The following is a 144,179-nucleotide window of genomic DNA, read 5'->3' on the forward strand; positions in this document are numbered from 1 at the left end:
GCTTATTAAAGTCTAGACGCAACATAAAAGCACGTAAATTGGTTCCAGCCAGCTCTAGTAAAAACTTCAACTGGAGCTGGGAAGTGATTGGAGCATCTCTCGGTGTAATTAAAATTGACTCTTAAAGTTTCTTTAGCTTAATTGGTAACACTTTCTTTGGAAGTTGGTGAAAGCGTCTTGCTGGGAAGGTTAAATGCATTTCTGTGTATAAGATCAGAATTCAAATATAGTTTTATGGACACATTTACAGTTATGTTCTACCCGGGTGGTCTTTTTTTCCTGTATCTTTTCTATTTAAGATTTATGCTGTCATTCACCACAGTCTAAATGTGTTTTGATAAAAGAAAAAAATGAACCGTTGCTGACGCATTTCAAACAGAGTTGGTAATATTTTGAAGCTTTCAGTAAATGGAATGGCAGTTTGGCTTAGCCCAAGCTCCTTCTTTCCCTCAAGCCCTTCACTTTGGAGTCTAGTGCTTGAACTTTGTTTGTTATCCAGAAATTGAAAGTAGCTACTACTATTCAGCTGGGTCCAAAGGTAGGAAGCTGGGCACTTTCTAAGATGGTCATGTCCTTACTGTGGTCAAATGCATTTGACCCCATTATTTGAGACCACGAATGTTTATACACATGAATGTGTTTATATGCACTGGGACTTTTCTCCCTCAGTTTTGCTTCTTCAGGGATCTGTCAATGTAATAGGTTCTGATAGTCAAGAAGCCCATGCATTAACATTTTTGGAGCGTGATCAGGGATGAAGCTCCTAATGCCCTGAACCATCCTTAATTCAGAGTTGGGGGAAGACCTGCTTGATTTTTACATTCGTGAGCATTTACTCCCCACGGTTCCCAGGGCCATGACTTGATTCTTGCCTTGGCGTCTATTTCTGCCCATCCCTGTGGAGGAGAGGGGCCAGCCATCTTCAAATCAACCTCAGCATTGTCTCTTCATATGTGTGTGGGGGGCAGGGTTTGCAAACAATGTTGTTATGAGAATCATAGTGGAAATAAAAACTGCTCTGGTCCTCGGATCTAAGTGCAACAACTGTTCGTATTTCTGTGTTTTTCCTAATACTTGTCTGCAGGTAGGTATATTTTTATGTGGTTTTTGTCTTCACCATATGGATACAATTTTTAACCAATAATCTGTTTTTTGAAATAAATAGTAAAAGTTACATTTTCCCATTAGGTATATAACTGTAGAACATTTTAAACTATAGAAAAGTGTGGTACCGTTATTCAAAGACAATGCCTGTTAACAGTTTAGTGTTTATTGCTTCAAATTTTATGCATGCATTGCTATTCTTTCTACGTAATTTGATTACATTGCATATGTAATTTTGTTTTCTGATTTTTTATTTCATATGATGTTAAGTATCTATATTATTGTAAATCTTTGAGAAATATCATTTAAATTGTTACATAATGTAGAGAATTAACAGGCTGTAATTTGCTTTAGCATTCTTTTATTAGAAGATAATGTTCCCTATTTTTTTTGCTATTATAATGCTGCAAATGGGTATGAAAATCGTAAATTCAGGGTGTTTTTCCTGTGTCCAGGATTATTTTCTTACTATAGATTCCCAAAGATGAAATTGTGTGATCACAGGTGATAAAATAATGTTGTCAATGGCTTTCCAAAACAGCATTCAATTTATAGTCTCACTAGTGATATATAGGCTACCACTCTTGGTTATGGTTATTTTCTTTTTAAAAAAAATTATTTATTTATTTATTTATTTTTGACTGTGTTGGGTCTTCGTTGCTGCGCATGGGCTTTCTCTAGTTGCGGCGAGTGGGGGCTACTCTTTGTTGTGGTGCGTGGGCTTCTCATTGTGGTGGCTTCTCTTGTTGTGGAGCACGGGCTCTAGGCGCATGGGCTTCAGTAGCTGTGGTGCGGGGGCTCAGTAGTTGTGGCCCGCAGGCTCTAGAGCACAGGCTCAATAGTTGTGGCGCACGGGCTTAGCTGCTCCGTGGCATGTGGGATCTTCCTGGACCAGGGCTTGAACCCATGTTCCCTGCACGGGCAGGCAGATTCTTAACCACTGTGCCACCAGAGAAGTCCCTTGGTTATGGTTATTTTCATAGAAAAATGGCATCTTGTTTAATTTGCATATCTTTGACTAACACAGTTGTCTAGTTCCCCCTTTGTTACCCAACTCTGACTCTTCTCAAGTAAATCATCTGTTTTCATCCTTTGCTCACATAGCTGTGGAATCTTTGTGCTTTAAAAAATATTGATCTGTGTTATATGTTATATGTATTATAGATGTTAAATTTATCTTGATCTTTGTACTGCAATTTTTGGAAAAGTAATGTTTGCTTTGATTTCTGGGTTAGATACCATTTCTGCTTATTTGTGGCAACTCTGGGTATTCCGGAAGCGCAGTGGTGGTGTCTTGAGCTGACGTTACCTCTGCTTTTCAGGGAGACAGACATGCTTCTCAGCGTGGCTTCCACATTCCAGGTGTCAGCCAGGCGGTCCTCACATCACTTCTTTGCATATGGAAATCCTATTTGCCTTTGAAGGCCCAAGTCACACATCATCTTTTCTTCCCATTTCCTGGTCTTCTTCTTCCATTGCTACTTCCTGTTTAATAACCCTGATACTTTGTGCTTGATTAGAGAGAGGACCCTTCTCAGGATGTAGAGAATTTTGGGGGTAGGGGGAATTTTCAAGTAGGTTTTATATTCTTATAGGGCCATGCAGTAAAGCTATTGAGGTCCATCTGAAGATGGGCAGAAAAATATGTAGATGGGATAAAGGGATGTGAAGCTCAAGGAAGAGTAAAAGGCATAGTTTGTTGTGTTTTCTTAGCCTCCTGCAGATGGTTGAGGGTGTGTGGGTGTGTGTGTGTGTGTATGTATGTACATGCATTAGCCTAGAGTCTGCTGAAAAGCAGAACCTGAGGCAAGGATTTGTGTGCAGATAGGTTATTTGGGGAAATGATCCCAGGGAGCGGGAATGGGAGACTGGGGAGAGTGACATAAGGAGGGAGAAAACCAGTATCATGGCACATTATTCAGCTGGTTTTTGCTGTGGACAACTGGGGCTCAGTCCAGACCCACCAGAAGCCATGTAGGATTGTCTTCTGAGAAGAAGAGATTATTTATCAACTGGTTTCCATCCCTCATTATCAAGAATGCCTCATGGGTTGTTAATTCCCTCACACTTCAGGCTTGCACTTGTATCAGAATGGATGGTTGGATTCCTGCTGGCATCCCTCGGGGCTGTGGTGGAGAAAGCCCCAGGACAGAAAGTGAGAGGTACGCAATGCAGTTGAGGTGAGGTGTCAGGTTCTGTCACGTGCACATGGTTGCTGCAGCAGTGCTGTAGTGGAAAGGTAGAGAGACTGTAGGTAAGGCACAAGGGGGTCAGACACAGTGTGTGTTGTAACTTCATATATGCTTTTTTTAAATTTAGTCTGTTGACTTGGTATCTAAGTAGAGGCAGCTTCCATTTACTCTAATCCTGAGTTTTTCTTTTTGACCCCACACCCTCACTTTCTTTCATCAGAGTTGCCCCCCGTTCCCTTCTCCCACCTCCTGTGTTCTCCAGGCCTGACTGAATAGGACATTGCATTTCCCCTACCAAAGTGATTGGCTCGGGGGTGGGTATGTGATACAGTTAGAGTCAAGGAGACCCAGTCACGGCTTTTCTGGGACTGTTGGGGAGTGATTTCCTTCTCTTTTCTGCTGGAAGGATGTAAGACTGTACCACTCAGAACTCGAGAAGGAAACAGATAGTGGAAAGCAGGGCCAAGATCCAAGGAGAAACCAGGTCCTGATGGGGTGGCATTGTTTGAATTCTTGGATTCAGCCACCCATGGAATGTTTCAGGTACATTAGCCAGTTAAATACCTGTTTTTGCTGAGGCCAGTTTCACTTGGGGTTTCTGTCACTTGCAACCAAAAGAAACCAATAGATACTTTGAGTTTACCCCCACTTAAGGTGAATCTTACCTTTTTACTTTATTCATGTATTTATTTATTCATTCAAGTAATATTTATTGAGTGTCTATGGTACTATGAAAAAGTTCAGTTTCCAGTTGCATGGAGAAAAAAGGGATATAAATTAAAGCTCAAGGCAACTGTAGCCCCTGGAATATTGCCTATACTACCTTCAGGTAGGTGTGGCTTTGAGTGATAGCTGAATTGCCAGAAGACACAAAGGAAATTTTTTGATTCTTAACATAACTCAAGAGGTGGGAGAGAATCAGGCCTAAGGGAAATTGTGTGTGCATGTGTGAAGGGGCATACCTTTCACTGAAAATTTATAATGGTGTTAATATTTGTAGAGTATCTAGAAATTGTCACCAAATATAGTTTTTATTACTTGTTGTATCCGTTATCTATTGCCACAACAATGCAGCATAACAAGTAGTCACAAAGCCTGAGATGCATATGACAGCAAACACTTTTGTTCCCACATCTGTGGTTTGGCTGGGGGTCCTGCTGCTCTGAGCCGAGCTTGGTAGGGCTTCCTCCTGTGCCTGTTATCAGTTTCCATTTGGCTGGCTAGCTTTGCTGGTCTTGGCTGGACTCCCTCACATGTCTGAGATCTTGACTGGGACTAGTGGGGTCTGCCCCACATGTCTGTCTAGCCAGGGCGTGCTTGCCTGTGAAACAGAGGAGCTAGAGACTAAGTGGAAACCATGCACGCACATTTCAAGCTTCTGCTCACATCACCTCTGCTGGTGTTTAATTGATCAGAACAAACCACGTGGCTGAGTCCAGGGATTAGAGGTGGGCATTGCACTATTATACAGCCAAGAGCAGAGATTTAGGGAGAGGCAAAGCGTTGAGGCCATTTTTGCAACCTGTCTGCTACATGAGGTTGGCTCATATATAGTTAATTAAAATACATATTCATGTAGTTAGTTTGGTTTGTTAGAGTGTAAACCACTTAGTCCCTGAGATCCCTGAATAATAAAGGTCTCCACAGATGAGTGCAGGTCAAGTCAGCTCTCCTTCAAACACATGGGACTTTCCCTTTTCTCCATAGAAAGAACCCAATATTTTGAGTCTTTTTTTTTTTAGTAAAAAAGAAAAATGCCTCTTGGACCTAGAATGTCCTGCCTTCTTTCATGCAGCTTTAATTCCCTGAGCCAGAAGCTATATATGTCTTTTTTTGCCAAGGTCGGCTCTAGGCCTATGATTTCCACTGTCTTATGTTCTTCCTCCATATGTTACATAGATTTTTAAAAGGGCTGATAGCTTTGGGTATGAGTGGACCAGAAGAATGACTACAATTAGCTTTTTAAGGACGCTGTTACAGTTTTACTTTCGATTTTCGGATGTTATGGCTATTTGCTGTATTTGGCCTTTAAAATCCCAGGAAGTTTTATCTAAAACAAGTCTTAAACTTTTTCCTGTCAGTCCTTTATAGGATTCCAACTCTGAAGGGTGATTGGGGTCAAGAAACTGTGTAGGCCCCTACATCTGGCTGTCACTTTTGGTTAACTGTAAGGACTTTGAAAGTGGGTAGTGAAGATTTGAAACCAGGCTCTAGTACTTATTAGTTGGGTGGCTGAGGCAGGTTATTTCATTGTTTTCAGCCTCAGTTTTCCCTCCTGTAAAATGGGTGTCACAATACGTACTTCACAGAGTTATCATGAGGGTTAAATGAAGTAATGCAAGTGAAGCCCTTTGCCCAGTGCTTAGGAGATAGTAAGCCCTCACTTAGTGGGGGTTATTCTTATCTTACCTTGTGAACTTGTCTCCCAGTCACTGTCATCAGCAATGTCCTTGAGCACCAGTTTCTCATCTGAAGAACCTCCTTAGGTTGGTGATGGCTGCTCGGAAACAGTTTCTAGGCTTGCCACGGATGACTCCAGGAATGACTCCAGCAGGTGGGCCGTGGCAGGAGGAAGCGCATGGGGGCTGTTCCCATCATTATCAGCTGCTCTTCTTCCACCTCAGACTTCTTATGTGCCTGCCTCCGTGTCCTTTCAGGGGGCCCTCACTCTCCAGCAAGACATTATGAAGATACAAAGGCGAGAACCAGTGGCTCTCAAATTTGGCTGCATAGTAGAATTGCTTAGGAAACTATAAAAAGCACTGATGCCTGGGCCCCACCCTAAAGATTTTGATTTGCTTCACCTGGAGTGGGGCTCAGGCATCAGCATTTTAAAAAAGTTCCCCATGTGATGCTGATGGGTATCTAGACTGAGAACCACTGGGGCAACCTATCTCAGGGCTTCCATGCAAGATTCCCAGTTCATTCTGCTTGTATTATGGTCCTTCTTCTTGTCATATGGTTGCTTCAGCTTATAAACGTTCCTTTGGAAGAGGTGTTTCTTTTCTTGATAGGAAACCAGCATTCTCTGGTGAATAAGCTAATGGCTTTATCATGATGTTCTGGGAGCTGGTAGTGCCTGACGATACAATTAGATCTGTAGGCTGATTGGGGAATTTTCCTTTGTAGATCCCAAATGTCCTTCTGAAAAGTGGTAACCCAAATGTGTGCAACAGGAATGATTCTACCTTACATTTAGGCCATTATTTATACTTATCCATAAGCTTTCACGTTTGATATGAGAGGTTTTGCAGTACAGTGAAGGGTCCCAAGGTAGGAGTTGAAAAATATGAGTTGGAATTAGACATGTCATTAATCAGTTATTGGGACTTTGGCTATAGCTCTTAAATTCTCCGAGACTTTGTTTTCTTACTTGCTCTCTCTAGAGAATTCCAGTGTGAGGTGTAGACTAGACATCACTGTATCTTTGTCCCATTCAGCAGATGAGGAAACTGAGGCATAGAGTGGACATGTGAGTCACCAAGCCTTATGCAAGGGCTTGGGGCTCATCAAAGTCAGGCCCCCATGACTCAGGTGCTTAGCCCAGTGTAGGTACTACTGCCCCACACTAGCTAATTGTCCAAAGGGCTGGAAGGTGTATTGTTTCAGCTGCAAGAAATGGGAATTAGAGGACCAGCTCTGTGCAGATACACCAGGCCCTTCCTCCTCCCCATTCCTATTCTGCCCTCTCCCTACCTGCTGGACCAGTGGAGAGGCCTGTGAGCAATGGATTCCCTTTCATGGTGCAGGTGAGCGATCATAAAAGCTCAGACAAAGTCTTCTCTGTTGTGTTGGCACTGGCATGTCTGTTCTTGTGGCCTTCTTGGAGCACAGAGTCAGAGAGCAGTGATAGAGACTGCCTAGATGTTCCCCAAATGTGCTTCTTCCCGGCACATAACTGAACTACATTTCCCAGCCTCCCTTGCAATTTAGTTAGGCCGTTGACTGAGTTCTGGCCAGCAGGATGTGGGTGGGAGCAGTGTGTGCTCCTTCCAGGCCCTGAAAATCTCCCGGGGGATGTCCTCTGTGGGGTTTCCATCTCTTTTCTTTCCACCATGGAAGCCGTGTGTTTGAAGACTCTGGTGAAGCGACAAGATAGGAGCCTAGGTTGCTGGATCAGGGCTTGAAGAAGAGCTACCTGAGCAGGAAAACCTGCATTGACCAAATTATATGGGCCAAAACAAAACTGCTATTTTGTTAAGCCTTTGAGGGTTTAAGGTTTGATTACTTTAAATAACTTTGGAGGAATAAAAAGAGGATTGGTGGTTTGGTGGGGTGATACTCCTCACATCCAGAGTTCTCTATGGGATCACTTGAAACCACAACCTTCTGGAGCTCCTTCCTCTGCCCCGTGCTGCGTCTATCACTGTCTTACAGGTTTCACCTGAGGGTCCTCCCTTATTAACCACATGCTCAAGGATCCCCATCTCAGACTCTGTTCCATGGGGTCCCGATGCCCAAACTAGAACCTAAGGGCAGGAATGTTCTTTCATTCTCCATTGAACTTCTAGTTACCCAGTGAATGAATGTTTAAGTGCCTTATATGTGTAAGTCACTAGACACAGTGAATAGCTGTAAAGAACTGTAAGTCATGAATTTGGCTCTGTGTTTTCTAAGACTCATCTAAGGTTACAGTAGTCTTCCCTCATTTGTGGTTTCACTTTCCCTGGTTTCAGTAACACCCACGGTCAGTAGCAGTCTGAAATATTAAATAGAAAATTCCAGATATAAACAATTCATAAGTTTTAAATTGTCCTCAGTTCCGAGAATCATGATGAAATCTCGCTCCATCTGGCTTGGCCCTGCCTGGGATCCCCAGACATGGACGTAGTCTGCTCCTGGTATCCAGCCACTGGCAGCATGGCTCTATGATCCAGAATCACCAGAAGCAGATGTTGTCAGTAGGTCAGTAGTAGCCTAATGCTAGGTCACAATGCCTACGTCATTCACCCCTCTTTATCTCATCATGGAGGCATTTTGTCATCTCACATCATCACAAGAAAGGTGACTACAGTATAATAAGGTATTCTGAGAAAGAGACAACATTCACACAACTATTATTACATTATATTGTTATAATTGTTTTAGTTTTATTATTTTTGTTGTAAATCTCTTAATGTGCCTAATTTAGAAATTAAACTTTATCGTAGGAATGTATATATAGGAAAAAACATAGTATATGTAGGGTATGGTACTATCCATGGTTTCAGGCATCCACTGTGGGTCTTGGAGCATATCCCTGTGGATAAAGGGGAGCAACTGTACTCTTCCTATGAACCTTAAGAGAATGTACATAATATCACATTTATTTTTCATTTTTTTTTCTTAATGGGCAACAATAAAGAGATACTACCATTTTATTTAATGCTCTTATTTTTAAATCCAAGTGAGGTTTAATTGTGGAAGTAATTTTTAAGACAATTTTTCTTTTCCTTGATTAGTTATTTATATGCTTTTTTTTTTTTTTTCCTGAAGACTGGGCATCTGGGAGAATTGCTTTTTTTGAGTAAAACTTGGAAAGAATTTCATATAAATTATAAAAGTTAGCCTGGCCGTGTAGGCAAAAAAACATATCCATTTTAGAGCACTTTTAAATCCAAACATAATTCCTTTAAAGAACATTATAACAGACAATATGGCCTTTGCTTTGGAAGGCCTGCCTCTGGCACAAGGGAAGTGGGGGCTTCTCAGTTGAGCAGTGGGAGAGAAACGGTGAAGAGCATGGAAAAAGCGATTGCTTTAAGCGTACTGGCTTTTCCTTTCATATCTGCGATGTGATCCTATTATTTTGAAGCAATGAGGTCATTTAAGTGTGCCTGGCTGGAGATTTGCTATTTTCATCTATTCTTTCCTTTAAGTCTTTTTGTCAACCATGTTCTCCTCGACTAGCAGAGCAGCTGTCTGGGTAGTTATAATCCCATTAAAAAGGCCTCTATTATGTCAATAATATATTTATAGAGAAATTAGTCACCTGGGGTTGTCGGGTGATTCTTCTGTTTAGTCATATTGTACCCCAGAAAAGCAGGACTATCCCCTTCTTGTTAGATAAGGCCTGCTGCCTTGTCACGGTGCCATATTGGCTGAAACCGATTAGCAATTAACATGGAACATGCCTTCCTCTGTTTGCAAAGCCCCCTTAATCTTCGCCACTGATCATATTCCTCTCAAGCTTTTCTGATAAAGCTGAGATTGCAGATGTGTCTGGGTGTACAGGGCTTATAGTATTTAGTGGAAATATGACAGGCATTAAATGACCATCCTGGTGGGAAAGGTGGGGAATCTAACCATAGAAACTTTCTGAACCTGCCCAAGTGCATTCGAGCAGTGTCTTAACATTAGTAGTGCGTCTTCCTCCACAGATACCATTCTTTTTTCTAAAGAGATTTTACATTCTTGCCATCTGAGTTCAGGTCTAATTATCTTCTAAGAGAAAGTGGAAAGGCAGGGGGCTGAATTGCAGTAAAGGAATACATGAGATTATTAAACTATCTACCATTAGTAGGTTGAGGTTTATTTTTTGGAAACTGATCATGCTTTGCAAATCGTAAAAAATAAGGCACTTTTTATTAGCAGACTTTAAGGAGGGTAACACTGAAGTCGATCCCTATACCATAGCATGTCCTGTTGTACTGGTTTTTCTTTATTTTTTCAAAACATGAAGGATTGATTTTTGAGACACGGAAAGGAACCTCTTCAAGGATGACCTCAAGGGCTCTCACTGTAATTCCTCAATAGTTTAGGAAATGCCCGGAGGCAGAAAAAAGTCATCTATTGGCTAGGTGGCACTTGCTCTCAAAATGTTGGTTGGGAAGTTGTAAGTAGAGGCGCAAAGAAAAGCAACCTTCTGAGTTTCAACTGTTGTTATCAACTTTCAATGCCAAGTAGGCGTTCAGGAAAACCCTAATCAAATTTACAAAGCAGACCATAAGATTTAAATAAAGGGGTATGAAACAGATGACTGAAGAAAAAACAGCAGTATTTATAGAGCACAGTTGAAATTTCCTCAGCTGTTTGGAATTATTTAAAATGTCAAATTTAAAGTGAAATTTAAAGAAGCAAGAGGGGTTGGCCAGGTCTGTAGTTGTGCGTGTTAGGTGTTCTGAAAGTCCCCTCCAATCTTGCCCTCTAGCTATTCCCACTCCTCACCTAGAGAAGGTTTCTCACTGGCCTCCTCTGTGTTCTGCCGATCCCCCCCCCCCACCCCATGTAGCGCTTTGCCCTATTCAGAAAATGTGTACCTTTCTACCTTGGGTGTATTTGGTTTACATTTGAGAAAATTGAGAATAAGGGTGGAGGACTGTTAAGACATCAAATTGCATAGGTTCAGGAAAACTGCTTATTTTTTGCACTTGCATGAATTCTACATTTTAACAAACTAGCAAACCCAAGTGATATTCATTAGAGAAACAACTTGTGGTGTTTCCACGGCCCCTCATGCTCATATTTACTTTCAAGGCCCCCAGGACTCAAGATGCCAGTTTCCCACATAGCTGGTAAATGGCCATATGACAGCACATCCTGTCTTGATCTTAATTGCATCTTCTTCAAGTTTATTTCTCCTTGTGACCTCGGGGAAATTCTCTGAGCATGGGATAGTCTTGAGCAGTGCTGTCCAATAGAACTTTCTGTGATGATGGAGGTGATACCTGCATTGTCCTAGTCAGTAGACATTAGTCACCTGGGACTACTGAGCCCATGAAATGTGGCTAGTGTGACTGAGGGACTAAACTTTTACTTCTATTAAATTTTAATTCATTTAAATCTAGTCTCATGGGGCCACTGTATTGGTCAACTCTAGTGAGGTAAGGAACTTGTCTAGTAGCCAAGATGGGGAACGATGGTATGAACCACATGTCTTGAGATACAGAGTAATGTAGTGACTGAGAAAGTTGACTCTGGAGCCAGACTGGATGGGTTCATGCTTTTTTGAGCTGTGAAATTGTGGTGGTTGCTTATTCTCTCTGTGCCTTCGTTTCCTCATCTATAAATTGGGACATAGTGGCAAAAACAATATCTACTTCATAGCGTTTGTGTAACAATTTATTGACCGATTCCTAAAAAACACATAGAATAGTGCCTGGCATACAGAAAGCTGGAGTTAAAAGAAGACAATACCAATGGCACAATAGTCCTGAGACTCTGCTTCTGGAACCCATGAAGTAAATTAGGAGGATTAAATAAAACACTGAACTATTCATAGATGCTCAATCACGAGAGTTTTCATTCCTCCTTTTCTTTCCTTTCAGCTAAGCTTTTTCACTGCTAATTAATTCATATAGTCATCTAACAAATAAGACTGCTCTGTGCCAGTCTTGTCCTGGGGGCTGGAAAAATAACAGTGAACAGAACATTGTACTGGTCAAGTTCATAGTCAGGTGGGAGAGACCATTGAAGATTGAATGTAAATATAGCCCCACTTCTTCACCTCTCTCTGTATCACACCGCTTTACCATGTGACTTGACAGCAGCTCTTATCAAGAGGAGTCCGTTTTCTCACTCTTAAATCTGGGCTGGCCTTGTGACTTGATTTGACCAATAGAATGTGGCAAAAGTAACCTTGTGCCAGTTCTCAGCCTAGACCTCAGGTGGCCTTGTCCATCCCCACCCCCTTTCTCTCTCTCTCAGATCCTGGCATGGCTGCTTTGTGAACAAGCTGAAGCTAGCCTGCTGGAGGATGGAGACCACACACACGTGGACCAGAGCCAAGTCAGCCCAGTTAAGACCATCCTGGACCAGCTAGTGCCCACACAGCTGACCACAGATGCATAAGCATGCATAACTGGGCACAGCCCCATGAACTCATGTTTGAAGCCACTGAATTTTAGGGGGTATTTGTGGGAAGCAATCACTCACTGATACAGAGGTAGTCCAGTCACTGTTGTAGCAATCACCATAGAGTCATAGAGATAAATACAGGGTCTCCTAATGGAAGACATTGCTAAGCTGAGGCTTGAGAGATAAAGATGAGGGAAGGACATATTTCAGGCAGAGGGAACAGCATGAGAAAGCTGGAACAGAGAAAGCAAAAAGTTTTTTTCTACCTGCTGCCAGGAACATAGGAATATAAATATTCTTTTACTCAAGGAGCTTCTTATGTAGCTGTGATGTCAAGATCCACACACGAATAAAGAAGTCAGTTCTTACACAAAGTGAACTTACATAAAGTGGTCCAAAAAGTGGGAAGAGCATGCAGAGAGATCAATGAGGACTGAACTAAACAGCCAGGAAGGCTTCTTGGAAGATAAGCTAACTGTGATGGGACTCAAGGAATGTGTAGGACATGGTTGGGAGCACAGGAAAAAGGAAATTTTTCCTGGGACCATCTTTGGAATTTTATGGGAGGGCCCATTGAACACCTACTGTGTACTAAGCCCTGTGGGAGGAACCATGGGAGAAGACAAAGAAGCAGGAAACACAACCATGTCTTCATGAAATTGAGAGTTACGCTTGCCTTTGGGGTGCCAAGCTTCTCTTAAGTTACATCTTGGCTGTTGCACTTCATAAGCTCAGCCTATCATTCATTTCCATCTGCATTGTTGAGGATGTTTCTTTGTGGCAGGGTGCAAGGAGAACCATGAAATTGTGGATCAATGAGTACGCTTTTAGATGTTCTCCATAGCAGCTAGGGGCTTGGTAGCCAGTTTTTCCAGAAGATGTCTCATGACCACTTTCCAAAGAGACTGGAGTGTTCCATTTCTTAGCCCCCTGAATTGTGGATTTCACACTGTGCTGAAGATCTGAGTCGCAGGACATCTGCGCCTGTTGAGAGCTTTATCTTCTCTCCTTAAAATTTCTACTGAGCCTCCTTAGGATTTAGAGGCTTATATGGTGTTTTCTTAGCCAGAAATCTTTGTAAAACTTGATTATCAGAAATAAAACAAGAGCAACCCCCATCTCCTGAAAACAGTGCTTAAGAAAACCTTAGCTTGCAGGGAGGGACAGTCCAGACAGCACTGGCATTAGCTCAAGCTGGCAAACCTGGGCTGAAGCAGGGACTTGCTTATTTGTGGGAGACATATTTGTTGAATCATAAAGCTGCCATCAAAACTAAGCCCAGACATCCAGGGACATGTGCGGAGATAATTCATGCCGTCTCCATTTCCAGTTTGCAGATGTCTTTGGGACGACAGAGTTGGGGGATGGGGGCAGGCAGTGTTTGTAAAGACCCCCAGGAGCCCCCCTGGCTAGTGGAGTCGCCATCTCTAACCCTGTCTGCTCTTATCTAGGATTTCCTCGTGGGCTCTTGAAGACATTTGAAAATAAACAAGTGAGAAAGTTTCTCAAGACCATCCTAGCAATCCATTCTGACACTCCTGAGACAGTGGGCCAAAGCTGGTCCCTCTCTGTTACTTTTCATGGTCTAGCATTCTGAGATTCTTTTCCTTATTAGTTCAGAAGTGAGATTCTACATGTTACTGTCAAGGCTCTGGTCAGAGCTTTTGCGTTTAGCCACGAGTTTAGAGAACTATTGTTAGAATGGAGACAGATACTTTAAATATTATCTGCGGCTTCTGGACACTCATTTCAAACATATTTAAGTATAAGAGGTAGTTTCTGGCTAAGAAAGTTCCTGTGGTAACTGGTTTTTCTTGATTTATAATAACCATTTGGGAAAAAAATTGCAATTTATATTAGATAAAGGGGACATTTCTATAATATATAAAGAGTGCTTACATATCAATAAGGATAGGCCAGAAACCCATAGAAAAATGAACTAAAGATATGATGAGATAGTTCTCTAAGAAGCAAATTAATCAAATTTATCCTGCATACATAAATAGCCACACAACCTCATCTGTAATAATAAAGATGCATATTAAAACTATGATAAGGTAGTTTTCACTTCCCAGATTAGCAAACGCCTTAATGTTTAATAATTAGTTGAAAAGACGTGAAGAAAATGGAACTCTCATAAATCATTAGTGACTGCATAAATTGGTACAGTTTGGGGGACAATTTGGTACTAGCTACTAAAATGGCAAATGTCCTTTGACCTTGAACTCTACTTCTTGAAATTTATCCTATGGAAATACCCACCCACGAGTGAATTGTTGAACACACAAAGTTATTCATTGTGGCACTATCTGTAACTGCAAAAGGTTGGAAACAATTCTGAATGCCTACCAATAGGGGACTAGATAAATATATTATGGTACACCATAGTACACAGTATTATGCAGTAGTTTAAGAGGATGAGGCAGATCTTTGTGCATTGCTGTGAATACTATCTAAGATGTATTGTTATGAAAAAAATGCAGGGTGCAGAAAAATTTGTGTTGTGAGCTGTCATCAGTGTTAAAAAAGAAAAAAAATGTATTTGTTTTTATGTGCATAAAATATCTTTGAATACACACACACAAAATGAAAGTAGCATTTTCTTCCTGAAGGTGGGACCTGGGTGCTTGGAAGACAAAAATGGGAAGGAGATGTATATCTTACTGTATATCCTTTTGTACCTTTAGAATTTAGTATCACGTATATGACTGTATTACCCATTAAAAATCTGAGCTCTAATCAGAATTCTCAGATAAAGGTTTCTTTTAGATTGTCTTCTATCTGAAAATTTGGAATTATTCTTCCTCAAGCCCACGTGAGACTATTTGATTCACAAAGCCACAGCCCACCACTGTCTTCTCCCCTTTGCCTAATCCAGTGCCTGGCAGAGAGCAGGGTCTCAAAAATATTTGTTAGAAATATAAAGGAAGGCAAAGGATGCATGCGATGACTTCACACAGAGGCTTGCCACTCCCACTGTGGATACAGTGGGGCTGGATTATGCCCCGCATGATTTCCAGGGGAAAAATTTTACATTAAAATTGATTACTTTCCTTTTTAAAGGAAAACTGAAGAAAAGAAATGGACTTGCTTGAGAATGTGGTATTAGAAACCTGTATATGGATAGAGCCACTGTCTTAGCCATGGTCCTTGGTTACTGATGAAGTCTTTCTGATAGGAATGAGAGTGAGCAGAGGAATCTGTGGGCATCGTCTTGACCAGTGATACACTGGTAAGAGTTTAATAACTGGCTTCTTGGGTGAAAAAACAAACCCTGGTTGTAGCGTTTGCCAATTTCCATGGTGTGAATTCTCCCACCATAGCTGATTTCAAGCTACCAATGTGACATCTGTGAATGTGAAATTGGGAGGGTATGATGACAGTTGGCTCTTGTGACCCAGTAGGAGCCAAGTTCAGCAGATCCCAGATTAAGACCAGGCAAGAATTTCCTTTCCATAGTTAACAGCAGAGGCTTTAGAATGTAAACAAACTCTTTGAAGGGTTGGAGTCTTAGAAATGTTTTGTAATTCTTCTAAGCTGATGGTTCTCAAAGTGTGGTCCAATGGCAAATTCTTGGGCCATTCCTCTAAACCTACAGAATTAGAGTCTCTGGGGATGGGGCCCAGCAATCTAGATTTTAAAAAGCCCTGCAGGTGATTCTGCTGCATGCCAAAATTTGAGGCCCACTGCTCTAGCCTCTGTTTCCTCTAGAAAGGACCAGGAGTATTTTAAAAAAAATGCAGGGCTGTAGTAAGGATTAAACAGAATAATGATTATAAAGCACTTGGCATAGGGGATATTAACTATGATAATGAGGGTGACTTTTCAGTGGCTCAACCATGCATTTAAGAGGCATTAAATGAGTTTGAGGTATGCTCATTCCTTTTCTTATGTCCAAGGGCAAGAGGTATGCTAAGAAGGCACATCTGTAGCTTTCTGTACAGTTGGACCATATGTAAGTATCTTTTTTTTTAATTGAAGTATAGTTGCTTTACAGTGTTGTGTTAGTTTGTGGTGTACAGCAAACGGATTCAGTTTTTTGCATATATATATGTGTGTGTGTGTGTGTGTGTATTATTTTTCAGATTCTTTTCCATTAGAGGCTATTATAAGATATTGAGTATGGTTTCCTGTGCTATACAATAGGACCTTGTTGCTTATCTATTTTATATATAGTAGTGTGTTTCTGTTAATCCCAAGGTCCTAATTTATCCCTCCCCGGCTCTTTCCCCTTTGGTAATCATAAGTTTGTTTTCAATGTCTGTGAATCTGTTTCTGTTTTGTAAAGAAGTTCATTTGTATCATTTTTTTTTTTTTTTTAGATTCTACATATAAGTGATATCATAGGATGTTTGTCTTTTCTGTCTGACTTCACTTAGTATGATAATCTCTAGGTCCATCCATGTTGCTGCAACCATGTGTCATCATCTTAATTCTTATAGCATCATTTGGGAGTGGTGAATACCGGCATTATTTCCCTTTAGCATGCTTACATAGAGCTAGATGCCTCGGACTAAGGCCATAGAGGCGATTTCCCTTCAACGCCCAGCTCCTTGGTACCCCCCACCCCAGGCTTTGCTTAACTGATTAAAGCAACTTATCATATGTGCCAAAAACCAGTCTCCATGAAAAGAAGACGGGAGATGTGGGGAACATGTTTGGAGTTCCAGGACTTGAATCTCAGGAAACGCTTGGAGTTGGGTAACAACACTTGTGATTTTGGAGAATATTAGCTTCATTTACTGAGCATCTACTACCTACCGGACATTATAACATGACTTTTCGCCATAGGTATTTACCATCCGTTTTACAGATGAGGAATCTGAGATGGAGGTGTTCAAGGTCACAGAATAGACAGTTGGATTCTTAGGAAAGGCACAGAGCCAGTCCTTAGCTACCATTGTCTCTTTTGCTTTATGCATCTTTTTTCCCCCTTATGCTTGTCAGTGATATGTATCTTAGGAAGAGAAGGGCCACTCACCCCTATTGCAGGGTTTTTTAAACATTTTTTTGCCTTTGGGCATATTTCAGAAATTCTCATACCAGAAAGGTCCATGGCAGTCTTCCCTGAAGGTACGAAGATGAACTTCCGAAGGAGTCAGTGCAATATGGTGGTAAGGGCACAGGGGTCCTGCAGACCTGTGGGTGGATTCTAACTGTACCACTTATTAACTCTCTGACCTTAAGTACATGATTTTTTTCTCACTAAGTGTCTTAGGTCAAATTCCTTAGAGGCAGAGACTCAGATGGAGATTTTTGTGCAAATGATTCATTAAGGGAGCGCGCTCCCAGGAGAACCCTGAAATAGAATGAGGGAAGCATGAAAGGGAAGGGGAAGATACTGAATGTACAATCCAACTTAACTGGAATCTAGGTTCAGCCTGATCCCACGGAGAGCTCTGATGTGTAAATTGTACCAGAGAATTGGTCTCAAGGGGGTCACCTCCTGTACCCTTGTGTCAGTTTTTGTCTAGGGGCTTCCATGGAGGGGTGCAGTCCCCCCATGAAGTGTTATGTCATAAGAAGGCAATTCTCAAGAGAAGGCAGCTCTGAGCATAGCAGCGATTATTCACAGTAGCCAGGTCTAAATGGGATCTGAACAGGGTGGCAAGCTCCAACGATGGCCACTCTCAGCTTTTCTTTTTAAAATGCAGATACTTGTGCCCACTCAAAGGGGGTATTATAAGTACTAAATGATATAATTCATTCAGAGGATGAAGCACAGTGCCAGGCACAAAGAACACACAAAATCAATGTTAACGTCATTTTCTTTCCTATCCAGTTTAAAGAGAGTGACTTCGTTTCTCTGGCTGAGGTGAAGGATATATTCTCAAATAGCCTTCAGGTTAGAAGAAGAAAATATTCTGGAGGGTTATTCACTTTTTCGTTCAAAAATATTTCATTTAGCACCTACTGTGTGCAGTTGTAATAAGACACAAGATCCCTGCTCTACTGGGGCTGCCATTCTACCGTGGAGGAGCAGACACTAAGCAAAGAAATAAATCTAGTAAATATTAGCTGGTGATAAGTACTATAAAAAATGTATGTTGCAGGGTTAGAATCCAAAATGACTGGAGAGCTACATTAGACTGAGTAGTCAGGGAAATCCTCTCCGAAATGACATCGACTTGAAGGGCAAGAATGAGCTGGTCGTTCAGAGTTGTGGGAGGAGATTGTTTCAGGCAGAGAGAACATCTAATGCAAATGTGCCAAGGCAAGAAGAAAGTTGGCAAATTCAGCGTGCAGAGGAGAAGCCAGTGTACTGGAGTGCAGAGCACCAGGGGACAATGACAGGAAATGAGCCCAGAAGATGAGGTTGGAAGGTGGGCACAGGCTAGACTCTTCAGAGCCACAGTAAAGTATTCTAAGAAGTTTAGATTTCAGTATCAGTCTCAAGGGAAGCCAATGGTGAGTTTATACAGGGGAGTGAAATAAATTTATATATATTTTAAAAGATCATTCCAACTGCTTTGTGAAGAATGGATGGTAGGAGAACGAAAGTGGAAGCAGAGAAACCAATTAGTAGGTCATTGCAAAGATAATGTTGTCTTGGAGCAAGGTAGTGGAACAGAAGGAATAGATGTAAACCAATTCAGAAAGAGATGTAATGGATTCAGGAAATGTTTTGGAGGCAGACTCAGTAGACCATGTTGACAGATTGGATGCTGGCCATGAGAGAAAAGGACAAATCAAGGATGAATCCTATATTTATGACCTGAGCCTTTGGACAGATAGTTTAGCTATTTACTGAGACAGGAAAGATGAAGGGATCTTGTGTATCACAGAAAGAGGGAAGCAAATGAAAGACAAGGTATATGAAGTGAAAAGAAAGAAAAGGAACATGCCACATGTACAAAATAAAATGTAGAAAATGTAAAATTAGAAAAAAATGGAGTCAACCAGAGTTTAATTCTGTTGGCTGGAAAATTTGATGCACGATAATGTGAGATGTATTGGAGTTTCAAAGGCCTATTCAAAGGAGTTTGGTCTGGTGATCAGCATTTTTCAGAGAATGGCAAATGCAAATTTATTCTTCCAGTTCTTCTGAGAGGAAGTAGTGTCTGTGGGTATTTAGGTTCTGGAATCTTGGAAGGACTGAGGGTTTACTTACTTTAGAATTTTAAGTGTTTTTTTTTTTTTTTTTTTCCAAATCTAGTCATCAAAGCTGTAAGTACCAGGGATAAAGTTCTTTTCAAATGGGGATATTTTCTGAGTGGTATACTTTGAAAATCTCAATAGATGGGTAGAAAAAAAGCAAAATCTCAGCTTTTTCCATTGGCCCAACTTCTTCTGGGGGGGCGGATAAGAGGCAGGAGCTAGCATTCTCTTTCCATCATATTCAGTAGTAAAAAATCATGAAGCAAATTTAGCATTTCTTCTTCAAAGATTTAAAATTAAGACAAATATTTTGGGGTTGGAAACTTGGGAGCGATGTGCTGTGCTGATCTGTCCGTCCAAGACCAAAAATTCCAGTGAGCTTAGAAGAAAACACAACAGAAACCCTCCTGTAGCTTTGTTCTTGGTTAACTGTTCTTCCTTCAGGGCAGACCTTATTCTTCCCAATTAGGCCTCCTTCTATTTTAAATATTTTTAAGAACCCCAAAGGTTAAAGAAGAAAGATCAGTATAGAGGTGGTTGAGATGTTGAGATTTTTTTTCATGGTCATATTGTTGTGTTCCTGAAAGCAGCTCCCAGGGAGCCAAGGGAAGGAGTGGGGATTCCTTCAGAGCCATCTGAAATCATTTAGTGGTCATGCAGTTGAAATTGGGATCTTCCAGTGAGGAATCTTTCTTGCTTCTACTCCTCCAGTGGCAAAGGATAAGATCTTGGTGCAGTTAAAGGGAGGTAGTTGTGGGTCCTAGTTGAGAGTTTTGATTGTGCTAACATCTCCAGTCACCTGTGAACTTATCTGGGTGGGTATTAATTAGAAACCTTAATGGAATCAGCCAGTCGCTAGCATCAGGAAATTATGCCAAATTCCAGTACAATTGAGATGACTAGAGGGAAAAGCATTATTTCTTTTTTTCTTTCTTTTTGTTCTTAACATCTTTATTGGAGTATAATTGCTTTACAATGTTATGTTAGTTTCTGCTGTATAACAAAGTGAATCAGCTATATGTATACATATATCCCCATATCCCCTCCCTCTTGTGTCTCCCTCCCACCCTCCCTATCCCACCCCTCTAGGTGGTCACAAAGCACCGAGCTGATCTCCCTGTGCTAAAAAGCATTATTTCTTGATATCTACTATGTTCCTAGTCCTACACTGGACATGTTGTACATATTACTGGATTTATTCCTCACTTCAACACCTGAATATTATAATTTCCATTTCAGTTCCACGTGATTGTAGTCCTGCCTAGCTGGATCTGAGGTGTGGATACATCAGGCAGGAGAAGTTTGGTGGCATCTCTTTCTCTAGGTTACTGTGTATATTGACTGATTTTCATGAGATTCTAGAAATTTCCAGTAGGAGCAAAATAACTTGAATTAAAATGGACTTGGCAGGGGGAAGGGTTATGACAGGAGCCAAGCTTCATGGAGGGACTCTGAGATCTCAATGAGAATTCCTTCCAATAGAAGGAAACAGCATGATGGGGCAGAGTCTGCAATAGTATCTGCATTGATGTCGCTTCTGGGTTTAGCACTGAGGCTGGCACATGACATTCTGATAGCATGTATGAGCCATTGGAAGAAAAGGGCGATATTTGCAAACTGGAACTCAAGTTGACTCTGTCCAGTGGAACTTTCTGTGATGATAAAGATGTTTATATATGTTCTGTCCAATACAGTATTCACTGGCCACATGGGGCTATTGAGCATTTGAAATGAGGCTAATGTACTGAGGAACTGAATTTTAATTAAAGGGCCACATGTGTCTAGTGCTCAGAACAACTACATTTTTTAGTACCTACACTGCTGTTGGACCCCCACAATTAAGCATAGCTTGGTAAAGCCTAGGAAGAGACGTGGAAGGCAGTGGGGGCAAAGGGCGGTAGAGCGTGGAATGAGAGATGGCCGAGCATACAGCCCAAATGAATTTAGAGCTTGATAGGAATCAGCTTATACAGAACTTGTTGTATAAGCAGGGTGTAGTTTTAGAGCTGGCTGAATATGTGCATTAATGACCTCATTTGGACCCACATGGCAGTGAGCTTTAGGTTACAGTCAGAAGGGACCATTAGTCTCATTGCTCAGCAGGGTGTTCAGCACCTACTGTAGTCCTTAGCACATTGTATGTGTTCAATAAATATTTGTTTTGGATGAATAAATGGATAGATGGGACATAAACTCACCTGAGATCATTGTCTTGGTTAGCTATTAACATAGTAATGCTGCATAACAAACTGCCCCCAAAACTCAATGACTTAAAACAAGGTTCATTTATTCTTGCTCATAGGTCAGGAGATTAGCTGGAATGGCCTGTGTCATGTGAATTCATCTAGGGACACAAGAAAGCTCTTTTCATGGAGATGGCAACAGCACATGACTTCTTTAGGTGAGTGCTCAGAACTGTCATGCCGTCACTTCCATCCACATCCCGTTGGCCAAAGCATGTCTCCTCACTAAGCCCAAAGTTAAGGGCTAGGGAAGTACCTGATGGCCACAGTTCAAGGGGGAGAACTATGAAGTTATATATCAAAGAACATGGTTCAGGGAGGGGTAAAAAATTGAGACTCCAGATTTGATCTGCCATAATCATGTGACGAGTCAGGGAGTTCATACCGTTTTGTCCAGTTCCAATGTCTATGTTTTTTCCTCTGCTCCAAATGCTTCATGTACAATCAAAGACAGTTTTACCATGCATGTGACTCCTAGACTCCAGGGTGTATGTTATGTTTCCATCCTTTAAAAAATCTGATATTCTGCTTTTAAAAATTTTGTTATTTATCTCATTGAATGATTGTCATTTTTGTGGTACTGGACTGCAATCAATCCACATGATTTGGCTCTGTCATAAAGTTGGAGGTGTAGTCTCATGGAGCTTCAAAGAATCTGTTAGTCCGCACATGTTTTTGCTTTAATCATGGACCGTCTCAGTTACTAAGGGCCCAGGATGCTGCTGCCAATGGCTGAAGCACAAGAAGGTGGAATTTTCAGTCCCAGTACAATGCGTTTGGTTTTCAACTTTGAGGTTCCTTGCTGCTGTCAGAACCTACCATTGCCTTTAAAAATTTTTGTTCACTTAAAAAAATGCATACAGCAAAATTCTCTCTTTTTGGTGTGTAATTCTATGAATTTGACAAAGGTACATAGTCATGTAACTACCAAGACAATCAAGATATTTCCATCACCTGCAAAATTCTCTTGTGAACTACCCCTTGGTAGTTCATCCTTTCCCAAGTCTATTCAAACTTCTATCTAGTTCTCCAGGTCCTGACATATTCTAAGTGTCCCTGCTATCCTGCAGCCCATGAACATGATGTAGCATTTGCTATGGTGGAAAGATTATGGCTGTGGGAGACACATCTGTGTGAAGTTGGATGAGTGACTTAAACTTCTCCAAATATCAGTTATGACACCTGTAAAATGAGGTTACTGGATCCTATCATGAAGATGGTTTAGAACCTTAGAGTTCCTATGGGTAATTAGTGGGTGGTATAGGTCAGCAGCATAAGTTAGTTCTCTTGTTTCTCATTGTCTGATCACTTAGAGACCAAGTCTTATTTCTTTCATGGCTGACCACTTTTTAAGAGCACACGTCAAGTAGTCTGTCTGATTTTATCCATGGTATTTGGTTTTTCATTGATCTGGGAATGTTATATATTTGTGCCATAGTTCTTGTCTTAGTAGATTATTTCAGTGAAAGAAATAAGTTCTGTCAGTGTTGCAAATTAGGAATTTAGGCAAAAATTACAGTGTTTCATAAGTGAGTACTGAGATTGAGTGAAAGAGGAAAGTGTGGTATGAAAACAATTGTCTTATTTTTGCTTTGAACCCAAGCATAATAAAAAAGAGAAGACTCAGGGCAAAACAGAATCCTAGATTTAGAAACAACATGAAGAGTCACCTGGTAACAATAATTGTAATGGCTAATGTTTATTGAACACTGGGAATGTGTGCCAGGCAGTGTTCCAAGTGCTTTTTAGATGCTCCCTCCACAACAGCCTTCTGAGATCATTGTTATTATCATCATGCCCATTTTACAGGTAAGGAAACAAGGCCAGAGAAGTTAATTAACTTTCTCAAGTTTACATTGCCAATAAGTAGTGAGGCAGGAGTCAAACTCAGGAAGTGAGACACCATAGTCTACACTTTTAACTTCTGTGCCATGCCCTCCCCCACCCCTGCAGCCTGAGTAGCCCTGTCATGGAGAATCAATGGTTTTCAACACATTTTGTTTCATGTTGAATAATCTTGGTTTTTTTATCTTGAGTGTAAATCAGCTTCTAAGTCTCTTAAACTTTTTGATCCTAGTTCTAACTTTCAGAAAAGATTATTTTGATCTTGAACGCCTTTTGAGGCTTAATCCAACACCCTTGGGTTTTCCCTCCTACAGTAAAAATAGGCCCTAAAAATTCTTGCTGCAAAATCACTTGTGTAGTATGTGTATTCACAATCACAAGAAGGCTGTTGCACATCCCTACTTGTCATTGCTGGCTCTGGTTCTTCACCCAGTCATCAATTTGCATTAGTTTTCTGTCATGCCTAACCTTAGGCTTGTTTTCAAGGAAGAAATGTTCAAAAGGACCAAATGGAAGCAGAAGTTCAATATTCTACAGGAAGAAATGAAGAATTCCAAACACAATAAATATGTGGGTCAACATACAATTTATTTTTTCTATGTTCTTGTTTTATAAAATGATAATTGACCGAAAAAAAGATCATTGACTATTTCAAGTAAAATAAGCAGTGTATTCTGGGGTTTACAACATATATAATAACAATCACATAAAGATGGAAGGGAAGTTAAAGGAAGAATACTGTTGTAAGATTCATATATTAGATGTGATGTGGTCTAATATTAATTCATGCTAATTGTGACAAGTTAAGAATGCATATTATAGTCCTTAGCATTACCACTAATAAAATAACCAAAGAAATATAGTTTAAAAGATATTAGAGTAGATAAAAAAGAATACCTAAAAGATAATTGATCAATCCAAATGAAGACAGGAAAGCAGAAACAAAAGAACAGCAACAACAAAGTGGAACAAGCAGAAAACAAATAGAGTGTAGAGTTAAATGCAGCCATGTCAATAATTACATTAAATGTTAATGGACTAAACACTCAGATTAAAAGGCAGAGATTGTCCAACTGGGTGAAAAAATAGAGTCCACCTATGTTTTATTTATGAGGGATACATGTCAATATAAAGACCAGAAAGGTTAAAAGTAATAGATGGAACAAGACATATCAGGGACTGAACCATATAAGTTGGGCAACTCTGCCTTACCTGAAGCAGGAAGTATAGGGAACCTACATAGATTTCCAAAACCTTAACAGAGGATGGAGGCAACACTAGAAGAATGACTTCTTGGAGCAAGGAAGTGCCAACTGATGATGGATGCTGAAAACATTTCCCCAGAGATCTGACAAGTTTAGCAAACAATTAAATAATGTCTTTTCCTTTCTGCTTTGTAGAAAGTTGACAATAAGAAGCCATGTTTAGTGGTGTGGAAATGGTGATTTTTCTGCCACCCCCTCCAGGATAGCTCTTCAGTCTCACCCACATCTGAGCTGTGAGTACTAGCACTCACCTGACTTGGGTACCAACTTCCTTTACCAGTTGGAGTTTGCTGATGGATTTAGCTGCATGCCATCTTTTTTCCTAGTTCAGTATGTCCTCTTTTCCTGCTGGCCCCATGGTAGTGACTGTTGCCATAGCAAACAATGACAGAATATAAGAAAGAGAAATGTTGGCATATTTATTGCTTCAATTTTGATGGTGGACTGAAGGGTATAAAAATGAAAAGGATGCTGCTGTGGCTTTGTCTCTCTGCCTTTGCTGTGAGGCTGTTATTTGGAAAAAAGTAAGCTTTCTAAGTGACGAGTTCCTTTATACACATGCAGCACATATGCAGTGCGTGTCTGACTCTTCCCAAGCTGAGGAAACTGCTAGGCCTCTGTGCAAGAAAAAGAAGCCTGGAATATTCTCTTTCTCTTTCTGACCTCCTGCTAAGACTCTTGCTTGACATCCTTCCAAAAGGCCCCTCAGCTGGGCAATTGCAGAGATGTAATTTCATTGACAAAATTCATGGTTTCAGTCTTTAGTGTGAAATAAATTTCAGGTAAACTGGAGATTGTCTAAAACTGTGATACAGAGTTAGACTGGGCTAGGGAGAAACTTTCTATGGTAGGTGGTTGTTTTTCTGGGAGTGACTTTAATTAACCTGTCTACTTTATGCCTGCACGCTGGAAAGGATCTTGAAGGTGGCATTTCCCTCCTGCTGTTCAAAGGGAATGAAAGTGACAGTTGAGTTTATTCTCAGCATTGTTAATTTGGTTGATATTGGGGCCCTTCCAAAGAAACCACTAAAGCTATCACAGAAAATGAAGGGTAACACATTTGAGAAAGATTCTGGAACATTTGGCTCTTGTGGTGGCCTGCAAAAAAAAAAAAAAAAAGGGAAAAAAGAAAAGGATGAATTCATTATCTCCAAATAGTGGAAAATATTATAAATGGCAGTAAATGAAGTAAATGGGAGTTTCCACTGTAATGTACAATTCTTTAAGCCAGCCACCCAGAAAGAACACAGCTTGGTTTGCTGGGTGGGGAGTCTGACTTTAAATGCAGGAGACTGTTCTTGAGCTCCAAGTGCTGTTTGGGAGCAAGGCATTTCTTCTGCTGCTGTGGATCTTCTAGTTTATTGCCCATCTAGACTGTGTGTGTCTTGCAGCCTGCTGAATGGAACCCAAATGGAGCTCTCACTTCTGCAACTTAGATCTGACCTTAGGGTGTTGATTTCCTGCCTGACTCAGTCTCCAGAGGAAAAGAAAATAAGAGACTAACCTCTTTTTGTGTGTGAGGAAATGGTCTCTCTTGCTTTTGGATGGCTCTCCCACTCTGGCTGCCTTTGCTGGCCTGCAGAACAAAAGCCGTGGCTGTGTCTCCTTGTCAGGAGGATGCATCGCTGAGCATGTCTGCTCAGGCCTGGGCTATGACTCTCCCCTGTGGACCCCACCCTCCTATCCTGAGAGCTGAACATGTGGGTTGACAGGTTTCCCACACAGGACCAGGAGGCCACATGCATCACCACCACCACTACCATCTCCCTCTCCTGCTACAAAACATCTGTGAAGGGGGTCCCCACCTTCACCTAAATGAGTGAGTTACCACTGGCCCAGAGCGGAGGTGAGGTCCGCTTGATGGAGTCTCATCTGTTCTTCTGGCTAATAAAGTGGGTCATCCACAGCCTAGCATCTTCTCAATCTTTCCTTAACTAATTTTAGTGATTTTTGAGGAATTATGCAATATAGACATTTGATTATAGACTCTTGTTACCTGATACTTGCTATGGAATCCAGAAAAAAAGAATAACTGTGTCTCTGTAAATTTTAAAATAAACTCAACTCTAGGGTCTTATTTTCTACTTTTTATTCTGACTATAAACTATTTTGTACTGAGCAAAAAAAAAGCCCTGAAGTTTGGTCTGTGAAAACTTGCTGGTCCATGGAAATTGAGGGGTAGTGGTGCCAAATTCAGTTCTATAAGTATTGTTGAGAACTCACTGTGTGCAAATTCCAAAAGAAATATGAGTCATAATTTCAGACCTTAATATGCATAAAATCTACTTGAAAAGACAGAACAACACATATGGAACACCTGATCTGTATTACCTCCTATTTGATGTGTGTGGATGCACATGTATGTACATACACGCATACCCACACATGCACACAAATACACACATATGCATGCATTTGCAAAATACTTATATATACGTACTTATAGATACATATATACACATACCCATACCCACACATAAATACTATGCATAGATAAACATACATACACACATACATACATTCATACATTTATATACACCTACATACATACATACAGACAAATACATTCACTCCCATACACTCTCACACACATACACTTATTATCTCACATATATATACACATACACTCATAAATATTTTCACATGCATGTACCCACACACACATATACACACATTCATACATATGGACATAACACACACATATATACATTCACATGTTTATACACATATACACACAAATACACACTTTTTTTTAATAGATCTTTATTGGACTATAATTGCTTCACAATATTGTGTTAGTTTCTGTTGCACAACAAAGCAAATCAGCCATATGCATGCACATGTCCCCATATACCCTCCCTATTGAGCCTTCCTCCCATCCTCCCTATCCCACCCCTCTAGGTCATCACAGAGCACTGAGCCGATCTCCCTGTGCTATGCTGCTGCTTCCCACCAGCCAACTATTTTACATTCGGTAGTGTATATATGTCGATGCTACTCTCACTTCGCCCCAGCTTTGCCCTCCCACCGCATGTCCTCAAGTCCATTTTCTAGGTCTACCTCTTTATTCCTGCTCTGCAACTAGGTTCATCAGTACCATTTTTTTTTTTTTTTTAGATTCCATATATATGCGTTAGCATACGGTATTTGTTTTTCTCTTTCTGACTTACTTGACTCTGTATGACAGACTCTAGGTCCATCCACCCCACTACAAATAACTCAATTTCGTTTCTTTTTATGGATGAGTAATATTCCATTGTATATATGTGCCACATCTTCTTTATTCATTTATCTGTTGATGAACAGTTAGGTTGCTTCCATGTCCTAGCTATTGTAAATAGTGCTGCAATGAACACTGTGGTACATGTCTCTTTTTGAATTATGGTTTTCTCAGGGTATATGCCCAGTAGTGGGATTGCTGGGCCATATGGTTGTTCTATTTTTAGTTTTTAAGGTACCTCCATACTGTTCGCCATAGTGGTTGTAACAATTTACATTCCCACCAACAGTGCAGGAGGGTTCCCTTTTCACCACACCCTTTCCAGCATTTATTGTCTCTAGATTTTTTGATAATGGCCATTCTGACCGGCGTGAGGTGATATCTCATTGTAGTTTTGATTTGCATTTCTCTAATAATTAATGATGTTGATCATCTTTTCACGTGCCTCTTGGCCATCTTTATGTCTTCCTTGGTGAAATGTCTATTTAGGTCTTCTGCCCATTTTTGGATTGGGTTTTTTGTTTTTTGATATTGAGCTGCATGAGCTGTTTGTATATTTTGGAGATTAATCCTTTGTCTGTTGTTCCATTTGCAAATATTTTCTCCCATTCTGTGGGTTGTCTTTTTGTCTTGTTTATGGTTTCCTTTGCTGTGCAAAAGCTTTTAAGTTTCATTTAGTCCCATTTGTTTATTTTTGTTTTTATTTCCATTACTCTAGGAGGTGGGTCAAAAAAGATCTTGCTGTGGTTTATGTCAGAGTGTTTTTCCTATATTTTCCTCTAAGAGTTTTATAGTGTCTCATCTTACATTTAGTCTTTAATCCATTTGGAGTTTATTTTTGTGTATGGTGTTAGGTAGTATTCTAATTTCATTCTTTTACATGTAGCTGTCCAGTTTTCCCAGGACCACTTATTGAAGAGGCTGTCTTTTCTCCATTGTATGTTTTTGCCTCCTTTGTCATAAATTAGGTGCCCACGTGTGCATGGGTTTATCACTGGGCATTCTATCCTGTACCATTGATCTATATTTCTGTTTTTGTGCCAGTACCATACTATCTTGATTACTGTAGCTTTGTGGTATAGTTTGAAGTCAGGGAGTCTGATTCCTCCAACTCTGTTTTTCTTTCTCAAGATTGCTTTGGCTATTCGGGGTGTTTTGTGTTTCCATACGAATTGTAAAATTTTTTGTTCTAATTCTGTGAAGAATGCCAGTGGTAGTTTGATAGGGATTGCACTGAATCTATAGATTGCTTTGGATAGTGTAGTCATTTTCACAACATTGATTCTTCCAATCCAAGAACATGGTATATTTCTCCATCTGTTTATGTCATCTTTGATTTCTTTCATCAGTATTTTATAGTTTCCTGAGTACAAGTCTTTCACCTCCTTAGGCAGGTTTATTCCTAGGTATTTTATTCTTTTTGTTGCGATGGTAAATGGGAGTGTTTCCTTAATTTCTCTGATTTTTCATTGTTGGTGTATAGCAATGCCAGAGATTTCTGTGCATTAGTTTTGTATCCTGCAACCTTACCAAATTCATTGATTAATTCTAGTAGTTTTCTGGGGGCATCTTTAGGATTTTCTAGGTATAGTATCATGTCATCAGCATACAGTGACAGTTTTACTTCTTCTTTTCCAATTTGTGTTCCTTTTATTTGTTTTTCTTCTCTGAATGCTGTGGCTAGGCCTTCCAAAACTATGTTGATGTTCTGCATCTATTGAGATGATCATATGGTTTTTATTCCTTAATTTGTTAATGTGGTATACCACATTGATTGATTTGCATATATTGAAGACTCCTTGCATCCCTGGGATAAATCCCACTTGATCATGCTGTATGATCCTTTTAATGCACTGTTGGATTCTGTTTGCTAGTATTTTGTGCAAGATTTTTGCATCTATGTTCATCAGTGATATTGGTCTATAATTTTCTTTTTTTGTGATATCTTTTTCTGGTTTTGGTATCAGGGTGATGGTGGCTTCGTAGAATGAATTTGGGAGTGTTTCTCCCTCTGCAAGTTTTTGGAAGATTTTGAGAAGGATTGGTGTTAGCTCTTCTCTAAATGTTTGATAGAATTCACCTGTGAAGCCATCTGGTCCTGGACTTTTGTTTGTTGGAAGATTTTTAATTACAGTTTCAATTTCATTACTTGTGATAAGTCTGTTTATATTTTCTAATTCTTCCTGGTTTCGTCTTGGAAAATCACATCTTTCCAAGAATTTGTCCACTTCTTCATGGCTGTCCATTTTATTGGCATATAGTTGTTTGTAGTAGTCTCTTATAATCCTTTGTATTTCTGCAGTGTCAGTGTGATTTCTCCTTTTTCATTTCTAATTTTATTGATTTGTGTCCTCTCCCTTTTTTTCTTGATGAGTCTGGCTAAGGGTTTATCAATTTTGTTTATCTTCTCAAAGAACCAGCTTTTAGTTTTATTGATCTTTGCTATTGTTTTCTTCATTTCTATTTCATTTATTTCTGCTCTGATCTTTTTGATTTCTTTCCTTCTACTGACTTCGGGTTTTCTTTGTTCTTCTTTCTCTAGTTGTTTTAAGTGTAGGGTTAGATTGTTTATTTGAGATTTTTCTTGTTTCGTGAGGTGAGACTGCATTACTATAAACTTCCCTCTTAGAGCTACTTTTGCTGTGTCCAGTAGGTTTTGGGTCATTGTGTTTTCATTGTCATTTCTTTCTGTGTTTTTTTTTTTTTAATTTCCTGTTTGATTTCTTCAGTGGATCTCTTGGTTATTTAGTAGCGCACTGGTTAGCCTCCATGTATTTGTGTTTTTTACAGTATTTTTCCTGTAATTGATTTCCAATCTCATAGCACTGTGGTCAGAAAAGATGCTTGATATGATTTCAATTTTCTTAAATTTTCTGAGGCTTGATTTGTGACCCAAGATTTGATCTATCCTGGAGAATGTTCCATGAGCACTTGAGAAGAAAGTGTATTCTGCCACTTTTGGGTGGAATGTTCTATAAATATCAATTAGATCTATCTGATCTATTGTGTCATTTAAAGCGGTGTTTCCTCATTTATTTTCCGTTTGGGTGATCTGTCCATTGGTGTAAGTGGGGTGTTAAAGTCCCCTACTATTACTGTGTTACTGTCAATTTCTCCTTTCATGGTTATTAGCATTTGCCTTATGTATTGAGGTGCTCCTATGTTGGGAGCATAAACGTTTATAATTGTTATATCTTCTTCTTGGATTGATCCTTTGATCATTATGTAGTGTCCCTCCTTATCTCTAGTAACAGTCTTTATTTTAATATCTATTTTATCTGATACGAGTATTGCTACTCCAGCTTTCTTTTGATTTCCATTTGCATGGAATATCTTTTTCCATCCCTTCACTTTCAGTCTGTATGTGTCCCTAGATCTGAAGTGGGTCTCTTGTAGATAACATGTATACGTGTCTTGTTCTGGTATCCATTCATCCAGTCTGTGTCTTTTGGTTGGGGCATTTAATCCATTTACATTCAAGGTTATTATCGATATATATGTTCCTATTACCATTTTCTTAATTGTTTTGGGTTTGTTTATGTGGGTCTTTTTCTCCTCTTGTGTTTCCCACTTAGAGAAGTTTCTTTAGCATTTGTTGTAAAGCTGGTTTGGTGGTGCTGAATTCCCTTAGCTTTGGCTTGTCTGAAAAGCTTTTGAATTCTCCATTGAATGTGAATGAGATCCTTGCTGGGTAGAGTAATCTTGGTTGTAGGTTTTTCTCTTTCATCACTTTAAGTATATCCTGCATCTCCCTTCTGGTCTGCAGAGTTTCCACCAAAATATTGGCTGATAACCTTATGGGGACTCTTCTGTATGTTATTTTTTGTTTTTCCCTTGCTGCTTTTAACATTTTTTCTTTGAATTTAATTTTTGTTAGTTTGATTAATATGTGTCTTGGTGTGTTTTTCCTAGGGTTTATCCTGTATGGGACTCTCTGTGCTTCCTGGACTTCGGTGACTATTTCCTTTCCCATGTTAAGGAAGTTTTCAGCTATAATCTCTTCAAATATTTTCTCAGACCGTTTCTTTTTCTCTTCCTCTTCTGGGACCCCTATATTTTGAATATTGGTGCATTTAGTGTTGTCCCAGAGGTCTCTGAGATTGGCTTCAATTCTTTTCATTCTTTTTTCTTTATTCTGCTCCTTGGCTGTTATTTCCAACATTTTGTCTTCCAGCTCACTTATTCGTTCTTCTGCCTCAATTGTTCTGTTATTGATTCCTTCTAGTATATTTTTCATTTCAGTTATTGTGTTGTTCATCTCTGTTTGTTCTTTAGTTCTTCTAGATCTTTATTAAACATTTCTTGTATTTTCTCAATCCGTGCCTCCATTCTGTTTCCAAGATTTTGGATCATCTTTACTATCATTACTCTGAATTCTTTTTCAGGTAGATTGTCTATTTCCTCTTCATTTATTTGGTCTTGTAGGTTTTTACCTTGCTTCTTCACCTGTGACATATTTTTTTGCCATCCTTTTTTTTTTTTTTTTAATGAGTGGGATTGTGTTCCTGTCTTACTGGTTGTTTGGCCTGAGGCTTCCAACACTGGCGTTTGTAGGCTATTGGGTAGAGCTGGGTCTTGGTGCTGAGATGAGGAACTCCATGAGACCTCACTCTGATGAATATTCCCTGGGGTCTGAGGTTCTCTGTTAGTTCAGTGGTTCAGACTCAGAGCTCCCACTGCAGGAGCTTCATCCTGACCCCGGGCTCGTGAACCAAGATCCCGCAAGCCGCCTGGGGCAGCAAAAACAAACAAACAAACAAAAAACAGTAACAAAGTAAAAAATAAAATTAGACCAGGAAACTAACAGATATGTTAGGAAGAATATAAAAATAAAAATATAGATGAATCAACAACCAGAAGGTACATCAGTGCCACAAGAGTAAAAAAGAGGAGGAGGGCAAAGAAAAAAAAAAGGGGGGGGGGGTGGAAAGGCCTTGGCTGTGGAGGATGGGGCCCAAGCAAGGGCCAGGTTTGCGTGCTGGGCTGGGCCAATGCTCAGACCCCCAGGGCTGGAAAAGCCCCTGGGGGCTGTGGGGGGTGGGGTTTAGGCTCAAGGAACAGAAGGGACCCAGGTGTGGCCCCCACCCCTGGTCTCAGAGAGCAGGGGACCTCACCTCAGAGGCCAGCAGCTTTCCTGGGCTCGAGTGGGCAGGGCAAATGCCCTCCTCTCCTCTCCTGCTCCTCCAGTCTGGGAGGGCCCCTCCCACCTGCCTCTCCTGATCTTCCCTCAGCCTCCTTCCTATGCCCCCAAGGACCCACAAGACCTGGAGGGGGCTTTGGAGGGCAGGGAATCAGCCTGGGAGCTCAGCAGGCTCCCCCGGCTAAGTGGGCAGGGCAATTGTCCTCTGCTCCTCTCCCGTTCCTCCTGGATGGCTCCTCCTGCCTGCCTCTCCTGATCTCCCCGGCCTCCCTCCTATGCCCCCAAGGACCCCCACAGCCTGGAGGGGGCCTTGGAGGGCAGGGTACTGGCCTGGGAGCTCAGCAGGCTTCCCGGCCCCAGTGGGCCAGGTGATCGCCCTCCACTCCTCTCCTGCTCTTCCTGGAGAGTCCCTCCCGCCTGCCTCTCCTTGCCTCCCTGGCCTCAGGGGTGCCGATCCTGTCTGGTCTCCACTTCTCCTCCCCACTCAGTCCCCCTACGTCCTACCAGTTCACTTTGGGGTTCCTCCCATCTCTTTGGGTGTCAGAGTCCTCCAGCAGTGGCTGGCATGTGCCCTAGTTGTGGGGAGATGGTAACTCCGCGTCTTCCCACACCACCATCTTGACTCCACCTTCCCACATGCTCACTTTTAAATTTTAGTCAATTAGTTAATTTGTTAGAACCCTAGACCCATATTAATTAATAGTCATGTATCCTTATTTTAAAAAATAATTTTGATGTAGATGCTTCTAGGGTTTCACCATGAAGAAGGGTGTTGACTTTTGTTTTGAAATATATATATATACTTATATACATATTTTTTTCATATTGACAGACTTTCTTTGTGTTCTTACTTTACTAAGGGATTTTTTTTTGTTCAGAGAAATTTGAAAACTATCCAAAGGTAAAGTGAATAATAACACACATTCATATATCTGCCAATCAGAACTGGGGATTGGATATATTCTCCTCTCTTTGCATCATCCTAATTTAAATGAAAGAAATAAAGCACACAGAGAAAGCTGGTGTTTTCTTTGTCTTCCACCTGTAGTTTGCTCTTTGTGTCCCAAGCCCAGAAGAAAATGTGAACTGAACATGTATATTTTTCACTCCATTTTAATACACTTACATACGTATGTATGTCTTGATGAATAACATATAAAGTTCATTTTTGTGTTTGGAAGTAGGACATAAATGTCAAGGTGTGTATCATCTGAAACTTGCTTTTTTCCACTCAACATTTTGTATGGAGCTCTAGTTATATGACTGAATAGGGAAAATTACATTATTTTAACAGTTATATTGTATTCTAGTATATAAATATACCAAATGTTAGTTATTTGTTCTCCTATTGAAGTAATTTAGACTTTCCTCCCTATTTTAAAGAGCCTCGCATTGGAAATAATTGGAAAAGTCTGCATAGAAACCTATGCAAGAATTTCTCTAGAATATATACCCAAGATTAGAATTTTTCAGTCACAGTACATAGGTTTTCAGTTTTATTAGATACTGCCAAATTGTTCTTCAAAGTGATTTGACCAGTTTAAACTCCCAAAAGGAGTATATGAAAGTTCTATTTCATACCATCTTTGCCATCTTTTTTATAGTTTCAAATGTTTAAATGTTAGCCTATGTGGGGATGTGAGGTGGTATTGTACTGTTGTTCCATTTTCAGGTTCTAAGGAGTTTTTTAAAAATGGAAATAAATGTTGTTTCTATTCAATGCCTTTTCTGAATATATTGAGGGTTTTTTTTTAATCCATTCACATTTTAAATTATGTTAACTGATTTCTCATAGTTGAATTATCTTGTGATTCCCATAGATCATGTTTTGTTATTCATCTAATGCATTGCCAAATTGCATGCATTAATATTTAATTTATGAGTTTTTATATCCATATTTATAAATAAGTTTGTAGTATAATTTTTTTCTTAGGCTATTTTTCTCAGATTTTGGTATCAGTTTATGTTCTCTTCATAAGGAATTAGGAAATATCCTTTCTTTAGATTCTGGAACATATTATATAGTATAGGGAAAAAATCTCTTTGTTTTCAGAAATCTTTTTTGAAAAAATTCACCCTTGAAACCAGCTGATCCTGGTGCCTTTTGGGATTTTAAGATAGTGTAGGTTGGGAGGGGCTTAGGGAAGATATGGAAGTAGCTTTATAAATGTTTAAATTTTTTAATTTAAAATGTTTAAAATTTCTTCATTGACTATTCATGTTAGATTTTTGTATCTCAAATAGTTTCAACTTTGCTATTTTTTCCCTGGAAAGTTAGCTAGTTTTCCCAGGTTTCAAATTAATTCACTTATAGTGAAAGTTAGATATCTTAATGATCTTCTAGAATATATAAAGAATATTACAACTCAACAATAAAAAGACAACTCAATTTAAAAATGAGCAAAGGATCTGAATAAACATTTCTGCAAAGAAGATATATAAATGTCCAATAAACACATGGAAAAATGCTTAAAATCATTAGTCACTAGGGGAATGCAAACCAAAACCACAAAGAGATATGACTTCCCACCCACTAAGATGGCTATAATCAAAAAGACAATAACAACTATAGGCTAAGATATGGAAAGGAACCCTCATACATTGCTAGTAGGAATGTAAAATGGTTCAGCTGCTTTGGAAAATAGTCTGACAGTTTCTCAAGAAGTTAAAAATTGAGTTACCAAATGACCCAGCAATTTTACTTCTAGGTATATACCCAAGGGAATTGAAAACATATGTCCAAACAGAAACTTGTACACAAATATTTAAAAAACATTATTTATAATAGCCCCAAAATGGAGACAACCCAAATGTCCATCAACAAATGAAGAGAAAAACAAAATATGGTATGTCTGTACAATGGAATATTATTTGCCCATAAAAATGAAGTACTGATTCATGCTACAACATGGAGGAACCTTGAAAGCCTTACGCTAGGTGAAAGAAGCAAGACAAAAAAAGCCATATATTGTATGATTCCATTCATGTCGAATGTCCAGAATAGGCAAATCCACAGAGACACAAAATAGATTAGTGGCTACCAGGACCTGAGAGAGGAAGAATTGGGAGTGACTACTAATAGATATGGAGTTTCTTTTTGGGGTGATGGAATGTTCAGAAATTGGATGATGGTGACGATTGCACATTTCTGCAAATATACTAGAAATAATTGAACTGTACACTTTAAAGTGGTGAATTTTGTGGTATGTAAATTACATCGCAATGAAAATATATTAGTGATATTAAGAACATAGAATCTTAGAGCTGAAAGGGATTTTAGAGGTCATAAATTTCACATTCAATCTAATACGGATGGTCAGGGGTCTTTAGTTGAAGTCTTTACTTCTCTAAACTGGAGCTCAAAACCATTCAATATCGACAAGCTTTAATGGCTAGAAAAAGTTCTTTTTTATTGACTTGAAATTTTCCTTTTTTAAACAGTCTCCTACTGATTCTTGTTCTGGTATAATGAGTGAAACAAAGGAAGTCTCTCTGCCACACGCTTCTCCTTCACATATTTGAAGATGGACATCATGTCCCTTCCATGTCTCTCTTTCCCAAAATTGTTAATTTGGGGATAGTGGCATTACCAGAGGTTTCATTCTGTGTCTCCCTCCCCCCTACCCGCCTTTTTTTTGTTTAGTTAGTTTTTCTAAAATTACTGCAAACATCACATTTGTTATGTAATAGGAAGAAAAAGATACTGGCAAAATATGCCCTCCCAAATTGAGAATGACTTGATCAGGGCAAGGGGCAGTGGGTCTGTTTATTTACTTGTTGCAGGTCTGACTTGGGGCAAGACTGTAAGGATTACGACTATGTCAGATCCCCCCTGCTCTCACTCCCCCCACCCCCAAGCTGGCCGGTTGAGCGTCCCCTTCCATGTTCTCTTGCAAAGCTGTGCTTCCTGGACTCACTCCTCAGCTGAAGGTGCGGAGGCAGAAATGGAAGACCCAACTCCAGCCCTCAATTAATTCAGAATCCGTGCCCTCTAAAGAGAACAGTTTCCTTCAGTATCGTCTAAGTTTGCAGTCATAGTGAACAGTGGAAGAGTTCTCTTCTCAAGAGGAGGCTAGGATTAATAGAAACGCAAGTGAGAGAGAGCTTAAAAAATTCACATATCCACTGCGGGAGTGAATGGAGGTGGGTAGAATCTGGGAGAATAATGCATGTTTCTTCTCCTTGTCCCAAACATGCTCCTTGGATAAACCTGTCAGCCACAGAACACTAGGCAGAGGGACCCTAAGCCTTACCCAGTGCACCAGGAGTTAGGGTTCTATTCCTCCCCACAGTGTCTGTGATTGACAGAATACCATGCTGGTTAAACACGTAGACTACAACTGACAGCCTAGGTTTGAATCCCAGATCTCAGTTTCCTCATCTGTGAAATGGGGATGATAATGCTTACAATTTACAGGGTTGCTATGAGGATTAAAGCTAACACACACACATATGTATATACACACAGGCATATGTAATTCACACATATGTGTATACATTCAGAAAGAGAACAAGAGAGAGAAAAGAGAGAAGAAAGAGAATACTTAAAGTAGCTTCTGACACATCGTATGTGCCATCTAAATCTATATAAATGGTGGCTACAGCCACTGCTGTTGTTGTTTCAGGTAGTGTTTAGGCCTCAAATCTTCTAAATCCAGTGTTTATTTTACACTTACAGCACATCTCAGTTTGGATGCTAAATTTCCCTTTGTAGTTGAGAAACCTATGCAGGATAAAGTAGATTCCCAGGCCTAAATTGTTCTGGAGGGAGCCTGACTTTCTCCAGCTCATCTTTCACTTTCACCTGTTAACCCACCCGTGCTTTGGTTCAGTGGATGCTCAGCAAGGCTGTTCACTAACTTTCTACTTAATCCACCCACGGCTCCTGCTGACCTAGATTTGCTGTCTTTCTCAATCCTCTTCCAGCTTTTCACAGCCATGAGGCCACATTGCAAAGCTGAATAGGGCGTGGTTCATTGAGGCAGCTCTCAAACCTTGAACCTCCCTAATCCATAGGCGGTTCCTGACTGCTTTGGTTATCTTGACTCCCTGCACCCCCCGCCCCAGGTAGAGAGCCGCTAGAGCCTCACCTTCCCATCTTCACTCCATGGCCTTGTGCGTGGGACTCTGACTCCCCTCTATTCCTCAAGGCTGGCAGCTTCTGGGAGCACATTGGACTGTCTCTTCTCTGCCCAAGTCTGTTGCATGTGCTTTGTGCTCTTAACCGTTCCCGAGGTGAGTCATCATTCATTCCTTTGCTCATTCATTCATCTAGGAAGTCTTTATTGAAAGCCTACTGCATGCTGCGCTTTGCAGGGAATGGATGCAGACAGACGCTGGCCCTGCCCTCGCCGGAGAGGAAGGTCTATGGCAGTGAAAGTGGTACTAACTTTTCAGCATCAAGGATTGTTCCCAGACTTTTTGCAGTGTAACCTGATGAAAAAAGGCATTTAGGCAATTCTAGAGAGAAAGAGGTTGGGGGTGAGGTGGGGAACCAACGATGGTGTTTAATTTTGGATATGGTACTTTGAAGGTACTTGTGAAAGACCCAAGGGGAGATGTGGCTAAATGGCTCTAGAGCCATGCTGTCCAACATAAACATAACGCACACCACATATGGAATTTTAAATGTTCTAGTAGCCACATTAAAACAAGTCAAAAGAAACAGGTGAAATTAATTTTAATACTATTTGTATTTAACCAAGTATATCCAAGATGGTATCATTTCAGCATATAAGAAATCCTGCCATTTGCAACAACATGGATGGAACTTGAGGGCATTCTCCTTAGTGAAATCAGCCAGACAGAGAAAAACAAATGCTGCAAGGTATCACTTATACGTGGAATCTTAAAAAAAAAAAAAATCAAACTCATAGAAGCAGAGAGAGTAGAAAAGTGGTTTGCCAAGACCTGGGGTTGGGGGTGGGGAAATAGGTAAAAGGGTACAAACTTTCAGCTATAAGATGAATAAGGTCTTGAAGATCTAATGTAAAACATGGTGACTATAGTTGATAAACATCGTATAATTGAAATTTGCTAAGAGAGTAGAACTTAAATATTCTTACACACAAAAAAGGAACTATGTGAGGTGATGGATATCTTAATTAATTAGATGGTAGGAATTCTTTTACAGTGTGCACATATATCAGATCACTGTGATGTACATTTTTTTTTTTTTTAAAAACCAGATTTTATATTTTATTCAAATCACATTTATTTTAAATTTATTTATTTATTTATTTATGGCTGTGTTGGGTCTTCGTTTCTGTGCGAGGGCTTTCTCCAGTTGCGGCAAGCGGGGGCCACTCTTCATCGCGGTGCGCGGGCCTCTCACTATCGCGGCCTCTCTTGTTGCGGAGCACAAGCTCCAGACGCGCAGGCTCAGTAATTGTGGCTCAGGGGCCTAGTTGCTCCGCGGCATGTGGGATCTTCCCAGACCAGGGCTCGAACCCGTGTCCCCTGCATTGGCAGGCAGATTCTCAACCACTGCGCCACCAGGGAAGCCCTGTGATGTACATTTTAACATTTTATTTGTTAACTATCCCTCAATAAAACTAAAAAAAAAAAAAAGAAAATTTGACAATTTTTTTGTACTAAATCTTCTAAATCAAATACATATTTTATACTTTCAGCACACGTCAATTTGGAAACTAAATTTCTATTTAGAGTTGAAAAGTTTGTGGTTGAAAAAGTAGATTCACGTATTTAAATTGTTCCAAACATAGTTAAAAGCATTCCAGTAACTGAATTGAGTATCATTTTAAAAATCTAAATAAATTAAAATTAAATTGAATTAAAAATTCAGTTGCTCAATTGTACTAGCTGCATTTCAAGTGCTTAATAGCCATTGTGGTTATTATCTACTGTTGCGACAATGCAGTTTCTAGAGCTTAAGTGGGAGAACTGGCCTGAAGATTCCTCAGACTACAGATGGGATTTGACACTTCACCCAGGAAGAATACATGGAAGGAGAAGAGATGCTGGGTGACCTCCATGGGCCTGCCCCTCTCTGTGCTATTTCTGAAACTTAGCCATTGCTTATAATGGTTCATTATCTGAGATTTGGGCATGTGATGAAGATCCTAGGCCATGTTTGAAAGTGGGACCACCGAGATTGTCATTGAAATGTGGATATCTGTTGTTTGAGTATGAGAGTATGTAGATGTTTGCTGAGCCCCCCTGTTTGCTGAGTCCTCCTGACCCCTTGGAGATCTGGGTAAACTTCGCACAAACCCTATCTCATGGCCTGCCAAGGCAGGTGCTCTCCTGAGATTCCTTCAGCTTCACCATCTCCTCTAACCTGCAGGATAGGTTTGGTTTCTGTATCAATTCAAGTCATCTAGTCTGGAAACCTGGACCCTTTACTGCTTTCTACGAAAACTTCCCTCATTGTTGAATTGGGCATCTTGCTGAAGGTTGGGGTCAATGACAAAGTGGAGCTGTTAACGGCATCTCTGGCTTCCCTCTGAATCCTAACCCCTCCTAACTTTTGCATGGCTCTCCTCCTTCTCCTTCCTCAGGGACCAACACATTGTCTGGTTTCCCCATAACAGTTCTGTAACTTAAACTGGTTCTTGTGTTTTTCCATAAATCCTAAATGTCTTGTCAGATGTTTTCATCCAAGCAAACGCAATAGCCTCCTTAAAGAATTTAGATGAATAAAATGTGTCCTTCTCCTCCACTATTGCAACTACTTTCCGAACTGGGTCTTTAATTCTTTATCTTATCCTGTGCCATGGCTCATCTTTATGTTCCCTATGATGCCTGCTCACAGAAAGTGCTCAGGTTATATTTGTTTAATGACTGCCCCTGTTTCCTGCTTCCCATAAAACCTCTCTTTCAGAGGAGAGTTGAAGTAATTGTTCCTTTGCCCATTTCATCCAGGCCACAGACAAAACCACAGCTCATATTGTGGCTGAAGCTTACTGAAAGCTTCCTTTCCTCTAGATGCAGCCAGTTTATTTAATCACATGGTAGAGTTGGCCTGAGGGTAACAATGGGCCAGGGTTGTTGGAACAGTGACTGCTTATGGTTGAGGGATGAGGGCCTTCAAGATTTAGCATGCTGCGGCCCCCGAAATTGAACCTTCAAGTCTACGAACTTGCAATGAGTGCGGTCAAGATGAGAATATTGGCTGGTTTTGAGCATCATCAAGAAACAAAACATAATCTAGGTAGTTTGGATGCCTACTGATGGCTGAGAAAGAAAATAAGAATTTGTGTAGCCTTAAAGGGTAAAAATTAGAGCACTGCCAGTGGCCTTTGAGGCACATCATATAGGCAAAGTGAAGTGGCAGCTTGAGTTGCTAAAGAATTATTTTGTTCATTCATTAATTCGTTCACAAGGCATCTTCTAGACTAGCATTTACTGAGTGATTAACATGTATCAGCCACTATTCTAAACACTTGCATCAGCTCACTTAATCCTCCCAATAACCTGGTAATCTGGCATTGTAAGAAGCTAACTTGCTCACGCTTATTGAGCCAGTAAATGGTGGAGTCAGAAATTGAACCAGGATGTCTGACTCTAGAATCTTTTGACTTTACCACTAGGTAGGTGACAATACTGTCCTCCTGTTCTTCTGGACTTTATGTTCCAGTAGGTGAGACAGCCAGTAAACATAAGTAAATATTAAATAGGAAATATTATTTCAGACAGTAAAAAAAAGGATATTGCAGAATAATGATATTGACTAACTAGGAGAGCAGAGTGGCTCCTTTAGCTGGATGGCCGGGCATGGCCACTCAGAAAAGACGATATTTGAACTGAAATGCAAACGATGACGAGAAGCTAGACACATGAAGATCTGGAAGGAGGGCGTTTCAGGCAGAACTTAAACAAGTTCTAAGGCAGGTCTAGTAAAACTGTTGATGCTCTGCCTAGATCCCCTTCCCTGGGCCGAGGCACCCATTCCCTAGCTGTGGATGTTGGTTGCTATCTGCTCACAACTTCAGTTTCCCTCAGCCGGAAGAGAATGCCTGAGATTATGTCCTTCCTCGGGGGGTGGGCCACAGTCAGTGGCTGATTGACAGAGCGGTACAGGATGCTGGTCCCATGTCTCAACTGGTGCCATGGGATCACCTGGCCAGCCTGGTCTCCAGTGGGGACCACATCTTTGCTTGGCTTCTTCCCATTTCCTCTTCAGCTTCCCTCACTCTGTTTCAGTTTTGTCCTGAGATCCGTCTCTCAATAAACCACATGCACAAGAATCCCCATCACAGGCTCTGCTACTAGGAAATCCAATCCAAGACAATGGGAAAGAGACTGGTGTCATGGAAGGACAACAAAGGAGGCCAGTGTGGCTGAAGCATAGGGAGCAAGGGAGAGAGCATTAGGGGATGAGAGTGCAGATGGGGGAAGAGGATGGCCAAAGGGAAATTAGGCAGACTAGGTGAAAGCTTAGATTTCATTAAGAGGCCAACAGGAAGCCTTTAGAAAGTAAGTGGGGTATTCAAATACTCTCTCCAGTTGTGGTGTAGAGAATGAAATATGTGGGGGGGGGGGGGTGAGGCAGAGAGCCTTGCTGACCATCAATTGTAATATTCCAGCCAAGAAATCATAGTGCCTTGAATTTAAAAAAGTAGTGGCCAAGGAGGTGAGTAGGGGCTGGATTTAGGGGATATTCTCGAAGTAGAGGTAGGACTTCCTGTTAGATTGGATCTGGCAGAGTTAAGAAATCTAGGTTTACTTAGTAGTCAGGCAAATGGCTAGGTTGGTGGGAACAGTACTTGCTTTATCAAGCCCTGGAAATGTTTCAAATGGGTTGTCTTCTCTTAATTCCAGCTTCCTCATTGGTGCATGAACCTGAAAACTAACACAGTTTTGAATTAACTTGATACAACATGGTAGTTAGGGGAAAGTAATAGAATCATTTAGTTGTGACTTTCTCCATGAAGTCATCCCTAGAGTTGTTCGTACCTAAGTGTGTTTGCTCCTTCTTACTCTGTCTCTTTCTTTAACATCTACAGTGTGGCTTTGATCAGATGCTCCTTTTAAGCTGAGAGAAGGCAGTTCCATAGCTCCCTGCTTTCTTCTGGGCAGGTGACTTTGTACATGGCTTCCTGCCACAGCAATTGCCTTGATTAAGCAAAGGCCAAGGAGCCCCGCAGCACCAGGGAGGGCAGAACACCATTCTCTTCTTGCTCTTGATTCCAAGCGGATGTGAGTGGGAAAGAAAGTAAGTGTGGAGTGACTGTGTGAGAATAATTACCTTTCCCCCCAGAGAGCCTCCTGGAATATGGAATAGATTAGGACACGCGGAAGCTGTGAATACTGCAGATCATGCCGAGAGGGGCGGTGAGCATCCCAAGGGCCCAGGCCTCCCTGATTTCAGGGTGAGGCCTGGAATTAGCGGGAGGCCCTGGATGGGAAGTCTGGGCTCCTGGTGCAGGAAGGGAGCTTTCCTTCATTCTCCTTTGTTCAAAAGAGAAACTTTTTTTTTTTTTTCCCCTCTGGTGGGAGGTAGGACACATGTATAACCAAAAATTTATTAACTCTTCTTTACTTTCTTAAATCAGGGAGGAAAATGTTAGCGTCTGTGTCTTCCAGGAGCATATCCGTCACAGAGCTCCTTGGGGATTGGGGATGCAGTGATTGGAAAAGCAGATCCACTAACGAGAAAAGTGAGTCTTGATCACAGAAAGATGCTTTAACAGACCCACAAAAAATTGGAGGGACAGAGTCCACATGGGCCTTTTAATTGATGGAAGTAAAGCATTTACAGTGTGAACAATAAGTGGAAAAGAGGTCACAGCTTTTCTTGATCCACTGTGCCCAAGCCAGCCTCCCCCATCACTTCCTGCTTCATGCAATGCCATTGTGCCTTGACTTGCAGCCAAAATAAGTACTTAATTTTCTATCTCTATGTGTACAAGCAATATTTGTCTAATTTTTAGTGATGTCTCTATGTGTTATCAGTGTCTTGCACAATGTAAATTTTAAGAGGACCACGAGGCAACATTTGGTGCCAAACACAGAAGTAGGTGCAAATTTGCTGCTTTGGGTCAGGATATGGCCTTGTTTCCTATTTCATATTCTTCCCCCAGCCGGGTAAGATCAACTTTCTCTTCTACCTATAGGCCTGTTGAGCCTCAGTCTGACACCAGTTTCTACCCCCAGCAAAAATCATGTAAGAAGCTTCCTGAAAATTAGAAAGTGGTTCCTCGTGTCACATCAGTTCGGCTTAAGTTAACAAGGCTAGAGGAGTCAGTGGGCCATCCTTAGCAGGATGTCAGGCAGGCAGCTGGGGCTGTTTAGCAGGTGTTAGGGATGTAATGTGGAATTTAGGAGTGAGTCAGAAGTAGGAATATACCTTTGGGAAACGCACAGTGAGGATGGGAGCCAATGAGATTCATCATGGGATAAAGATGGACAGTGCAGTAAGCAGAGAACAGGCCTAGGCTGGCATTTTGGGGAATACTCTCCATTAAGTAATGAACAAAGAATAGAGAAAAAACACTGAAGGACACTTCAAAGGAGCAGTAGGCCAAGTCAGAGGGAAACCAACATCACAGAAAACCTAGGAAGAGAAGGGTTCATCTTGAGAGGCGAGAGTGCTGCTGGGAATAAAACCAGGATGGGCGGCAGACCAAGGCCTTTGAGAAGATAATTTCGAGGACAGAAGAGAGGAAGAGCCTAGATGCATGAGAAGAAGGAACAGGCCTCCCATTTATTTGGTGCCTTCTCAGTTTTGTACTGGATGGTATTCAGACAATAACTTGTTTTACTGAAGGATAAAGAGAGATGAGGAAGCAGAAGACTAGGAGGGAGACTGATAGAAAAAGCAAGGCTAGAGATTGGAGAGTTATTGATATTTGTATGTTCATTTCCTTTTGGATGAGAAGGTTTGAGCATGTGTTGAGGAATTGGACAAGTAGCCAGTGGAGGGGGAAAACAGAGACCATAGTCATGGTAGGAGGCAGGTATAAGGGGTTAACTGGTCCATGTGGCAGGGGAAAGTTTCTCCCAAGATGGGCGGGAAGGAAGAAAGTTTGGGTGATGATCCAAAGAAAACTTAAGGAGTTTGGGAGGAAACTTGTGGGAGTTCTCATCAGATGTTCTCAATTTTCCCAGGGAAGTAGGTGGGAAGGTCATCTTTGAGAGTGAAGGGGCAGGGGAGGCAATGGACCTGGAGAATTGAAGGTGGTGAGGAAGGCTGTGGTGGTGAATTCCAGGACCGGGAGGACACTGTGGGTGATAAAAAGGGTTGCAGCCAGGCACCGAGCCCAGGTACCAAGGTCCCCCTTCTCTGTTTACTCTGCCCCAGCCCCCTTCGGCTCCCATGCTGACAAGGGCCAGGAGAGCCTTTATATGCTCAGAGATTTATTGAAAGGAGGGGAGATAGTAAAAGGGAAAGACTCAGAATTGCTTTCAAATAGTGAGGGAAGATTTTACAGAAGAGGAGAGAGTTTAGAAGAAGCCTGATCTGAGAACACACAGAAAATTCAAAGAATAATAAGAGGTCTCTTTGGAAACACATCCCTTAGTTTTTGGGGGAAGGAGAGAAACGATTATTATTCAGTAGATTGCCTGGATTCCTCTTTTTGCTTCATTGTACCACTGCCAGAAATTGACTTGTAATACAGTTCAGCCAACCTTATCACTTCTTACCTCTGATAAACAATGGATCAGGGCTTTTTCAGGTTACATGTGTTTTTTAACCATCAGCATTATGCCCCATAGAATATTTTCATAGCAATATATATACATTGAATGCCAGAGCATTAAACCAGATGTGGAGCCCTTCTAAGCATGGCTCCCTGTGCAACTGTATGAGTCATATACTCAAGATATTGGTCCTGAGCTTCCCTGGTGGCGCAGTGGTTAAGGATCCGCCTGCCAATGCAGGGGACACGGGTTCGAGCCCTGGTCCGGGAGGATCCCACATGTCATGGAGCAACTAAGTCTGTGCGCCACAACTACTGCACTCTAGAGCCCGCAAGCCACAACTACTGAAGCCCACGTGCCTAGAGCCCATGCTCCGCAACAAGAGAAGCCACCGCAATGAGAAGCCTGCGCACCACAACGAAGAGTAGCCCCCGCTCACTGCAACTAGAGAAAGCCTGCGCGCAGCAACAAAGATCCAACTCAGACATAAATAAATAAATAAATAAATAATTTTTTTTTTTTTTAAAAGATATTGGTCCTGGAAATAACTCAAGGGCAGTAATACAAGTTGCAGAAACCTCACCAGCTTTCTCCATTCCTTACCTCTCACTACTGAGCTTTAGTTTTGGATACTTGGTCTAAACCCTGGGCCAGGTTCTCCTTTAACTCTCCTTGTTAAAAAAAAAAAAAATGGAACCAGCCCAATGCACCACTGTTACGATCCGCTGCTCAGTGACTACCCTGGGAACCTGGACCGGGAGCTGGGAATGGAATGGTATGATGGAAAGAGCTGGGCATGGGTCAACCTGGGAGCCATGTCCCAGTATGGATCATGCGTTGGCTCCTAAGTAATTTTTAATTCTTGCCCAGAAGTGACTTTCTTATAGAACCGCCTGTGAGGTATCATCTTCTTGGTTCTTTGAAAACAAAAAATTGGCAGCCAAAGCAGGCTATTCAAATTAGGACAGTCTTGAGGGGAGAGAGGGAAATGCCCACTTTGCCATTGGGCATAAGCTTCCAATGGAAAGTACATGTCCAATTTGTGATGAAATTCACAGTAGAAACCCCCCCTCCCTTCTCTGCTTTCTAATGGGTGGTATTCTAAGCCCTGACTATAAAGTTTTGTCTTCAGTGACTAACAGTTTGGTAAATCTCATCTAACTTAAAAGATTTGGAGTGGAGGGAAGAGTTCTCCATCCTTGAGGGAGTTTTTGTAGCTGCGCTGGGAATTGTATCAGGATGTCCCATCAGAGTGACAGTGAGGTGGGATTTGAGATTCGTACAAGACCATGGGTTAGAAACCCTAAAGCCTGCTAAAAATCAGGTACAAACAACTATGCAAGTTCAGAATAAGAGGTCAGAAGTTGAAGAGAAGAAGGAGACTTGGTGGGGAGGGGCTGCCCAACCTCTGGATGGCATAACAGAAAGGTGCTGGAAGTTTCGGGAGAACAGCCTCTGGGGGAGTGGTGGGAATTAGGAGAGTGGGACAAGTAGGAGGACAGAGCCAAAAAGCCAGCTATATACAAGCTTTGGTTACCAAGGCAACCCGTTCAGCATTTTCTTCTCTTTCCTCTAAGGTATGTGGAGTGTAGTTGCCAAGCAGAGGTGGTGCCTGTTGGCTGAAGTGGGCCTGGTAGGAGGCAGAGCAAGGGGAGGCTCTATAGGAAAGAGTGTAGAAACATACGAGTATCAACATAAGCGAGTGTAGAAACCTATACCTGTGCAGTCCTCGACATTCAGTTGTTGTGAAGAGGAAATCTCTGCATTTTCTATTTTTGGTCTGATAAATAAGCTCTTCCAGGGTAAGGACTATTTATTCTGTTCTTGTCCTTCTATTCTAGAACATATGACACCATTATCATGCCCTCATTCTCTACCCCTTATTTTGAGGGGGTATGATTGAGGCATAGTTTGGATACAGTAAAATACAAAATTTGAAGGCTATAGTTTGTTGAATTTCTATGTCTCTATATACCTGTGTAACCACCACCTGGATCAAGATAGAGAACATTTCTATTCCTCCATGAAGTTCACCTGGATCCCGTTCCTATCAATACCTACCCCTCTTAAACCAGAGGGAGCCGCTGTTCTGACTTCTAACCCTGTGCAGTAGTTCTCCCTGTCCTTCAACTTCATACATATTATTTTTATCCTCTGTATGCTCAGCCCAGTAATGTGAACGCTGTATGCGGGCTTGGTTGAATCATAGAAAAAACTAATAGGTTAATCAAAAGAGCTGTGGAAGCATGGTGATGTTACTAAAGGTCTGTGATTTTTACCAGTTAGACATCATGTAATCTAGAGAAAGTGGCTTTCTTTTTTTTTTGGCTGCGCTGCGTGGCTTGTAGGAGTTTAGTTCCCAACCAGGGATTGAACATGGCCCACGGCAGTGAAAGCACCGAGTCCTCACCACTGGACAGCCAGGGAATTCCAGGATGCCAAGGCGGGACAAGAGGAAAAAAACACCAGGGGAAAAGAACAAAGATCATAAAGTGAGAATGCACGTATGAAAGATTAGGTGTTCTGAAGATAAGCACTTCAAGTGAGTGGAGGAAATTAGCAATAGCAAGGCGCCTTAATGAGGTAAACGACTGTCTGTTTTTCGTACACATTTGTAAGCCTTGCAAGAGCAAGGCCTCAAAAAATTGGGTAAAGGCTCAGAATTGTTTCTCTCCACGGAAATCTTTAGTAAAAGGCGAAAGAGTTATACGATCTGAAGAGAAACCAGAGTATGCAAGTGGCTTTCTGAATCTCAGTTTCCACATCTGTAAAGTGAGGGCCATAATTCTTTTTTATGTGCCTCAAAGGTAAATTCTGCATGAATCAAATATTTAAGGCAGACTATTTGGCATTTGGGGTTACGGTATCTTCTGGAGAGCATTAATTTGGATGTTACATAAAAGCATATATAAACTGTAAGATGCATTACAAAATATGATATTAAAGTATTAAGATGTCGAGTGATTGTAATCCTGGATATTTCTATCTGTGGATGCCTCTATGGAACTTGGGTTTCTCCTCAGTCATTCCAGTGGTGTATGTCTGAGTGCAATGTGGTTATTACATGAAGTCTTCACTCTTCTGGAACCTTCTGTTACATGCCTCTGGTCTTTACAAAGTGATCATTAACTTCCAGGTGGCCTCCCATTCTGACTCCGGCAATGGGCCAATTTCTTGATTCTATCTCACAATGTAACTTCCAAAGTAAATGTCTATTAAGCCTTTGTGTAAACATTCCAGGCCTGTAGCAAAATCAACTGAACATAAATCACCCAAGGAAAAGGGTTTAGGAAAATGTGTAAGTTTGAAAAATGAAGCAGTACAGTACAGTTTCATTGTGGATCTCTGGCCTCAGTTACCTCAACTAAGATTTCTCTGGTCTACATCACAGTTCATCCTCAGAGGTGGTGGTTTTCAGTTACTCCAAAGGGCTTTGCCCAAATATAGAGAAAACAAGCCCTCTGCATATAAAGACACCAAGATGCCTATTTGGAAATGGGCTTAACTGACCTTCTAAATAAAAGCCAGAATCTACCATGTCCTCGTCACTGACTGTATCTTTTCCACATTTAGAGGGTTTGGCTTTAGAAATCCAAGAGAGTGATTGTGATAAATTTGTTTTGCTTCAGTATTCCTTCTTTATTTAGAAATGGATGGTGGATGAAAGTTTTTGCTTTTATAAATTGATTTTGGATTTTTTTCCTTCGGGAAGAAGGGTAATAAGATGAAATGAAAGCCCTGCCTGGAGGGATGAAGGGGAGCGAAGGGAGGGTATTTGATGAAGTTAAAGAACTTGGCTTGAGACTTGCCTTGGGGGGCTCAGGTGTGCATTATATCTTTCAAGCGTAAACTTGTCGACTTGACAATAGTTACTGCAAACTTTACTTTTTCCGAAAATATGACCCAGAAAGCGTATTTGTGGCACTACTCCTGTGCAGAGGAATCAACCTATTTGAAGATAGTCATTTTCAAATAGGTTATCACATTTTCAGAGTAGAGCATTTCATCTCAGAGAACATTTTCTTTTCCACATACCTAGCAGGCTCTAAAGCAATATCATGGCTTCTTTTTGTGTCTTACCAAATAAAATATATTGTCAACCTTACTCTCTCTCCCTGTTGAAAAGAAATGTAGAAGAAAAGACTCACCAAAAGGGAATTTTGATATTATGTAAGGATGTTGTAGAGTTTGATAAGCTTTGGGACGAGTTACCAGGAAAGATCACACCGTATCCTTCTCCAGAAGATAATTCAGGAGATGTTCTTGGCTGAGTTCATTTGGCTTTGGTTCTGTCTGGATGCACAAGAGAGTCAAAGCACTCTAAGACTTGCATTGTATCCCTGTAGTCACCGATGTCCCTGCCCGGCTCATATTCCTTTGCCCAAGCCAGGAGGTCACTTGCAGATGGCTCTAGTATATGCTGAGAGCTTCTTGCATCTCTAAGCCTGAGTGCATCTGGTCCTGCAAGGCTGCTTCTCCTAGGCATGGGACAGGCTGGAAGTCTTCACTGCAGGGTCATAGCCCCAGAATTGCCCTTGACAATGAGGGATGGAGTTAGCAGATGAACTCCCCAGCTGCATCCTCCCTCAGAGGGACAGTTCTGAGGTGTGTTGTGTGTTCTACAAAGTCACTCACAGGGACCCCGTTGGGATTGTGCCTGGTTGACCACAGTGGTAACCTGCTCATAGCACACCCTTCATTGCTTCCTTCGCTTTCCTGCTTCTGCTGGTTCTTCACCTCCTGTGTATTTGCACACAAATATGTTTCTCATGGTCTGTTTCTGAGAGAACCCAAACTAAGACAATACCTGACCTCCTCGCTTAAGGAATTGCTTCGGCCAGGCATGGAACCTGATGAGTCTTTATGACATCAGCTGTAATATTTAAATAAGAAAATAATAATAATAATAATTTATTTAGCATTCACTATGTGCCAGGCATAGTTCTACATGTCACTGTCTCTTGCTCTCTCTCTCTCTCTCTCTCTCTAGATATATAGATATAGATATATAGATATAGATATATTTACCTCTATGAGGTGTGTATGCTTACCATCCCCGTTTTGCAGATAAGAAAGTAGAGGCATGGTGATTTGCTCAGTATCACAAAGCCAGTAAGTTTCCAGCCAGGATTCAAACTCAGGCATTTGCAGCCAGCATTCCTAACTACTAAGCCATCCTGCCTGCTCCTTTGAGAATCAAATAAAATAATGGACATGAAGGTTACTAAAAAAAAAAGTTCTCTATAAATGAGAGGGATGATTATAACTAAAACCTACCCAACCTTACCCTTTTACTACTCTTGTGTGTTGAGGGGATTTCAGCAAAAGTCGAGGCTGGCACCAAGTCTGCCCCGCTCACCGAGAGCCGCTTACAGATGAGTTGAACTCAGTCTAAAAGGATAATAGATTCCATTTCCTAATTACTGTTTGTTTGTTGGAGTGATTGTAAAGACATCCATTGTCAAGATTAGGGAGGTTTCATTGCAGTGGATCGCGGGAGGTACTGGGGCAGCTACTACATTGAGGTGCATTAAGAATTATATCACCACCAAAAGATAATCTTGCTGCAGATGAGATTGCTTTGGGCATGTGTTCCAGTGTAGGTGCCAAAAATGCTAAGACTTGGAGAAAGTAGAGCTACTTCCTCTGTATGCTTTGCTGCTTGGAAGGGAGAGAGAAAAATAGCAGGAAATGCTCATTTCTTCTCCTGGGATCTTTCAGGGACCTCCTATCTGAACAGGATGGTTGAATTTTGCTTGGGTAAGGGATGACTTGCCAGAAGATGAAAAACACAAGTACAGTCCTTCTCTACTGCTCCCAAGCAGCTGCTGGGTACCGCGTAGTGGGAGATGGTGTAAAAAAGGTGTGGGGACAGGTGTGGCTCCAGCTTCATGGCCGAAAGCATCCCTGGAGGGCAGCTCCAGCAGAGCAGTTGGGAGTCAGAATCCTGAAAAAAGCAGAAACAAAGAGGCATTCTGCTTTTTCTTGACTATCTTCAATGAGGCTGTTTTTAGAGGGGCATAAAGGTAGTCATGATTTCACAGGCAAATTGGAAGGGACCTAATCTCCACCAGGCCTGGGAAAAACTGTTTAGATATTACAAAGACACAGAGCTGGGGAAAAGAAATTCAGGATCCTGAACACTTCCATGGACTTCAAAGTATAAGTGGTGGGTACAGTTGACAATGGAGTTGACCTCTGTTCCCTTGGTGCTTCGGTGGACTGTCTCAGGACTTGGCACACTGCCGCCCTTCCAAAGCAGATGGGGGAATAAACACCATTAGCACACTGATAAGTGTTTGTTTTCCTTTGGCATTAGGGCTAAGAAAAATAAAGTGGGGAGGGTATCAGGTCCTGAAGTAAGCCTTTAAAAGGTTTCCCTTTTTGATTTTTTTTTATGATGGTCTATTTATAACAGCAACAGTCACAAAGAAAAAAAAACTTTAATTACCCCGGGACACATTTTGCCAAAATTGCATTTAAGTACTTTTTATTTATGAGCAAGACGCATTATCTTTTATGATGTCTTTAAACCAATGAGGGGAAGTTGTGGGTATAAACCAAGGTGTTCTGTGGCCTGTTGTCTTTTTTTGAATCCCTGGAAAAGATCACCAAGAAGGATGCTCCAGATAACTTCATCTGCCAGGCAGTTTGCATGAGACGAAAGAGGCCTTTCTGAAGTCCATTAAAGATGATTCATTACTATTGGTCATACACATGTTTGTGTTTTATTGCTTAAATGCATAAATCATACATTGGCAACTAATTGTATCTGCCACACTATTTTAGGCCCTGGGAGGACTAGAGAGGTACAAGATGTGATTATTATTCTCAAGGAAAGTCGAATTCAATTAGGGAGACAAGATGGCCATGTGTGTGATAGTTAGAGACAACACAAAAGCATATGATTAAGCAGCGAGTTGCAATTACAGGCTGTGAGTGCTGTAATTCTCTTAGCTGTGACACAAGAGGTGTTGTGGAAGCAGCAAAGCTTGAGACAGGTCTTGAAGGACTGGGGCAGTTGGAACAAGTTGAGGAGGTGTGGAGAGGTCATTCTAGGTTAGGAGAATGGCATGCACGAAAAGCACGGAGGTGAGAATGCACATGAATGTCTATGACACCTCAAACAGAGCAGCCTGCTAGATTGGAGGGTTTGGGCAAATGAGTGAGCACTAAGATGAAAGAAAACAGAGCCAGAGAGAGGAAACAGGTTGTTCTAAAATCATGCATTCATCTTCCTCTCAGTTCTGTTACAAATCCATGTTAGATCATTCTGTTTTGTCCATTTGCTTACTGTCATTTTTTAAAGGCATAATCTGTGTATATAGCACGGTGCTGGGGGACATGGTCTGTCTTAGTTTGCGTTTCCCCAGAGGCAGACCCTGAGGAGTCCAGGGCAAGTCATTTATTTGGGAGGTGATCCTAGGAAACTCTAGAAGGGGGTAGAAAAGTGAGACAGGGAGGTAAAAGAAGGCCATAAGGGGTGCGTCATCAAGATATTTACCAATGTGGGAAGCTGGAGCTTAATTCCACTAGCAATGGAACTCAGTATAGGATGTGCTTCAGATGGTCCTGCTTGAGGGGTGAGGGAGTTGGGGTATTTATCCACCAATCCCTTTCAGTCACTGGTCGAGGGCTGCTATTGAGGGCATTAACTCCCGAACACTTAAAAAAAAAATTTTATTTTATATTGGAGTATATGGTTGCTTCCATGTCTTGGCTACTGTAAACAGTGCTGCAGTGAACACCGGGGTGCATGTATACTTTCGAACCATGTTTTTCTCCGGATATATGCTCAGGAGTGGGATTGCTGGATCATATGGTAGAATTCGGTAAAGTTGAAGGATACAAAATTAATACACAGAAATCCCTAACACTTTTGTACCAGAAAAAGTTCACAAGCAGAAGTTGCAGGTGTTTGCAGTAGGCAATTTTGGTGCTAATATGTCAGTATTTTTAGCCTGGAAGTTGGAGATCATGCATTTTAGTCGCCTTGGGCTGCTATAATAAAATACTGTAAACTGGGTGGCCTACAAACAACAGACGTTTATTTCTCACAATCTGGAGGATGGATGTCTGAGATCAGGGTGCCAGCATGGTCAGGTTCTGAAAGCCCTCTTCCAGGTTGCGGACTGCTGACTTCTTGTTGTGTACTCCCATGGTGGGAAGAGGATGAGAGAGTTCTTTGCCATCCCTTTTATATCGGCACTAACCCTGTTCCTGAGGGTTCCACCCTCATGACCTAGTTATCTCCCAAAGGCCCCACCCCCAAATATCATCACATTGGGCTTAGGGTTTCAACATATGAATTTTTGGAGGTCACAGATGTTCGGTCCATTGCACTGTGCTTCACATCCTCAAATGAAGGTCAAGTCACCCTGGGACCAAAGTCCTTGACTAGCGGCTATTTACCTTTTCCCATTGCTTCCCATGTGTTACCATGGTCTGCTCTGATGCAGAGCAAACTTTGGAAGGACAGCTGTACAGTTTGGGATGCAGAAGCATGAGGGAGAGTTTTAGTTATAATACGACTCTACCTGGGTTGGTTTCCTTCTAGTTCAAGGAATTTCCAACACAGATGTGAGCGAGATTAATAAATATGATAATGGCTCAAATTTGAAGGATCCAGAACAATGATTCTGGGTTGGACCCTGGGTTTTTAGTGGAGAATATGTGTCAGTGAACTGAACCCATATTTTAGTTTTCATGGGAAAACTCAGATGGCATCATTAAAAATCAGAAAACAAAATATCCACCCACCATCCACCCTTCCCCCAACACACATCCCTTCCCCTGCCCTCCATGACACGTAGCATTTCCACAAGCTACTTGGGAAATATAAATACATTCAGGGATTTAGCTCAGTAATTTATTTTCTCTCCATCTGCAGCAACACTTTATGCCAGTCGTGTTATGATCCAGTGGGAGAGAGATCAGTTAAAGAGAAACCACAGTAGAGAAAGCATTTAAGAACAACATTCTTGCTTACTAAATTTTAATTTTTAAAATTTGCTTTGGGTTGTGTTCAGTTAATAAAGAGAAGAAAACAAATAAGAAAGGAAAACAAAAAAACATTTTGTTTTTCCATATGCCTTTGTGGAATCCTGGAATTGAAAGAAATCTTGAAAGGCCATTTTAATGGTCTTAACTTTCTGTCAATATTTGTTGAGTTGAACCAAAGTTATATTTCATATGAGGGATAGACAGAAGACTTACAGAGAGATTAAAGCTCCCTCAATAAACTGGTATTTGTCTGTCCATCCATCCATGAATCTTCTTACCATTAGAAAATTCTTTTATTCCAAGTGCTGTCAATGCCAATTCTTTTTCAGTACATGAAAAGGAAGAAAATCTCTCTTTATTACAGAACAGATTTTAGAGCAGGAAGACGATTTCTGCTGAAATCGATTCCTGCCGAAACCTGCATCAGTGTGAGTTAGACTAATTAATTACAGCATCTCTCTCTGATAAGGGTTCGTGTCTGGGTATCTCAGGCTAGCTTTTTTCCCCTGGATAATTTTCACTCCCCCTTTGTAATCTAACTGGTACTTTTACTACATGTAAGGTCAGAGGTTTTTTTCTTTCTTTTTTTTTTTTTTAAATATTTTGACATAAATGAACAATTTTGGGAGTGCACATGAATGATCTGAAAGATGTAAAAGATGACTTAAAAATGGAAAGTCATGCTCATAGATAAGAAGAAAATAAGATAAGGATGCCAGTTCTTTAATTTATAAATTTTATGTAATCCCAATAACAAGAAGATTATTTATTAAAACTAGGCAGCTGATTCTAAAATTTATTTAGAAAGGTAAATAATTAATAATGACATTCTGGAAAATAAAAATAATGAGTGGTGACTATTAAATTTTATAAAAACTTATTAATTAAGGCAGTATGGTACATGCATATGAATAAGAAAACATCATTGGAACAGAATAGAAACTCCAGAAACAGACCCTAATACACATAAGAATTTAAAATAAGATGAAGGTTGCATCTAAAGTCAGTGAAGAAAGATTATTCAATGAATTAGGTTAGGACAACTAAATAGCCCATCACACCTTACAGTATGATAAGTTCCAAATGAATAAAATAGTTAGATGTTAAAAAAGAAACCATAAAAATATAAGAAAATGCAAAAATTATAACTATAGAAGGGGGAAAGTCTTTCTAACGATGACAGAAAATCTGTAAGACATAAAATCAAAGATTGATTAAAAATGAAGTGTTTGTAGCCAGTAAAAATCACCAACATCAAAGTTAAAGAGAAATGACAAACTGGGAAAAATATTGTAATTTTGTCAAAGTGTTAGTTTCTGTATGCTATGAAGAAGGCACACAAACCAACAAGAAAATGACTAATATCAACTAAATAATGAACATAGAATGGTTTACACAAAAGGAAATTGATAAGAAAAGATCATTTACTTTGCTTATGAAAAGAGAAATGCAAGTAAAGCTAAACTAAACTAAGGTACAATTTCACCTGTCAAATTGGCAAGACTTGAAAGTTGGTAATGCCTGGTGCTGCCAGTGCTGTAGGTGAATGCAGACTTCCAAGTGTAGCGGCACGTAATGTAAATGGCAGGGGTCAGCACACCACAGCCTGTGAGTGAAATCCAGCCTGATGCCTGTTTTGGTACTGCCCATGAGCTAAAAACAGTTTTCACATTTTTAAACAGTTGAAAAAAAATCAAAAGAATAACATTGTGTGTCATGTAAAAATTATATAGAATTCAAATTCCATGTCCTTAAATAAAATGTTATTGGAACTAAGTCATGCTGATTTCTTTGGTTGCTCTATGGTTGCTCTTGTGCTCCAATGGCAGACTTGAGTAGTAACAACGGAGACTGTCTGGACTGTACAGCTGAAAATATTTACTTTTACTTTTTCTATAGAAAAAATTTGCTGAGCCCTGCCCTACAACTTGGCAATATCTATCAAAATTATAAGTCCCCTTTGACCCAGTGAATTGACAGCTAGGAACTTATTCTGTAGACGCACTTGCATATGTGTAAAATGACACATGTCCAGGATACTTCATTACAACATTGGTTGGTAAAAGATTGGAAATGACCTAAACGTCTATCAGTAAAGGACTGGCTGTGTAATTATAGTACGTCCACATAGTGAAATACTATGCAGTTATAAAAAAGAATCTACATGCCAAAATGGAATAATCTCTAAAATACATTAGAATTTTTAACAATGTGATTATCTTACCTGTTCAAAAAAGGTTTTGAAAAATTCCCTTCCCTTCTCCCATTCAGTTATTCTCTATCTCAATACCTGGTAGTATTTTCTTCATACCATATCTCCATCTGAAATTTTTGTTCCTCTGTTTACTTCTCTAGTATCCTTCCTAGACTAAAGACTCTTCAAGATTGGTGACTTTGTCTGTATTGCTGACTGTCCCAGTGACAGCACCTGAGCCCTATGGAATGAAGCACCAGCTCCCCATCGCTTAAGAGGCAAGGATGTGGGGGGTGGATGGCATATATATGGGCAAGGGGCTCCCTTAGGAAAGAGGGACCCCAGTGAGAGTCCATGCAGGATTCTGACAGTGGGAGTCATAATTCTATAATCTTTGAACCCTCCAGTAAATCCAGTCTTCTGCTACCACCATTATCACAACTGGAGACCAAAGATGCAGTGAGAGAAAAACCAACAGTCAGCAAGTGAAATAAACGGAAGACCTTGCTGTTTCACGTGTAGCTCCTGGTGTTAGATATTCTAATGTGCAGTGTAGTTTGGAACAGAGGAAAATTAGAAATAATCCGAGTGTCCACTGACAGATCCATGGTTGGGAAAATGCTGGAGTGCCTTGCAGATATTAGAAGGAAGAAGAAAGACCACTATAAATTGACTTGGAAAGATGACCAAGAGATGTAAAGTCAAGAAAGCAAGTTATAAAATAGTTTGTGTGATATGACCCTGCTTTTTATTAATTTATTTATTTTTGGCTGTGTTGGGTCTTCGTTTCTGTGCGAGGGCTTTCTCTAGTTGTGGCAAGCGGGGGCCACTCTTCATCGCGATGCGCGGGCCTCTCACTATCGCGGCCTCTCTTGTTGCGGAGCACAGGCTCCAGACGCGCAGGCTCAGTAGTTGTGGCTCACGGGCCTAGTCGCTCCGCGGCATGTGAGATCTTCCCAGACCAGGGCGCGAACCCGTGTCCCCTGCATTAGCAGGCAGATTCTCAACCACTGCGCCACCAGGGAAGCCCGACCCTGCTTTTTAAAATGTTATGCATAAGAAAAATTAAAAACAATGGAGAAGGCCACTCTGTTGGCAGTGGTTGTTTCTGGAGGCCTGTGAGAAGAGGAAATTTCACTTTTTATGTTGCATATTTATATAGTGTTTGAATGTTATTAATGTTTATAAATTTCTTGTGGAATTAGAAAGAATAAATGAATCTATATTTGTATTTAGCTCTGTGTATAAATGTCTGAATTCCTGACATGGGAACCTTATAATAAGGAATACACATGACTTATCTAGAGAGCCCAGCAAAGAATAAATGACAGGAGACTAAGGTTTGGAATCTGGAAAGGAAGGGTGCCCATCAGGATTCATGAAATATGACTCTTGGGAACTAGAAGAGTATATTCTTTTGACATTGGTTCCCTAAAAAGAAATCGAACAGGGCTGGAGATGTGGGAAAGAAGGATGGTTGTCAGAATATAGGGGCCCTAATGTTGAAATAATAATCCAAGGACTAAAGTGGCTCCAGGATGGAGTTGAGGAGCCATGTCCATATACCACCCCCTATAAACACCTGCTGTCTTTGTTATTATGTCCTGCTCTTGTTTTCTTAATTTTTCCTGATGCAGCTGAGACAACAAGACAGGGTGGTCCAGGGCTGGGAGTGGAGACACCTGGATTCCAGTCCTTCCTCTCCCCTGGACTTGCCCTGGGACTTCGGGTTGTCCACAACCTTCCTCATTTCCTCAGTTTCCCATCCCCAGCAAGGGACTGACCATGTCCTCATGGTCTCAGATGACGGTGTGTATATCATGGGATATGGATTTTTCTTAGACAAATGTTTGCTATAAAAGTGTGTGTGGATTGACATATACACTAATATGTATAAAATGGATAACTAATAAGAACCTGCTGTATAAAAAAATGAATAAAATTCTAAAGTTCAAAAGAAAAGAAGTGTGTGTATGTGTGTATCTAATCTTAAGTTTTTTCTGGCATCCTATCCAGAACTTTCTATCATATTTCCCCTTTGCATCTTCACTCTGAGGGTCATCATGCAATGGTAGGGCTGGAGGATGACGTAGAAACCATCTGGCTCAAGTCCATCTGTTTCCAAATGAAACCCAGGGAAAGCTGAATGTCTTGGTCTGGACAATTCTCCAACTTCAAGCTGCACAGGAATCACCTGGAGATCTTGTTAAAACACAGATCCTGATGCAGTAGGTGAAGGGTGGGCCTGAGATACTGCACTTCAAACAAGCTCCCAGGAGATACTGATGCTGCTGTTTCCCAGCCCGAACTTGGGAAACCAAGAGTACAGGATACAGAGCTTCTCAGAGGCAGAGGATGACCTTGGCCCAAATTCCCCCACTCACTGTCTAGTGCTGTTTCCTACAGGGGACATAATTACTAATCCATTTGTTGTAAGACCTAAAGCTATCATCTATCTGAGAAATTTGTGTCAGAATCACTTGGGGGAACTTTAAAATTTGGGGGCCTCTCTCCCAGAGTTTCCATTTGGTTACTACAGGCTGAAATCTGGGACTTAGTATCTTTATAAGACCCCCTGATTATTTTGATTTATTCAGCTCATGACCAACTTTTGGAAACCACTGTCTAAGTCATTTAGGAATATTGAATTATATCTGGTCTGATCTGAGTTTTCAACTTTATTTTAACTTATTTTGTTAGTGCTTATTGAGTCCCTATATATTTCTTGTCACTTCCTTAACCACTGAGAAGAGCAATGCACAAAAAATAAAAAGAAAGGATAGAGTATATTAACTCCCATGAAACTAGAAGGATAAAAAAGAAAATACAGGAAAATGATAGAGGAGAATACAAAAGTCAAATAAGAGACTCTCGATCTTATAAAAATCATGGAAAAATAATATACTAAGCTAAGTATGCACACAAATGTTCAGTGCAGCCAAATAAAAACAATTCAGAATTTACCATCTATGGGTAAAGAGACGGCAAGACTGTGAATAACTTATATACAGTGGAACACATCATATTCACATTTACCTGATGTAAAGTTGCCTCTACAGGCTTAATAGAAAGGAGAGGGTTAGAGAAAAAGAACTGTACAGTGTGGACAGTTTTGTCCACTGTTCCCTTAAAGGAGCAAGGGATGCTGAGTCAGTCAGACCCACTTCCCGTGCACCCCTCATAGTATAAGCAGCTCGTAATGCTGAGACTGATTGTTGGGTTTGAAGATAAACTCGAGCCAGTTTCTTCAGTGATCTGTTTGTATAACAAAGGGAATACTAACTGTATAAAAAAGAAAATTAAAACAATTCCCTTTGATCAAAAAAAAAAAAGAAAAATCACACGCATTTATGACTGTCAATACAGAAACATACACAGCCACCCATGCACAACTCATACATATCCTGGGTCTGGGGGCGAGTCATTAGAGAAGATATATTTTAGACTGCAAAGACCCTTGGAAAACCTTTTCTAGAAACGCATTTACTGCCACCTCCATTCTCCTTGTGTGTTTGGATTAAGACAACCTAAGTATCATCTTAGAGTAAAGAACACCTAGACTTTATTCTAAAAACCTATGTTCCAAAGATTTCTGAATGTTTACTCCTGTTAACTTTGGGCAGATTTTCTCTTTTTTGTCTTGTTTTTTGACTCTTGTGACAACCAAATAATAGTGGGATTTGCTCTCTCACCATCAACATCCACATCACAATCTGGTTGGGAAAATCATTCAAGAGCAGCCATCTGCTGGGGGAGCCACGTGAGCCTGGGAGGTTGCACCTCTAAAAGGAATGCTCACGTTTTGTGTGTTCTCTCAGTCCTCTATGGCTCTATACTGTTGCTTCCTCTAAGGTGCCCACAACAAGGATGGATGAATCTATCTTCACACAAGCACAGTTCAGAGGCATATCTTTTCCAAGCTTCTCAGAAAGAGTTGTACTTTGTTCTAGCACCTGACCTCCAGCAACAAGAGACTTTTTCATTTTTTATCAGCATTTAATTGCAATCACTGCTGTTTTATGACATGACAAAGGCCTTCATCTCCACGGTTTGGTCATTGTTTCCTGCTCTTTGGTGGGGCTTGATGATCACCTTCCCTCCCAATGTTCATAGAGGTGTTAGCCCAGATGAATTTTCTAGCCTGCAACTGGGTGAGGCAGTGGCTGAATCACGTGAGTTGAGTTTTGACATTTAATAAGACATGAGTTATCTTTGAACGATATATCCCTGCCGCTAGCCTACTGTAGGCAACTGAGAACATGCTCTGCCTGCACAATGGCATCTCAGTAATGGAAAGAAAGGGTGATTATTCAGAACCATTGGCATCTAGGGAAAAATCTGGAAAGCGTCAGGTCTTGGCCTATTGTCACTTTTATTCTGCCTCATTGAGAACCCATGGTCTGCCAGATGATGGGAGGTTGATGATATGGAAAGTAAAAGATGGGGCACCAGGGTGATAGGTAGTGGCCTCATTCTCTTTAGCTAATAATGGGCTATCCTTTATATTTGTCATATAAAATGATTTGGTGGCACTCAAAGTACAAATAAAAATGTTCAAGGCTCAGATGAGTTGGATGCTTGTCACCTCCAATAACTATCTTAAGAGAATGGAACTGTCAACATATTTAAGAAACTAATTTATTTTTCTGGCAAGAAATAGAAGCAACGATCCTAGACTCGCAGGATTCTCAGGGTTTTCTCGAACATTTAATATACTGTTCTCCACAGTTCTCATTTATTTCATGTGTATTCGCCTTGACTCCCAGATAGACTCTGTATTTCCCAAAGGTAAAAAGCAGGTCTTTATGTTTTGTTTCTTTTCTCCTTACACACAGCTTGGAACATAGTTCCTAGCGTATGATAGAAACTGAATAAATCCTTGCTATTGCTAATAATAGCTATACTTAGGGGCCTCAACTATGTGCTAGTTATTAATCTGGGTGCTTTACATAATAGTTCATTTAATTATCACCCAATCCCTGAGATGGATATATTGTATCTCTTTTGAGACTATGGGAAGGATGTTAATACTTGCATAATGGCAAAGGCCAAAAGCAAAATTTGAACCCTCGTGGTTTTGGACCTTTTCACTGTGCCATGTTATATAGATTGCACCATGTTGATAAGCCTTGTTCTGGGTCTGAGATGTGTCTTCTTCAAGCAGACCCTGGCCATCAGGGTCTGGCCTCAGATCCTTCTTGACTCAGTAGGTGGATGATGTTATACTGAGAAACATGTAAGTGGAAGCGTGGTGTGAGCAAAGAGAGGGTGTATTCTGCAGTGGCGCGCTTGAATTATTTTTGTATTTTTGATCATTTCTCCTGGTTTTGGATTTGGTATAAGCCCATGTATTTATCTTTGGATTAACCAGGATAAAACCCAAGAGCTGATCGAAACCCTGCTGTATTTGCCTTTCTCAAAAATAGTCCAGCTGGAAGTTGTGAGAAAGAATTATTGGGAGAGAGGTCCCGGAGAGGAGGGTCAGCTTATCCTGTTGAACCTAATGGTGGGAATCAGTCACTGCTCGACTCTTGTTTCATCTTAGTGTGAATTAGGATAAAGGCACTACTTCATCAAGATCTATCTCTATTAGCTGGAAAATTCTTGTAGTTTACTAATTTTATTAGAACTGTCCAAGGCCTAATATTCCTTTTCAACATAGCACTCCTGGCAACTTCCACTAACCAACTGGGTTGGCATATGTGATAAAAACTATTTGTGATCCCTGATTTAGAGGTTTTTGTTTTCTTCTTTCTAATGTGTCTTTCTTTTCTAGTTGCAAAACAAAACACCAGAAAAAGATGTGCTTCATTTTGGTTGAAGCCATGGGTATTCCCTTGGGAGGATCCTTAGTCGCTGGGCTGGTTTCTTACCATATCCAGCTGGAAACTCAGGCATAGAATGTTTCCTATCTAGTTGCCTCTTTTTTTCAACCAGTAAGTGATATAGTGGGTAGGGAGAGGGGAGATAGATTTAGCTCTCTCTTGCTGTTATTTAGAATGAGAGCCCAAAGACTTTTGGTGGGAATAGATGGTCACGGGTAAATTGAAAATTCTGTATGCCATCTTAAAACCCGGTGGCAGCTTTCCTGAATTTTTCTGAAAGTGACACAAAGGGAACTCAAATGTCTTCATATGAGAGAGATATACTTTTGAGGGAAAATATACAACTTAAATGATCTGGAATATTCCAGAATATTTGTGGTAGATTGATTGCAAAGATGTCTCCAATTTTCTATCACTTTCTATATCCATACCGTTGACAATGTGATCTTGCAGCTCACTTCATCAATAGGTGGAGTCTTTCCCATTCCCCCTTGAACCTGGGCCAGCCTCACGACTGTGCTTTGGCCAATAGAATGGCATCCAAGGGACGATGCGCCCATTCTGATCCTAGGCCTTGGAGGCCTCATATGCTTCTGCTTGCTCTCTTCTGCTCTTGCCATGTGAAAAAGCCTGGAATATCCTTTAGTAGGACGTGGAACAGAGATGAGCCATCCCAGCTGAAGGCATCCTCTACCAGCCAGTCCCCAGCCAATCCAGGAACATGGGTGAACTCAACTGAAATCAGTTCAGCCTGGCATGAATCCCCAGAGCCACCCAGCTACTCATCAGCAATAATAAATTGTTGCATCTTAAGCCACTAAAATTTAGGTGAGTTATGCAGCAAGTGCTAACTGATACATATTCTGATTCTAAAGATTGTTTTAATGGATAATTTACATAGCATGCCTAGAGCCACTGGCTTTGGCATCTAGCAGATATTTAATAAATATCAATTCTTGTTTTCCTTTTCCTTCCCTAAAGGGATGTACTCCCAGACTGGAGTTTGCAGGTTTCAGCCAGAAGATAGAATAGCAACTTGATAGTCACATCACATAGGTATACATGAGTTACCATATCTCATAACAGTCACTAGAGATAGGGAGTAGTTTTTTCCTAGGCTAGACAGACTAATATTTCTTTCTTGCCTTAGAAAGAGACTTCAAACATTTAAAAACACACCCCTGAACTACTGGCAAGTAAATTATACTATTTCTGTGTTTATGTAATTTGGGTGAGCAAAACTGTCAAAATATGGAAAATACTGTTAGGAAAATTGAGAGTCCTGGGTCTATGTGACTTTGTGCAAGTCACCACCTTTTTCTGGGCCTCAGTTTCCTCATCTCTAAATTGGGAAAGTTGGCCTTCCAACATGACTTCTAGCTCTGACCTTCCACAACTCCTCTGGCGGCAACAGAGTGAAGTTAGGAACAGAAGATCCGCAGCCAGATTACTTACTCTGAAACCTGGCCCTGATGCTTCTATTTATATGCCCTTGGACATATTAGTGCCTCAGTTTCTTTATCTGAAAATGGGGCTGCCACATGGCATGGTTGTGAGGATTACATAATATAACCCATGTTAACTGCTGAGAACAGTGCCTGGCACACAGAATGTGCTTAACAAAAGTTAAAAAAAAGTTATTATTTCATTTGGCATAGGGTCATGTCTTATGCAACTGCACTTTCATGGGATTTAAATGATGAAAGTTCAAATGGCGAACGAACATCAACCCAATAGATAAAACTGACACGTTTCTGAAATTCACCCCCACACAAATGAGTCTTAACTGTGCTTAAGCTTTTATATTCATCATTTAAAAGGTTTTTCTCTCACCTAGTTGGGCGTGGCATCTTATATAAGTGAAATTTTCTGCTTTAGCTCTGAGCTTATTGTTTTCTCTCTGTTGCTGCTACCCTGTGGCAACAAGCAAGGGGCAGTTTAATGCAGAATTAAGAGGGTAGGGTGCTAATTCTGGCTCTGCCACTTACTAGCTTGCTTTGTTCTTTAATTACTCTGTCCCTCCATTTTCTTGTATGGAAGATGTGAGTAATAATAGTGCCTGCCTCTTAGGTTTATTGTAAACATGATACATTTAGAAAAGTACCTGATACTCAGTAGGCTCTTAATAAATACTGTGGATTAGTATATTATTATATTCTGCTCCATTTGAATTGTTTTAAAGCAAGCATTAGGGGTCCAAATTTTGTCCAGAAGAATATCTTTTGAAATGAATCAGGATAGGTAAGTATAGGGATGCTATTGCTGACCCACCCAATTCTCCTTTGCCAGGCTGGTGTTCCCATATCCCACGTGCTATGAGCATTAGCTATTAATGGCTTACAGCTGCCTCTTTCTCTGGAGAATTGCCATTGGCCAAATGGGAGTTGCCTAGCCTAGAATTGCCTGGGAAGTTAAGCAACTCTTCTGCCCCTGGGTGTGGCCCACAGCCAATGCTTGACTGACGCAGGGGCACAAAAGGACCTTTTGCCTCGAAAAGGGCAGGGGGCAACTCTGTGGAGCAATCCATGCTCCAGAGCTCCCAGTGGGATAAGACTGAGGCCAGACTTCAGCTGAGGCCACACCCTAATTCTGCTTCCCTTTCCCTGTCCGGCTTCCCTTACTCTCGTTTTTCTTCCTCAATAAATTACTTCCATGTGAATCTTCATCTTGGGCCTGGAAAGAAGGAAGAAAGAAAGAAGTGCAGCATGAGCTTTGCAGAGATTTTGAGACATTACAGTTGGACTTTCTGGGAGGGCAAACACCTCAAGTAGGTGTGGTTTTGATTCTCTCCAAGTCTTTGTTTAGGAGAAGAGGCTGGAGGGACTTAATAGAAGTTGGGAAAACAATAGGACCTCAGGTAATGGGTATATGAACCGGGCTCTGTGCTACTGAGGTCTGTGCACAGATTTGAATGACCCATATGAACCTAGACACAGATTTTGCTAGACCATGTTACTACTACAATGATTAATACCAAGTAGACCTAGAGTCTTCCAGGACCCAAGATAAACTCCATCCTAAATTCCATGCTGACTTCTTTTGACTATGTGGAAACCCACTTTTGTATTATGACAGTTGCCTTTCTTCCATACTTACCAGACAAGATTTTCCAAAGGACTTTGGGGATGAATTAGGATGGTAAGTATGAAGTTGCCCACTACTGAAGTGCTGGCTGAAGTGCTGGAAAACCTGGCTGCAGGTTTTCCCTGATGAGATTATGGTAGTTTGTCCCAGAAAGAGATAAGAGATAAAATGACCTGCAGATTTAGTCTTGGGTTTACAGACACTGAAGAACCAGCCACCTACTTGAATTCAAAGTTCTATTCCATCCTGATGTTTCAACAGGGGAGTGAAATACAGAATCTTCTTTTTTTTCTCCCAAAGAAGGGGGCAAGGGATCATCTCTCATTTTCCTTTCATTCATTCATTTATTCTCGGTCTCTGCCCCTCTGTATCTTTTCTTTTACTCCAATCTGCATGTGACATCTTATAAGCATGTCTCTGTAAACTCAATTCAACAAACTAACATTGGTTAACATGTTTTATTATGTCCTTTTTTCAAAGGATCTTATAAAATTTGTCCATTGCTTCTCAAAGCCATGGAAGACTATCTACAGAATAGAACCTGATGCAGATTCCTAGAGCATCACCTGAAGGTGGTGTTACACAATTTGTAACTAGTTTTATATTGAAAGAGGGCACAGATAATTTAGAGCAGTATATAAATACTACATGAACTTTCAAGATAAATATGAGATTTCAAAGAAAAAAGTTGCAATGATGGTGGACTATAATGAGTTCACCCTTCAGATATCTGGTGTAGTACAATGTTCTCTTTTTTTTTTTTTTTTAACATCTTTATTGGAGTATAATTGCTTTACAATGGTGTGTTAGTTTCTGCTTTATAACAAAGTGAATCAGTTATACATATACATATGTCCCCATATCTCTTCCCTCTTGCATCTCCCTCCCTCCCACCCTCCCTATCCGACCCCTCTAGGTGGTCACAAAGCACCGAGCTGATCTCCCTGTGCTATGCGGCTGCTTCCCACTAGCTATCTATTTTACGTTTGGTAGTGTATATATGTCCATGCCACTCTCTCACTTTGTCCCAGCTTACCCTTCCCCCTCTCTGTATCCTCAAGTCCATTCTCTAGTAGGTCTGCATCTTTATTCCCGTCTTGCCCCTAGGTTCTTCATGACCATTTTTTTTTTTTTAGATTCCATATATATGTGTTAGCATACAGTATTTGTTTTTCTCTTTCTGACTTACTTCACTCTGAATGACAGTCTCTAGATCCATCCACCCAACTACAAATAATTCGGTTTCTTTCCTTTTTATGGCTGAGTAATATTCCATTGTATATATGTGCCACATCTTCCTTATCCATTCATCTGTTGATGGACAGTTAGGTTGCTTCCATGTCCTGGCTATTGTAAATAGAGCTGCAATGAACATTTTGGTACATGACTCTTTTTGAATTATGGTTTTCTCAGAGTATATGCCCAGTAGTGGGATTGCTAGGTCATATGGTAGTTCTATTTTTAGTTTTTTAAGGAACCTCCATGCTGTTCTCCATAGTGACTGTATCAATTTACTTTCCCACCAACAGTGCAAGAGGGTTCCCTTTTCTCCACACCCTCTCCAGCATTTATTGTTTGTAGATTTTTTGATGATAGCCATTCTGACCGGTGTGAGATGATATCTCATTGTAGTTTTGATTTACATTTCTCTAATGATTAATGATGTTGAGCATTCTTTCCTGTGTTTGTTGGCAATCTGTATATCTTCTTTGGAGAAATGTCTATTTAGGTCTTCTGCCCATTTTTGGACTGGGTTGTTTGTTTTTTTCATATTGAGCTGCATGAGCTGCTTGTAAATTTTGGAGATTAATCCTTTGTCAGTTGCTTCATTTGCAAATATTTTCTCCCATTCTGAGGGTTGTCTTTTCGTCTTGTTTATGGTTTCCTTTGCTGTGCAAAAGCTTTTAAGTTTCATTAGGTCCCATTTGTTTATTTTTGTTTTTATTTCCATTTCTCTAGGAGGTGGGTCAAAAAGGATCTTGATATGATTTTATGTCATAGAGTGTTCTGCCTATGTTTTCCTCTAAGAGTTTGATGGTGTCAAACTGGCCTTACATTTAGGTCTTTAATCCATTTTGAGTTTATTCTTGTGTATGGTGTTAGGGAGTGTTCTAATTTCATTCTTTTACATGTAGCTGTCCAGTTTTCCCAGCGTACAATGTTCTCTTATGCTAAAAGGACAACTTTGGTGGAAGTGTCTAAGAAACACTTCTACATATGACTTCAGCCAGTTCAAAAGATGATGTAGGCAAGACTTCATGTAACTGTGCAACAGGAAGGAGGAAAAGATGGGAAAACTTCTAGTACCATTTTCATCCCAAGACAGAAATGCCAATAATATTCCAAGTTAAGATGACTAGCTCAAGGCCTGGCTTGCAAATACAACTCTCTATATTCTCTGGAAATTAAGAGTTTACCTCAGTGAGACATAGGTATATTTCTTGAGGGAACAATCATTGACACCACTGTGGTAGATGAGATACATGGCCACTCAAAGCTTACTTCTCAGAAGCAATTAATTAAGTGGATGCCCAGCAAATGAATAGCGGTCCTTATGACTCTTTGGCTAGAAAAAAAGAGAGGTGTGTTATTTCAGGAGTGAATTGGCAACTGTTAAGTCCTGGGAACTTTGAAGGCTTAACCTGGCCTGAGAGAAGCCTTCCTTCTCATGGATTCTAAATCACTATTATGTTGCTACTGCTCTGGAACTGTCAGCACGTGACTTGAGTTAGACTCGGGAATTTTCCCAGGTCAGTGGGAAAGGCCATATTTTCTCACGTAAGAAAGTGATGGTGCTTTTGTCCAGCCTTTGAGGCTGAGCAATGCTCTGCATGGATTGTACTCCTTCAGAAAAGACAGGTGGAGAAGACTTACTTTGGGCCAAGGTCGCTGGTTTTTTTCTGGGTAGGGTTGATTCTGACATCTTGACTTTTCAGGAAAGAGCCATACAGCAAACTCAGGGACATGAAATTTGAAATTGGTTTTGGACCATGTCAGTTGCCTTTTCATAAGGTGGCAAGCACAAAACAGAGAGAGTTCAAGGAATATATAAAAAGAAACCTTCTCATATAAAATCTAGAAAAGAGTATGAGGATATCAGCTCCAAAGAGAGACCTTGAGAAGAGAACATACCATAAAAGAAAGGTTAGGAAACCAAAGCCAATTGTTTGACCAGAAAATCTTTGTCTCTGCTTAGTTTTTGGTTCTGCTCTTGGAGAGGCTGTGTTTAAGTTTTTCTTTTTCTTCAGGGAATCCTTGGTGGGCAGAGTCTACTCTTCCAGGGCCTGAGGCAGGATGGAGTGGGGTGCACACTAGGTCTTTTGATTTTGATTTCACTTGCAGCTGTGGGGATAGATTTCATGCTTCCTTCCTGCTCTTTGCCATGAAGCATACAATTGAACATGTGGCTCAGCCAGAGAGGCCCAATAAATACTTGCTGGTGAGCATAATGGAGGGGACACAAATGGTAGCAAGGTGTGTGCACCCCGCCATGTTGCCCGCATGTGGCATCAATGTGGTCCTGCCCCAGCACCTGTGGAAGATTTCATGGCACTGTCTGAGCCATGCTCCCTACCTGAGCTTCCCGTGCAGCTGCTCCTTCCAGAGCTCCTCATTTCCAAGAAAAGGAATCACTCTTTCTCCTAACGAGCATGCAGACAGAGGAGGGAATTAAGGAGACAAGGAGAAACCACCCAGCAAGAGGACTTGAAGAGTATGCAGGGGAGAGTGGGGGTAAGGAAAAATGTGTCAAACAATATTGCGTCAGTTCTATAACTTTCCACTGATCCATATGTGGATTTGTATTAGCACTCATGTCTTACAATCCAAGACAAGAGCCAGACAAAAAGGCTTGGACTTAATAAATCCAGGAGAGAGGTTTGTTTATCAAGGTCTCTCACTGTTTGAAAACTCAACATCTGTCAAAGATTTGTAGGGCTTTGCCCCCCACACTTTGGGCAGGTGCTTCTGGTCTTATGACACTGGTGAGTGGATTTTAAAGAAACATTTGGTGAGAAGATCCAAGGTCATCTCTATCCATTGCCACTGCCTTTTCTTCCCATCAGGATTCCTCATGTCTCTCTTGGGCTGTCATAGGGCTTCCAAATGGGTCTCTTTGCCTCCCGTCACATCCACACTCATCTCGGTCCTCTACGCAGCATGTCTGTCTTTCCAAAGCCTAACTTAAAGATCTTAAAAACTCATTAAAACTCTCCAAACTTCTTAGTAGGATCTTCAAATTCTAGATCATTTTGTTTCTTCCAGTCTAATTTTGTTTTGCCACTACTCTCCCTCAGGTGTTTTTTTTTTTTTTTCTTGTATATTTAAATGTAAATAATTCTACAGAAGTATAACATAAGTGTTGAAAAAAATGTGTGCTACTTAATGAATTCTTATAAAAATTTTATGCCCATGAAATTAGCAACCAGATCATGAAACAGAATACGACCAGCACCCAAAAGCCCCTCAAGGTCCTTCCCAGTTACTACCCCTGCAGGGGTAACCATTGTCCTGACATATAATCTCATACATTAGTTTTGCCTTTTTTGTGAACTTTACATAGATGTAATTATAGAGTATGTATTTTACTATGTCAGTTAATATTATGTTTGTTTCATCCATATGTACATGTGGTTGAAGTTGATTCATATTTATCACTGTATAATATTCCACTGAAGGATATTTATTTAGCCAGTCTACACTTGATGAACATTTGGGTTGCTTATAACTTTTGGCAATTATGAATAGTGTGGTTGTGAAAAGTTTTTGTAAACAATACCCCAAAAGTGCTAAGCATAAAGGGAAAAGTTGGTAAATTGGCTGTTAAGCCTTTCAAAGGACACTTTTGAGAGAGAAAGGGAAACCCATAGACTGGAAGATATATACTATATATATATATATATATATATATATACACATATATATATATATATATAATATATACCTGGGTAAAGGACTCATGTCTTTAATATATAAAGAGCTCCTATACATCAATAAAGAAAAGGCAAAGGACTCAATAGTAGACTAGGCAGAAGGCTTGAGATTTGAGTAGGCACTTCACAAAACAGTATACCCAAATGACCAGTGGCCCTAAACGCATGAAGGGGTGTGCAGGCATTCCTTTTCAGCTTTACTAATCTCTTCACTTCCCCAACTAGGTCATACACTTTCCTATTTCAGTATCTTTGCACAGGCTTTTCCAGCTACCTGGGATATCTTTACCTACTTTTCCTTTAAAGACAACATCCTCTCCTTCCTGAGACCTTTCCTGATTCGATTAGGTAGAATTAATCATTACTTCTTTGGAATCCCAATGTTTGATTTCCTAGAAGTGAGGTGTTTAACTAATATGTCTTCACTCCCCCTGCACATAGCATTGCACTTGGTGTATAACAGATGACAATCTCTTTTGAGATTGTCTAACTTTCCCCTCAAACGTCCAGATAGAATCTAAAAGCCAGTGAGGTATAGGTGCTAACAAAACCTTCCTGTGTTGAACATGGGAATGTTTATTAGCCAATACAAAAGTTACTTCATAGGGAAAAATGCTGGCCTATTTCCCAAATCATAGCTCATCTTTAATGAATAGTGTCATCTTTAATGAATAGTATCACCACAAGCCTGCGGACACAGACCTAGTGTTCTATAGATTGAATTGCATGTTAAGATACATACTAATAAGTAGGTCTGAAAACCAGCATTGCCTTCTGCAAAGGTAACTGAAGTGAGTGATTGGAGTCCTGTTGTAGGTCAATAACATTTATTTCACACCTAAGGGAGCTCAACAATGGTATCAGCCTGCATTTAAAGTCAAAGGGCTACATGGTACAGTGGTGAGAGGGAGGAGAGAGTTGTTTGCCCTTGTATGATGACTCAGTCAACATTTCTGACTACACCAATTTTCTTTTGTCATCTTCATTTCCTGGAACCTCTCTTTTTCACCTGCTCATGCTTTTATATGGTTCTAACCTCCCCAATCCCCATTTCATGCCCCCCACTAGCTTGTTTCCAGCCTCATTGCATTTCTTCAATTCCAGCTTTGTTCTTTCACTGTTCTCAATTATTTTCATTTTAGCCAGATGTTAAGAAAAAAGCTTTTCTCTCTCTCTCTCTCCCTCTGTCTCTCCATTTCTAAGGGGGAAGATCTGTTCTTTATGAAACTTTGTATCCCTGGCTAGATAAGCTTAGTGCCTTATACATAGTGAATTCTCAATAAATATTTGTTGAATCAGTGGTTTGGCAATTTCTTACTAAATTGGGGAGAGTTGCTGACCCCTAACCCTCCCAAAGACATTAGCATTTCAAAATGAGATGCTCATTAGTTCAAACAAATTTCCAAATTATGTAACTTCAGGTGATAATAAAAATAAATGAAAATGTTAAAGAAAATAGGTGGGAGGAGAGATTCTGAGGCAGAGAAGGCAACTTTTTCTTGGAATTTGACCCTGGGTCCTTAGGTTGATTCTTTAGACACAGTGTTCTCCCTTTCTTTTGCTTTGGTACTGTATTTTCTAAATCAATGATATCCACCTCTTAAAAGTATCAGAGTCTCTCTTTAACATTAACAAAACTTACATACCTAAGAGTATTAAAATTGATGAATCTAAAGTGACCAACAATTTCCCTAAATTGAATGTTATGTAATAAAGTGAATTTTAGTTACACAACATCCATGTGCATTTGTCATTCTTGGTATATATTTGTATAAGGCATATCATTAACGTAGTCTACAGACAAAGGATGGTGTGGAAATGAATAAGTGAGTCCTTTTCAATAACTACAAGGACTCCTGGACCACTGTTGTAAAAGTCACACCTTCCCTCTCCCCAGTGGCATTCAGAACACACAGTGCAATTGTTTATAAACACATATTGAATATTAACTGGCCACTACCTACTATTATCAGGGAGGAAATGCTGACTTCATGAACTTTTATTTATTTTATTTATTTATTTATTTACTTGTCTTAGGTTGGGTTTCCTAGAAGCAGAGCCTGAGACAGGGATTCAGGGAAAAGTTATTTATTGAGGAAGAAAGGGAAAGGAAGAAGCAGGACAGGAAATGGGAAAAAACTCAGCAAAGGCAAGTATTCAGGTAGAGTCTAGCTTCAGTCTGATCCAGCAAGGAGCTCTGGTGTGTGAATGGCACCATGGAGAGTTTGTTTTACGTGAAAGCTGGGCTTTTGCCCTCACACACAGTCAGTCATTGTCTATGGGATACCTCAGGGGGACTGTAAATTCCCTACAGGTAAGGGGTTCCAGATGCCCAAGGGCAGTCCTCCAGAGAAGATGCAGGCATGAGCCCTTAGCAGCCTGAACCACACAGCAAGTGGGGATGAACAGAACTGGTAAAGTGATCCAGATAGGACACTAATAGCAATTGTTATGAATAGCCTGGCTCATTCATTATTTATTCATCCATCCATTTAACAAATATTTATTGAGTGCCTACTCTGGGCAAGTTCATGTCCTAGGAGCTAAGGATAGAGTAGTGAACAATCCAGATAAGGCCCTTACTTTCATGAAGCCCACAGCTTGTGGGAGAGACAGAAATAAACTGGTAGATAAATGTAGCAATGAGAAAACTTCTGAGAGTGATAATTTGCTAAGAGATAAAATAAACAGTTAACTAGATTGTGGAATAACTGGGGCAAAAAATGGGCACTTGAACAGAGACTAGAATGGTGAGAAGAGCAAGGTGTGCCAAGATGTGAGGGCCCGATGTTTAGGCAGAGGGAGTGGACCTCGTCAAGGCCCATGATGGGCAGAAGCTCATGTGGTTTTTAAAAAAAATTTTAACATTGAATTATAGTTGATTTATGGTGTTGTGTTAGTTTCAGGTGTACAGCAAAGTGATTCAGTTATACATATATTTTATATCTATGCTTTTTCAGATTCTTTTCCTTTATAGGTTATTACAAAATATTGAGTATAGTTCCCTGTGCTATACAGTAGGACCTTGCTGGTTATCTATTTTATATATAGTAGTGTGTATATGTCAATCCCAAACTCCTAATTTATCCCTTTCCCCTTTGGTAACCATAAGTTTGTTTTCTATGTTGATGGGTCTATTTCTGTTTTGTATATAAGTTCATTTGTATCATTTTTTTTTGATTCCACATATAAGTGAAAACGTATGATATTTGTCTTTGTCTGGCTTACTCCACTTAGTATGATAATCTCTAGGTCCATCCATGTTGTTGCAAACGGCATGATTTCATTCTTTTTTATGACTGAGTAGCTCATGTGTTTTAAGAACAGAATGAAGGCCAGTGGGCCTGTGGTGTGGTGGACTTGAGAAAGTTGTAAGAAAAGGCTGGAGAAGTGGGAAAAATGGACAGGGTAGATGGCGGGAGAAGCCAGTGTTGTAAGGAGTTTGGTAACTTTACATTCCAATTGTAGAAATGAGTTCCTTCACCTGCATTAAGATGGTAAAAATGCCAATTTGTCAGACTTTGACATTGATTTGCATTAACAGTTTTTGTTAGAAGAAGTGTTTGCTAAGTAGATTCTTGGAATAAATAAGGAAAAACTTATGATTAAAGGACAGTTCACTGTTTTCAAACTCCAGGAGCATAGCAGGCATTGAATTCAGACATCTTATATAGTAATTATGAGAAAATTTTCTCTCCTTGTTAAAACATTCCCAAGATTTTAAAAGATATATAGTTGGACTCAACCTTCCTTTGTCCTTGGCTGGTTGACAAAGCAGCATTTTTAGAAAAGAATGTACGTTGGACTTGACCTTGGCTAAATGCAGGAAAAGTTATCAAGGTCACTTTCTTGTTTGTTTGTTTTTACTGTAATTGCTATTAAAATGAATCAAGAAGTGAGTAGAGACCATCTCTTTTTTGCTCAACATTCTGCTTCATGCTGAGACCACGAGTCTTAAGTGCAGGTCTGTTTCCCAATTGCCAAATAATGATGCATTTTCCTTAATTTCTTCAAAGTCCACTGGAGAAGGTACCATGGTTAGAAAATGCCACTAGATCGTGATTATGGAAAATGCTTCCTGAACTTTATTCCTGAAGGGAGATAATAGTTACAGAACACTCACCACCAAAGCTGATGAATGGAACCCAATGAAATTGTATAAAAGAAGCCCAGGAAAACAATGTTTTCTGTCTGACCTATTAGGTCATTTTTGAAGACCAAGGTCAAAGAAGAGCTCTCTAAACTAGAATAAACAACATTTCAAATCAAGATGAATTGAAGTATAAGTAGTGTTTTTATTCTTTCTAAAAATGGATTTTTCAAATGGTTTTGATTTAACAAAGATGTGAAATCTTTTTGTCATGCTCTTCCCCACACCAACCCCTGCTCCCACCCCCTTCATGTGTGAAACCCATGTTTAATTCAGGGGGAACTTAATCCATATGTTTCTGATTCATTTGCACAATGTTCTTTGGTAACAGCTAGTTGATGTCCAAAGAGTCTTCTGGGAATTTTTATAAGTCTTTAAAATTTTTTCTTCAAGCCAAAAAATTATATTTTCCAGCTCAAAGTGCCCCTCCAAGTCAGAAATACTCTGGGCCTATTGGAAACACTATTTTGAGGAGGACTTAAACTCAGGCAAAATACAACTGCGGTTGTGAGCTGTGCAACCAGATCCACTTGAGCAGCCCCTGAGACGGAGAAGCAAGGGAGAGGGGACAGAAAGGGGAACCTGAATAGCATAGGGAGTCTTGGACCTGCCATGTTTTTCCATTTCTAGGAGCAACCAGTGAAGTTGCACAACCTATAAAGTCAGACTCAATTTATGGTGCACATCTGGAGCCAGAAAATTTCCAGTTGGCTTTGTGTAACATCTTTGAGCAAGGGCAGAGAATTCTAGAACAGCTTTCAGATTCATAAATATAAAAAGACTTCACTTGTGAGCACACTTAGCAGTTGCTCAGCAATTCAACAGCCAGGCTTCATTTTCTGGAAAACACAATAAAGTCTAAAGATGGAGAATTTTTGCCTATGGAATTAAATTAGCTCTGCCAGGAATATAAAGATTGTGGGCCTGTTAGGAACAAGTGAACAACTGTTAAATAACAGTCTAAGAATCTGTTGCCGGAGTCTAAGAATCATTTCCTTTGTCCCATTTATTTCAGTTGTTCTATGACCCAATTTTTTACCACCCTTTAAGGGCACCTGATGTCTCTGGGAAAAATAATAATCCATAAATTACCCTTTTTAACCAAGTACTTGGCAATGAGTGCATACTCATCAGAAAATGGTCATTTTACTGCTAAGAGCTTGGATTCATCCTAGTTCATGTGTCAGTTTTATACTGGGCTAGAAATGTGCCTCTACACTAGCATAATCCCAAGTTTGGCTATTTTGCCAAAGTGAGTTGCTATTCAATCCTCCTAAAACGTTTTCCAATCCCCCCCAGATAGGTACTTTAGAAAGCAGGGATGGTGATAAAGCTTTCCTTCTCAATAAATGCCACTATCATCTTTGTAAAGATGAGAGAGAAAGAAAAGCAGAAATAATTCTTGACTCTTTTCATGCCTTCCGAATGCAATCTATCAAGTTCTACAGACTCTTGCTTCTCAACTGTGGTCTTCAGATCAGCAACGTTAGTATTACCTGAAAGTTGTTAGAAATTTAGAATCTCAGCTCTTCCACTCCACCCCCAGAACTGTAGAATGAGAATCGGCTCTTCAGCAAGTTCCCTGGTGATTCATGGGCATGGTAAAGTTTGAGAAACACTGCTAGACCACACCTCCATAAACACCTCTTCATTCACTGTCCCCCTCGTGCCTGAATTACTGTAACTGTTTCCCAGCTTCTGCCCCATCCTCCAGCATATTCTCAATTCAGCCACCAGAGTGGTCTTCAAAAAACAAAAAGTTATTCACACCAATTCATTCTTCTCTTTAAAACCCAGCACTTCCCAATGCACGTGAAATAAAATATCAACTCCTTGCCATCGCTTAAGAGTCCCTTAAGAGTCCCACCAGCACCAAACCAGCACCAAACCTCCGCCCGAAGTTTCATTGGCAGAGCTGCTCATCATTCAGGACTCATCACAGATGTCACCTTGCGATGAACTCTTGGCTACCAAATTTATCTATCTATCTATCTATCTATTTATTTATATTAATTTTTATTGGAGTAGCGTTGCTTTACAATGTTGTGTTAGTTTCTGCTGTACAGCAAAGTGAATCAGCTATACGTATACATATACCCTCTCTTTTTTGGATTTCCTTCCCATTTAGGTCATCAGAGAGCACTGAGTAGAGTTCTCTGTGCTATACAGTAGGTTCTCATTAGTTATCTATTTTATACATTGTAGTGTATATATGTCAATCCCAATCTCCCAATTCATCCCACCCCCGACTTCTCCCCCCTTGGTATCCATACGTTTGTTCTCTACGTCTGTGTCTCTATTTGGCTACCAAATTTAAATCTACCTCCCAGTCACTTTCTACCACATTGTCCTGTTTTATTTGTTATTGCTTTCTGAACCATCTGAAATGATCTTGTTTATTTGTTTATGGGTTTATTGATTGTAAACCAGAATGGACACTTTCCCCATCTTATTCCAGTTGTATCCTCAACACCTAGAATGGTACCTGGAACACTGTTGAATTCATTCATTGTCGAATGAATTATGGAATAAATTTATATCTATACAATCTGGACAAAAGTCAGTGTCTTGTCATTTATGTTTCTTCCACTTTCCCTCCCTCCTTTCCTTTGACAAATATTTATTAAGCAGTTAACCTGTGCCAGGTGTAAGGCTAATAACTAAGAGAAACAGGGAACAGACCCAGTCTCTGCCCATATGGAGCATAGAGGGGAGTGGAGGGGAGATGGATATTAACCAAAATCAGAATGATATCATCCCATGGAGAGTATAAAAAATTTCCTAACTCAGTTCAGGGGGACCACTGGGAGCTGAGGGCTGAAGAAAGAATATACTCACCAGGAGAGGAGAATGAGGAGAGTAGGAAAGGGGGAGTATTTTGTGTAGAACGAATAACGTATCCAAAGGCAGCAGGGAATGATGAAGGAGCAGAAAGGGGGCCAGTAGGACGGGGGTCCAGAAAATGAATGGGGGACTGTATGTGGTGGAGCTGGCAGGGCAGGCAACGGCCAGACCAGTAGGGCCCTATAGATACAGTAAATATAAGTTCTGGTTAGCCTGGGAGAGTTCCTGCTTATATCTGCAACCTGGTCTAATTATTCATAAGTTTTTTAGTCACTCTCATAGGCCGTGTCATAGGCTTTTATCTTCAGAGGTCCTCCACAAAGCCTAGTAGTTAAGAATAAGAACCTGGACCGAGATATTCTGGATTTGAGTAAGTGGTTTGCTGTCATTTGCACTGTGCCCCCTTAAGCAAATTGCTAAACTTCTCTGGGCCTTGGCTTCCTCATCAGTAAAATGGGAACTTAGTAATTGTAGTATTCAACTCAGGGTTTTAATAAGGATTAAATGAGTTAATGCATGCCAATCTTGTAGCATAGCATCTGGTACACATAGTAGGTAGGTAACCACTAAGTTTTAGCTATATTATTCTTATTATTGATATTTTTAATGTATAGATAATCATGGGAGCCCATGAAAGGTGTTAGAAGGAGGTGACATGGTCAGAGTTGTATTTAGACTTTTATGTAGAATAATATTTGGAAGAGGGATTAAAAGAGAATATACATATAGAGCTTTTCTAAAATGATATATAATATGTTTAATAAACAGGCAAAGTAAGTGATCATCATAATCGTCTTTTACAAAGACTATAAGAGTCCAGAAATAACATAGTTCTTAAACAGTTCCTACCAATTTCCATTTGGTAGTATTTGGGGACAGCGCAGCTATTTGGAATTAGAGAGTCAACTGAACGAGTATTGTCTTAGAATCAGTGGGAGAAGTAGCAAAGGTCAGAGTTGGAAGGACCAACCAGTTTACTCTTATAAGCCAGATTCTATACTCTCCCCAAAGCAATACAGTTAGAGTCTTTGGACTGCACAAAGGATTTCCATATGGATGTCCTATTTGGTTTTCAATGATTTCCAGTGGCGGGAAAAAAAATCAGCAACAGCAAGGAGTTGGAAGGTTTCAGCAAATTCCTCCCAGTGGGCCTTGACTTGAACTTTCCGGGCCTGGAATATCTCCTCCACAGCTCCCTGACACTCCTGTTACCCCAAGGGTGAGAGGAAGCGCCAAGTGAAAAGGGGCCCCATTCTCCTGGGGTTAGTGTGGGATACACCTCACAGTCACTTGTCACTTTAAAATTCCCCTCTCCCAGGAGTGTGGAGAAGGATTACAGAAACCTGGCAGATAATTAACGTTTCCTGGTGTGAACGGAAGGGATTTACCACACAATGACTTTCTCACTAAACCAGGGGGAAAGTAGGTACGCATTTCCAGGACAATCCCACTGAATGATGGCTGAGGAATGGGAGCGTTGAGTAAATTGTTAACCATTTGATTAACCAGGACTCATCATATTACCACATATGGATTTCCCAGTTTGAAGACTTAGAATATACTGAGGTGATTTTAGCAAAGTTCTCTGACCTTTCCCAAGGCCTTTATGAGCTATTGGGAAGGCAATATAATTGAGTAGAGCTGATGGGAGGAAATTTAGCTTTTCAAATTCTTTGGTGGCTTGGCTTTTGAATGAAAGAGGATCTATTGTATTCAATTAGACATTGATGGTGAAAATCTTATAGAACTCTGGCAGATAGGAACTGAGAAAAGAAGGTAACCACCTTCAGATGTGAAGCAATCATTTAATCTCTAATTCACCAGTAAACAGATTCTACTTATTTGTAGTTGACAGAGCACCTAAAGCTAAACATCCTTTTACTTTTTTAGGTCTCCAAGGATAAAGAAAGAGATTTGAAGCCATGTTGATTGTCATGAAAGTACTTCAAGGAAGTAGGTCTTAAGGTTGGTTTAGAGAGATGGAGAGGTGAGGAGAGCAAAAACTGGGACAGACATGCCAGGTGGGAGGAATGGGGGAAGGAGCTAGGAAGAGATGTACCATCTTTCTTGTATAACAGGTAGAGGTGCCAGTAATGAGGATGAGGATAATGTTAACATTTAATCAGTCCTTACTTCTGTCTCACTGTCCCATTTAATTCTTAACATTATCAGGGAATTTATGTTATTCTCATTTCATAGATGAAAAATAATTGAAGATTAGATAGTTTAAGTATCAGGCAACTGCAAAGAAACTTGAGTGCCAAGCTAAGCATTTCGTGACTGTGTCCTCTACAATTGACGATTTTGTTAACTTTAGTGGAATGCAATATATTCTGAGCTTTTGGGAGAGTGATATCAAGATTTAAGTGCCTGCCTTATAGGCATTTTTGGGCAGAACTCAAATTAATATAAGAGTACTTTGTTAGAAAGGTCCCATCTAATTCATAAGATAAGATAATATTTTAAAGAATGTGATATACGAGGGAAGAAGCCTACTTCAAAAATCTCTCTCTTATTGCTCCATATAAATATGTGAAGTTCCACAAGTGAAGATGCTTTTCTTGGAGCCCAAGAATATTTTGGAATTTTCTGGAATCTTTGTTCTTTTCTTTCTTCACTCCCTCTGTCTTTTTCTTTCTTTCTCAAGCACTCAATGTGAGCTCCTGCTTAGTATGTGGTATTTTGGTCCTAACTGAGGATAACAAAAAGACATGTCCTTCCTGGTGAGGAGACAATCAGGGCAGCCAGTCATTGCCACACAACCCATCAAGGGCCAACCGTATGGAGAAAAAGTGCCTTAAAGGAGACTGAGACCATCAGAAAAAATTGGGTGGAGGAATAAGTAATGTAGCAGAAATCTGAAGGATACATAAGATAGGGGACTGGCATTCCAGGCAATGGGGACAGCCTCTTCAAAGGTGTGGCATGAAATGAAACCGTTGTGAGGTTGGAAAATGGCGAGCTGTTCACTATTTTTAGGGCATGAATTGGAATTGGAGCGGGATTGATAGGTGAAGGATGTGTGTGGGTCAGTCGAGGGCCATATTTTTTCTACAAAGGAGTTTAGATTTTATCTGGCAGCGGATGAGTAACTCTAGTGATCAGTATTCTTTCAGCTAAAAGTAACTGCAAGGTAATTGACAAGCACCCGGGAAGCCCAGGGTTGTATCTGACCTCAGGCACAGCTACTTCCAGTTGTTTCTCAACTCTGCTTCTTGTGGGTCAGCTTCTTTCTTAGGCAAATATGGCACCTAAAGGTCTAGGCTTACATCTAGCAATTCCTGCAAAAAGAGGGTAATATTTTCATTATATTTCCATTAAGAGTCCCAGGGAGAATTCTCAATGCCTCTGTTTGGGTCATGTTCCTTTGTCTGAACCAGTCATTGGAGACAAGAGGCTGTTGATTGACAGGTCATATGGTCAACTCTGGAACCAGGGAGTAGCATCTACCCAAATCCCCTGGGCATTTCCTTAAATAGATGTTGGACAGACCACAAATATTTCCAATAGAAGAGACTTTGGAAGATTTTGATGAACGATGTGACATGATTAATTTGGTACTGAAAACCTTGTTTTAGCTTAAAAATACATATCATTTTTGCCCTAACATAAAGAAAAAGTTTTATATTTTTTGCCAACAAGAAAAAAAAATAACACTCAAACCATGGCCCTGCAAATATTGAGCAACATTAATTGTCTTGGAAGATGTTCCATGTTTATATGATGGCCACACATATTATACATAGCAGGTGCTATAGGTGGCTCATCCAGATCCCCTTCCCTGGGCTGGTGGGCTACTGCAAGTGTTGGTTCCCTGTCCAACAAGTTAGACCAACTACGTGGTGCCATTCACTCTCTGGAGCTCCCTGAGGGACCAGGCTGAGGCTGGACTTCTGCAAACACATCTTTGCCTGACTGTTCCCCCGACTCCTCTTGCTCTCAATGCTTCCTCACAGGTTTCTTCTGTGAGTTCTCCCTCCATTTATCACTTGCATAAGAACCCCCATCTGAGGCTCTGCTTCCAGGGAACTGATGACCTAAGACACCCACAGGCACATTTCTGTGTAGCTCAAGGGCAATGAGCCATTCTCATCTAAGATCTCTGAAGGGAGTCCATGAGTGCCAATTGCTTTCTAGGAATGGAAGCTGAAGGAAAGGACAAGCAGAAAAAGAAGATAAGCTCTATGCTACTTCATTGCTCTGTTGGCAGGCCTGTTTTCTCTGAAGTTCTGTGGGCCTGTCTCAAATTCTGTTGCTTATTCTTTGCTGAGCAAATATCTATTGCTGTGTGAATTTTGGAATTTTCTTGGGAAATTCAAGGTCTTTGATTTGCATTTTTCATAATCCATGTAACCCCACCCTCCTGGAGCCTTGGGATGCCAAGTATCAATAGAACCCACAGCTCTGCTTAAACCTCATTGTATTCTCCTTAAATGTAAAAAAATGAATTCTGACAATCTTAATATGATACACGTGGTTATATTGTAGCTCAACCTGAGGCCAGCCATGTAAATCCCAGAGATTTTTAGATTCTACTTCCTTTCGCTTCTAACTGTTTCTACTACAGAGATTAATTGAATGGAATCATTTGTCTGGTTCTGCAAGGGATTGGGATTTTGGTAACGGTTGCCCTTGGATTCTGTAAGAATGACACGTTTTAAATCACAGAGCAGCTGCACAGCTTATTGTAGAAAGTACTAAATGATGAACAGCAAGACCTGTTGGTTTTCCAAAAGTTCATGAGTTAGAAATATAAATTTCTTTTCAGTCATCCCACCTATTTGGAGTCTTCTGATTTGGTCTGAAAATTCTTCTACCTCTGGAAGAGGCATCACTTGGAGAAATTCCACTGAGGACAGGGTGTTGGTTTTATATCTGACCTTTGTTTGGGAGCTTTAGCAAAGTTTCATGGTCCGGTGCCCAGTTTCCCTATCAAAATAATTACTGAAAAGAATATTTATTCTGTTTTAATTTCCACGGCAGGTCAGGTGTCAAGGGCTGAAAGTTATTGGCTAAGCTTTCAACACTGCTATTTCTACCATAGACAGGCTTGTAAGTCCAAAGAACCTGAAAAGACCTGCATCTTAACCTGGTACCACGTTGATTGTTAAGAAGGGCGTGGGTCATGGAGAAATTCCTAGGGTTTTACAAAACAATGAGATCTACATATCCTCAAGTCCGGTAAAAAGGTTTCAGTTTATTTCAAGGCTCCACCTAACTTTATCCATCTGCCATTTGTGGTTCCACCCTCAAGCAATTTTCCTAGTGCCCCACTCCCTGCGGTACCACATTTTTTTTTCTTTTGACACAAATTTTTTGTTATTGAAACTTTATTTTTCTCCACCCAGCCTGAGGATGAGTTTTCTACATACCTAGAATTTTGTGCTGATTCCCATCTGAGGCAGCTATATTCCTCCATCACTTTAGCACTTTTTCTCTTGGATGCTGCCTTTTTATTATCTATATTTTTTCTTTTACTTCAATATTTATCTTTCCGGGTAAGCTTTCAGGAAGCAGAAAAGAGAACTGAACCAAATGTGTAATTATTTCCTTTTTGACAAGTAGCCTGAAGGTTACTAGATACTTTTACAGAAAAAAAATTTCTTAAAAGTTTGATTCTGCAGTGTTTTCCTAGATTTAACATGAATGATCCAGTTGCCCTTCTTAATTGAACTGGAGAAAATGCAACAATATCGGGGATGTTGGGTAACTGATGTGATTTTATGACAACGGCCCAAGAATGATTTTGAAACTTTTTGCCAGACAAATTACAGAGAGAAAAACTTTGCGATGAAAACTGCAGCTTAGCAAAATGGAATTATCCTCCAAATGTTGTCATAAGTCTAAAAATAAAGTAGTGTACTAGTAGACAATAAAATGGTAGTATCCAAGAACGAAGTCAATTAACGAAACTTTCCTAGAAATGACATAGAAGGAGAGCAGCTGGGCATAGTTGAAGTAGAGATAACAGTGACCACACAACTGGAAACATATACACAGAGATATTTGTGTAGATCTGATCATATTTAATAGAGCATATACAGATCAGAACTTGGAACTTTTTTCAGTCACCTGCACACAGCTCTGTACACAGTGCTTTCACTTTGGTGTGTTGCCCTAGGGATTTCATTATAACTTCAGGAAAGTGATGCTCCAATTCTTGTTTTTCCATGACAATGCCAGCCAAAGAAGTATTTTCAGTCTCTTGTTCTGTATTCATCCATGAAATGAGTTATTTTCAGATTTTAGAGGTACTTGATTTCTTAGATTTTTCTTTTGACCTTAAGGCTCTGTTTGTCATTGAAATGGGCCTCTGCTCTGCAGACGTTGAAAAGCTGGTGAGTTCATCCTTAGACGATGAAGTCATCATTGACCCCTCTCATGGACATCTTTGTGAGCTCATGCTGAGCACTAAGTCCAACTTAAATGAATTTTGACATATCATCTAGGAATATGATTATGGGATTACATGACCACAGATACTCCCAAGGTAGTGAACGCATTTTATTGAGTGGTGTTAGCGGACCAAAGCCAAGCAAACATTTTGGAAACCTAGACAGACAGGCTGAGAGAGAGAGAGAGAGAGAGAGAAATGTGGTTCAGATATCCAAGGAAGATGGAGGAGACCTTGAAAAGTAGAAAGAGCTGCAAAAATTCATCGCCAGGGAACTGAACCTTGGGGTAACTCATTTAGTAAAAGCTTACTCTTTTTGCCTTTTTTCTGTTTTTATATTAATCCCCACTCCCCTCCTCCCCCAAGATAGAAATGTTTCCATTTGGCTTGAAAAACATGTCCCATCCTAAGCCATTTCCTTTGTAAGGAATATTTTTGAAAAAAGTTTTTGTAACAATTTCCAAGTAGAGAACAATGAATATTTCACTATAATTGCCTTCAGAGATTCGTAGTGGGCTGACTCTCTCTCTGTCTCTCTCTTTTAAAATTAAATCTTATAATGTCCTCTTTATGTGCTTCATATATGTTTTAGGAAGATCATTAAATTCAAGGGCCTGACAATAAACAATCTTTAACTGGCATCCTAAGTTGCCCAATACAAAATGTAAATACCACCAGTTGAATTCTTCCAAAGCGTGTCTTTTTAAAAAGGAAGAAATGTCATGTAGGCATCAACTTTACAAGTACTGCTATTTGTGACTTAGAATATTCTTTTTTGCCTTTTTCACTAGTGGACTAGCTGACCAGTTTATGCCTGCTATAATTCTTGATGAATAGTTAAAGAACAAGGCAGTAAAATGAGTAAGATAAGGTTGATGGGTAATTAAGTTTAGGGAAGATGTCTGCTTCTACTGCTGACATGCTTGTTGTGTCTAAAGATCTCGAGCTGTAAATGGCTTTGTTATATTAAATTAGATTTCCATGTTCTTATGGACAGTGTCCACATAAGAAACCTGATGTAGCCTAACTTTGGAACTTGTCCTTTATCCTCTTAGGATCTAAAGAGGAAAGAACATTTAAGTGAAAGGAATATTTGGAGATGTCATTTGTGTGTATGCATGGGCTCATTGGATACATTAGGGTAAGATAGTATCTAAAGTCTCCGTTTCACCAAGAAGTTGGCATTTATGGGCCAAATGAGTTTTGAGGTGCTTTAATTGTCTGAGGAATTTGTTTGCTATTAAAATCTATGAAAAATATTTTTCTAAGAGTACATAGAATAATATAAACTTTTAAAATTTGCATTGATTATTTCAATTGTGAATTAAAAAAATAATAGCAGTGACAACAGCAGCAATAGAAGAGGCTGACCATAAATTTTATTGTATAAATTGGGATATTTTTGAAAGTGAAAGCAGGTACTTGATTAAGAGCAGGATAGCCATTTTAAACCAGAAGATATAATAACCCTCAGAGAGAATAATAATGATAGAAGTAGTAGGGATAATGCATAATTCCATAATTCAAGTGGTCCTGTCCAATCAGGATAATATTTAAACACACACACACACAAACACACACACACAAACACCGCCCACCCCCCCACACACAGACACACACAGAATCCAGCATCACTCCTTGAAAATTTAGAAATAATCAAGTCCTTTACTTGCATTTCTTTCTTTTTTTTTTAATAAATTTATATATTTATTTATTTATTTTTAGCTGTGTTGGGTCTTTGTTTCTGTGTGAGGGCTTTCTCTAGTTGTGGGGAGTGGGCGCCACTCTTCATGGCGTTGTGCGGGCCTCTCACTATCGCGGCTTCTCTTGTTGCAGAGCACAGGCTCCAGATGCACAGGCTCAGTAGTTGTGGTTCACGGGCCCAGTTGCTCCACGGCATGTGGGATCTTCCCAGACCAGGGCTCGAACCCATGTCCCGTGCATTAGCAGGCAGATTCTCAACCACTGTGCCACCAGGGAAGCCCTCTACTTGCATTTCTTAATACTGTGAAGAACATAAGAACATACCATAAGACCGTAACTTCAAATCTCCCTTTCCTTTTCAACGAATTTCCTTGTGTACCACAGCCACGCCTTTCTCCTCAGGACCTCTTATTTAAACTCCCATCTTGGCCTTCATCTTTTTTTTTTTTTTTTTTCCTTTGCTCTTGTCTGACAAGGCTGGACCCTTCTGGGAGGACCAAGGGACAGGAAACAACTAAGTTGGCAAAGAGTAGTCCTCTTTAGCAGGCAAGGAGTGGGCAAAGCTGTTAATAATTGCCTATTAATAGTCTTGATCCTGTGCCAATAGCTTACATTAATAGGGAAATCTCTATATGCCCGGTGCTATGAAACAATTATAAACCTCATCTACATCTCACCCCTGATGTCGTTGCTCTTGACATTGCCATTTTGCAGAGGAGAAAACTGAGGTTTTTTACCAAGAGTGGATAAGTTGCTTAAGTGGCAGAGCCAGGACCTAAACTTTGCAGTCTGACTAAAGAGTTGATACTCCTAGCCAGTAAGTCCAAGGCAGGCTTCAACTTGTTACCATTGAGATTGCTCAAATGTAGGAAAAACCCTCACAAGTTTTAGTAAAAAATTTGCTATAACAAAACATGTCCGGTGTAAGTGCATGGTAGTGTGAGCAAGTATTTCTTTCCCACTTTGAAAATCACTCTGGTGTGAATGAGGTATCTAGAGCTCTCTGATAAATGAACCCAATATGAAAATAAATGCATATAAACACAGGTTATTTGGAAGACTTAATGCAAGTGAGCAGAACACACAGTAAGAATGGCTATTTTTCATACAGTTGGAGAGGGCTGTCATTGACTGGGTTTAACTGCTATTGCCAGAAAGATATCAACCATTTTTAATGCTCAGACTATTTTTTTATGGCTGCCTGAAGGATATCAGGTGAACCGTCTGTTGTAAATCAATAATAATTTGCTTTAGATTAATGAGGAACTAAAACTGTTTCTAATAAATCTCTAAATGCTTAGCATATTTTGAAAACCAATCATTTTATGAGATTAGATTTCTTCTCTGTCCTTAAGAAAGAGCTGGGTGGGTGGAGGGAAGGAAAAAAAGTAGCCAAACATTTTGGAAACAGAGAAATGTGAAAACAGTGAATGAGAGTGTATGCATTCCAGGGCTTTGTTTTGTAATCTCAGCTGTTCAGAGGCATGCTCTGTGGTTCAAAGCACTGCCACTTAACAGCAAATAAGATGTCACGGTGTCCTCTGTACAGGTTCTTCAGCAAAGTCCATTGGCTGCTTAATGGCTGGTCAGAGTCTTCAGTACCTACTAAGTAAATGGAGTATGTTGGAAATAGCTGGATTCTAGTCCAAATCATAGGCTGTGCATCCTGGCAACACTCTGCAGTGATTGGGTAACTAAAGCGTGTCTTGGAAAGTGGATGGATGGGTCTTGCCTTCTGTCTAATCTTTTTTTGATATTTGGAATGCATCATGGGAAAAGAATAATGTAGGCTCAACTCATCCATTAATTTGATACCTTTATAGGTCTATTTTTCCTGAGGACTTCCTTATGAAATTGGAAGGGAGAAAGAAATCCACTGTGGAGGTGAGGAGCAGAGAAATGTTTCTTCCCCCAAATGTATCTGAGTAATCTAATGTGATGCCACAATTTTAAGAGTAATCCAGTGGTTGGTAAACTGCTAACCTTGCTGTTGACCAGACAAAGGAAAGCAAATGATTACTTATAAAATTCGTGCCCCTAATCCCAGGCTTGGAAGGAATGGAAATAGTAGAGAATATTGGGGCAAGATAATAGTGTATTCTGAACCAGGTTTCCTGTCTCTAGCAGAACTTATGCTTCAGCAAGATTCAGCGAATGTAGGAATTTCAGATTCTGGGTACTCAATTGCACGAGCAACATTTTAAATTATCTTTTATTGAAGAATAAATATAAAGTGGGTGTATTCTTTTATTAGTCACTTTTTGGAATGGAGTGATTTTCTAAGGAGCAGAAAGGGCTTAATCCTAGTGATGTGATTCTGTATAAAATAAGCTAAGAATCTGTGGCAAAGATTTTTCCCTATCTGTGCTCTCACATCGTCTTTGGGACACAGCTGAACCATGTTTCCTTTACAGCTTCTTGTGGTCACGTGCCTGAACTCTGTCCAATGGCATGTGAGGAAAATGGTAGGTGCTGCTTCCAGGCCTGGCTCATAAAACCCTCTCAAGAACCACTTTTTTTTTTCTCCTTTTTCCCATGTGCTGGCTGAATGGTGAGGACCCTAGGACTTAGAGAAGTGTAGAACCCCAATGTAGAAGGAGCCTGAGTCCCTCAGTAAGGGCATGGAAGACTCTCCCACCAATAAAATCCATGACTGGCAAGTGAGAGGCATGAGAATGAAAACATTATTGTATGAGGTACTGAGATTTAGAAATGCCTTTGCAGCAGCTAGCCTTACTACGTTGCTGATACAGGATTGGTTCATGTCATGACTAGGGTGGTGGCCTTGTATGATCATAATGGTCCTGTTGTCAATGTTATGTTGTCTAGATTCTGATCCTGGCATCTGCCCAAGAGTGGATGCATGATTCTGGGCAGATAACTAGCTTTCTTCTCTGGCCTCAGTTTTTCAGCAGCAAAATGAAGAGTTTGGACCAAAACCTTTAAGATAAGTTGGAGATTTGCGGATTGACAGAAACTCTGACAAATGTAAGCAAAAGAACTTGTCATAAGGATACAGGTGGCTCATGGTATCAATGATGAAGTTAGAGAATCAGGCTCAGAAAGAGCAAGAATCAGAGAAGATATAGTGACCTAGGCAGCAAGAGGTAGTTAAAAATCTCATCATGGGCCCCCTCTGGTAGTTAAAAATCACAGGTCTTTTCCATTCTCATGTATTAGTTAGGTTTTACTGTGTAACAAATGACTCCAAAATTTTGTGGCTTAAAACAACATTTGTGCAGCGCATGATTTTAAAGGTTGACAGTTTGACAGTTTGGGATGGGCTCTGCTGAACTTTTCTGCAGATCTGGACCAGCCCCAGCTGATCTTAACCTGGTTCACTTAAGCAGTCAGATCTTCCATTAGCTGCCATGTTGGTTAAGGGCTGTTCCATCTAAGATGGCCCAACAGGGATGGCTTATTTCTACTTCATACGGTCTCTCATCCTCCAGCAGGCTAGCAAGAGTTAGTTCACATGGCAATTGAGTGGGAATCCAAGAGTGGGGTAGAAGTATTCAAGGTCTCTCGAGGCCCATGTTCAGAACTTTCACAGTGTCACTTCTGCCACATTCTGTTGCCCAAAGCCAGTCTCAAGGCCAGTCCAGATTCAAGGGGTGGGGAAGTAGACTCCAGCTCTTGATGAGAGGAGCTACAAGATTCACATTGCAAAGTATCAATAGTATGGATAGAAGGACAGTTATGGAGAAAAATTGTGAACATTTCTGCAATTCACCAAACCTTGCTTAGATCATGTGTCTATTCCTTGGGTAGAAAAGAGCTGGTCAATTTCATACTCCTCCTAAGAGTGAAGAGTGTGGGAGAAGTTAGTTTCCCAAAAGGAAATTAGGATGAAGGGGAGATGACCTGAGCTTGACAGACCTGGTTTTGAACTCACTACCATGAGCTAAATATATGGCCTCAGCAAAACAGAGAACCACTCGGAAACTACTTTCTCATCAGCCAAGTGGGTTTAATAATTCTTACTTACAAGTTCTTACAAGTGAGTGTTAGAGAAGATAAAAGTAAAGGCTGGGTACCATGTTTACATGTAGTAGACACACAGTAACTTCTCTAGTTTTCACCTTAAATTGACACAGTGGAATGAAAAGTAGATACACATATTTTAGAAATTTTTTCCCCAAGTTCTTCAGAAAGTAACACAGGAGAATTTTTTACACAAAAGCTTAATATACTGTTGCTTTTACCATGGCATTTAGAAGCATTAGTCATTGAAATTATCTGTCTTTGCCATTCTCAGAAATTAAGGTTGCTCCAGGGCTGTTTTCAGCTGGTAAAAATTAGGGTGGCCACATTGTATTCTTCAGCTTCCCCCTTTCTTACTGGTTGAGTGTGGGGTTGTGTCTTAGGCTGTTCTGGCTGCTGTAACAAAAATATCATAGACTGGGTAGCTTGAACTGCGAACATTTATTTCTCACAATTTTGGAGGATGGGAAGTCCAAGATCAAGGCACTTGCAGACTCAGTGTCTGATGAGGACCAACTTCCTGGTTCATAGACTGCTGTCTTCTCACTGTTACTTTCACTTCTCCCATGCTCTTTCTTAGCTATGTGTGAGATGCATGTGTAGTAAACAGGTTCTCATTTCAATAGGAAGTCAAACCTGAAAAGGCACAGAGGACTCATTTTTCTTTTCCTAACTTTTCCCAGATGCATCAAAATCAATACCTCTCTTTCTAGGACAGCAGGCACCGTGCTTTCAGTCAGGAGTGGCTACAGCTGACTAACTTCCTCTGGATTTGGTAGTGGGAGAAGAACTCAAGGCTCTGTTTCTGCCAGACACTTGGTGTACCAGCCGGTTTTGCCCTGGCTCAGGGGGCAGCCTGCATGATGCTTCTGAGGCCTGCTTCAAATAGCAGATTAGTGAAGGTGGTTCTGTTAATGGTTTGATTGTTTTTTCTCACCCAGTTCATGGAATTGAAGTCAAGATTTTGCAAGTTCATTTTCATGAAGTCGAACTACTTTTTATAAATGAATTTTCTCAGTTCGGTTGCATCTTGTTCCAAACCAATTGGAAATCTTTAAATCAAAGTATTCAATGAATGGAGTGTCAAGAAAATTTCAGTGGTTGAAGCTTTTCAAGACCTGAAATTATTGACAACAATATGTGCAGACAAGAAGACATTCAAGTGTATTTCTATACATTATACATTAAACAATGCAAACTCAAATGGTGTGCTAGATTTCCATTTGAAGCTATAATTTATGCTATGGAAAAACTCTTGTGGGAAGAATCTATTGGTAGAGCTCCTATTTTTAACTTGTAAATCAAGTTGTATTCTATATACTGGACTAAAATGAAATTGAGAGGGTCCATGATTCCATAGCATCTAGGCTTAGCAAAGTATTCAAAAGGATCATAAATAAAATTAAGTGTTTTTGAAAAGTTTTGAAATATTTGTAAAAATATTTGCCTAAGAACAGTACTCTGAAGAGAGGCAAAAAATCAGTACCTGTGAAATTATTGGGGCTGAAATATTGATATATTTCAATAAAAACGTAGCATTGATCAGAGCCTTTGGTATGGACTGAATTTTGTAACCCTCCCCCCTCCCCTCTGCCCCCAATTTGTGTTTGAAGCCCTATTCTCCAGTGTATTTGGAGATGGGGCCTATAGGGAAGTAGTTAAGGTTAAATGAGGTCATAAGGGTGGGACCCTGATCCAATAGTATTAATGTCCTTAGAGGAAGAGACACCAGGGAGCTCTCTCTCTCTCTCTCTCTCTGCGTCCCCCTGACCCCACTTCTCTACAAGCCAGCAAAAGAACTCTCATCAGAAGTTGAATCAGCCGGCACTTTGACCTTGGACTTCCCAGAGATAAAAAAATTTCTGCTGTGTAAGCCACCTTGTCTGTGGTATTTTGGTATTGTAGCCTGAGCAGACTAAGACAGCCTTCATTTAGCAGAATTTACTGTGAGCTTGGCAGGTAACACAGTGAATATAAAGAGATTTTCTCCTTAGAAGAGTACAGTTTCACATATTTTAATCATGTAATTTTGAAAAAAGATCTCAGGCATTTTATGAAAACAAAACAAATTATGAGATAATGTTGAAAAATATTATGTTATAAAGAGACTAAGATATATAAATAAGTACCAAGGAAAATTGTTTGCTTGTTATTTTTTAACATGCAGATAATAAACTTTAATATATACGGATTTATTCTATGTTAATTTTTTTTAAATGTTATTTTTTAAAAATAGTTTTGACCAGAACTACTTTATAGTTCTACCAATAAGTTAAAATCAATATGTTGGTTAATTTTAAAATATTTTGAAATATTATTTCATTTTATTTTTCTTTACCACCTTTTCTCACTCTCATAATTGTCCCAGGTTGGACCAAAAATTATATGATCATCCTTTGCAAGGATAAAATATTCAGTCTGGAAAAGGCATTTTCATGGAAGTTTGTAGCTGTTGTCCCTTAATTAGTTTAAATTGGGTTGATAAATGTAAAGTGAGCTCCTCATATCCACCTGAGGCAAAGACAGTGTCATGTGATATGCAAATCTCTGGATGTCCGGGAAGACAATTCTTAGTATCCCTTGAAGTAGGTGGCAACATATAGCTGAATTCTAGCCAATGGTTACAGGCAGAAGTGATATATTCCATATCCAGGATTGGCCCCTAAAATGTCTTGCATCATACTCCAATATTCTTTCTTTCCTATTCTACCAGATGAATGGGAATAATCCAATGGAGGACTTGAAGGCACTAAAAGATGGTGGAGCCAACTGACGGGTGGACCCAGGCCCCTGAATGACTGGAGGCAGACCACCCCTGCAGACTTGCATTGAACTATGACATGAGCAGTAAATAACCATATTTTGTGTTAAGCTATTGTAATGTGGGGCTTCAGGGTTGCTTACCTTCATTAATGTTCCATCCAACTTCCTCCCAGGAAAACTGACCTCAGGATCAGTTTCTCTGGCTGATTGGCTTTCCTCCTGCTTAGTTCCTAAGTGATGTGGTAGCACCTTGGTTTGAAAGATTTCCTAGGACTGAAGAATGTGCTCACCATCAAATCAATTGACTTTGAAAATAATTTATATCTTTAAGGTATATGTAGGAGTAGCTATTAGTCCTTTGGGCTAATCTTATATTATGTCCTTATAATAAAAATACATTAAATAGGTAAGTAATATTCATAATACCTATCATATACTGATATGTAAAGCATATGTTGATAGGCAAAACACTGTGCTAACCACATATATAAGCACGATCTTTATAGCAATCCTTTAAGGTAGATAATTTACTATCCCCATTTTACAGATGGGGACACTGAGACTTAAAGAACTTAGACAACTTGCCAGAGGTCACAGATGTGGAAATGGTGGAGTGGGGATTTGCAGGCAGATGTGCTGGACTCCAAAGCCTGGGCTCTTGATCATGAAATTAACCATAGTGGAGACATTCACTGTTAGTTCCTCAACCTCTTAACTCTCACTATGATTTAAGATTCATGATGATGATGGTGATTGATTGACATTTCTGCACACTCACTGCTTGTCAGACCCTCTGGTCTGTGCTTTATGTACGATAGTTTATTAAGCATTCACAGCCATCATATGAGACAGACATCATTACTGTCTGTTATGTGTATACACACTGTATCTCGTAGCCACGGTAACACTCAATAAATAGAAATCAATCTGTCTTCTTACAGAAGGGAAAACTGCAGCTTAGAGAGACTAAGCAGCTATAGCACCTCATGAAGCATTCTTTCAAATAAAGTACCTTGGGCACCTGAAGTCTATCTGCTTCAGTTTGTACAGATTGCAACCCTCCTCTTCAAAGGAGAAAATGGGGAGAGAGGAGAAAATCATGTGGAACCCTATAAGTTAAAGCAAGCCCCAAATTAAAGAAGGATGAAGACATTTACATTTCCTAAGAGGGGTTTTATCCTCACCCCACCCTCAGCCCTCCCCCTCCCCCCCCAACCACCACACACATACCCCTTTTACCCTTTTGCATTGCTTTTGTAAATCAACAGCAGAGAACACAATTCCACTGAAATCGAGGTGGCAGGGTTTGGCTCATGGGACTGGTCACAGTGAGTCTTCACATTGACTCTGAGCCAGAAGGGAAAAAGCAGCAGACACGGGGATCAAGAGATTGTAGCTACATAGTCTGGCTCTGCCACCAGAAATGACGGAAAAGAAAAAAAGAAAAAAAAGAAGCAGAAAAACAAAACCCGAGACAGAAGGCAGGAGGAGACACAGGGCAGCTCCAGCTTTCAGCGAGCCGGCTCTGTTCCACTTCCTTTTGATTGTCCAGGAAAGCTAAGAAAAGTAAAAACAGGGCTGTGAGTGCGTGAAAGCAGCCCCGTGGAAACGTGTTAAACAATTGGCCTGTGGGTCAATTGTGAAGGGCGTTAATGTGCGAGACCCCGATAAAGAGATTTGCACGAATGGCCACAAAGCATTTCACATTTAAATACAGATCCAAGTTTGTTCTGCACAACAGTATAAATATAACTAAGGTGGGGTGGAGAATGAGATTTGGAAATCAGCCGATTTTAAGGAAGCCAACACAAACACTCCAACGAATGCAGGGTTTCGCACAGGCTTTTGTGCTCCTTACTAGTTGTTGGCATAAGCTCATAAAAACAGAAAAGTCCATGAGACGTAGTGGTTGAGATATTGTGTGCCCGGGTGGTAACAAAGTACACTGTTTATCTGAAAACAGCCTTCTTGTCATGTACACGGCCTTTCCTGGAAGGTGATGGTCATGTTTGATTTTGTTTCATGGTGGTTGTGATAGCCTAGAAAAGTGTACAACATCTCAGGAGGTTTTCTATCTCTTTTCAGTGGCTGTCTCCTCATGAGATAGATCTGAGGGTAAAAGTCCCTAACCTTGAAGGCTTTTCAAATTGAGGTTTTAATAGAAAGGAATAGATTTTAGCCTCTTTAGCAAATTCATATTGCATGAAAGGATATTTTGTAATAGGCTAAGCAGGCCATATAAAATTAAGTAAAGCTGGATCTGGTGCCTAAAACTATTTGGCAGAAATCCCTGGAAAGCCACATTTGAACATTTTTAATATATATTATGAGGCAGAAAAGAATAATTATCTTCTATTGAAGTTCCCAAGTGAGAGAAATGTATTCGTAGAGCCTTTTCAAAGAAAACTGTCTGTATTGCAAAATTGTTGTGCTTGAGATTATGTCCGCCCTCCTTTGGTTTATGGCTTGTGGCTTGTGGAAAAGAAGCAAGCACGACTCAGACATTACTCCACTGTTTTGTAAGACTGCTACCTTGAGCAAGGTGTTTTGCCAAGGGCCTTGAAATACTTGGCTAAGAAGTTTCTAGAACAAAGACTCTTGAGCCCTATTGGTGTGATACCATGGATGGTTTGGGAACAAAAACTACCTTGAGTGACTATCTCTCTATTTTATTTCTAACCTGGGGCCTTGATTTAGAATTAATCACTCTCTCCTTCCTCTACTTCTTTCTCCAGAGAGGGTCACCTTTCACTGGAAGTGCTCATATGTGTCCAGAGCATTGCATTTCTGAGATCATCCTCTGTTTTAGTTTAGATTGCTCAGATGCAGACCCTCAGAAAAGAATTTTAGTCTAAGTAGATTATTTGGGAGCGGATCCCAGAAAGCACATTGAGGGAGTGGGGAAAGTGAGAGAGGAAAGGGAAGAAAGCCAATAAAGGATTGTGAGGAACAGAACACCTCCATAGGGCCCACTCCTGCCAGGGACCCTCTGGGTCACTGTGTAAAACACAACTGAAAATTGTCCATTGGAGGATATAGCAGCTCGGGCCTGTCTCCACCAACTCTGACCCTCTTGTGTTGAGGGTTGCTCCTGAGTTGTTACCCTCCATCTGAGACTTTCTAGCTTGCCTTAGGTTGATAGATCCCCAGCCAGAGAATGACCTTGGGCAGAGAGAGACGAGGAGAACTGGGTCCTTCTACATGGGAATTCTTTGCAGGCTCCCTTGGGGATGAGCCAACTGAATTTTGGTGAAAAACTTAAAGCATCACTCTAGCCATCAACTCTGACAGTTAAGTCAGGCTTCTTGCAAGGAAAAAATTCTTTGTTTTGATAAGTGTCCCACCGTGTTTTTTCCCCCCTTAATGTAAATCTTCCTAGTCTTTTACAGTAAATGGATATCTATGGCTTTTAATATCTTTAAATGCTAATAAAAGTAATAATTAATAAATGTAATAATAATGGAATTTATCATTTATTGTCTCCCCTCTGTCAAATGCATTAATTTATTTAATTCAGCCCTTATTTCATGACATATATAAAAATTAACTCAAATTAGAGTCTAGACCTAAACATAAAAGCTAAAAAGCTAAAACTTCTAGAAGAAGATATGGGGGGAAATCTTCATGACCTTGGGGTATGCAAGTATTTCTTAGCTATGACTCAAAAGCACTACTTTTAAAAGGAAAAAAAAGATTAAATATTTGTGATCAAATTTAAAACCTCTGCTCTTCAAAAGATATTATTAAGAAAATGCATAGGCTAAGTTTATTCCTAGGTATTTTATTCTTTTTGATGTTATTTTTTAAAAATTAATTAATTATTTTATTTATTTGGCTGCACTGGGTCTTAGTTGCAGCATACGCGATCTTCGTTGTGGCATGGAGGATCTTTTAGTTGTGGCATGTGGGCTCTTAGTTACAACATGTGGGATCTAGTTCCCTGATCAGGAATCAAACCTGGGCCCCCTGCATTGGGAGCATGGAGTCTTAACCACTGGACCACCAGGGAAGTACCTTTTTGATGCTATTTTAAATGGGATTGTTATCTTGCTTTCTCTTTCTGATAGTTCATTATTAGTATATAGAAAGGCAACAGATTTATGTGTATTAAACTTGTATCCTGCAACTTTACTGAATTCATTTATTAGTTCTAATTGTTTTTTAGTGGAGATTTTAGAGTTTTCTATATATACTATCATGTCATCTGCAAATAGTGACAGTTTTAATTCTTCCTTTCCAATTTGGATGCCTTTTATTTCTTTTTCTTGTCTGAATGCTATGGCTAGGACTTCTAATACTATGTTAAAGCAAGGAGGTGAAAGAGCTATACTCTGAAAACTCTAAAACATTGATGAAGGAAATTGAAGATAATACAAAGAAATGGAAAGATATCCCATGTTCATGAATTTAAAGAATTAATATTGTTAAAATGTCCACACTACACAAAGCAATCTACAGATTTAATGCAATCCCTATCAAAATACCTATGACAACTTTCACAGAACTAGAACAAATAATTCTAAAATTTATATGGAACCACAAAAGACCCTGAACAGCCAAAGCAATTTTGATGGAAAAAGAACAGGACTGGAGGCATTATGCTCCCTGACTTCAACCTATACTACAGAGCTACAGTAATCTAAGCAGTATGGTACTGACACAAAAACAGACACAGAGATCAATGGAACAGAGTAGACAGCCCAGAAATAAACCCACACATATATGGTCAATTAACCTATGAAAAGGAGGCAAAAAATATACAATGAGGAAAAGAGAGTCTCTTCAATAAATGGTGCTGGGAAAACTGGACAGCTACATGTAAATGAATGAAATCAGAACATTTTCTTACACTGTATACAAAAATAAACTCAAAATGGATTAAATGTAAGACCAGAAACCATAATTCCTAGAAGAAAACGCAGGCAGTACACTCTTTGACGTGAGTCATAGCAATATTTTTTGGAGTCCGTCTCCTCAGGCAAAGGGAAGTATTTGCAATAAATATGTCTGATGAAGGACTTTGGTCTAAAATACATAAATAACTAGTACATTTCAATTACAAGACAGACAAATCAATACAAAAATAAGCAAGACTTGAATAGGCACTTCAATATAGAGCTTATAAGAATGGGCAGTGATATGGACTGAATGCTTGTGGTCTCAAAAATTCATATGTTGAAGTCCTAATGCCCAATGTGATGGTATTTGGAAATGCAGATTTGGGGAGGTAATAAGGTTAGTGAGGTCATGAGGGTAGGACCCTGGTCTGATGAGATTAGTGCCTTTATCAGAAGACATATCAGAGAATGTCTTCTCTCTCTCTGTCTCTCTCTGTGTCTCTCTCTCTCTCACTCTCCCACCACCCTGCCTTCCCCCAACCCCCACCCACCACACTGTAAGAACACAGTGAGAAGATGGCTGTCTGCAAGCCGAGAAGAGAGTCCTCACCAGAACCCAACTAGGCTGGCACCTTTATCTCAGACCTTCAGCCTCCAGAATGGTGAGAAATTAAGTTTTTGTTGTTTAAGTCATCCAATCCATGGTTTTGTTATGACAGCCCGAGCTGACTAATAAGCCACTAAGCCCACGAAAAGATGTTCAGCATTATTAGTCACGAAGGAAATATAAATTAAAAACATAATGAGTTCTTACTACATACCCACCAGAATGATAAATTTTAAAATATTGACAATACCAGCTGTTGTCAAGAATATGGAGCAACTGGATATCTCACATCTCATACACTGTTGGTGTGAGTGTAAAATTTGACAACCACTTAGGAAAACAGTTTAACCATTTCTTATAAAGTTAAACATCTATTCTATGAACCTGAAATTTGTCCACTGGATATTTCCACAAGAAAAATAAAAATTTATGTCCACAAAAAGGTTTGTACATGCTCATGGTGGCTTTATTGGTAATAGTCAAACACTGGAAACAAGCCAGGAGGATGGATAAAGAAATTGTGGTACCTTTGTACAAAGGAATACAACTCAGTAAAAAAATAAAATAAACTTCTGACACATGCAAAAACATGGATGAATACTGAGCAAAATAAGCCAGACAAAAAATAGTATATCCTGTAGATTTCATTTAATTGAATTTCTAGAATAGGCACAATTAATCTACAGTGAAAGAAATCAGAGCAGTGTTTGCCTGAGCCAGGAGTAGACTGCACAGGGACACGAGGGAATTTTCCAGGTGATGGAAACGTTTTATAGCTTGCTTGGGTGGGTTGTTACACAGATGTATACATTTATCAAAATTCAAATTTACTTTAGACTTAAAAATGTGTGCATTTTATTTACCGTATATAAATTACACTTCAATAAGTTTGATTAAACAACAACAAAAACAACAGAAGTCTGAACCATGGGTATTTGTTATATTGTTCTTTGTATTTTTCTATATTTTTTAAAAGAATAAGTTTTCTCTCAAAAGGTGCCTGAATGGAGAATTCCTAGTCTACAGTCATGTACATTCCTTATTACTTATATTCCACCTCCCTTCCTGTTGCTTTAGGAAATTATCGTGTTTAAGGGAAGCTAATACACAATTCATTCTTCACAAAGAATTCTGGACAACTCTTTAAATCATCCATTGCCCTTGAATTTGGATGTATCAGAGACTTCTTTATTGTTTGGTTACATGGTGATTTTTGACTTGCAGGGTTCATGGATTGATGTAGTTGTAGGTTGTCTCAGAAGTTTTCCTAAGATGCATCTAAAAATGCAGGATATTTGTGTGTGTGTGTGTGTGTGTGTGTGTGCGCACTTTGGGATAGTTTCTTTCCCCCTTTCCTTGAAAAAGGATATTTGAAATGTTTAATTATGTCCTGGTATGAATTCTTGCTAATGCCACACCCAAGGGGAAACATGGCTGGGATTGACCATCTCCTCATCCAGCTAAAATTACAGGACTCAGGTTTTCTTCCATCAAAGATAGAACACGGGAGCCTCTTTCTCTTGCATTCATCAATCTCAGACTTCCAGATAAACTCATTTTGTTTCTTGGTACAAAGTTCTCAACCCCCAGTGAGAAGTTCAAACTTTAATCAAATTTGTAATGAAAGTTAGAAAACCTTAGTCATCTCATTCATTTTAGGGTAGCTGATAGTAGGAATTGTTTCACCTTCTGGATAAGAACCTTACCTGTCCTGTTCACTGCAGTATCCCTAGCATCTAGAACCATGTTTAATACACACGAATTTTAGCAATAAGGAAATAGGTGCTCAGGAAGATTTAAGTGAATTGCTTAAATTCACCCAGTTAATGATCCAGCAATTCCACTTCTGGGTATATACCGAGAGAATTAGAAAGAGTCTCAAAGAGATATATGTACACTCATGATAATAGCAGCATTATTCACAAAAGCCAAAGGTGTTTATCATAATAGCAACCCGAGTGTCCATCAGTGGAAGAATGTATAAACAAAATGTGGTATATATACACAAAGCAATATTATTCAGCCTTAAAAAGGAAGGAAATTCTGACACATGCTACAACATCAATGGAACTTGAGGATATCATGCTAAGTAAAATAAGGCAATCTTAAAAGGTTAGACGTTACATGATTCCACTTATATAAGATACCTAGAGTAGTCAGACTCAGACAGAGGGAAAGTAGAATGGTGGTTGCCAGGGGCTGGAGGAAGGGAGGAATGGGGAGTTGTAGTTTAATGGGTGTAGAGTTTTAGTTTTGTAAGATGAAAAGAGTTCTGGGTATGGATGGTGGTGATGTTTGCACAACATTGTGAACATAATTAAAACTACTGAATTACAGACTTACAGACATAGAAGACAAACTTATGGTTACCAGAGAGGAAGCAGGTGGGAGGGGTAAATGAGGAGTTTGGGATTAACAGATGCACACTACTATATATAAAATGGATAACCAACAAGGACCTACTGTATAGCACAGGGAACTATATTTAATATCTTGTAAAAAAGCATAATGGAAAAGAATTTAAAAAAAGAATATAGATATATACGTATATATGTATAACTGAATCACTCTGCCGTACACCTGAAACTAACACAATATTGTAAATCAACTATACTTCAACAATAAAAAAAAGGTACTACTGAATTATACACTTAAAATGGTTAAGATGGTAAATTTTGTTGTATGTATCTTACCACAGATTAAAAAAAGTCACACAGCTAGCACATGGCAGACTGATAGACCCTAAATCCAGGTTTCATTGATTCCAAGTTCAAAATGGTTTTCTTTATAGCCATCTGCCATTTTGGATACTGTTAGGTAGGTTTCTCCCTGGCTGATGTGATACAGAGGAAAAGCATGAATTTGATCACTTAATACCATGACTTCAGCGATGCTGGGATAGCGCTGCTACTCATCAAAAGGAGCTCTCCTAATTTGCTTGATGTTGCCTGACATTTCACTACTTCAGTAACTCTCAGTCTCAGTCTCAGGTAGCACACTGGAATCACCAGGGGAGATTTAAAAAACATTGATGCCTGGCCTCTGCCCCCCAGGTATTCTGATGTTATCAGACGAGGGTGTGGCCTGGGCATCAGGATTCTAAAAGCTCCAGGTTCCCGTGCAGCTAAGGTTGAGAATGACTGCTGTTACCAGACGTGATGCCTTGATTCTTGATAGAACAGGGTTCCCCTGTGCGGCAGAATTCTGAACGTTTCTCAGATGCCAAGTACTTGAGCCAAAATGTAGGCTTGGGAAGCTTATCCTCAGCTCTGGAGGGAAGTTCATCAGATTCCTTCCTGAACTTGTGAGATGGAGGAGGAGTTAACATAATGTATGTTTAAAGCAGGGGCCCTGGAGTCAATGCTGGAATTGAAATCCTGGTTGCATCATCTGCTAGCTGTTCAACTTCAGCCTAAATACTTAACCTCTGTGAATCCCCAAATGAGCATGGCATGGTTCCTCACTCACAGAATTATTTGAGGAATGGGTGAGATAATTCCTCTAAAACACAATACCCAGCAAAGCCTGAAAATGTAATTAGTTTTACTACTGTCTGATGTATATTGCCCTGGGTTTCTGAAGGTCAAGAGTGGGAGGGAGGGCTTCCCTGGTGGCGCAGTGGTTGAGAATCTGCCTGCCAATGCAGGGGACATTGGTTTGAGCCCTGGTCCGGGAGGATCCCGCATGCTGCGGAGCGGCTGAGCCCGTGCGCCACAGTTACTGAGCTTGCGCTCTAGAGCCCACGAGCCACAACTCCTGAGGCCTGCGTGCCTAGAGCCCGTGCTCCACAACAAAAGAAGCCACCGCAGTGAAGCCTGGGCACCGCAACCAAGAGTGGCCCCCGCTGGCCACAACTAGAGAAGGCCCGCGCACAGCGGCGGGGACCCAACACAGCCAAAAAAAAATAAAAAAATAAAATAAATAAATTAAAAAAAAAAAAAAAGAGTGGGAGGGAGAGAGGAAGAGATAATGGTGAGAAGAGGTGTGGTGTGTGTGTGTGTGTGTGTGTGTATGAAAATGGAGAAAATAGAGCAAGAGAGAATGGTCCAGCTACCAATAAAAGATGGGAACTGGGGACAATTTTTTGACTTCCTGAACTTAACTCCAGATGGAAACAGAAGCTTCATGAAGAGACTAGAGAGCAGAGAGTTCAAGCATCCTCCGAAGGGAGAGGGCTGCCAATCAGGGACAACAAGAACCTTGGCAGTAGAGATGGAGAGCATAAAAAAGAACGAGCCTTGGAATCAGCCAGGAGGAAAGAAACTTCAGAGAAAGACCCTGAAGGCCAACACTTAAAATATTTATTTTTTTATGCTGCTACATGAAAAGTTAAACTTGGAGGAAAAGCATGTTTGGGTGTATATTCTAAATCATTTCTGTAAAGGAGAAAGCTTATCTCTGAGCTGAGCTATAGAAAATGGAGCCTGCCTTGTGATGACTCCCAATTCACCACCACATCTAGATTTGAGGGTGGCCTGAGTCTCTTGAAGTACTGACCATGAGGTCTTGAGCTCTACCCTGGAGAGCTTGCAAGTCTGTTTACCATACTGCCCCCATCGCCAAAGTCATACCTCCTGCCTTGGGGTGGAAACACTGTCTTGACCCAGCTGTGGGGAGCTCAGCAGAGGGAGGCCTTTGCCCAAGAGAATGAGCTCAGATCCTCCAATAATGGTGCAGCTGGAGGTCTGGCAGGCACCCGTGAGGGTCACCGTGGATGGCTTTCGTCCTACAGAAGGGTGTGTGTTGTCTATGTACCTCGGGGTGGGTGCTGAGAATGTTCATAGCTCACTCCCCATTGTGTTCGTTCCATTTGCTAATTCTTTTGAGACTGAGTCAGAGGGAAGGGTTTTGGCTGTTTCTTTCTGTGCACAAAACATGGGCCTCCACTCTCACTAGTTGGAAGAGTCAGACCTTTTCTCCATCATCTGGCAAGTTTACAGATCTCTGCTGTAAGATTGGTGACCCCTTTGCCCAGCCCTCCACTCCCTCTGTGTCCTTGCTAGAAGGTGTCAGAGAGTATAGTACGTGGAAAACTCTAGGGATTTTTTCATTCTCTTTTCTCTCTGCTCAGCATACCACCCCACACAGGGGTAAGTAAGGCAGTTTGCCCCACCCCCTTTAATACTCACTTTGCACCCCTCCACCCCACCAACTTGGTGACTCCCATTGGTGTTAGCTCAGAGTAAAGGAAATCTCCAAGGAGTTCCCATAAGCCAAAGGCTGGGCCCCCTCTCTGGTGCCATTGGGTCGGCTAACCTACATTTTTTGAAGTTGTATTTTTTATTTTTTTGATATGACAGTTCAGGCTTGAAAACCAGTACATTTGGAAATATAAACTTGATGAAAACAAGCTATAATGGAAGTGAAAAAAAAAACATATCAGTTTACTGCCGATTGAAAATGAGGACCAGATGAGACTGGGGCTCTGGGCATTTAGTTCACTGGAGGAGGTCACTGCTTGGTGAAAACCAAGCGCAGCCTGCACTGGCTTCCCCTCAGCAATACCGTGTTTTGTTTGTGCCCTTCCCTAGTTTGTGGAGGGAAATAATGAGCCAACTTATTTGAAGTTCTTTCTGCCTTTCTATATCATGATGTGTTTCATGTTATTTCATTTCATTTTGAGAAAGGGATAGAAAAAGGGCATCAATGGCCAACCTGAGAATCCAGTTTGTCTCCTAAAAAGTGCTGAAGGCCAGAAAAGGGAAGGAGAGGTGTCAGTAGGCAGGTAGGATGCTCAGTGAAAGGGAAGAGAAGAAGCATAGGCTGCTCCAACCAAGACTATGAAATACTGGACCTTATGCAGTCCAATAAGGTGGAGAAAAGCATAATGGAGTAGAAGTATAGAACAGTGCTACTCCAGGTGTGGTCCACGGGCGAAGCTTTTAGAGAAACCAATCAAAGCTATCTCATCAGACCTTTTGTGTTAGAATCTCTGTGATTCTTTTGCTCAGAGGTTGCACACTGGCTATCCAAAGACCACTTTTAACCAACAGACCTGTTTTGTTCAAGCTACAGAGTGTTGGTCTGCAATGTATATTTGAAAATTAAATTTAGTGCCAACATTTACACATCTGGACGTAAAAGAGAAATCTAGACTTCCGACTTGTCATGACAAAACCAAAAGTCTGGCATCGCTGGGCTCACACTCTTGCATGGCTAGAGGTTCTGGTCATGAAATCCAACTTTGGGGTGTATATGTGCTGTGGATGGGGGTGCTCACCAACAAGAAATTCTCTGACACCAACTGAGTGTCCCACAATTTAACTCCATTCTGACACTGTCCACCTGGAGACAGCACCAGATCCCACAGGTGAAGGGCTCAGTCCTACAAGACTGCCCCTCCCCCTTCACTTCAGAGGCCAATCACAAGCCCAGGTCGTTGCTTATGTTTCCCATCAACCTGAACCTGCTATAGATTGAGGCTTCAATGACCCCCTCCTCAGGTCTGATTAATTTGCTAGAGCAGCTGACAGAAACGAGAGAAACATTTTACTTACTGGATCACCTGTTGATGATGAAAGGGTATGACTCAGGAACAGCCAGATGGGAGAGATGCACAGGGCAAGGCGTGGGGAAAAGAGGAGGAGATTCCATGCTCTCTCCAGGTGTGCACCCTTTCCCCGATCTCCATGTTCACCAACCAGAAGCCCTGCCTTTGGGGTTTTTATGGAGGCTTCATTACCTCATCATGATTGATAACTACTGGCCATTGGCAATTGATTCAACCTCCAGCCCTTCTCCCTTGTGCCCCACCTCTGGGACCCCTGGTTAAAAAAAAAAATAAAAATAAAAAAGCCTGGTGCTCCATTTGGAGCTGGTGGGAGATTCAAGCCACGCGAGGCCCTGTCTGCACATGGGAACCCTTACCCGGACCCACCCCCAACACAATGAAAACACCAGGTCAGTTTCAGATCAGCAGAGGTCGGGGCAGGGGGCTGCCCTGTTCCCCCTGCAAAGCCTCATGATATAAATAATAAATCTTTGTATTACCTCTTGGTGTATGGATGGCATCATTATTCTTGACATCTGAACCAAATTTTGGGTGGGGATCCATCCTGTTCCTATGGAGTGGCCACAATAATTGTGTCGGCAGGGCAGCTGCCATATCCTGGTGTTCAGGCAATGTTAATTCTGCACACCAATGCAATAAGGCATTATGATTATGATTATTAACTTTTAAGGATATTTTCAAACACACACGAATGTAGAGAAAACAGTACAGTGAATCCTTTGTGGTCATCACCTAGCAATAACAACCATTCTTTCCGCCTTTCTTGTTTTTCTATCATCACTCCTTCTTTTGAGAAAGTTCTTAAGCAAATCCTAGCAAATTCACTTGTAAGCACTTCAGTAGGTGTCTCTAATAGATAAGGACTTATCTTTCTTTTTAAACATCAGCATAAAACCACTATCGAACAAAATTAGCATTGTTTTTTAATATCATAAAATACATAGTGTTCAGTTTTCCTTGATTGATTCAAAAATGTCTTTTACAATTGGTTTTTCAATCAGGATCCAAATGAAGTCCACTTACCTTTAATTTGTTACATGGCATGCAACACCATTTGATATTTTTCTTATTAATTTATCTTGTTAATTAGTTATTTAATCACCACTAGCCACACTTTATAACCCCATTAAAATGGAAGCTACATGAATGCATGAGTTCTGTCAATTGCCAGTCTCCCAGCCACTAGCATGGCATACATACTAGATTCTCAATAAATAGCTGCTGAATGAATTAAAGAATGAATGAGAGGACAAATATGGAAATTGCTCTGTCCACACATCCCTTCGTATATAGTTACAACCTCCTTTTGGGGGCCCACAGTCCACAGGACACATGGATTTCCTCCAGAAAAGGAGAAGAAAAAGAGTGAAAACTGAGGTAAAAGTCATGAAATTATCCTGAGTCCTCAGAAGACTATACTGAATAGTAGTGTGCTATGATAAGATTGAATGATAAATGTAGAGAGATGACCTTTTTATTAAAAAGGTCAATTAACTTTATTCTGAGGAATTTACCCAGTGAAATCAGCATAGTTTAGAAACCAATTAAAAACGTATTTACTTCTTTAACCCTTTATTTTCCTATCATCTATGATAAGAATTCCAGATTCTTTTGAGCTGAAACTCAATTGAATTCACACAGAATTATATAATAGGAATATTTTTCTCGATTGCCACAAATTCTATAGGAGTTAATTCAATCTTTAAACAAATGTTTGCTCTAAAATAGCAGGTAGTTTTAAAGCTAATCTGTAGGGACATGAAGAAATGTCCACAAGATCTCAAAGTCATGTACCCTGCCTTTATTACAGAAAGGGTACCCTTGCATTTTATGTTTTGTAAATTCAAGAAGAAAATCTCACAGAATTATTCTCATGAAACTGGGTGACTCTTGACATCTCCTTCCTTTAGGCTGATGCAGAATTGACACTGATCCAAGAGATTCAAATATTGGTCTAAAGGACAAAGGGGATACTTCAGACCTTGTAGCTGGCTTGGGAGCCAGTATATGGTCAGCCTATAATATTAAAAAGGATTGGAGAAAGAAAAGTGAAAAGACAAAGGATAATTTATTAGGAGCTCAGGAAAAAACTTGGAACAAACTCAGTTTCTCTCTCTCAATTATCAGAGATATTGAAATGTTAATGATGTTTAATATTGCATTAAAATATCTATGTACAAACACAGATACATTCAAGACATTAAGTCGCTTTGGGAAATCCTGTACTTTTGCCCATTATTTTACCCAGATTATGCACGTGGCCCCTGAAAATAAAATATAAAAGTGGGTCAGGATACCAAAGTTGCCAAGACACACAGAGACTGCTATTTTAGATGATCTGAAAAATTCTGATGATCACACACATAGATCTGAGAGATCCAGAGGCACACAGCTGTGGCTGTAGAACCTCAGCTATATTTACATCTGTCTGTTAGCACCGTGGAACTTGGCTGAGGGAACTGCTCTGCAGATCTGAGAATTCTGTCTTTCCTTCCAAGCACCCTGGGCTGGGGTTTCCAGAGGATTAATGGAACCTAGGAGAAATCACTTTTTTCTCTTCCCAGACTTGGGGCAAAATGAGGGAAAGTTATTAACTTAAAGTTAGCTGTGGGGCCTTTCATATGTTTTTGTTTGTAACTCTGTGGCAGAGACAGTATTCATTCACCTTCCATGAGGAGAGTCACTGAAAATAGATGCTCAAGAAATTCCACATCCAAATAGGGTCATTGCTGAAATTGGTGGGGAAAGAAGACTCTGTATTTTTGCTGGCTAATACGGCATTTCTAGATGCTCATTAAGCTGTTAAAAAATGTGAAATGATGACTCATTGTGAACCTCTCCCAACCCCCCTCCCTGCTCCAATTTGCCTGCGGGTTGAAGGAATGTATACTGACTTGAGTTAAAGAAGAAACTTGTGGTTTCCATTATAGTCTGTAAACATCGATCGCTGAAAGCCTCAAGCGAGCTATCATCTCCCGCCACACACATGCTCTATATACAGTTCATCTTGGAAAGCAGATTGGGAGAGCACCGTGTTTACAGCTCCAGAGTAACCCAACCAATGGGGGCCTAGTCTGCCCAGGGGTCTCCAGACCGGCACTGCGCACAGCTAAGCGGAGGTCCCCTCTGATGTTTTCTAAGCTGAAGCATCAAGAGAGAAACCAAGGCCAATTCTCCTTAAAGCAAGTCCTTCCTGCTGCTTTTCGTGGCCCTTTGCCACCCCATCATCAACAAACTTTTTAAAAAAATTAATTATTTTAAGTTTTTTTTTTAAAAAGAATCTTTTCATAGACAGAAGGAAAAAAAAACCTCTTTGCTTTTCTTTTAGTTTTATTCCTGGGTCTTATCTTTAAAGTCATTTGAAAAGTTGGTTTATCTATCATTTCCAAGACTATTGGCAAAGCTGTCATTTTGGATTCTAAATTAATTTAATTACATGGGGGTGTAATTAATTTAATTACATGGTATGCAAACCATCAAGTGAAAGATTCTATGATTCTGGTGGTGTGTACAGTAAGTAAGTATGTAAGTCCCTTACATACGAACAAATTCCATTCCGAGAGTGTGTTCATAAGTCCAATTTGTTTGTAAGTCCAACAAAGTTAGCTTAGGTACACAATTGGCTCTATAGTACTGTACTGTAATAGGTTTATAATACTTTTCACACAAATAATACATAAAAAACCAACAAACACAAAATATAAAGAAAACATTTTAAATCTTACAGTACAGTACCTTGAAAAGTACAGTACCTTGAAAAGTACAGTAGTACAGTACAACAGCTGGCGTACAGGGGCTGGCTTCGAGTGAACAGGCAAGAAGAGTTACTGACTGGAGGAGGGAGAGGAGGTGGAGATGGTAGAGCTGAAGAATCATCAGCAATAGGAGATGGAGGGCAAGCTGCAATTTCACTCATGCCTGACATTGATGGCACAGGTTCTGGTTCCTTGCTGGATTCAATTCTATCTACCCTCCTGAAAAAACGATCCAGTGATGTCTGAGTAGTAGCTCTTTTATTCTTGTCATAGGTGACATCCTGGGCTTGAAATAAAAGATACTGTACTACTGTAATCTATACAGGACTGTTAAGTACACAAAAGCACAGCCACTTGTAGAGGATGCATGCACGTAATAATTTGAAAGTTCTCAACTTGAAGGTTCGTATGTAGGGGACTTACTGTAATAGGTTTAAAAAAGCACCTTGGAGAAACATTGCAGAGGGTATCGGGACATTTACTTGGCATCCTGACCATGGCTGATAAGAAGAGCTAAACAAGTGCCTGTTTCTTCTGGAAGGAAGACTCATGGGTGTGGTATGGGTGGGAAAATACAGGATGCAATATTGGGGTGGGGGGTGGTGTTGAATTTGCCTTCTGACTTTGACATATTGTGGCTTTGTGACCTAGGGCAATGCCTCTTAAAATGTGCCATGGGTACGCATTCCCTGGGGGTTTTGTTAAACTGTAGATTCAGACCCAGTAGGTGTGGGTGGGGCCTGAAACTCTGCCTCTCCCGCAGGCTCCCTGGGATGCCTGTGCTGCTCTTCCTCACACCACCTGTGAGTAGCAGGGAACCAGCAAGTCTTGGAACCCTTGTAAGTCTTAGGAAAACAGGGTTTAGTATGATGCCAACCTTCCAGGATTGTTTTGGGGACTCAGCACTGGTAAGGGTGACTGGCCTGGGGAAGGCAGGTATTAGATGTTGACTTCGGGGTCCTGGAATATTAGTGGTGGAAGACATCTGAAAAAGGACCTAGTTTTAATCCCTCCTTTTACAGATGGAGGATGCAGGTACGTGGAAAGTAGTCACTCATCTTGGGCTCCGAAGGTCACTACACCAGTGTCTACTCTTTGAGTCTAAATGGAGGTCTAGTGGACAGAAGTATCTGATTTGTACTTAGGGTGGGTGTGGCTTACATCTCTGGCGTCATCTGACCTATTAAAACGAGTATTGTTGCAAATATTTCAGTTCTCTGTTCTCTCTCTCCTATTTACTGTTATTTTTTAAGAAATTAAGGAGGTCCTTTTACAGGCTATGCTAATATCTTCTATGTCAAAGGGAATGGGGCAAGGAATCTGTGATTTCATTCATGTCGAGCTAAAAAAGTGTTCGTTTTTCCCTGATGTCCAACTTCTCACCCACCCTAACTCCTCACTCTAACTCATCCTCTCCTCAGCTCTTGAGAATGCTAGACAAGCCTAGCTGTCATCTTTAATCAAATAACATAATCAATAAACACCATAAATTAGAGCTTTCTGCTCTCTCTGTGTGGCAGGAGTAGGGAAGTACTAATGATGTAATGAAAAGGCTAATTAAAAACTCATAAATCTCATAGTCTTTGAGTTTGGTAAGTGGCTAACAAGAAAAGCTTAATTCCATAGCTCGCTTACTAATACCTCAATGGTCCTTATTAGGAAGTAATTATCACTGTCTGCTTCTCTTTACTGAGACTGGTAACATAAGTTTGCTGAAAGACCCTCCACATGAATTGGCTTTCAAGAGGGCAATGCTTACTAGGTTTCCCAGTTTTTAGAGTGTTGTGTTTGCCATCACCCCTGTTGTTAGCTGCTGTCTGAGCCAGTGGTCTGTTAGTATGATGGTAATGATGTTGGAGTTTTCACCCCAGGCATGTTTGTAGCACTCAGCACAAAGAGACAGTTTATTCTCTGACCAAGGCTGCATTGCTTATGTCCATCTAATTCCTCTGATTATGAGGAGGACCAGGAGACATCTGATGATGGCAGGCTTGATGAACCCTAAAATCTCTGCCGAACAGAGGGAAGGTTCGAGCTCTAGGAAAGGTGGGTCAGTGACCTCATCTTAGTTTACAAGGGACAGCCCACAAGCAGTAAGTGAAGGAAAACAATGCACCAAGAAGGAGATTGCATAGGGAGACCTATGGGTTTAGGGCAAGCCATAGGATTGGTTGATGGAGACGGCTGTGGGCAGTAGGACCCCTGAGTGTGAATGGTAGCACCTTCACTTCCTGATTAGTGCTTCCGGAGGGCAATTACTAACTTTACTTGGCCTGCAGTCTCACCTGACCAATATAGATCTTAAAGTACAATCCCTCTCTTCTGGGGTCTGAGGATGTCTAGACCCCAAAAGTTCTATGCATGTGACTGCTGGTGAGTGATAGAAATTGAGTATGTAAGTCTGAATGTGGAAGCTCCATGGCTTTGTGGTAACAGTGGTTAGCAACCAGCAAGCTAGATGCAGTCAATTGCAAAAATGACCCCAGGTCTTCACTTTTCTTATTTATTATTTCCCTACCCCTTGAATCTGAGCTGGCTTTATGAGTTGCTTTGGCCAATAGTCTGCAGCAAAAGTGATAGTGTGACATTTCCAAGCCAAGAACTCAAGAAGCCTTGCACAATTCTACTTCTCTGAATTCCTGTGACCATGATGCGACCAAACCCCTGCTAGCCTGCTGGAGGACAAAATATGGAAGAGAGTTATCCCAGGTAAGGCCATCCTAGACCACATGTCCCAAGTGGATCCAGCAGTTTACAGGACAGGAGCATGAGCACGCTCAGCCAAGATCAACCCAGCCCAGCCCCCATCAGAGGAACCCGCATACAGACAGACCTCAGAGACATCGCTGGTTCAGTTCCAGACCACTGCAATAAAGCAAATATTGCAATAAAGTGGGTCACAGGATTTTTTTGGTTTACCAGTGCATGTAAAAGTTACATTTACACTATATTGTAGTCTACTAAATGTGCAATAGCGTTATGTCTAATGTGCATACGTTAATTAAAAAAAACTATTGCTAAAAATGCTAACCATCATCTGAGCCTTTAGCTAGTTGTGATCTTTTTGCTGGTGGGAGGGTTTGAAATATTTTGATAGTTACCAAAATGTGACACAGAGACACAAAGTGAGCAAATGCTGTTCAAAAATGGCACAGATAGACTTGCTCGATGCAGGGTTGTCACAAACCTTCAATTTGTAAAAAACATAATATCTGTGAAGTGCAAGCCAAGTGCAATAAAAAGAGGTATGCCTGCGTTTGTGAACTAAATAATGTTTAATTTTTCTTTTGACATTTTTTAACGAAAAATTCAAACATACAGAAAAATTGAATGGAGTTTTCAGTGAACAGCCATTTACTCACCACGTAGTATTTTACTATATTTGTTTTATCATATATCTATCTATCTACCCAGCCTTCTATTCACTCACCAATCTATATCCTTTTTTCATAGTGACTTTTGTTTTAAGCAGTGGCATTTTGAGATGGATTATTATATAAACATTATTTGTGGTAGAAAGTAAATGATACAGTGGAAGGCTTTAGGGAAATAAGCCGGGGTTTTGAGAAAAGTGGCTGATTTGGGGACTTTGCATGACAACGTTTTCTTACCAAAGGGGGCTGGTGAGATCTACTCTTCTAGGAAGATGTGTATTGACCAGAAGTTGTGAAATGGCTCAGAATTCATCAGGTAGCAGGGGACCCTGGTCAGACTATATCACTTTCCTATGTTCTGTGTCTCATGGGCAATTAGCAATGCTCAGACTTTTACACTGGAAGAGTGGATATTGAGGAAGCAGCTGTCCATGGGGATGAGGAGGAGGAATGTCCCTTACACATTTCAATGGTTTCCAACTACTTTTCACACAGGCCATATGCTCATTTTGATATTAATCTCAACAGGAAAGCATCTTACAGATTTGGAAATCAAAGCTTGGAGAGACTTTTGACCTGCCCAATGCCACTCAGTTAGTCTAAGGCTGAGCTAAGACTCAAACGCAGGCACTGCCACTGTAACTTTCAATGCTCTTTCTACCATGGCTCAACTATCTGTTTTGTTATAAAATATTAGCAGAATGGCAAATGAAATTAAGAGTAAGAAGATAGAAGGAGAGAAAAGAAGCATTGGGTGATACATGATTGATTTATCCTGAACTTGTTCTCATCAGAAATATTTATTGCTCCTCCCTCCAAATACCTGGTGCTGTGCAAGGTGCATGGATGGTACCAAATCAGAGAAGACAGCCTCTGCCCTGAGAAACTTGCAGCCCAAGTTGGCATGATAGACACAGCAATGCCACTGGTATTGGCATCACAGACTCATGGCCCACTTCTGGTTTCAGCCCACGTGTGGGAGACAATTCCATGACCTCAAGACTCAACTCCAGCTGTCAGCATCTCACTTAGAGGGTGTGCTACGTAGCTTTCTCTGCTCTGCCCCCGAGGCTCCTGCCAAGCCATGGAAGCTGGAGCTTGTCTGGCTGGTTCAGAGCTACTCAGGAGAGCTGGGGAATCAATACACCCAGGGCTGATGCTTGTACAGTGGGGGATGGGACCTGGTGGGTAAATGCTCCAGTCTCTCACTTTGCAGCTGGACACTTCCAGGAGGTAGCTGCATCCTTGTCTCAGGTTCTGCTGCTTTTCCCAAGCTAAGACAAAAAGACAAAACATATACTCACAAAATTATAAATAATATAGAATATAATACTATAAGGCAGTATGACATAATATCTATATGGGAGAGAAAGAGAATAGATAATACAGGAGTTGTAAGAAACAAGAATAAATCGCTGAAAACTGGGGTCACTGGAGTCAAACCTTTAAGTGAGATTATGATTTCAATACATTGTTAAATGGAATCCAGGGCACGGGAATCCGTGGGAGGGAATTTTTCTAGGATTCTTATAAACCTCTGTTTTTCTTTGCTTTACTAAATGCCAGCCATTAACAGTGCTTGAGTCTCCAGTGGAAACTTTAATCACCAAGTGCCCCACCATGAAATAGCAGCTTGTTGACTGCTAACGCTCTTTGAAACCCAAGTTGTCTCTATTTTTTTCTATTTTTGATTGAGGCATAATGTTATTAGGGTTGACCCCTTATCCTTTAGGGATGATCATATAGCTCCATTCCCTGGTAGAATATTTTTGAGCGTAGCCAATGCCAAAATTACTTATCTGAAGTCCCAGGGACAAGCAGGACAGGAAAGCCAAGGCTGCTTTGCGAAGGAACTTGTCAGTCAAGGAGAAGTGCAAATGCCATGTGGTCGGCTTTTAAATCAAGACCAGATTGCAAATGGTATTTCGTGGGTCTTGGTTATACTCCAGTTGTCTGATGCTCAGAAGTCTGACGAAAAGTGTAGATATTTTTGCCACAGTGAAGTTCTGGCATTGGAGCCAGTTGCCTTGATTTCCATTGCAGAGAGCCAGTTCTGCAGCATGACTCTCAGAAGAGGCAGTGAGGAAGGCCTGGATGGAGAGGGTGGTCCTCTTAGGGCAGAGATCAGGCTGGAGAAGGAACAGGGTGGAGAGGCTTGGACGGCAGCTCCGTCCGTGGTCCCTGATCTTGCTTTAAGCAAGTAGCTTTCTTTTTAAGGACTCATTTCTCTCTCGCTCTTCATCAGCTCAGTGAATGAGAAGCAAAAGAGCCTCAAAGGGGAAGCAAGAGGGAGGAAATTCAAAAGGCAAAGAAAATATCTGCACATCATGGAGAGCATAAACAAAATGTAAACCTTCAATAACAGGCACCCATCGGCAGATGAAAGGAGGTGAAGCAAAAGCCCACCTCCCAAGTTACCACAGCTGCATAACTGTCTGTTGAAAACACTTACAAAGCTCCAAACATTAACTATTTTGTTCTTTTCAAAGTTTATAACCTTTTCCTTTTTTGCTCAGCTGTGTTCTAATGACAATTCTTTTTTCTGTTAAAGAGGATCAATTTATGAGAACAGGATGTTTGTATTAAATATTAAATCGTCAAGGCTTCCTTCAGCCGAAGGTCCCAGCTTGGCTTCAGTTTTCATTGAAATAGACAAACCTACATTCCTACAGAACTACAGAGAGTACAAAGCGTTTGTCAAATCTTGATAGTGTAACCCGGCATAGGGCCAAGAACAGAATAATTGGTTAATGTCCACATAGTTCTTTGAAGATAGAAAGTACTGTGTAAGTTCTAAGTGGTACTGAGAGTTGAGCCAGAGCTGGAGGGCATGATTCTAGGGGGTCAGTAGAGTATGCTCTTCTCCTTGACTTTCAAGGAACAAAGACACTGGTTCGTGTGGATGACCTGCATTTTTGGTGGGAGCCATTTGGGTTCTAGAAATTGGCCTTCAGCTCTGGGATGCCTCCTCTCCTCTCATCCCTTCTTGGAGGTTTAATTATGGGCTTATCTGTGTCATCTTTGGCCTTCAGAGGCCGTGCAATGTCCTAGAGGGTGTCCTTCATTTCATGTGAAAGTATTCTGGGTTTAGGAGGTAGAACTTTGCAAAAACAGGCAAATGTATCTTAACAGAATTTACCAGCTCCTCTGCAGGAAGGTTATAGGTGGTCACAAAAGCGAAGGGAATATGGCGAAATAAGTCTTGGGCATGTTCATTCTTCCTCTTGAAGAGGCATAAAACAATTATGTGTTTTGTAACCATTATGGTTTTTCAAGAAAACTGAACCCACACAAAGTGGTTTAATAGAATTTAATGGGGGGGCGGGTCTCAGCGCACCGGAGCTTCTCCCGCACACCTGGCTTTTTCTCTTAGGCAAAGTGATCCTGTGGAGGTAGACTCAGTCCGCAATTAGCCGGTGCTCAGACCCGCGGAAGGCTGCCTCCAATAATTCCTTATTTTTTGAAGAAATCAGATCCCTTGTCCTGGGGTTTCCCCTGGATATTCATTGGATTGCCACTGTATTTTTTAGCATGTTTCTCTATTCTTTTACTTCCTGTAAACTGGTAGTTATATGTACAGAGTTTATTAGATTTTTGGCAATACTTCACATAGGGTGTTAGTGTTAAAAAGTAAGATGGCGGAGGAGTAAGACATGGAGATCACCTTTCTCCCCACAAATACATCATAAATACATCTACATGTGGAACAACTCCTACAGAACACCTACTGAACGCTGGCAGAAGACCTCAGACTTCCAAAAAGGCAAGAAATTCCCCATGTACCTGGGTAGGGCAAAAGAAAAAAGAAAAAACAGAGACAAAAGTATAGGGACAGGACCTGCACCTCTGGGAGGGAGCTGTGAGGGAGGAAAAGTTTCCACACACTAGGAAACCCCTTCACTGGTGGAGACCGAGGATGGGGGAGCTTCAGAGCCACGGAGGAGAGCACAGCAACAGGGGTGCAGAGGGCAAAGCGGAGAGATTCCTGCACAGAGGATCAGTGCCGACCAGCATTCATCAGCCTGAGAGGCTTGTCTGCTCACCCGCTGGCCGGGACAGGTGGGGGCTGGGAGCTGAGGCTCTGGCTTGGGAGGTCAGATCCCAAGGAGAGGACTGGGGTTGGCTGTGTGAACGCAGCCTGAAGGGGGCTAGTGTGCCACAGCTAGCCGGGAGGGAGTCCGGGAAAAAAATCTGGAGCTGCCGAAGAGGCAAGAGACAATTGTTTCAGGGTGCACGAGAAGAAGGGATTCAGAGCACTGCTAAACGAGCTCCAGAGATGGGCACGAGCTTCAGCTATCAGCACAGACACCAGGGACAGGCATGAAATGCTAAGGCCACTGCTGCAGCCACCAAGAAGCCTGTGTGCAAGCACAGGTCACTATCCACACTGCCCCTCCCGGAAGCCTGTGCAGCCCGCCACTGCCAGGGTCCCATGATCCAGGGACAACATCCCCAGGAGAGCACACGGCGTGCCCCAGGCTGGTGCAACGTCACGCTGGCCTCTGCCGCCGCAGGCTAACCCCACAGTCCGTACCCCTCCCTCACCCCGGCCTGAGTGAGCCAGAGCCCCCGAATCAGCTGCTACTTTAACCCCGTCCTGTCTGAGTGAAGAAGAGATGCCTTCAGGCAACCTACATGCAGAGGCGGGGCCAAATCTAAAGCTGAACCCCGGGAGCTGTGTGAACAAAGAAGAGAAAGGGAAATCTCTCCCAGCAGCCTCAGGAGCAGTGGATTAAATCTCCACAATCAACTTGATGTACCCTGCATCTGTGGAATACCTGAATAGACAACGAATCATCCCAAAATTGAGGCAGTGGACTTTGGGAGCAACTGTAGACTTAGGGTTTGCTTTCTGTATCGAATTTGTTTCTGGTTTTATGTTTACCTTAGTTTAGTATTTAGAGTTTATTATCATTGGTAGATTTGTTTATTGATTTGGTTGCTCTCTTCCTTCTTTTATTTTTTAATATATATATATATTTTTCCTTTTTCTCTTTTTGTGAGTGTGTATGTGTATGCTTCCATGTGTGATTTTGTCTGTATAGCTTTGCTTTTACCATTTGTCTAGGGTTCTGTCTGTCATTTTTTTTTTTTTAAGTATAGTTTTTAGCACTTGTTATCACTGGTGGATTTGTTTTTGGTTTGGTTGCTCTCTTCTTTCATTCTTTTTTTCCTTACTTTTAAATTTTTAAAAATTTTTAATAATTTTTATTTTTTTAATTTTAATAACTTTTAAATTTTATTTTATATTATTTTATTTTATTTTATTTATTTATTTTTTTTTTTCTCCTTTTTCTTCTGAGCTGTGTGGCTGAAAGGGTCCTGGTGCTCCGGCCAGGTGTCAGGTGTTTGCCTCTGAGGTGGGGGAGCTGAGTTCAGGACATTGGTCCACCAGAGAACTCCTGGCTCCACATAATATCAAATGGCAAAAGCTCTCCCAGAGATCTCCATCTCAACGCTAAGACCCAGCTCCACTCAACAACCAGCAAGCTACTGTGCTGGACACCCTATACCAAACAACTAGCAAGACAGGAACACAACCCCACCCATTAGCAGAGAGGCTGCCTAAAATCATAATAAGGTCACAGACACCCCAAAACACACCACCTGACGTGGTCCTGCCCACCAGAAAGACAAGGTCCAGACTCATCCACCAGAACACAGGCAGTAGTCCCCTCCACCAGGAAGCCTACACAAGCCACTGAACCAACCTTAGCCACTGGGGGCAGACACCAAAAACAATGGGAACCACAAACCTGCAGCCTGTGAAAAGAAGACCCCCCAAACACAGTAAGTTAAGCAAAGTGAGAAGACAGAGAAACACACAGAAGATGAAGGAGCAAGGTAAAAACCCACCAGAACAAACAAATGAAGAGGAACTAGGCAGTCTACCTGAAAAAGAATTCAGAGTAATGATAGTAAAGATGATCCAAAATCTTGGAAATAGAATGGAGAAAAATACAAGAAACGTTTAACAAGGACCTAGAAGAACTAAAGAGGAAACAAACAATGATGAACAACACAATAAAGGAAATTAAAAATTCTCTACAAGGAATCAATAGCAGAATAACTGAGGCAGAAGAATGGATAAGTGACCTGGAAGATAAAGTAGTGGAAATAACTACTGCAGAGAAGAATAAAGAAAAAAAGAATGAAAAGAATTGACTACAGTCTTAGAGACCTCTGGGACAACACTAAATGCACCAACATTTGAATTATAGGGGTCCCAGAAGAAGAAGAGAAAAAGAAAGGGACTGAGAAAATATTTGAAGAGATTATAGTTGAAATCTTCCCTAATATAGGAAAGGAAATAGACAATCAAGTCCAGGAAGTGCAGAGAGTCCCATACAGGATAAATCCAAGGAGAAACACGACAAGACACATATTAATCAAACTATCAAAAATTAAATACAAAGAAAAAATGTTAAAAGCAGCAAGGGAAAAACAACAAATAACATAGAAGGGAATCCCCATAAGGTTAACAGCTGATCTTTCAGCAGAAACTCTGCAAGCCAGAAGGGAGTGGCAGGACATATTTAAAGTGATAAAAGGGAAAAACCTACAACTAAGATTACTCTACCCAGCAAGGATCTCATTCAGATTCAACGGAGAAATTAAAACCTTTACAGACAAGCAAAAGCTGAGAGAATTCAGCACCACCAAACCAGCTCTACAACAAATGCTAAAGGAACTTCTCTAGGCAGGAAACACAACAGAAGGAAAAGACCTCCAATAACAAACCCAAAACAATTAAGAAACTGGTAATAGGAACATACATATTGATAATTACCTTAAATGTAAATGAATTAAATGCTCCCACCAAAAGACTTAAACTGGCTGAATGGATACAAAAACAAGACCCGTATATATGCTGTCTACAAGAGACCCACTTCAGACCTAGGGACACGTACAGACTGAAAGTGAAGGGATGGAAAAAGATATTCCATGCAAATGGAAATCAAAAGAAAGCTGGAATAGCAATTCTCATATCAGACAAAATAGACTTTAATATAAAGACTATTACAAAAGCCAAAGAAGGACACTACATAATGATCAAGGGATCAATCCAAGAAGATATAACAATTGTAAATATTTATGCACCCAACATAGGAGCACCTCAATACATAAGGCAAATGCTAACAGCCATAAAAGGGGAAATCAACAGTAACACAATCATAGTAGGGGGACTTTAACACCCCAGTTTCACCAATGGACAGATCATCCAAAATGGAAATAAATAAGGAAACACAAGCTTCAAATGATACATTAAACAAGATGGACTTAATTGATATTTATAGGACATTCCATCCACAGACAACAGAATACACTTTCTTCTCAAGTACTCATGGAACATTCTCCAGGATAGATCATATCTTGGGTCACAACACAAGCCTTGGTTAATTTAAGAAAATTGAAATGGTATCAAGTATCTTTTCTGACCACAATGCTATGAGACTAGATATCAATTACAGGAAAAAATCTGTAAAAAATACAAACACATGGAGGCTGAACAATACACTACTAAATAACCAAGAGGTCACTGAAGAAATCAAAGAAGAAATCAAAAAATACCTAGAAACAAATGACAATGAAAACACGATGACCCAGAACCTATGGGATGCAGCAAAAGCAGTTCTAAGAGGGAAGTTTATAGCAATACAATCCTACCTTAAGAAACAAGAAACATCTTAAATAAACAACCTAACCTTACACCTAAAGCAATTAGAGAAAGAAGAACAAAAAAACCCCAAAGTTACCAGAAGGAAAGACATCATAAACATCAGATCAGAAATAAATGAAAAAGAAGTGAAGAATACAATAGCAAAGATCAATAAAACTAAAAGCTGATTCTTTGAGAAGATAAACAAAATTAATAAACCATTAGCCAGACTCATCAAGAAAAAAAGGGAGAAGACTCAAATCAATAGAATTAGGAATGAAAAAGGAGAAGTAACAACTGACACTGCAGAAGTACAAAGGATCATGAGAGATTACTACAAGCAACTATATGCTAATAAAATAGACAACCTGGAAGAAATGGACAAACTCTTAGAAAAGCACAACCTTCCGAGACTGAACCAGGAAGAAATAGAAAATATAAACAGACCAATCACAAGCACTGAAATTGAGACTGTGATTAAAAATCTTCCAACAAACAAAAGTCCAGGACCAGATGGCTTCACAGGTGAATTCTATCAAATATTTAGAGAGTTGATACCTACCCTTCTCAAACTCTTCCAAAATATAGCAGAAGGAGGAACACTCCCAAACTCATTCTACAAGGCCACCATCACCCTGATACCAAAACCAGACAAAGATGTCACAAAGAAAGAAAACTACAGGCCAATATCACTGATGAACATAGATGCAAAAATCCTTGACAAAATACTACCAAACAGAATCCAACAGCACATTAAAAGGATCATACACCATGATCAAGTGGGGTTTATCCCAGGAATGCAAAGGTTCTTCAATATATGCAAATCAATCAACGTGATACATCATATTAACAAATTGAAGGAGAAAAACCATATGATCATCTCAATAGATGCAGAGAAAGCTTTTGACAAAATTGAACACCCATTTATGATAAAAACCCTCCAGAAAGTAGGCATAGAAGGAACTTACCTCAACATAATAAAGGCCATATATGACAAACACACAGCAAACATCATTCTCAGTGGTGAAAAACTGAAACCATTTCCTCTAAGATCAGGAAGAAGACAAGGTTGTCCACTCTCACCACTATTATTCAACATAGTTTTGGAAGTTTTAGCCACAGCAATCAGAGAAGAAAAAGAAATAAAAGGAATCCAAATCGGAAAAGAAGAAGTAAAGCCATCACTGTTTACAGATGACATGATACTATACATAGAGAATCCTAAAGATGCTGCCAGAAAACTACTAGAGCTAATCAATGAATTTGGTAAAGTAGCAGGATACAAAATTAATGCACAGATTCTCCTGCATTCCTATACACTAATGATGAAAAATCTGAAAGAGAAATTAAGGAAACACTTCCATTTATCATTGCAACAAAAAGAATGCAATACCTAGGAATAAACCTACTTAAGGAAACAAAAGACTTGTATGCAGAAAACTATAAGACACCGATGAAAGAAATTAAAGATGATACAAACAGATGGAGAGCTATACCACGTTCTTGGATTGGAAGAATCAACATTGTGAAAATGACTATATAACCCAAAGCAATCTACAGATTCAATGGGATCCCTGTCAAAATACTAATGGCATTTTTCACAGAACTAGAACAAAAAATTTCACAATTTGTTTGGAAACACAAAAGACCCTGAAGAGCCAAAGCAATCTTGAGAAAGAAAAACGGAGCTGGAGGAATCAGGCTCCTGGATTTCAGACTATACTACAAAGCTACAGTAATCAAGATGGTATGGTATTGGCACAAAAACAGAAATATAGATCGATGGTACAGGATAGAAAGCCCAGAGATAAACCCATGCACATATGGTCACCTTATTTTTGAGAAAGGAGACAAGAATATACAATGGAGAAAAGACTGTCTCTTCAATAAACGGTGCTGGGAAAACTGGAAGCTACATGTAAAAGAATGAATTTAGAACACTCCCTAACACTATACACAAAAATTAACTCAAAATGGATTAAAGACCTAAATGTAAGGCCAGACACTATCAGACTCTTAGAGGAAAACATAGGCAGAACACTCTATGACATAAATCACAGCAAGATCCTTTTTGACCCACCTCCTAGAGAAATGGAAATAAAAACAAGAATAAGCAAATGGGACCTAATGAAACTTAAAAGCTTTTGCACAGCAAAGGAAACCATAAACAAGACAAAAAGACAGCCCTCAGAATGGGAGAAAATATTTGCCAAAGAAGCAATGGACAAAGGATTAATCTCCAAAATATATAAGCAGCACATGTAGCTCAATATCAAAAAAACAAACAACCCAATCCAAAAATGGGAAGAAGACCTAAATAGACATTTCTCCAAAGAAGATATACAGATTGCCCCATACACATGAAAGTATGCTCAACATCACTAATCATTAGAGCAATGCAAATCTAAACTACATTGAGGGATCACCTTACACCAGTCAGAATGGCCATCATCAAAAAATCTACAAACACTAAATGCTGGAGAAGGTGTGGAGAAAAGGGAACCCTCTTGTACTGTTGGTGGGAATGTAAATTGATACAGCCACTATGGAAAACAGTATGGAGGTTCCTTAAAAAACTAAAAATAGAACTACCCTATGACCCAACAATTCCACTACTGGGCATATATCCTGAGAAAACCATAATTCAAAAAGGGTCATGTACCACAATGTTCATTGCAGCTCTATTTACAATAGCCAGGACATGGAAGCAACCTAAGTGTCCATCAACAGATGAATGGATAAAGAAGATGTGGCACATATATACAATGGAATATTACTCAGCCATAAAAAGAAACAAAATTGAGTTTTTTGTAGTGAGGGGGATGGAAATAGAGTCTGTCATACAGAGTGAAGTAAGTCAAAAAGAGAAAAACAAATACCGTATGCTAACACATATATATGGAATCTAAAAAAAAGAAAAAAAAATGTTCTGAAGAACCTAGGGGCAGGATGGGAATAAAGACACAGATGTAGAAAATGGACTTGAGGACACAGCGAGGAGGACAGATAAGCTGGGGTGAAGTGAGAGAGTGACATGGACTATGTAAAATAGGTAGTTAGTGGGAAGCAACCCTGTGCAGGTGGGAAGCACAGGGAGATCAGCTCGGTGCTTTGTGACCGCCTAGAGGGGTGGGATAGGGAAGGTGGGAGGGAGACGCAAGAGGGAGGGGATATATGTAAATGTATAGCTGATTCACTTTGTTATATAGCAGAAACTAACGCACCATTGTAAAGCAATTATGCTCCAATAAAGATGTTAAAAAAAAAAGAATTTAATGTAGGAACTGAACCAGAGAGGTATCGGAAGGGCTGAAAATAAGGGAAGGTGAGGCAATCTAAAGAGGAACAATGCAGAGTGCGGATATGTAGGGCTGGAGGACAGAGCAGGGAGGCGGTGTCTACAGAGCTCAGAGGTTGCTTGGGGAGATCTGGATCCTAGGAGGAAAGCCTGCCTGGAGACATGGAGGAGGTTCCACCTCTCCTGAGAAGCCACTCAAGGCAGAGTGAGGAGGAGAAATACTCAGGCTTCTTCCTTTCTCCTGCCCTAGCCCCCAAGGCCAGTGTTCCTCATTGCCCCAACATACTTAGAAACCACATGGGCAAGGGGATCTGGGAAATTTACCTCGCAGGGGCCAGCCCTGTGTTACAGAACAGCAGGGTCAGGGTGGGGGATAGATCCAAGGGTCAAGAGGCAAGTGCACAGCACACGTAGAGAAGGCTCAGAAAAGCCCTGCAGTCCTGAGGTCTACGTATCATTGTCTGACCCGGAGTCAGCTGCAATTATTTGGCAGCGATACTTTTAAAATTTGTATGATTATTATTATTATTTTTTTAATAGATAGGTAGTGAGTTTTCTTTAAAATTAAATTTATTTATTTATTTATTTCTGGCTGTGTTGGATCTTCGTTTCTGTGCGAGGGCTTTCTCTAGTCGTGGCAAGCGAGGGCCACTCTTCATCGCGGTGCATGGGCCTCTCACTATCACGGCCTCTCTTGTTGCGGAGCACAGGCTCCAGACACGCAGGCTCAGTAATTGTGGCTCACGGGCCCAGTTGCTCCACGGCATGTGGGATCCTCCCAGACCAGGGCTCGAACCCGCGTCCCCTGCATTGGCAGGCAGACTCTCCACCACTGCACCACCAGGGAAGCCCTGATTATTTTTTAAACTTCCATTGATCCTGTATGACCATCCTGTATGGAGTTTCAAGAGGATTTCAAATTGCTAATCAAGGTTGCTAACTTTTTGCTGTAGCAGCTTGTTGGGTTCACACTGAAGTTGATCAGAGAGGTAGAATGAAAAGTGAGTAGAGGCAGGGACTTGTGGCTTCTCTAAGTGGGTGTATTTTTCTTCTTCATTCATGTTGTGGAGGCAGAGGCAGGCAGGGAGGTTTGGGGAGTATGGTTTAGTGCTGGCCAGTGTGATGCTGGCAGAGGGAAAGTCCCCTCTGGGGAGCGGGTATGTTGGCCAAAGGATGGAGAGGATCACCCTCTTCCAGAGAACTCTGAGGTGGACATGGTCAGTGGAGCTTTTATTTTCACAAATGGGTGTGATTGTCACATGGGAAGTTACAGCCTAGAGTTTGGACTCTTGGTCTCATGCATCACGCTCTCCATCTAGCGTGGGGATTCTATCACCCCAAATGCCCTGCAGAGACACCTACCCTTCTTCCCTGTATTCTGAGTCTCCTGCCTTGATGCCTGGTCCCTCCTTCAGACAGTTTTTCTTAAGTAGCTCACAGAAGTAAACATACATTCTTACATACATATATAAACATATATATAAAAAGATATAAATATATATATTTGAAGTATTATATAAACCTCTGAATTTTTTTGTATACTGTGTATGTGTGGGTGTGTGTGTTTGTGTTACTCCTACATTATAAGTGGGATTACTGCAAACTGCAGTGTGATCCTTAAGGGGAGAATTCATCCCACACTTTCTCTGCCACACACCCCTCAGCATCAGTGCACCCTGGGGTCTCCTAAGTCATGCCTGGACACTGGGCATTGATGGGGCATTTGATGCCTAGTGCCAAGGTTGCTTCAGAACAAAAGAAGAGACCTTTCAAAAAGTGGCATCAAGGAATAGTCCTATCTCGGCATTAGGCTACCAAAACTTTAATCCTCAATCTGGAAGATGTGCTTGGGAGAGGTGCATCGGCTAGAGGATCCTGGTATCCAACTCCCCGGCTGCTGCCAGGCAAGGTTGGTGAGTGGCAAGGGACCGCTACCCAGCGTCTGCTACCAAATCCCACGAAAGCAGTTTCTTTTCATCTCTTAGCTCCACCTTGCCACAAAATCTACACATTCAATAAGGCCAGTCTCTGTAATTGTAACGCTAAATACATCACTGACTTTGACAGGCAATGTGTGTCATGTAGGCCTTGACGATGAAATACTTGGTAATTTTCAGAAGAGGGTGTGGGTTTTTTCTTCTCTGAAGATCACTTTTGTTATTTTTCCTCTTTGACTTTGGATAAATCCCTAGTACTTGAATCAGTTCCTAGATTCAAGGGTTTGCCTGGCTGCCTGAGAAGTCTATTATCTTTGTCGCCTCTATCTTCAACCTCTGCATTGACCACAATTTCTCTTTTCCCCAACTTTGGCCAGTTGTTCCTGCTCCAGCTCTTTTCTGCTTCTCCTCAGTCAGCGTGAGCGAGAAGTTTTTCCTCAATAATCAATACAACTATCCAGTCTCTTTTGGAGATGCTATCAGTTTATCCTAAACTTCAGACAAATCTGTGAGTGCATTTGCCTGCACTTGTGGTTGATTTACTACTAATAGACCAGACAGGTAATCTCCAGAGATCCCTTTCTAGTCTCCAGATTTAGAGCTCAACCCAATACGGTGAAATGAAATATATTAGACAGTGAGAAGGGAGGGGAAGAAAAACCAGGTGCATGATTTTATGTAGTTGAGGAAATTACCTTTGTTCCACCTATAGTAAAAACCAAATGAAACCTCTTTGGAGGTTACACAAATGAAAATTCCCACCACACTTGTTTCCAACATGGTGTCTTTTGTGTGCTGCTTTACTACTCTGGATTCTAGCTGGGATGGTTAGTGGAAGTACCAAAAACCACTAGAGAGGCGGTGTTTGCGATATTGCCAGCCTGACTGGAAACAGGAAATACCAAGAATCTTATAATAAATGCGAAGACTTCCAGCCTAGTTTCACAGCCTCAGAAGTTTGAATGGAGGTTAGACCAGGCTGCAAATCTTGGGCGTACATTTCAACAAAACTTCCAGTCTCTTGTGACCTGCCCTGTGTCAGAGAAGTGACCGCTAAACTCAGTCTTGGAAATCTCACTTCTGAGATGGACAAGTCCCAGTGCCCTTTCACTTTTTGAATGGACAGTCAATAGAAGGGCTCTTGCTCTGTTGGATAATGGGAAGGAGATAGTATCTGATAGCTCTCTAAGGCCATTTAGAAAACCATTTGCTGTAACTTAGATAAAGCCCTATTTGGAAAAAGGGGAAAAATCTGGACAGTTATTACTCACAGTGATAGTATTGGCATCACCTGGGAGCTTGGTAGAAATGCAGAATCTCAGGCCCCAAAACACATCTCCTGAATCAGAGTCTGTGATTTTTTAAGATATTTGAGGGATTTGTGAGCACACTGAAGGGTGACAAGCACTGGTTTGGAAGACTCCAGATAGTTCTCTGAAAATTCAGTGATTTCTCCTTGGCAGGTGAATGATGAATAGTTTCAATAGGTAGCTCCATACTTATACAAAACTGCCTATATTGTATAGGTAGTGTTATAGTTTCTGTATAATCTGAAGGCTCCCGTAAAGCTTTCCTTCAATTCTCCCAAATTCTTTTACAGTGTAAATGTCTGAGAGTGTGTATGTGTGTGTGTGTGTGTATATATATTTCCCCCAATACTATGTAACAAATTATAATAAATTTAGCAGCTTAACACAGCACACATTTATTATCTCACAGTTTCTGTGGGTCAGAAGTCTGGATGTGAGTTAGCTGGGCCCTCTGCTCAGGATCTTATCAGGCTGAAATGAGGGTGTCAGCCAGCACTGGGATCTTGTCTGAAACTCAGGTTCCTCCTCCAAGCTCACTGACTGTGGGCAGGGTCTCTTTCTTGAGGCTCTAGGGCTTAGGTCTGTTTTCTCGCCAGCTGTTGGCCTTAGACCCCTCTCAGTGCCGTCTGTGCCACAGGGCCCATTCCTTTCACAGCATGGCTGTTTGCTTCTAGGACAACAGAAAAACCTCTGCTGCTGTTTCTTATCTCATCTATGGGCTCAACAGATTAGGTCAGGCCCACCCGAGATAATCTCCCTTTTGATTAAGTCAAAGTCAACTGATAAGGATCTTAATTATATTTGCAAAATCCCTTTTGCTTATAATGTAACATAATCATGAAAATGATATCCCATGATATTCCCAGGTTCTGTCTGCACTCAAGGGGGAGGAATTGTACAGAGTATGCATACCAAGGAATATTGGGGGCCATGTTAGAATTCTGCCTGTTATTAAAAATACATTTATATATATATATATATATATACACACACACACAAATAAATTATATATAATTCAAATTTATGTAACTTCCAGGATTACAGATAAAAATTCTTTGCAAATCCCAAACTACATTGCTTCACTTAATACTTTTATTTTTATATAACCATGAAAAAACTATATTACTACTCTTTACATATATTTTTCTTTGAATTGATTACTTTTAACACTTAAAATTTTAATGTCATTAACAAAAAGGAAATTTTAATGTCATTAACATATATCGAAGGAAAAAGGAAATTTTAATGTCATTAACATATATCGAAGGTCATTATTATTCATCATGAAATAGAATGTGACACAAAGTATAAGTTTAAGGGAAATAAAATATTATTAAATTAGATCTATCAACCATTGCCTGATCTTGAAGTCTGTGCCTGATGCTTACTTCTTTTTGTTAAAAGAGGGAGTAAGATGTCGTAGCTCCAAACCAAGTTTTTCTCCTTAACATAATAAATTGTTGAGATGAGTGTAAAAAGAGTCACTTTCTCACTGTGTGGTGTGATTCAGTGTTCTTGATGCCGTGTGAATGACACCTAATTAAGGGGAGTCCCACACTTTGGGATACACTGGGTTCCCTGATGGTCTTTATTAAAAACAAAATGTCTTTTGCCCCAAGTAGGATTGTACATAAGCTATGTGTGTTACCTTACATCATTAACCTTTGTTGCCTCCTATATAAAATGTTCATGTTATTATATCAAATATTCTGACAGCACCAGAAATATTGGGTTGGTCAAAAAAGTGCTTTTGGGTTTTAAGTAAAAATAAAAGATACATTTTTCATTTTCACCAGGACTTTGTTGAACAACGTATTCACCCTTTTGTTCCACTACCTTCTGCCATTTTTCAGGCAACTTCATAATTCTTTCTTCCCCAAATTTTTTATCATTTTGAGCAAAGAACTGTTCCACATGCCTTTTACAATCTTCCAGGGAAATGAAATTTTTCCATTAAGAGAATTTTGTAAAGACTGAAATCAATGGAAATCTGAGGATGCAATGTCTGGTGTACATGGCGGATGAATCAGAACTTCCCAGCTAAGCTGTAACAGTTTTTTGCATGGTCATCAAAGAAACATGTGGTATTGAGTTATCCTGATGGAAGATTATGCGTTTTCTGTACGCTTTTCGTCAAGTGCCGCTTTCAGTTGGTCTAATTGGGAGCAGTACTTGTTGGAATTAATTGTTTGGTTTTCTGGAAGGAGCTCATAATAGAGGACTTCCTTCCAATCCCACCATATACACAACATCATCTTCTTTGGATGAAAACTAGCCTTTGGTGTGATTGGTGGTGGTTCATTTCGCTTGCCCCACAATCTCTTCCATTCCACGTTATTGTACAGTACCCACTTTTCATCGCCTGTCACAATTTGTTTTAAAAACAGAACGTTTTCATTACTTTTAAGTAGAGAATTGCATGTGGAAATACAGTCAAAGAGGTTTTTTCGCTTAACTTATGTGGAACCCAAACATCAAAGCGAATAACATAACCAAGCTGGTGCAAATGATTTTCCACGCTTGATTTGGATATTTTGAGTATGTTGGCTATCTCCCACGTGGTATAATGTTGATTGTTCTCAATTAATGTCTCAATTTGATCTCTATCAACTTCAACTGGTCTACCCAACCGTGGAGCATTGTCCAGCGAGAAATCTCTAGCACGAAACTTCACAAACATCACAAACACTTCACATAGTGTTTCAGTTGCGTTTTTACCTTTCTTGAAATAATAAAGAAAAATATGCCAAAAATGTTGCTTTTTTCTTCCACTGTCAATATTAAAACGGCTACACAAAAATTCACCAATTTTGATAAACCTTTTTAAAAATGCACGCTGATATGACAGCTGTCACATACAATCTAACAAAATTGTTTCAAATGAAGTTAAAGACAACTAAGTGCTACTAGAGCCATCTTATGGAAAAAAACCGAACGAACATTTTGGCCAACCCAGTAATTTCTCAGAACTCTTCTAGCTTCAGAATTTATTATTATCTCCAATTAGTGATATTAGATATTTGCATAGAATTATTTATTAGATTGGCCAGCTTGCCACCTAGGAAGGAGTACCTTCCTTGAAGGATTGGGATGTAGAAAAATGTAAAGTGGAAATATAAGGACTGTGCCCTTCTGAGATACAGACTGTAACTCAAGGAAGACAAGCCCTTGTGGGGGTCACATGGGGGTCAGAGGCAGTCCTGGAGGCAGTGCAGGATGATGGTGAACTTCCGGTGGTAGCTGTGGGCCAGCCTAGGAAGAGATGGACCAGGAAGAGATGACCGTCACAAGGTTGAGGAGGTGTCAGAGACAAACCATTTACCTCACCTTTGCCTAAAGCAGAACCTGACATCCCACAACACGCTGGGTATCTTCCATCTGCCCCTTTCAATCCATCACCAGATTATCTGCCTTACTCTGACCCCTGTTGATCTCTGACTTCCAACTGGGTTTGTTAATGAAAGGCATGAGGAGGAGATGGGAAAACTAGAGAATGACGATGGGTCTTTTCCCGCCTGGCTCCCTCCCTGCCCCTAACCATGGATCAGTCGATCCTGTTATGGAAGGTCCTGACTCTGACTGAATCCTTCAGCATTCCAGCAACTGCCTCTAACTCTTGCCCTTTCTGGTTTAGGAGCTCAAAACAGGCTCTCTCTCTTGCCATTTCTCGTTGGTCTCCTAAGCTCCTCCTGCCCACGGTAAATAGTTCCTTTCTTAGACTCTCTTCAGTTTGTGCATGCCATCTTTTCCCTTCCAGGGTTCACTGATACACACACCATCAGTCAATTCAACCAATATATGTTTTGGAATATTCCAAGTAAAGGACGTGGTTTCCTGCTAAGATGCACTTTCTCCACCTTGGATTGTGAAGTTGGATATAGACAATACTCTTCTTAAAGAACGCCCACATCCAGCAGCCCCATCTGAGTCCTCTCTCCATACCACAGACCTGAACTGTACGTGGAAAAGCACTTGAAAATAATAGTTTACTATGTTTTTTCATTTTAAGAAAATCTATCTTCTGAAGGTATAAGTAATAGATTTACTCTGCTAAAAAAAAACACAGTTAAATCTAATCTGGTTTTAATTTAATCTCAAAATGTTAGAAATGCTTTTGAATTTGGGACTACAGTACGATGACTCCTTCCCTTTATTATTATAAAGACTTGACTTGAAATGAGACACTTAGGCCCATTGAACCTTCAATTTAGTCTATGAAAAGGATCAAAGTTGTGGGTATAAGCCTGAGACAGGACACTGTGTGTCTCATAAAGGATAGAGAAACGAGGCTGGATGCCAATTATCTTAGAATTCAATGGTTTCAATTTCAAACAGAATAGAAGTTGAACATTTTAAAAAATCGAACAATTATTTTTCGATTCCAACAAAAGATTAGGTAGGATGAACCTGAATTTGAAGAGAAAGAGACATGGGTATTTTTTTAAAGGAGTAACACTAAGCTGACCATGTATTATTCTTGTACTTCTTTACTGTGAAGGAAAAACTCACCCTGTTTTTGGTGACTCAAACTTTCCTCAGCCAGAGTAGGCTTAGAGTTTGTCAGCAGGGACATTTCAACCAGAAAATTCAATGACAGTTGTTCTCAGTGTCTGTAACTAGGTGGAAAAGTGTGAACAGATGATCATAAGCTCCTTTGAGCATAAATACAAAACAGTCTAGGCTTGTATCAACAGCTTCTCTTTGAAGGATTTGTCTTCCTTGTAAGAACGATGACTATACTGCATTTATTGAGTGTAAGAGTTGAGTAAATGTGGCTATGAACCACTGGTGCTGTGGGAAATGGTTGCAGGTGATTCATAGACAACCCAATAAATAACACATTTGGTAACAGCTTTCCCCTTCAACAATCTCTCAGGCCTTCAGATTTTATTAAGGAGTTCATCTTAGTTTGTTGATACCATATTTCATCAATTTTAAGACACACACAAATTTGGGAGGAGTCTTGTAATTTGATGCATCTCAGATTGTTGTCAGTCTTACGGCAGTAAGAAGTAATTGCATTGTCATTGCATGTTTGAAGTTCAATTTGGTAACTGTCCATATTGTTGTCACTTCTATGTGTAAATAGGTATAAAATAGTCTTTAATAAATATAAAACATAGACTCTAAGTGAAAAGAGAGCATTGTGTCATAATTTAATTGGTAGCGGTTTTTTTTTTTCTTTGTATAACATCACACAACAACATGTCTTATCTTCAGTGACATCTTCAGGATGACCATCTATCTAGTGGTTATCCTGTGCATTTCCTTCCTCTGGTCTTCTCTCATCTAAAATGTTTTCTCCTCTGCCTGCTATAAACTCACATCATACTCATTCTCCAAGGCCTACAGTGAGCATTAACATCTCTAGTGTCTCCCAGTGCCTATAACCTTGAGCAAACAATTCAGCTCTCCCCTAGTTACTGTCTTATAAAGGATAACTATTTTTGCCAATTTAGTTTCACCAGAAACGAACCATTTTTCTTCCCTGGGTCCAAGATCCCCTGTTTGTCGTTAATGGATATAATACTGCATGTCCCATCTATTACACAGTTGTGTTTTAAGAATCAAATGCTAAAAATGTGATAGAACATCCTTTGCAAGGTTAAAGGACCAGATGTCTTATTGCTCAGTGTTAGTCTGTAGAAGCACAAAAGCTTGCAAACCAGTTGGAGAAGACTTCACCAGGGCCTTGAGCAGATTCCTTTGGCTCACTTGTGGTGGTTTTATGTGCTTGTCCTCAGCTTCTGTGGGCTTTGTGTTTTGCACCTTGATCCTCAGAGTCTTGCCCCATCATCTCTCAATGCACCCCATACCCCATACCTGATGGGTATGGGAGGTTGAAAGCTCAGCTCCTTTCCCTGAGGAAGGACAGACTCTGAGGCATGAGCTATGCTCCAGAGCTCCCCAGGCCGGGATGTCACCTGACATCACACTCTTGCTTGGTGTGTCCTCTTCCCTGTCTGCTTCTTCCACTCCCTTAGCACCTTAGCAGTTTCTCTTTGGAGAACTTCCTTAATAAATCACTTATATATACCCTCTCTTAAGATCTGCTCAGGGGAACTCAGCTCAGACTCCAGTCTTCAAAGCTTGTTTGGAGATATGCTTTCCAAAGAACAAGACATTCATTGACCCATTCACTTGGGAACCTATTTATATTCACACACTTCCTGAGCACATATTTATACATGGCAGACACTGTCTTAGGCATTGAGCTGAATGCTGGAAGTCTCCTTTTGTGGACATATAGGCACACAACTAAAAGGTGACAAAACCAGGTTTTGAATAGAGTACTTTGCCTCTAAATCCAGTGTTCTTTTCTCTGTTTTCTCTCTGTGGATGTGAGATGCTCTTGTATACTTGCCTGGTGAGTTTTGAAGGTATAGGTCATTTGTTGATAGTAAGACTCTTCCAAAGTTATATTAAACTAATATTAATTTTCTACCCATAAGCAAAGAAAAAGTTGAATACATTTAGTTTGCTTTTCATCCCTGCTTCAGTTTCCTGGGAGAAACATGGTGAGTTTGATTAGTTAACAGTGCATGTAATTTCTGAGTTGATTTAGAAGTCAAAGCTTTTAGACAAACCAGGCTTGGCCTCATAGCAGGCATTCTACTGATGGCTGAATGGAAGTTCCATTCTACTGATGGATGAGGATTGATGATGGCAAAAACCCATCCATGGGCTTTTGGATAAATCCTTCACATCAAGGATAATATCTCAGGAAGGGTAAGGCAGCCTAGCAAAAGGTATAAGACATAGCCTTCAAAATTTGAGCCACTAATCTCCAAGCCAGATGTTTTATCTGTAGATATTTTGAAGTCCAAGGGTAGGATTGAGCTGCAGACGGAACTCTAAGGAGTTTTCCCATGATGTCACCCTTGTCACTGGGATTGCATCTTCAGTAACACAGGAGGACAGTTTGGCCGCTTGTGGGGTATTCTGAATGTCTTCTTGCCAACTGAATCCAGGCTTTTGGTTTCTTGATGCCACAGTCAGGACAGTAGTGTAATGCCTGTAAAGTGTCGGAAGAGTACAGGGGAAACATGGAGCCTTCTACATTGATCTTAAAACACTCAGGCTTAGTGTAATTTATATTTGCACTGACCAATTTAGTACTCCTCTGGGATGGATCACTTAATTAGAAAGAATAAAAAAAAGCTGTTGTTTGATGTAGATGTCTTAATTATTTCCAAGTGGCAGAATTGATTCCCCCTGTTATGAATTTGCCTCCATTTGTGAGACTAATGAAGCACCATTAAAGGGAATGGAAGGTCAGAGGTCATCTTTTCTTTACATTTAATGTCCTCAAGCTGGTAGATTATTTATGAGGGTTATTATGCCTGGGTAATGTTCCCAGTTTTTCAGAAGAGCTATATTGATATGTAACAATGAGATACCACCCATCTTGACTTCACGTGAGCTCCAGATGTCAACTGGAAAGAAATGGATTGGGAATATGATTCATTGCCATGAATGTTGGCAGCAGTCAACATGGCTCTTATAATCTTGGAAATAGTGATTCGGCTACTGTGAACAATAAAGCTTGTTCTTCCCCAGTGCTGTAGATAGTTCTTCATGTCCTAAAGAGAAAAATAGTGCTTATTTACCAAGAGAGCTTATAAATTGGATTCTGAGCTGTGTTTTCTTTTGGATCCCATGCAAAATTGCAACCAAAAATATATACTCCCCAAGAACATAAGAGCTTGGAGCATAGATGTACCATAGGTGTTATGAATTTGTGTTCCTAAACTAGATTTCCAGGGTTCTATTACTAACTCTGTGACCTATAATTGTGGTCTTGGACTGGGTATGTAACATCCCTGTGCCTCAGTTTCCTCATCTGCAAAATGGGTTTAAGAGACAACCTTGAGAATTAAATGAACAATTTTGTGCAAAAATGCTTAGAATAGTTTCTGGTACACATCAAGCATTCAATAAGTGTTAACAGTTTTTAGCATAAAGGTTTTAAATTGACCATGTCAATTTCTGCCCCACAGTTTAATTCCTGGACTGGTCCAGGGGATTGATCCTTTGGTGGATTATCTGTTTGTTTGACTCTGCTTTGTTCCAGCTTTCCCTCAGCTCCATACACTGCCAGCTTCTCTCCCTGTGCCCAGCTAGGATTCCCCTTACCTTTTTTGAGGGGCGGGTGATTTGCCATGGGCCAGTCCTCATCAGGACAGGAAATGGAAAGTAACTATGTGTGTTTGTACATGTGCAAGGGCCTGTGGTGAGGTAGTGGTTAGACCATAGCTTCTGGAGTCAGATAGATCAGTTTTGTCATTCATATCTGGGGCTTCATACCTGTATGACCTCAGGTAAATTACTTCCTCGCTCTGAGCCTCAAATCCTCATCTCTAAAATGGGTACAATTCCTAGAGTGATTATGAGAATTAAATGCAACAAAGCACTTGGCATAATTCCTGGCACATGGGAAGTCTTTAATAAATACTAGCTATTCTGTTATACATATCCATCCACACAAAACACACACCAATACCAAAGTCCCTACAATATAGAGAGTTTGTCACCTTTCAGAGACTGATTGATAGATAATTTAACATTTAAAAATCTACCTTCTAGTTTCTAATCAACACTCTGTTTCAGTTGCACTTGTCAGCTTTTAAATGGGGAGTCTCACTGAATTATGCAAATGCCAAGTGATAAATTTTACCTCTGCCGTGTGCTGGGGATTCAGACAGTTCCAGTCTTCATTTGATTGTCTGTCTTTTGCAGAAAACCCATGGGCTTGCTCTCATTTGTTTAGGTGGTTGGTGAAACAGTATTCCTCATGACTGATAAAAGGGCTGACACGCCCCTGAGACAGATGGCAAGGGCTGGGCCCTCATGAATTTGTTATTGTTGTCATTGAAATTACAGTTGGGCCTTGTCCTCCACAGCTGGAAGAGAAATGGGGGGTTTCACTTCGAAAATGTGGAGCTGGGAAAATCCTCCAGAAGGTGAAGTGCAGGGCGAGGGAGGCGGGCAGGACCAGGACTCCACAGTCATGTATGTGGCCACAGCTGACCCCGGTCAGGCTCAGGCTGATTGCTCACAGCTGAGAGAGATGGGGTGGTAGAGAAGCAGGGGAGCATAGTAGACCCCCAGCTTTGATTCTTTTGAAAACCTGAGCACGTCTGAGAGGGCAGCATCTCCCTGCCATCTATTCCACGGGACCTGAGGCAGGCTTGCCCCACCTCCTGAGTTCCCGGCTGCCCATCTCTGAGGGACACTATCGCACGTATCAGATCCATCCCTGAGTGTTCCTGTGTTGTACTGTAGGGGCTGTGATGGAGTTATTTCTGGGGGTCATATTTTAGGTATTTTACCTAAAATATCCTGAGATGGATGGAGCATTTTGTGGTGATGATGTTTCAATCTCATATGACAGATTTCTTCCCAGATGACATATCTTTAAACAGTAACAGCTAAAATGGATTGAGCACTTACTATACTGCAGGTTAAACATTTAAGATTCATTATCACACTTTGCCTTCACAGCAGCCTTGAGGAGTAGGCGTTACCATCGTTCTCATTTTACAGATGAGGAATTAGGGAGGGAGTTTCATGTAAGTCTCACAGCTGGAGAAGAGCACAGTCATACTGAGACCTAGGGTGACTTATACCTGCAGTGACCATAGAGTCTATTGTCCAAGTGGGACATTCTTAAGAGTGACAAGGGGCACTGTGGTACACCAGGGCAATAGTCATAGTTCAGGACCATTCATGCAAACTGAGACACAAGCTCTCAACGGCCAACTATATTAACTCCCTGTGTGTGTATTTAATGTAGTTATTTATGTATTTTTAATAAATCAACCTAGTCAAGTGATTAAAGATGAGTCTTCCAGGCACCTTTTGCTAGGTTAGAAAATGAACAATTTGGCGGTAGGGAAACCTTTGAACATTCCTCAAATGCATGCTTAAGATATATGGTTTGTAGGTCTGATTGGATGCTCTTTCTTCCTTTATTTTTCTTTTATTTAATATGCCCTGGGTTCACCACCTTTAGACCTTCATTTCAACTCCCAAGGATTCTTTCCCAAATCAACATTGTGCTTCAACATTTAAGCAAGACAAGCAGCTTCACTTCCTCCTGAATACCTTTAAGCACCTTTGTCAACAATGATCCTGTCAATAAGATAAATCAGATAAACCTCTGATGTCCTCACAGGCAAGACTACTTTGAATTTAGTTCTCAGGGAAGAAGACCTGGGGAGAATCATCTGAATTCAAAATTGCTTAATAGTAAGTTTCAGGCTATGAAGGCAAAGAAAGTTAGAATAGAAAACATTCTGATCACCTTCTTCATAGGACATGTTTCAGAACACAGAAGATAGGACCAGCCCAGTTGTGCCAAATACCAATAAGCAATGGCTTTTAGTTAAATATTCATGGAAAGGCTGTTTGCTTTTGCCTCAGGATACAATGATCTGCTCTGTTTGGGCTAGGTGGTGCCATTCACACTTTCTTGGAATAAACAGTGATGACCCTAAAATGGATTATCTGGGACTGGCATATTGATAGTCTCTGCAGACTTTTGTTTGGTTGGGCGGTGCTGCTAAAGAGAAAATTATTTGGACTTCAAGCCTTGAAGGGCCTGTTTGTTTGTACAAGGTACCACTGGCTGGACCTTTGGTAGGGGAAACCTGCCTCAGAGCTTGGCTGTTCTGGTCTCTGAGCAAACCAAATGAGGAGGCTTCTGGATGACTCCTTGTTGGTACATGGTCTAATTTGGAGACTATTTTAATTAGTAGGTTGTGACCAAGACTGTCCTTAAGGTAGCCCAAATCTCTTGCTGCTTTCATTTGTAAAGACCAGAGGTCACACCTGATTGCCAAGGGAGGAATGCAGCCTCTGGTTATGTATTCTTTGACCTGTACAGTGTTCATCTTAGTTATGTTTTTCAAAAATTTGAACCAGTTAATAAGTAGCAGTAGGAAGATTTTGTATAAATGTTTGGATTTTGGACTTCTTGGAAATACTGTAAGTTCTAATGACAATTGTCTAATTGTCATAATCAATAGATCCGCATGGATAGGAAGTGGTCTCTCTAGTTCCCTGTAAGGTCCCTCCCAACAGGCCTGCTTCACTTGCCTCGAGGCCACGGAGTTTGCTGCCCCTTGGGCAGGCCTTTACACTTTTCAAGTAACTTCTCTATGCTTTTATTTCACAGATTCTCTCCCACTGAGGTAAGCAAGGCATGCGTTATTTTTCTTAATATACTTTAGAAAGAGAAAGTGAGACCTAGAAAGATTAACTGGCATGGACAGACTTATCCAGGATGTTATTGGGAGCGTTGAAACCAGATGCCAAGTCTTCCAACCTGTAGCATGTCTACCACCATGCGAAGCCCTGCTCACACATCCAGGGCTGTTGGAAATCAGGGAGCCGGTGTGAGCTTGTACCTTAGACAGACCACCCTCTTCTATCCAGGAACATACATGCCAGGTACCCCAGAGTTTCTGTTACAGGTTTTGGCTTTGGAGGGCTGTAGCCTGGAGAATAGAATGTGAACAATCCTGCAAATGTCATTGCTGTTGTTGTTCTTCTTCTCTTTCTCCCCCATCCCCTCCTCCTCCTCCTCCTCCTCTTCTTCCTCTTCCATCTCCTCCTTCTCCTTTTTTTTCTCCTTTCTCCTCTTCCTCTTCAATCACCACCGTCTCCCCCTCCTCTTTCTTCCTTCTTTTTCTCTAATACCTCTTCTTTTTTCCTCCTCACTTCCTTTCTACCTACATCACATTTAGCTAAAAGCCTCCACTTGAGCGGTCCTGTAGGAATTAAAGGCTAAAGCCTCTCTGCCTGGACACATTTCAGCCTCGGGATCAGGCATTGGTTGGAGTCTCCTGGAAGTTGATCCTGAGACAAGAATGTAAATAAAGGTAGTTTTTTATTTGGGAATGGGGTGATTTTAGGAAACACTAGTAAGGACATGGAGAAATGAGACAAGAGAGGGCAGAAAATCAATAAATGGTGAGTTGTCTAGCAAATAACTGTGGGAAATTGGGGCTTCACCCCCATGGGGAGCCAAGGTATAAAAACAGTGCAGAACATATATCTCAGAGTTGCCCTGCCCAAGAGGCAAGGGTGCTGGGGTATTTCTTCACTAACTCCTGACAGTCACTGAGGGGTGCTCCTTTTGGTGTTGGACATTAATTCCCTGGTGTTTCTAGCTTGCCCTGCACACAGGGAGAGAGCATCCAGAGAGAGTCCTAAGACAAAGAATCCAAGGAGCTGGCAAATGGAAGCCAGTCAGCAATCATGGAAATGACAAGTGTAAATGGGATCTAGATGGGGCACACGTGCTGTGAAGCCCTTAACACTGGGGACGAGGGTAAGTGAAGATAGGAGACGCAGGGTTAGATAAACCAGGGTGAGTCCTTTAAGAACTCAGGCATACCTGTATCCAAGGCTATATGATTCCCCCAAGGCTACTCCCATGGAGTTGTGTCCCTCAGTCTCTAGACCAGAGTTGCTCAATATCAATTAGGAACAATTGTATAAAGTGACATAAAACCCGAAGTTGAGTTTCATAGTAGTCAGTGAAATCTCTGAATGCCAGTGTTGGTGTGTCTAGGCCCATGTTTACGTTTTATAGTCCTTTTCATTCATTGAATATACAAAGGGGCCTATGATGGTGAAAAGAATTAAGAACTATAATTTTAGAATTCACAGATCAAATTTCAGTGTGTTTGTGATATTTTTACATTTTGGAAATTTGATATTACTCAATTTAGTCATTTTTGGGGTCATTTTCATGGATTCCTTTATTTGTGTTTTCCATTTTCTTCCAATTTCTATATAGCTATTTCTACTGAACATAGTTTATTCTGGATCCAAGGTATAAAAACATAGCACAGATTTTTGAAATTTGGGTTTTTTTTTGTTGTTATTTGTCTGTCTCTTTTTACACTAGTGGGGTTTTCAGATATGAATATTTGGAAGTAAATTGGTTTCTTTTATCATTTTATGTATTTACATATCTATAACCATATAGCTCTCAATGGCTATATCTATCTATCTATCTATCTATCTATATATATATATATATACTCTACACATACATAACTTTATTTTTCTATCTAGTCTTGGAGGTAGATCAATGATACTTATTTAATTTCCATTCACTGATACATTTAATCTCTCTGTCTTTCTGTTTCTCTCTCTCTCTCCACATGTACACACACACACCATGATTGAACATGATTTTCATAGAAATTAAGAACACATAGTCAGCGTTTTACTCATCATCTTACAAATTTGGCATTTTAGAGAGGAAGTGGGAAAGTGGGTCCTCGGATCTCTAGATGTGTGTCTAAGCTGCTGATTGGAAGGTCGTGAAGAAAACAGGGTGAAGAAGACGTGTGATGGTATCTCACACAATACTGATGGGAGACAGCTAGTCTTTAAACAGCTGAAGAAGTTTCAAGGTAGAAGATTTGGCATCTGCAATACCCAGGGAATACTGGGGCTTTACCCCAAACCCAAGCCCCTTTTAAGACATAGAGATGTGATATGCTTGTTCTGTTGGACACAGAGTAACCAGGTTGACATTGCTTGCATTGATAAGATATATCAAATCTATCTTACCAAGAAGAGAGAGAAAATTCATCTACTTCAATTCTACTCACAAACTCATGCTGCATCATTTTATTTCTTTATGAAGTATTCACTGAGCAGCTAGTATGCTCCAAGTCCCATGCTAGGTATTAGTGTTTAATAGCTCTTCCTACTCTCTTATTTTACCTTAAAGTCCTTGAACTTCTGCTTCCTGCCTTCTCTTTCCTTTGCTACAGGTGGACAGACATGTATACTCTTGTTAATTATTTGCCTGGGCCTTGAACTCTCAAGAGAAACATTCTAAGTATGGAAAGAATTCTGCTAAGAATTGCCTATTGATCACCTACCCCTTAGAACTTTTAAAAGGCCAGCTTTATGTGCTCATGTAATACCCCGAGGAACACAGGTATTCTCATTTAAAGCATGGAAAACAGTGGAATGGCTCTGTGATCCATTTTTGTACTGAAGTAAGCGTAAACCAGAGGAAGTTAAACGCTGGCAGAATGGTGGAATTGAAGGGTTAGGGCTGTTAGGGATCTGGGTCTCCTCGATTGCATTTCTCCCCATGGGGCCAGAAGTCCACAGGGCTGGGAGACATACCCACCTGGATCCCACACTCTCCCTCTTAGATCACGCTCCAAGTAACCTGGATCGTAATTCCCTGCCAAACTGCCCTAAGTCCTTTCTAGGACCTGCAGGGGCCTCCTCCTCAGTGTATCCTCCTGAGAGTAAATGGCACTGCTGGTGTGCATGCTTTTAGGCTGGAGGAGTGGCAGCTGTGGGTAGCGCTGCAGGGTGTGGACGAAGCTTGGGCAGGTGGCTGAGGTTGTCTACATGTTGCACCCTCAACCCTTTGTGAGCATGGATGGCCTGGAATGCTGTAAAGAGGAGCTGGCTGGCTTCATTTGTGTTCTTGCCCTGGACCCACAGCTACTAGGAGCTGGCCTGGATCTAACAGTGGACAAGTTATGTAACCTCTCCAAGCCTGTTTCCCTAACTCTCTAAGGGGTATAACAATATTGATGCCATTGCTTTTATGATGAAATGTTATGCATATAAAAGGTGCACAATTAGCTTTTATTAAAAGTTGCTTTTTTAGCACTATCGTTTTTAAAGCACACACTGACTACAGAGACAGCATGGTATACTATTCATCAGAGAGAATTTTTAAAGGGAGAATTGCCTTCAAAAATTAGATTGTATGAGAGAAGAAAGATCAGGATGGCATAGAATTTCTACAGGGAGTCCTAGGATAAAAATTTTCTCATCTGTAAAAGTGTGTAGAAAAACAGTACCTGCCTCATAAGGTAGTTGTTCTGTTTGCATAAGATCATCATGCAAAGCAGTTATAACAGTCCTGAAGTGTTCAGTGACCTTTAGCTATGAGAACTATGATCGTTACAGTAAAAGATGAACTATCATCCATTTCTAATTTGTTCATGTCTACCTCTGATGAAAGGAGAGAAAAAGGTTAGCATGACATTGAGCCATGGTGATTGGACACATTTATTGAATTTCAAGTGACAGACCTCCTTCTGCATGGAAGTTTAGCTGTGGTTATGCAGTACGGGCATGGTTACTTAGATTTTTCCCTTCCTTTTATTTTGTTTTTCCATCCCCAGTGTGTTTAAGAAACCACACCTCTATACAAAGGCAGAAAGTAAGTTGCATGAGAGAGAAGAAAGGAGTATTGAATGTGCTCTGAAAGCACACAGGGACGATGATAAGAAAATATTTGACATATTATGCCCTTTGGAGATAGCTTATCAGAGACTGGGTCAGCTTCATTGGTTTCACAAAATGGTCTTGTTATGGGAATTTTCCAGGACCAGCTAATCCTGTGTCTGTTGTCTGTGGGTTTCAAGTTCAAGAGAGATTATTGTTTCCAAAGCATCATTTTTTTGTTTTTTATTCCCCCCCGGCAAGGAATAGGTAGTCCAATCTATACATTGTTGTAAAGAGGGCAAATGGGCTTTTAGTTTCTATAGGAGTGTGTCAGGGAGCTCCAACAAAAGGAACCAACTTTGTTGCCTATGTGAGTGACAGAGGCTGAGGTGGAGAGAGTAGAGGAAATCTCCTCAAGCACATGGTCAATAGCAAGTGCTTTCAAAGCGAAAACATGCAGTGGTGAGTAACTTTGAAAATTAGAGGTGGAGTGAGACTAAGGACAGCATCCATATTAGGGTCCTAGTTGCTGAAAGTTTTTAAGATCAGTGACGAGGAGTTATGTCATGTTGGGTTCCCTAGAAGCAGAGCCTGAGATGGGGATATGGTGCCCAGGACTTAATGAAGAAGGGCTCTCAGGAGAAAGGGAGTGAGGGAAGCAGGTGGGTCAGGGAAGGCATGGAGCAAGTGGGTGGTCTTATCTGGAGCTGAGCTTCAGCCTCATCACATGGAGAGCTCTGAAGTAGTTGGTCCTCCCTTGGGGCAAGGAAACTGGTCTTTTTCTTGATTTTTAAAAAACTCATTGTCAGTCAATCATTGGCTGTCTCTCCATATCCTCCTGGATCAGGGAGTATAAACTTCCAGGCAAGGTAGATCTGGTTTGGCCAAGGGCAATTATCCAAACAAGGGGACAATTGTATGGCATTGGTGATATAGTGGTGAGCATGGCTGCCTTCCAAATAAGGGGACAATTGTAAAATACCCACAGCACTTGGTGAATGGGTACACCAGCCTGTTAAAGGGAATTGGAGGTGGAGAACCAAGAGTGCTTACCACAAGCATTGTGATAAGTGATTATATATGTACTAATGTATGTGAATATACATATATTTAGCTTGGAGACTTAAGATTATGCTTACATAAGCATGTTTCCAGGAATCACAAATATATGTTGCAAACATGACCACATCTTTTTTACATTCAGATACCTTGAGTCCAATTGTGAATATGAAAAAGATTTATGGAAGAACTGGGGTTTTTCAAGAGTGTCAAGTTCCTAGTCTGTACAAAATTATGTACCCTGAGTCAGCATTTGGCCCTCTTTCTGTAAACCTTGGTACTTAATCCATAACATTTTGCTCCATCTTCCTTCTGGGGCATGCCTTGAGAGCAATGACTATCTTCAGAGTCGAGAGGGGGAGATGGTTTGCATTGAACCTTTGGAGGCAGTCTGTAGAAGAGATTCCTCCCCTGACTTGGTTACAATTAGTTGAAAAGAGAAGGAGGATCCTTTCCCTGACTTTTCTTACACTTCGTAAGGGGGCCTGAGAATGCAAGTGGCTTGGATCCATTCCACCTCTTCCCTTGAAATGAGTTACTGGAGTTTCACTCCCAGGACTCTTAGGAGCCTATACTTGGGTATGTGATGGCAGACAAGGCCAATGTGAATGGGATCCCATGTGTTCAGTTTGTCATAATTTCAAATTCTACTGTCCAAGGAATGAGGTGTTCCCCTGATACTGACAAACTGTCTACATGCTTGCAGCTTCTTATTTGTGAGCTACTCCTGCACTTGTGTCAATACATCAGATGGAGGCAAGTTAGCTATAGCATTTCCAAAGAACATGATGAGCTTCCTCATGGATAACCAAAGCTGGTAAAATATACGTATTGCATCTTTCAGTAGAAGCCAGTATATTCTCCTCTCCCTATTTTAAATGTGTATCTAACACAATGAACTAATTGTGGAGATTTTTAAAGAGGAAAAAGGAAAATTTATCTAACAGGTTGCATCTTACTTTCCTTCCAGAAGTAAATTTAAGAAAATAGTCACTCAAATTTTTTATTCCTTGGAACTATTTTGTACTCCCAGAGAAATGTTCTTTTGGTCATCTTGGGAAAAACAACAACAACAATAATAAAACATTTGAGCAGTAGTGTAGAAAAATATTTTAAAAAATATTTTAGTATATTAAGAGGGTCTTTATCACAAACCTGCCTTAAAGTAGATCGACAGAACATATAAAAGCCACAGAACTTGATAAAGCAATATAACCTTTACCTTGCAGTTACATGATCCTCCGAGCTTTAATTCCTCCATTGTGGATTTCATAATTTACTTAAGTTATTTAAGTCTTTTCATTGCATTATTTAATGAGCTTAAGCTTTTGATTTTGTTGTGTGTTCTATTATTTCTAATCCTGTTTGGGACATGGGTTTGTGGGGTGTTTTGGACATGTTCATTCGTTAACAAATCAAAGACATAAGTAAGGCGTGATTTATACATCTCTGCCCCCATCCCCAAACGCCCTCTCCATCATCATGCGACTAGAAGTTGTAACTGCTTTGCCACCAGTATGGAACAACCCATACCACTCAAGTGTCCAAGAAGATGAGGAAGTAGGGGAGGCTACTGGGTCAGGCTTATGGAACTGCCTCTGACTCTAGTGAGCTGTGGGACTTGCTTTGGCCAACAGGACAGTAGCAAGTATGATGCAAGCAGAGACTCGAAGAGTGCAAGAGCATTGACTCTTTCTTGCTGCTCTTTGGAACCTTGAGACCACCAGGTGATGAAGTTTGGGCTTGTCTGCTGGAGGAAGAGAGAGGCTTGGCTCAGTCATCCCTGTTGCCCCAGCCAACAGCCAGGCAACCACTGGACATGTGAGTGAGGCTTTCCCAGATCAAGCAGCTACGTGCCCACTGACCCAAGGAACAGGTACCTAGGAGCCCAGAAACACTCATCGAAATGGTCCAGGCCACGGCTGTCAGTTGACCTGCAAAATAATGAGCTAAATAAATGGCTGTTGTTCTAAGCCTGTAAGTTAAGTTTGGGTCTGGTTTAAAGAAACCTGATATAGTCTTGAAAAGACACTAGCCCATATTATTTCTAAGGTCATTTTGTATCTACACATTTTTTTAAAAAAATTAATTAATTTATTTATTTTTGGCTGTGTTGGGTCTTCGTTTCGTGCGAGGGCTCTCTCTAGTTGCGGCAAGCGGGGGCCACTCTTCATCGTGGTGCGCGGGCCTTTCACTATCGCGGCCTCTCTTGTTGCGGAGCACAGGCTCCAGATGCGC

The 144,179-nt window shown here is 40.5% G+C and overlaps 2 long non-coding RNA genes across 3 annotated transcripts; one reads left to right on the plus strand and one right to left on the minus strand.

Annotated features, from left to right (window-relative positions):
- Window positions 1–22,405: 22,405 nt before the first annotated feature.
- LOC309612904 lies at window positions 22,406–70,494 on the plus strand. Of its 2 annotated transcripts, none has more exons than XR_014235391.1 (3): window positions 22,406–26,341; window positions 42,851–43,504; window positions 56,847–70,494. It is a non-coding gene; the product is annotated as an uncharacterized lncRNA (long non-coding RNA). The 2 variants fall into 2 exon arrangements; XR_014235392.1 differs by lacking the exon at window positions 22,406–26,341 and having other exon boundaries at window positions 39,394–43,504; window positions 56,847–56,963; window positions 58,323–70,494.
- Window positions 70,495–85,907: 15,413 nt separating this feature from the next.
- LOC309612913 lies at window positions 85,908–119,794 on the minus strand. The gene is made up of 3 exons (XR_014235404.1): window positions 112,659–119,794; window positions 104,800–104,940; window positions 85,908–85,918 (listed from the first exon to the last, which is right to left on the minus strand). It is a non-coding gene; the product is annotated as an uncharacterized lncRNA (long non-coding RNA).
- Window positions 119,795–144,179: the final 24,385 nt, after the last annotated feature.

Source organism: Balaenoptera borealis (genome assembly GCF_965194805.1).
Source record: "Balaenoptera borealis genome assembly, chromosome: 16".
NCBI lineage: Eukaryota > Metazoa > Chordata > Mammalia > Artiodactyla > Balaenopteridae > Balaenoptera > Balaenoptera borealis.